We start from the raw sequence: 119,297 nt of genomic DNA, 5'->3' as shown, positions 1-119,297 counted from the left end.
GGGGGGTGGTTTTCACACCTGCTAGTGAAAAATCCATTTGGGTTGCATGGATCAAATTCTATTACCAAGAATTGGGCATATGAGAGAAAGGATCAAGTTTTCTCAGCCATAAGACTTTATAAAATTCTTCTAAATCAAAGGGAACTCCTGGATATCTATTTTGTTATAAGGAGATTGTTATTTTCTATCTTGTAACTAGAAATTGACCCATATAGTCAATGGTGACAAAAGATACATCTAAAAGAAATGGAAATGAATGAAAGACAATATAGGAAGGAAACTCTAGGCAGCTTTAGAGTTGCCGCTGTGTTAAAAATATACCAGCTCTTCAGAATATATTAATTATAAAATCTTGGAAGATGTAGACATCCTCTTCCTCTTGTATAAAATGGTCTGTCATGTAATGTCATTGCCTGTCTGGTAGATTGAAGTTAAAGCTTCATAAACACAAATCTCTGTGACTGTTTGGTCAGGCGTCCCCATGAAAGCAAATCAGAGATTGCAAATCTTTCCTTAACATCATTCCATCTAAATCCCCGATGGAGTTTTTGTTCGTGATCGGCTGCTCCCTTTCCCGCCCATTTTCTAAGTGCGTCATGTATAGTTTCAATCCATAGCAAATGAAGGAAGCATTGATTAGACTTGATTTAAGGCAGCAAGTGATAAATGCAGCTGGAAATTGATTCATGTCTCTCCAGTGACTGGGGCTCAGCCATCCACAGTTGACACAACTCTTGTCTCAAGGCTGGAGAAAACAAACAGGGAAACACATGTCAAACAGATAAATGACTCGGCTGTTTTGAACTCTCTGCAGAGACCATTTGTTTCCTAGATAAGGAAGACTGCTCTCCAAAGTCATGAAAAGATAAGCTGGAGGAAAAGGATGGATGTGGGAGCAGATGCCTTAGCACTTGGAAAAAAAACAAACAGAAAGGATGTACCTCCCAGAAGAATCTTGCTACGTGGATTCGCTTTCCTTTCCCCCCAGAAAATGCTGGAAGCAGCGATTTGGCCACGCCAGCCTCGGTCCTGGCTGGGACCACATGCTGAAGGCTCTGCCTCTGGTTATTTTAGGTATTCCAAGTGGTAGGCCATCGTCTCTTATGCTCTTTCCAGGGGGACATTCCCCACCTCTTGCTGGAGTGAGCATTCAGGGGAAGGAGTAGCTGAGCGACTGGAGAGCCCTGTCTATAGTCCCATCTAGCCTGAGGCTCCAGCAGTTTCACCACCAGCCCAGAGACCCCCCGGAAAACAGGAGCCCTACTGCAACCCAGGGCCTCCCGTGGAGCCTCACCTACAGCACAGAGTTCCATATTTACTGTCTTTGTTTCCGTACATGCTGTGTTTTCCCACCTCCACCTGTTTGCTCGTGCACTGCTTTCTCTTCTCCCTGTGAGTTTGCCCAGATGGGCCCATGCAAATGCCACCTCCTCCAGGAGGTCACCCTTCATTCTCCCTGGCTGGAAATAATTTCCCTCCTCTGAACTCCCACCGAATCAGGGCCAGGTCCTGCTGGAAGAGCCTGGAATCCAAGGAAAGACGAAGGGATTGGAGCAGGGAAGAGAGATTCCTACCAGGCTGTCCCCTAGGGCAGTGGGTTCCAGAGTTCTGTATTCAGACTTCTGTAAAATTAAAATTAGAAACAAGAAAACGAGGGTGCGGGGCAGGGAGGAGTACAAGGCTGCCAGTGGTTAGTTTTGTTCATGGATGTACACAGGCCGTATTCTACTGAAACCATGCTTCCACACAAACGTGTTAGCATCAAAAATGTAAAAGGACCTTTCAGAATAATAGTCCTCTAAATCCAACACACTTACCTACAAGAAAAACCCTCTCACCTGAGAATCACAGTTAACTGCTTGGCATCTGTAGTTCCAGTCTTTTTTCTGTGTATTTGTATACAGATATATATATATATATATATATATATATATATATATATATATATACCCACATTAAAAAAAAATTAGAATCATGCACTACATAAATTGTAAATCCATTTTTTCTCCTAACAAGAGGTCATGACTATTTTCATAAGTCATTGAATAACCTCCCAAAATGAGGCTTTTCCTAGCTGCACTGATGTAGTCTTATTGAAATAGAAGAGATTACTCTCAAATGTAAATTGTATTAATCAGGGTTTTCCTGCTGTGTAGTGTATTAGCCAAGCATGGGCACCTAGATTCTCTAGGTACTTCCTTTTCCTCAGTTGCATTACTGCAGCCTGGTGTATTTTATAGAAAGAATACCCTTGAATTAGAGAAGAGACAGGATTTTCATAACATCCGTCACTGTGGAGCCACTGCATGGTACCAAGCTCTGTGCTAGGCTCGTCTTGTCCTAAGCATGTCACGCAGGGCCTGTCTCCCCGTCAATCCTGCTATAGGCATAGACCCCCGATGGGGGCAGCTCTGGGTATGTTGAGACCAGGTAGCTCTGTTCTTAGCTGACTGGATCGGGCTTGAACTTGACCCAGGGTGGGATCTGCTAGTCCGGAATGCTTTATTAAAACCAGGGATTCTCGATTTTCGCAACACCCTTGGATCATCTGAGAAACTTTAGAGAAATACTGATACCCAGTCTTCTCTGAAGACAATGGAATCAGAGTCTCTGGGGATGTCTAAACAGGCAAAAAGTGGAATAATAAGATTCCTGTGCGATTTCGGCTTTCAGCTCAGAGGAGGTCAAGGTGTGACTTTCTTCGGTCCTCCCAAATCCGGGTTCATCTGACACCAGCCACCTCTACCATGCCGCCTAAGTTCCACCCCAACGAGGTCAAAGTCGTGTACCTGAGGTGCACTGGTAGGGAAGTCAGTGCGACATCTGCCCTGGCCCCCAAGATCGGCCCCCTGGGTATGTCTCCAAAAAACACTGGTGATGACATCACCAAGGCAACTGGTGATTGGAAGACTCTGAGGATTACAGTGAAACTGACCATTCAGAACAGACAGGCCCAGACTGAGGTGGTACCTTCTGCTTCTGCCCTGATCATCAAAGCCATCAAGGAACCACCAAGAGACAGAAAGAAGCAGAAAAACATTAAGCACAGTGGAAACATCACTTTTGATGAGATTGTCAGCATTGCCCGACAGATGCTGCATCGGTTTTTAGCTAGGGAATTCTCTGGAACCATTAAAAAGATCCTGGGGACTGCCCAGTCTGTGGGCTGCAGTGTTAATGACCATCACTCTCATGACATCATAGATGAAATCAACAGTTGTGTGGTGGAATGCCCAGCTGGTTAAGAACTGCAAAGAAAAAGAATTTAATAAAGTGTTATTTGACCAAAAAAAAAAAAAATTCATGCTCTCAGAAATCTGCACTGGGAAGTGCAGAGGGCATCAGGCCCTTGGCAACAGATGCTGAGGGTGAGAGATGCACTGAACGGGATCTAGAGCTGGTCTTGCAAACTCAGAGAGGAGGGCAAAGAAATACGAGTTTAGGAGGATCTATGCAGTGGAGAAAGGATAACAGCAGAGAGGGCTGAAGATACCAGCTGGTCACGGAAAGGAGAGTGGCTGGATGGAGAAGGATGCAGACACCTGAAGCTGTTAAGAGGACCCAAGAGCAGCCCTGGATCCCTACACCACCCTCTCACCAATTCCAGTTCCATTCGGCTTGACTGTATGCCTGTGCTTACTCTTTGAGATCAGAGAGCATCCGTTTCCCTTATTGCTGGTCAAATCAGAGGTCTTTCTTAAAGTAACAGGAAACCTGAGACAGCTGCTTCAAACTGTAAAGAGGGTTTATTAGTTCATGATGAAAGTCCGGTAATAGCGTAGATATCAGGAGAGGCTTAACCCAGCTGCTGACTTTGTGACCAAAGCCCTGTTTCTTGTTTGTCTGTTCTGCCATCCTCAGTGTTGGCTTCATCCCAGTTTGGACACCTCTCACATCCCAAGGCGGCTGCCAGCAGCGCCTGCAACTGCCTACTTTCTTCTTAACATCCATCCAGAAAAGAGAGTATTTGTGTTCCAGCATCCGCAGCACGTGTCTTCAGGTTCACTCTGATTGGATCAGTTTAGGGACACACTCAGTCATTCACGGTTGGCCAATGAAATGTGCTGGCTGGCTTTTTCCCAGTCAGGTGGCCAGCCCTGGAGCAGGATAGGCAGAGGAGTGTCAGCTCAGCCCGCAGTCCAGGGAAAACCTGCTGGGGAATGTGGCGAGCCGACAGCTACAGGCCGCCACAGCTTCATTTCCTGATACAGCACGGCGTTCATGTGGGGGCCACATGTTCCCCAGGCTGTTCCCAGGTGCTAGTGCTGGGCCGTTGCTACCCACCGTGGGACTTCCTTCACAGCTCTGAGACTTTGTCAGGCTGAGGACCCTGTGGGGCTCTCCACCGGATCTTCCTTGCCTCCTTTCTTTCACACATGTCAGTCCTCTTTCTGCTTGAGGCCCTCTCCTCCTACTCTTGTCTCCTCTCCTCTTTATCCTTCACAGAGGATGCACCTGTAATTCTCTCTTGGCTTCTGCTTCCCACAGGACCCGCTTGACATACCCTGGTTTCCCAAGTGAACCTCTAATTTCACAAAGGAGCTCAGCTCAAACGTACTGAGTCCCACAGTGCCTGAGGGGCAGAGACGATCCCCAACACTATACAGACGAGGAGACCAGGGTTCCAGGCTGAGTAGATTGCCTGATGTCACCCAGGCAGCAAGGGGCAAGCCTTGGATTCCAAATCCTATCTTCACCTCTCTGCAGTCCTTTACAACCTTAGATGCTGTCCTCGAGGAGCCTGGTGAGGTGGCCTGAGTCTCTCAAGGTCACCCAGCTCCTCGTGGGAGGAGAGTCCCAGCGTGTGTCCACTGCAGAGGGCTTTTCTTGACTCCTTCACTCCTGGGGGACGAGGGCTGTCGGTGGAGATCGTCACTGTCTGTCTACCGCGCAGGCTGCGGGACCCACTGACCCGCGGAGCTTGGGGACTTGACAGGTGAGCCGTCAACATGCCTGTCATCCTTTGCGCATAACTCGTCCTGGCACGGTGTTTTAAAAGAAAAAGAAAAGTCAGACGTCGCTGAAGAGGGCCGGGAATTCAAAGCGCGGGAGCAGGCGGGCGGTCCGCCACCCGGGATGCGCTCGCTTGGCCCCTGCTCCCTCCGGGCTGGGCGGGGGTGTGAGGGCCGCACATCAATGAGGACGCCTGTCCTCCGTGACGCGAGCCCCACCCCCTCTAATCCGCCGCATTGTCCATTGAAGTGTCTAATTATGTGTCTTACAACCGCAGAACTCCCCCCAGAGCAACGGGGCCCTTCTGGCAGAATGAAGGGGATGATCGCTCCATCTGTTCCTCCGGCGCCATCGGGAGGCGGGCGAGGGGGCGCGGGCGGGGCTGCGCGACTGCGCGTGCGTGAGGGCGGGGGCGGGGCAGGAGGGCGGTGGAGCGCAGGTGCCGGGAGAAAGGGGATCCCAGCGGCAGGTGCAGATGCCAAGCTCGCCGCGGCTGAGTATATGCTTAATTACAGTCGACGAAGGGGGCTGTTTTAGTTAAGAATTATAGGAGGCAGGTTCAAATGGAGCTCGGAGCCGAGCTCGAGAAGGTAGCAGGCTGGGAGCTGCCGGGGAGGGCAGACATCTGCGTCTTTAATTGGGGGTGGGCGCGCTCAGAATTTCCTGATATGTAAAAATAATCACCTGGAACACCGGGAGGCTGTAATGGAGAAGTCAGAGCGCCCGCTCCCACCCCCAAAGCCGACTACATTGTTTGGCCTGAAGCAGATCCTTAAATTACAAGCGTATTTCATTCCCCTCCCAATAACGTTATTTCTCCGTGTGTGGAGACCTGGCTCCAGGGGCCCATGGAAGTACCACCTGGGGTGGAAGGCACAGAGGGGACGATCGGAAGTAGGCTGTCTTTGGAACCAAACGCCAATATGAGCTTTACAGTTTTCTTCTCCGTTGCCTGGTTTTCAACAGGGGTGGGCCCATTTCAAAGCGAGGAAGCGGAGAGGCGCTCAGGCTTTCCCGGGGGAGAACACCGCGCAGCGGGAGCCGAGGACTCAGTAGGAGTCAAGGAACATTGCGGAAGAAAGGATAAACGGGAGTTGGTTAAGCAGGCGGAGGGTGGGGTGGGAAGAGCGTGTCCCAGGTGGAGGGACGGTGATGGGTGAGGGAACCAGATTGCTCTAATGGGTGGGACAGAGAGGGGGGTGAGTTAGCTACCCCAGCGGACTGGAAAAGCAGCCCATAGAAATTACATGCCCCTGTGGGCCCAGACTTGGGGGCGGGGGCGGGGGGAGGAGAGAGAGAGAGAGAGAGAGAGAGAGAGAGAGAGAGAAAGAAAACCCCGTACACACAATAAGTGAAAAGCAATTGAATATTATAGTCCCTGGTGAATTTCATTGTAAGGTGCAGCAAATATTGTAAATCCGTCCCCCTCCCTCTCTCTGTTTCTTACTCTCTTGTTTTCTATCACTCTTTTATCATAGTCTCTGCCTGCCCCCAAATGAAGAGTCACCTTTCCCCTCCAAACCTCTCTGACTCTCTCTTTCACTCTCTGCCCCCACAGTTACCTTCCCTTCTTCCTCCTTCCCCCTCTGTGGCTGTGATTTTGATCCTAGAGCACCCTCTTCCCTTCACTATAAGTTCTGCTCACTTATGGCTCCTTCCCCCTTGGATGGTTTAGGGCAGGAGTCCACAAAGCAGACCTCGCTCTGGCCAAATGCATCCCATCACCTATTTCTGTACAGCCCATAAACTGAGAATTTAAATATATATATATATATATATATATATATATATATATATATATATATGTTTTTAAATGATTGAAAAGAACTTGTAGAAATTTTCTTCTCTTGTCATATGTTACATCTCATTGTGTGTTTCCCTGTGTAATAGCCTTGAATTTGCCTCTTGGCCCGCAAAGCCTAGACTATTTTACCAATTGGCCCTTTTCAGAAAAAGTTTGCTGACCCCTGGTTTAGAATTGGGATATGGGTACTTATGCAGTAGCATTTGGGGTGCCTGGCCCGGGGCTTCTGGGGTTTTCCAGGCCCTCCTAGGGGGAGGGTCTGAGAGAGGCTGGGGTGAGAGGGGTGAGGCTTCTGTGGCTAGTCTGGGAGGGCAATTAAGGGGAAGGGGATGGAGGCTGCTTTCAAAAACAAAACAAAACAAAAAAAACCCATTGGTAGTTGTCACAGGGGCCAGCCAGGGTCATACTTGTTTTCCTAGGATGGGAAGTGACTTAGAACTGCCTTATCATTCCTGAGATTAGGAATGGTGGAGTCCTGCTTCAGGATCGTCTTTCCAAAAGCTGTGGCCCTTTTCTAATCCTTTTTGGAGTCCTTCTCCCATCTTTTCTGAACATTTTTAAAAGCTTGTCAGACGAAGCATCTTCCCATAATCACCTGAGCTCCTGGGCGATAGTAGACATGTCGTTTGGTCTGTGTGACATCCTGCCGGGGAAACCATTCCTGTCCCACTCTGTAATAATGGTGCTCTGTCCCTGACTGTCTGAAGGGCTGACACTACACTCTGGTCCCACGACAGGGGTGGACCCATGGCAGTAAAGCAAATCACAATAAAATGAGGTATATCTGTACTAAGCATGGAGCCCCTGACACTTACTGAATTGTGAGAGGGGCCACCCAGGTAGGCACCGTGCCTGGCCCTGCCCCTTGACAGCCATTCTGGGCAGTGTTCATTGCAGTTTTCACAGCCAGCACAGATCTTTCTTTAGGATGGAGTGGTCAGATACACATCTCACAATTTCGAATTTTTCTTAGTTATGTCCTAAAGCTGTGACAGTCAGAGTCAAAGGGTTGCAGTGTACTGAACACCTGCTGTATTCATAATGCGCCCCAGCACATGTTCCTCTATAGGCCTGACAGTATGCTTTTACTTTTAGTATAAAAGTCTCTCTGACTGGGGCTTCCCTGGTAGCGCAGTGGTTGAGAGTCCGCCTGCCGATGCAGGGGACACAGGTTCGTGCCCCGCTCCGGGAAGGTCCCACATGCCGCGGAGCGGCTGGGCCTGTGAGCCATGGCCGCTGAGCCTGCGCGTCTGGAGCCTGTGCTCCGCAACGGGAGAGGCCACAACAGCGAGAGGCCCGCATACCGCAAAAAAAAAAAAAAAAAAAAGTCTCTCTGACTTAGTTTTTATTCTTTTATTAGGGGTGATTTGCTAGGTGTAATTTCTAATTCTCTCCCTATATGAGATTGTTCATATCATATACAAAAATACTGCTACTAGTATTAGTGACAGCTCACACTTATTGAACACTTACCAAGTGCCAGTCTCTGGATAAAGGGCTTTACTGGCCTGATCTCCTCTAATCCTTACCAGAACTCAGGGATATGGGTGCCATGAGTCCGATTTTACAGATGAAAAAACCAAGTCTCTTGCCCAAGCTCACAAAGATACGAAATATTGGCATTAGCAACTAAACTTGGTTTTATTTTAAAGAAAGACTAATAATGGGCTAGAGAAATGGGGGGCTTTCATGAAGGACACCCATCACCTGCTTTGAAGACAGGTCAGGATTTACCGCCCATTAGCTCTGTGACCTGGAGCATCTTACCAAACTTCCTTGGGCCTCGATTTCTTTGTCTCTAGAGGAGGGGTGATAATTTCATCTTGAGGGAGAGAATCAAATGAGAAATATAAAGTTCCTGACACATCGTTAAGGCCACAGTTGGAGCTCAATCCCGTTTACTTTTTTATTTTTTTGTTTTGTTTTTGTTTTTGCGGTACGCGGACCTCTCACTGTTGTGGCCTCTCCCGTTGCGGCGCACAGGCTCCGGACGCGCAGGCTCAGCGGCCATGGCTCACGGGCCCAGCCGCTCCGTGGCACGTGGGACCCTCCCGGACCGGGGCATGAACCCGTGTCCTCTGCATCGGCAGGCGGACTCTCAACCACTGCGCCACCAGGGAAGCCCCCTTTTACTTTTTATTCCACCAGAGTAGACTGAATCATACTGGTTTCCAGAGAGTCCATGCAGTGCAATTTAAGCTCTCTGCGAAGTCGGTTTTTGGTCATTTTGTTTATGCCGTATCCCCTGCACCAGAACGGTGCCTGGCACATCACAGGCACTCCATACGTGTTTGTTGAATTGAGCTCTCTCTTTCTGTGAGTCTGCAGTTCTGTCACATGTGATTAACAGTGGCTTCCCAACAGTGGTTGGGACCAGGGGGCGGAGGGGGATCCAGGAGCAAAGCTTTGCATGGAGGAGGGGAAAGATCCACGCTCATCTCACTCAGCAGCCCTCCAGGAGCCAGAGCTAGTGGCCTGCAGTGTTGTTAAGAGCTCAGCCGTGGCCGCCCTGCCTGGGAGAGCAGCTTGGGAGTTAGCTGCTGGAGATGCCTGATGCGTGTCCTGAAGCAGTCAGTGGATGCAGCTCCAGCCGTGCCTCTTTCTTCCTTCTCCCAGACTTGTCCGGTCCTCCGCCTACGAGACCCCCCCCACATCTGCACGGCGGCCGGGCTCAGAAAGAATCCTTCTTCAACGCCAAGTATCGGCAGGGCTCTCAGGGTGTGAATTATTCATCGACAAGCCCAGCACCCATCTGTCTCCAGTCAGCTCTGCTGACACCTCTCCACACCCAGAGCTGCGCAGGGCACCCCCGTGGTTTCCTCAGAGTGAAGACGAGCCCCTGAGCCTTTTGCCTTAATTGGAGAGATGATGGGGCGAACAAGAGGCTCTAAAGTGTGTATTTGAAATCAATTTGCTCCTTGAAGCGTCATGAAAACAAAAGGCTGAGAGATGCCCACTGTGAGGGGATCGCCCTGGCGCCGCGTCAGCTCAGGCTCCGCTAATGACCTGTGGCCAACAGCCCCCTCACACCTTTGCTCTGAAGAGGCTGGCAGAAGCCGGGCGGGGGTTGGGGGCACGTGGCTTTCTAGTCTCAGAGGTTTCACAGGGCACAGCCTCTGAGAATCACGGACAGAAGATGGGGGGCCTGATCTCTTGCACATTTGCAGTGGCCGCCCTGGGAGGCCTGGTGCACCCCGCTGGCTCCTGGGGTGGAGCAGGGGTGGGGGAAAGGCAGTAAGATTTCAGAGGTTTAAAGAAGAGGTTCAGTTGCCTGTGAACGCAACCAGCTTCTAGAAATCTCTGGAGGTAACGGATGTGGCAGCAAATCTGTCAAATGGACAAGAGGCAGAGGAAGGCATATATATGGGTTGCTGGTTAATTCTAAGGGGCAAAATGGCCATTTTCCTATGTTGAAATAATAGGCAGGAATTATTCGTGTGCATCTTTCATGACCAGTGGCTGAGAGTCTCCAGGGGAAAAAAAACAGGGGTTTCCTCAGGAGGGAGTTATACTCTAGTAAAGAGTTCCCCAAGAATAAGTAACGATTGTGACTTTTGCCTCATAGCAGGCCATTCAAAGATGCTATTGGCTCTGCTTCCCCTTTTAGAGCCACACACCCTACATTATATGTTGTATCAAACATTACATCGCAACCACATCATAAGTATATATATATTATATATAATATAAATTACACATATATTATATATAATACCTGTATTATATATAATATATAATACATATATATTATATATAATACCTATCTTATATATAATATATATACAGTATATACTATATATACCTATATTATATAATACATATACAATATATATTATATATAATACCTATATTATATATACCACATACATATTATAACGTACTCCTATCATGTATATATGTAGATATATTTATTTTTATACATTATCTATATTGTAAAGAAGTTTTAGAAGTTTACTTTTGAACTTACTCGGCTATGAATAGTCACTCATTTAATTTGCTATTGGCTCTGCTTTCTAAGTAATCATCACGCATAATCAAGAGCTCTTGCAAAGCAAGGTAACCAACTCACAGATTGTCTTCGTATGTAATACAATCTTTATGAAAACTAAACTTGACAGTGAACAAAGTGGACCTAATGTTTGTAAACATTGTATTAGACATTTATTCATTCTGATTTTGCATATTTTTCTTTAAATGTTTCAAACCAATGCCTTTTATTTTTTCCTCTTCTCTGATATGTTTGTGAGACCTGGAAGGTGGCGTGTGCGTGTGTGCCTCTGTGTGTGTGTGTGTGTGTGTGTGTCCACGTGCGTGTGTCTATGCATGTGTCCTAATGGATAAAACAGGCTTGCTTGGCTGGGGGTGGGTCGATGGGGAGCCTGGAGGAGGTGCTGTCAGGGTCTCCAGGCTTCCAGAATCTTATTTCTGCAGGTCCTCCTGGCTCTTTCCCTTGAGTGAAACAATAAGCTTGGCAAGGTTTGTGCTTAGGTAAAGAGGCCCAGGACTCATGGTCAGTCAGCACCTCCAGGTGAGGAAAACCTTAGACGGTGCCAAACCCAGGAGGACCTGCTAAGAAATCCAGTGACAACCATGGCCCTTACACTCACAGCACAAAAGTCAAGAAATACAGAGAGAAGGCGGGTACCCTCTCCTGGCGTGGGGTCTCCTGAGGGGGGTGTGTTTGTGCATCACTTCACCCAGCAGAGGAGTAGTGGAGGAGTTGTTTTCATGCCAGCCCGAAGAGGAGGGAGGGGAGGAACAGATGGGACGGGCGCTTTGTCACCATCACCTGATCGGTGGCCTCCTTTCATTAACATTTTATAGCCTGGCACTAACAGCGGGATCATTCAACACTAGCATGGGGTTGACCCGGTTCTGAGTATCAGGGGGCCTCGGAGACGCATGCGCATGCATTCTAGTCTGGCCCTGACCACTCGGCGAGCCCCACTGGCTATTTGGGGAGAGGGGCGCAGGAGGAATGAGGAGGGACCAGTACTGAAAGGGCACCTTCTGACTGCCAGGCACTGCACCCATGATTTACTTCCTAACTTTATGCCTCAAGCCACATGTGTCCTTTCTCAACTGAGGCAGTGGAAGCTACGGAGCATTAAAATGATGAACCCAAAGTGACACAGCCAGGATGTGGCAGCGGCGGGATTTGAATTCAGAGCAGTCACACTCAAACCCTGCACTGTTTCTTTCATACTCTGCTGCTGCCTGGAATTCCTTGGCTCTCAAGAGTATGTTGGTGGGATTTCTGCTATGCCTCTAAAAAGATGAGCGTCCCTTCCAGTAAATTGTTCCTTCCCTGAAACTGAGAAGAGAGAAGAGGTAGATGCCACGGTGCCTCTGTGTCGGGCAAAGATGCCCAGCAGAGGAATCGGGGCTGAAGTCTAGCCCGCATGTCGCCTGCTGGTCGGTACCCTGGCGTTGGGCTTCGTCAGGCCAGAGAGCGTTGCCTGTCAAGTCCTATGCCCCTGAGACCACATCTACCCAGACAGGTGCCTCTTAATAAGTTGTACAAAGACACTGTCTTAGTTTGGGTTTTCCTGGGAGCAGACCCGGAGACCAATATTGTAGTGCAAGTCTTTTGTCTGGGAGGGGATCCCAGGAAGCACTAGCAGGGAGGAGGGAAGTAAGACAGGGAAGGGGGAGGCAGAATTATCCAGGTATGTATCAAGGTGGTTATCACTGTGGACAGCCAGAGCCCCAGGTCGCCGCGGGGAGCTCTGGGGAACAGCAGAGAACATTGCCCTGAAGTCATCCCAGTGCCTCATTGGCCATCACTCAGGGCTGCTTCTGGGGGGCTGTTCCTCTTTCCCCACACGCAGATCGTGCTCTTGGGGCGGCAGACAGCCCTCCTGCCTGATGAGCTGCCCTCGTTGCAGGTGTGTGCAGAGGACGTCTGGGCAGGGTAGAGCCAGCGTCTACCCGGGCGCCCTTCACGTGAACCTGACGCCGGGTCCAAGACTTCTATTCTGCTGGATCTAATCGACCCAAGTGATTATCTATACCCCCCTCTCCAAGCCCATTCATCCACTGCAGGGTGAGCATAGACACCCATCTGTGACATTGTCTGGAGAAAAAGCCCATGGCCGCTAAAGCATCATCATGACATAAAGCCTCCTGACTTTATAATGAAGTCTGGGCCCTGTTCCTGGCTCTGATGTACCCTTTCTTCATTTTCTGCCTCTTTCCCTTCCCGCCCCCCACCTTCGGAAGCCAATAAGGAAATCCAGGTTTCCTGGCTTCCTGCCTTCCTGTTTTTATCCTCTGGACCTCCGGCAGGGCTGGCAGGAGCAGGAGGCGGCTGCCTGGAGTAACTGCACGAAGCTCTGGAGTGGGGCTTGCGCAGTGCTGGGGTGATCTGGAAGCTGTGTGTGCCACTTTCTCTGACGTTGTTTGTTTAATGGGGGTGGTGGCCAGTGGAAACTTGGAGGAGGCTCAGTTGACCCTTGGCATCTCCCCCAAGAAAGCTGAATCCTCGCCTCGGCTGAACCCCCAAACCTCAGAACCCTCTGCGCCTTCCAGCACTCTCCCCGGACCACCTGGGGCTGCAGTTTTGCTTGTTCTCAGGCTAAATGGCCAACTGCAGAAGAGCTGAAGCAGGAGTTTGGCAGAAGTGTAAAGAGTTGCTTCAACTCAGAAACGCCCAAACGCAAAATTGCGACTACTTTAGTTTCTGTTTCCTCCAGTTCTGTTGCCGTCGTTCCCTGGAGGGTTATGATCCTACTTTCCAGCTCCCCTTGACGATTTTTGCCCAGCACAGACACAGCTCCGGAGGAGGGGATGGCCCAACCCTGTTGCTTCATTTGGCACTGCTGATCTAATGAGGTGTAAATCCCACAGATGCCGCTCGGGGCGGCCAACATAGTAATTTATACCAATTGGTGTGATTAGACGAAGCCCTCAATCATCCTGCAGTGTCGCGCTGCAATCTGTCACAGTCCTCACCAGACGTGCTTCACCCTGGCTTTGTGCTGGGATGAGTACATGCTTTCCTGGGTCCTGCTCAAGAGCCCAAATATAAGAGTGAGAAAAGGGCCCAAGGACTCATGACCGCCTACCAGGAGTGAGGACGCTTCCTCCCCTTCACCCGGGAGGGGACTGGCCGAAAGGTCACAGACGTGGGCTCAAAGCCTGACTCCTTGGGCATGAATCCCCGCTCCGCCCCAATAGGCTGCTTTCCTTGGGAAAGTGACTCCACCCCTGTCACCTCAGTCTGTTCATCTGTAACATGGGGTGATAATAATGCTACAATCCTCATAGAGTTGTTAGGAGGGTTAAATGAGTTAATATGGGTAAAGTGCTTAGAAACATACCTGGCACATAGTATTTGTCAAATAAGTAAATTCTCTTACTTTTTTTCTGTCCACTCCAGAAAGGCTCTGAGGAATCCACCAGTGAAGATACACAAAGACCAGTAAAATGACTGAGGAACTCAAGAACCACCTAAGGAAAGGGGTAAGGAGAGAGGGTTGTCGTCTGTTGTATTAAGGAGGGCTCTTTGGGCTCCAAGGGACACTTACTCATCCAATGACTATGTACTGATCACTTAACCGCGTACCAGCCAGCATGCTCGTTGCTGGTCTTAACAGCAGTGACCTCGTGGAGCTTGCATTTGAGTGTTACTTGTACAAAGCCCAAGTAAACAACCAAATAAATGAGATGATTTCAGAGTGACAGAGACATGAAGAAAGTAAACAGGATGGAGTGAAAGGGCGGAGTGGGGTGGAGGGCAAATACATGTTGGGTGATCAGGTAAGGCCTCTCTGACAAGGTGACGTGACAAGAAAGAACCAGCCATGTGAAGCTCTGGGAGGAGAACTTTCCATACAGAGGGAGCAGCACGTGCAAAGGCCCCGAGGTAGGTGGGAGCTGGGAGAGTTGGAGGAATAGCAAGAAAGCTGTTGTGGCTGGAGCAAAATGAAGGAAGGAGAGCAGTGTGTAGAGGTTGGATGGGGCCAGATCGTGCAGGGCCTTATCGGGTAAAGTGTTCGACTTTTATTTTAAGGACTTTGGGTGCTTGAAGCAGACAAATGGCATAGTCTCCGTTACCATTTTAAATCTTTTCTTTTTAGTATTTTGCATTCTTCTCTTTTTTTTAAGTCTTTATTGAATTTGTTACAATACCTCTTCTGTTTTATGTTTTTTGGCCATGAGGCATGTGGGATCTTAGCTCCCCAAGCAGGGATCAAACCTGCACCCCCTGTATTGGAAGGCGAAGTCTTAACCACTGGACCACCAGGGAAGTCCCCTCCTTTACCATTTTAAAACGTTTAGAAATCCAACTCTAGGTAGCTTTAACAAAAGGGAAGGTTTCTTAAAAGACTGTGGGAATGTCTCAGAGAAGCTATGGGCAAAAACAGATCTGGGCTTGAACACTGGAGGATGAGTTCTCCACCCCCGTGTTGGGTTTTATCTGCGCTCTCTACACCCCAATCCACATGGAGCCAACAGCTCCTTTGTTATATGAACTTGACTTCCACAGTCCAGCGTCTCAAGAGCAATGCATCTCTCAGTTCCAGCATGCCTCAGCTAAGGACTTAGGGGCTGGCTTGAGCCCGGAGTCCATTCCTGGACCCATCAGCTATGGCCAGAGCGGGGGTGGGGTCACGCTTGACATCCTGGTTGCTTCTGAGTAAGGATGGGGGTCTGGGCAGGAGGAATAATTCTCCAAAAGGGAAGTGAGGGTGTAGGGCAGAGTAAGCAAAGTGTCCAAGTTGCCAGAAAACCAGAAACTAAAGAATGTAGCTGTAAGCAAGCTCAGAATTTAACCCTGAGTTTCCTGGTAGCCGAAGCTCAGAAAGAAACATGAGTGGGTTTCAGAGTTCTCATCTGCTAATAAAACAAGGCAGAGCAGATCACTAAAAGAGAAAAGCGTTTTCTTCCGCTAAAGCTAAGGGGGCATTCTTGAGAGGTTCTCTGTGGAAGGGGAACTGAGAAATACGATGGAAGGTTCTCAGCAACTTTTTAATTTAAATTTCTCAGATGATTTAGTTTTTCTGAATGTGTGGAGATTCCCTTCTGGGGAGTTCTGAAAGTAGAGGGAGGGGACATCGCGGAATCTCAGCAGTGGGCTGGGCGGGATGTATTTGTGGGAGCCAGAGTAATGTGTCTCCTTCTGATGACCTCATTGGTTCGTAGGGACTTCAGCGCAAGGCTTGAAAACTCAAATGCCCTCGTACTAGGGAGATGCATGTGACATGGGCTGGGTGCCTACACCATGGTCGACGCAGCTGGTGATCCAGCTCGGTCAGCAAAGAGACCGTAGGAAATCGCTGCTGTTCAGCCCCCGCCAAGTGTGGCCTCTTGGGCCTAATGATTTTCCAAGAGGAACTGGAAATTCTGGACTCCAAACCATGAGTGTTGACAACGAATTGAAATCTGTCTGAAAACTTTCCAAGAGCCCAGCAAAATGGGGGTGAGGGGTGAAGGCGGCTGCAGCCAGGGGGGTGCAGCTTCTGTGTCCCCGTGAGCAGTTAGCCGGCCTCACGGGAGCTTCCTGGAACACGAAGGGCTCAGTTGGGATTTTGTCCAGATCTGGGCACAAGAGCCCCGGGGGTGGAGACTCTGGGTCCTAAGGAGAGATGCTGCCCTCCCCCATTCTCCCGTTTCAGGCTATGTGCTTGGCCCCAGGTATCCGGTGATGAGTGAAACAGGCCCACCCCTGCTCTCAGGGGGTTTATAGTCCAGTCAGGGAGCCAGACTTTGGACAACTAACTGCACAATGAGGTCATTGATCGGAGTTGCACGAAGTGCCGGAAGGAGGCCCACCGAAGGCTGCCTTAGGTGTTCATGGGGGTGTGACCTAGTCCAGGGGGTTAGGAAAGTTCCCCTGAGGACAGACTTCAGCTGAAGCCTTGAGCAGAGGAGTAGGAAAGGGGAGGAGTAAGGAGGTTCGTGCTTCCAGACAAAGGAAGCGACTGTGGTGGCGCAGGCTGGGGAAGCTGTCTCAGGAGGGCAGCATTACGGATGGGCTGGGCCGGGGGAGGAGCTGATGTTGTCCGCCACGTTGAAAACTTAGAACTTGTGAGAAAAACGATCCAAAACTTAGAAAGAGGGCAAAAAGGAAGCCCACAGATTCTTTGATGTCAGACCAGAGCATTATTTACTCAGCCCACCCAAGGATGACTTAATTCTCTATGAGCTTGTACCTTTGTTTGATTTTACTCTTTACTGTTTGGGCCTGATCTCTCTGAAGTTACATGTATATCTGCAGAGAGCTGCCCTTCTGCAGAGAAGTCAGTGCTTTTGGTCTGGTAGGGAAGACCACCCCAAAGGTTCTCGCTTTATTACCCTGAAGGACTTTAGTCAGTTTTGTTTCTAACTTACAAAAATGAACAAGTAGGGAATTCCCTTGGTGGTCCAGTGGTTAGAACTCCACACTTTCACTGCTGTGGGCCTGGGTTCGATCCCTGGTCGGGGAACTAAGATCCCGCAAGTCGCACAGCGTGGCCAAAAAAAAAAGGAACAAGTAAATAAAACTTGACTTCCATACATCTTTCCTGAGGGACTGTTTAAACCCCTGTCATCAAATGCTTTTTGAACCAGCTCTACTATATCACTGGTTCTCTCATTAATGAGTTAAATAAACATCTGACACATTTTTATCCCATATCAATAAGAGTTGGGTTTTCAGAAAACAGTATCTCAAAGAGATATCTGCACCACCGTGTTCACTGAAGCATTAGTCACAGCGGCCAAGACATGGAAACAGCCTAAGTGTCTAATGACAGATGAACGGATAAGGAAAATGTGGTGTACGTATAAATGGAATATTATTCAGTCATACAGGAGAAGGAAATACTGCCATTTGTGAGAGCATGGATGAACCTTGAGGGCGTTATGCTAAGTAAAATGAGTCAGACAGACAAAGACAAACACCATGTGATCTCATTTATACGTGGGACCTACAAAACCGGAACTCAAAAATATACAGCAAATAGACTGGTGGTTGCCAGAGATGGTGTAGGGAGTGGGCGAAATGGATATAGGGGGTCAAAAGGTACAAGCTTGCAGTTATAAAATAAGTTCTGGGGATGTAATGTACAGCACGGTGACTACCGTTGTATATTTGAAGGTTGCTGAGAGTATGTCTTAAAGATTCTCATCCTAAGAAAAAAAAAGTTGTAGCTATGTGAGGTGACAGATGTTAACTAGATTTACTGTGGTGATCATTTCATAATATATACAAATATCAAATCATTATGTTGTACAGCTTAAACTCATACAATGTTATATATCAGTTATATCTCAATGAAACTGGGGAAAAAAGAGTTGGGTTTTTATTTTCTGAACATTATTTTTTGACTGAACTTTCTCCTAAGCATGATGAGAAACCATGGAGGGTTTTAAGCCAACACCTGCCATGATTGGATTTGCGTGTGGATCAGTGTTAATGTTCTGAGTGTAAGCAAACCAGGCTTCTATTTTGATTGTCAGATGGGGGGATTTCCCTCTTGGGACAAATAACCGATTTGGTTGAGGACCGATCTGCTGCCGTTATCATCAAGTGTAGGTTTATTATAGGGTCTTTCTACAAACATAGGAGACTCTAATCATGGCGACGTCCATTTTTGTTAAGATTGAAAGCAGTGGCTAATAATTTATTGTAAAGGAATCTGAACTAATGAGCTCCACTTACAATTAGAATGTTTGAGAAAGCTCTCTTCTCCTGGGTCTCCCCAGGAGGCCCAGCTCCGACAAAGGTGGCACCGCTCAGCCGTCGGGCAGATTGCTCATCGACTGCGTCAAGTGTCAGAAATTGGGCGATCTCTTTAAAAAAAAGAAAAAAAGGGAGGGGAAGATACGAGCATCCATTTCCATAAATTACTGAATGTGAATTTAACATCTTCTCGTTGGAGAAGTGTTGAAATTGCACAAGCTAATTGGCGAGTCGGGGAAGCAGTGTTGGGACTGCGACAGCAGACGAGTCATTGTTGTTCCCTGGCGGGCAGAGTGAGGGGGCCCTGCTCCCTGGGGCAGCCACGCCCATCCAAGTGGGTCTCAACCAAGAAGGGCACCTGGAATTATGCCTCCAGAAGCTTCTTCCGTTATCTCCTTTAACCCTCACAGCGCTCCGAGAGGTTGAGTGACCTGCCAGAGGTCATGTGGCTGATAGGTGGCTGTGCTGACGTTTCGGTCTAGGTGTTTCGAATTCATGACGCCAGTGTGCCTTCCTGTGACTTGTGAACATTCTTCACTTTAGTTGTCATTTCCTCAGTGTTTAGACTCCAGCAAAATCATTCCAACTGATACGGTAGAAAGAGTGTGATTCCCCCCACCACCACTTGGTAGAATTAATACTCAGCTTTAGACAACTGATAGATTATTGAAATGGGAAATGGTGATTCCTCCCTCCCTTCCTCCCTGCCTCTGTTCTTTCCTTTTTCTCATCAGTATGCATCCTTCAGGTTTTTGCTGAAACATCGTCTACTCACTAAAACGTCTCGTGGCTGTTTTACTTCAAATTGCGATCTGTGTGAGCCCTGAATGCTCGTTCTGTCACGTTATTCTATTTTTTCTTCTTTTTCCCCCCATAGCGCTCGTCGTCTTCTAACATACCTATATAATATTGTGTATAACATATATACGTTATTTGTATTATCTTTACTATTTAGTATTTGTCTTCCCCAAACAGAATTTTAAATCTCAAGAAGGAAGGCATCTTTGGTGTGTTTCACTTGCTTGGAACAAGGTCTGGAATGTAGGAGGTGCTTAATAAATACTTGTTGCTTGAATGAATGAATGAATGAATACCCGTTATATGGCTTCTTATAGTTTAATGAAAATCAACAAGGAAAGCAAACCAAGCTTATTGTACACATCCAAATTCTCAGTGTTTGCAATATTCTCTCCGTTAATTTTCATGACATAGCAACTGTTATTATCATCATTTTACACATGAGGAAACTAAGGCCCAGAAAAGTAGAATAGCTTGCCCAAGGTTACACTTCTAAAGCTACTTTAAAAATGAATTTTGTTGAGGTATAAATTTCACATAATCCAGAGCATCCACGTTCAATGTGCAGTTGAGAAGTGGATACACCCACGTGACTATCACCCAAGCGAGATGCAGAACCTCTCTATCACCCCCAACAATTCACTTGTGCTACTTTGCAGTCGATATCCTTCAGCCCCTGGTAACCCCTAATTTGTTTTCTGCCCTTATACTTTTGCCTTTTCTGGAACGTGTTATACAATGGCATCATATAGCGAATGCTCATTTATGCCTGGCTCTTTGGCCCAGCATAATTATTGGAGATTCATCCGTGTTGCTCTGTGTACAACCGTTCATTCCTTTTTCAGCACTGGGGCTGTTCTATTATATGGGTAGACCATAACTTCTTTATCCGTTTCTCTGTTGCTGGACGTTTGGATTGTTTCCGGTTTGGGTCTATTAGAGATAAAGCCACTGTGAACATTCTTGTACAAGCTTTGTGTGGACATCTATTATCATTTCTCCTGGGTAGATGACTAGGAGTGGGCTTGTTGCACTGTATCGTCACTCTGTGTTTAACTTTAGAAGGAATGGCTAAACTCTTTTCCAAAGTGTTTGTCGCGCTTTGCGTTCCCACCAGCAGCATATGAGAGTTCCAACGGGCTGACATCCTCCCCAACCTTTAGTGTGGTCAGTCTTTTTAACTTTCAGCATTGAATTGGGTGTCCAGCAGTGCTTCCTTTTGGCTTACATTTTCGTTTCCCAAACGAGTAATAACGTTGATCGTTTTTCATGTGCTTATTGGCCAGTAATGTATCCTCTTTGGTGAAGTATTTCTTCAGATCGTTTGCCCATTTTTAATTGGATTGTTTGTCGTATTACTACTGAGGTTAAATGACGCTTTATATATACTATTTTTATGCATTTGTACATTTATACATCGTGAACACATTTACACATTTACATTATATAATATGATTTTTCCCCCAGTATGTGGCCAGCCTTTTCATCTCCTTAATGGTGTCTCAGAACCCCTTTTTTTTTTTTTTTTTTTTTTTGCGGGACGCGGGCCTCTCACTGCTGTGGCCTCTCCCACTGAGGAGTACAGGCTCCGGACACACAGGCTCAGCGGCCATGGCTCACGGGCCCTGCCGCTCCGCGGCATGTGGGATCTTCCCGGACCGGGGCACGAACCTGTGTCCCCTGCATTGGCAGGTGGAGTCTCAACCACTGCGCCACCAGGGAAGCCCTCAGAACTACTTTTGAACGACGGTCTGTCTGCCCTTCATTCCTTTCCACTTTCCCAAGTAAGGTCCATCTCGAGGAATTAGACCCTCAAGGGGTAAGAAAATAATTGTGAAAAATAACTAAAATACCCAGAGGAAAAACACAATCCTGGCCTGTGTTTGTTCAGTGGGTTCAGAAGTGAATTTCCCTAATGTGAGGCTGAGGGAGGTGGAGAGAGAGTTAATCACTAGCCCCGGCTCAGTGTTATTTTAATTAAGCATAATAAGAGTAATGAAGTTATGCACCTCTTAGGATTTATGGCTTAGCTATTGGTATGGCACGGAGAGGATTTCAGGAACAAATATAAGTGATGGAACCCCAGGGACTTTTCCTATCTTGCTGGGTTGTCCTGTAACCCCACAGGGTGGGAGGTGGTGCTGTGATGCGGTGGAAACAGCAGAACAGGGCAGGGGTGGGGCTGTCGGGAGACCTGGATGTGTTACTTGGAGCAGGTGCTCTCCCCTCTGGACCCCAGCCTCCTCACGTGAGGAGGATTTGATGCAGCAATGTGTTGGTGAACGTTTAACGCTTAATAAATGCTTCTCCAAAAAAAAAAGTACATGTATGTGTATACATGTATATATATGTACTATGTCTATATACACATGTATATATGTATTTGCATATATACATGTGCTTATAAAGTTTACTGATATTAGTGACGTATAAGATACAATTTAAAATAATAAAACATAGAATATTATACATTCCACATAGCCAAATAATTTTCACAAAATGCTTTTGTTGGTTTTTGCCCAACTCTCCTATCAGTATCCAACCAGCAGTTACAACTGACAAATGAATGCGGCTCTGACATGAATATTGGTTGATATTTTTGTTTATATTAAAGAGGAAGATGAAAGTGAAACAACAAAGACATATGTCAGGACGTTATGCATTCATCAATGGCATGAGTGACCTCTTTGCTGAATTGGATAACAGTGTTTGAATACTGGAAGACTGTTTCCTTGATTTTTGCTCTATTCACAGTGTAACAGCTGTATATACGATGCACTTAATTGTTGACATTTTCGCCACTATTCTCTTAAGTCTAGACAATCAACAAAACAATAGATTAAGCTCTGATGTGTAGTGTTGGCCAATGTCTATGGTGTAAAGACTCCTACTCTGACCTGTGTTAAGCTACCCACGTGATGTCAGTGAAACTGGGTTTCAGAAGAGCTGTGTGGCTGTATGCCCTTATGTGCTATACCCACTTTACAGATACAGGAGATATAAATAACCTCAGAAGTACACATAATAGTAAAACATAGTAAAATACTTAGGAAGAGGTGGTTTGAGTATTTATGACCTTTATTTTTAATATAATTTATTTAATAGAAATTTATATAATTTAATTTTTAATTATGGCTGTGTTTTAATAACCAGCTTGGAAAGTTCCTAAAAATGTTAGAGTCAGCCCTCGGGAGGGTATGAGCTGGTGGCAGCACGACAGTGGTTTGATGAGATTCAACCTAGTGTCCATAGCCAGGTGAGACTTCCAAGAAGGGCCAGCACTTCAGAACTTCCCGTCCCATGTCACTCTCCCCTCCCAGCCAGGGCCAGGCTACTTCCTCTCTGAGAGAAGCAGGTGCAGAGAAGTATATTAATCGGCTTGGGCTGTCATAACAAATACCACAGATCGGGTGGCTTAAACAACAGACGTTTATTTCTCACAGTTCTGGAGGCCAGAAGTGCATGATCAAGGTGCCAGCAGCATTGTTCTGGCAAGGCCTCTCTTCCTGGCTTGTAGACGGCCACCTTCTTGCTGTGTCCTCACATGGCCTTTTCTCTGTGCACCACGCTCGTGGCGTCTCTTCCTCCTCTTGTAAGGACACCAGTCCTATTAGGTCAGGACCCCATCCTTATGACCTCATTGAACCTGAATCACCTCCATAAGGTCCCTGTCTCCCAATGCAGTCACATTGGAGGTTAGGACATCAACAGATGGATTTGGGAGGGACACCATTCAGTCCATAACAAGCAGTGTGGTGTTTCTGCTCTGCCACAGGAAAGGAAGAGAAACAGACAGGTGATGGGGCGGTACTTGATGCCAGAGGCAGGGCTGGGGATCCTTTCCTGCGGTCTCCAGAGTGTGTCTGGGCCAGACGCCGGCCAGGCAGAGCGAGGAGGGAGCGGGGGGAAAGTGTAAAGACAGATTTTGCAGGGCTGATAACCCAAGCCCAAGGGTGGGGGGGATGTGACAGTGCCCTTGGCTCTCACATCACTGGCATGGTTAGGACCCTCGCCGTTGGAACAGTGTCACCCTGCATGGGCAGTGGAGCACAGGAGTCAAGGCCATGGGCATAGAGCCAGGCTTTCTGGGCTGCAAGTCCGAGCTGACCATTTACTAGCTGAGGGACCTTAAGCAAGTTACTGACCCTCTCTGTGCATCCGTGTTCCCATCTAAAGACTACAAATAATGCTGGTACCTTCCTCAAGGGTTGCTATGAAGATTAAATGAAAAAACATATTTGTACTTATATTTATAATTAGAATATAAGTGCCTGGCTCATTGTAAGTGATGTGTCAGTGTTATCTTTCGCAGCTGCGTTTACAATCTGTTTCCCTTTCTCTAGTGTGTGTCTTTGAGAAGATGGATCCCGTCTGTCTTTGAACCCCTAGCCCCTAGCACCATATCTGGCACTTAATAAATGTCCGATAAGCCTGTTGAATTACAGATAAATGTCGAAGTGCTTTGGAATGATTCAACAGCCAAGGAAACAAAATTCCTTCATACGTGGACTCATCCAATTATTAAATCATACATTCATTTAACAAATAATTTTTAACAGCTTGATTGAAAAATAATTCACATTACATACAATCCATCCATTTAATGTATATAATTCAATGGTTTTTAGCGTATTCACAGAGCGGGAAACCATCACCATAGTCAATTTTAGAACATTTCATTACCCTGAAAAGAAACACCATACCCGTTACCAGTCATGCTCTGTTTCCCCCTAAACCCCGCATCCCTAGGAAATCCCTGGTCTACTTTCTGTCTCTATGGGTTTGCCTCTTCTGGACGTCTCGTTTGTGTTGTATCATATGATATGTTTTCTTGTGACCGGCTTCTTTCACTTAGCTTAATGTTTTCAAGGCTCGTCCATGTCATAGCATGTGTTGGTACAACACAATTTTTTTTTTCAATTTTTAAACATCTGCTGAACTCTGTGAGATAAACCAGAGAACGTGCCATAGAAACCGTGTCGTCTGGAAAATACATGTTCACGTAAAGAGCTGCACATGATTGTTCAGCAGCTCAGGGCAGCTCTGGGCTAAGCATTTCACAGTCTCGTGTTTATTCCTCTTACCTTCTCAATGACGTAGGTATTACTGTTCACCTATTTCACAGATAAGAAAACTGAGGCTCGGAGAGGTTAGTAGCTTGCTCAGAGTCCTCACACGGCAAGGAAACAATCAAGCTAGGATTGAGACACTTGTTTTCACATGCTGGCTATGCCATCTCCCTTCTACAAACGAAACACTCACAGAAACATTCCCCAGATCCATAGGGAACCTGGCCTGTCGCAGCTGCACCGTCGCCGGTGTTCTCAGCTTGATCCACGGGGCCGAGTGTCGTTTTCAATTTATGAAAAATACAAAAAAAGGAAGACGTTGGCTCTGCCTGCCTGTCTAGCCCGCCTGCGGGAACAGGGCCCGGGGGGACAGAATTAGCTTTATTGATGTCTCGTTTCCCGGGATCAATATTTGGCAGTGCTTCCTGTCTTTACACGGCTGGATGGGAATTAAAAACGAACATGTGTGATGCAGTGAATCCAATGGCAGAACCAGGGATGGCTTTGGAGCCGACCTCCTCCTGGAGCCCACTGACATCGTGATCCGGGGCCTGGGAAGTGAGTGTCCGGGTGTGTGTTTTCAAGAGTGATTCTGATCAGGGAAAAAGCTCCAGCTTTTACGCCTCAGCGTTGTGGACCCTCTAAGGCCAAACCCACAGTGCTTCATTCCAACGTGCAGACACTGGAAAGGACAATGTCTCAAGGTCAGGCCACCCCCAGGAGAGGACAGCAGCCTGACAAGGTCACGGCCAGGAGATATTTACCTTGTGAGTCAGCTATCACAGGTCCCACGCAGGCTCAGACACTGCCTGCTGCAGCATTCCTGGGAGGCAGACATCAGCTAGGAAAGCAAAGTGCTGTCATCTCCTGGATGCCTGCTGCACCCTCGGCCCTTTGAGGCCATCCTCTGACCTTCACAGCTCAGCAGTCCTTGTGATGCCCACTTTCCAGATGAGGAAACCAAGGCATGAGAGGAGAAGTGAGCTGTGCAAGCTTCTGCAGGAGTAAGCAGTGGAGCTGGGATTCTTAACCCAGGTTGATCTGGCTCCCAAGTCAACACCAAGTGATTCACTGACAACAAGAAACAGAAATGTCCGGCGGATGGGAACCTGGTAGCTCCCTGTAAGGAAGAAATACAGCTGGAGGCCGCAAACGATGGACGCAAGTCTAATCCTGTTGGCAGCGTTGTTTTGTTTGGCCTGAAGAGTGTTTCTTTAAGAACGTTTGAATTTATTACCAGCTCTTAAAAATAGGGAGTTTTCATATAGAATGCAGATTTCTGGCTCCTCTTGGGAAACCAGAAGATCTGGGAACAGTCAGATGGAGCCGAGGATGACTGCCCTTTCTAGAAGGAATAGGAACCATCTGGAGTGCCATGGCCCCCGCTCAGCCAGGGGCCTGCTCTATGGGAAATTACATGATCCCACAGCTGCACAGGGAGGCTGGGCCCAGCCGGGGACGTTCCTGGATACCAACGTGGAAGGGTACCAGCCTGACGGAACTTCCTCAGTGTATTGGTTTGCTAGGGCTGCCCTAACAAAGTACCACGCACTGGGTGGCTTAAACAACAGAAATTTATTTCCTCACAGTTCTGGAGGCTAAAAGTCCAAGGTCAACGTGTCAGCAGGGTTGGTGTCTTCTGAGCCCTCTGCTTGGCTTGCAGATGGCTGTCTTCTCCCTCTGTCTTCACTCTGAGGGCGTCTCTGCCCTAATCTGCTCTTCTTATAAGAACACCAGCTGTACTGGATTACGACCCACCCTAATGACCTCATTTTAACTTGGTCACCTCTTTAAAGGCCCTCTTTCCAAATATAGTCACATTCTGAGGTGTAGGAGGGTAGGACTTCAATATACGAATTTGAGTTGGGCCACAATTCAGCCCCTAACGATCAGGTATTGATTGTCTCTCCATAGGGGCAGACCCCGTTTTGTAGAGTCTGAAGCTTATACAATGTTGGAAGCCTTCTTGATTAAAAAAAAAAAAAAAAAAGAATATACAACCGTGAATGTAGAATTTGGTGCAGGGAGCAGAGCTCTTGGTGCCCTGTCCATGTCCCACAGGCTCTGGCACTCAGTGTCAGGACCCCCAGCTTTCTCCAAGTGCCCTTGGCCACCAACAGTGCTGGGGAAGTAACTCCCACCAGAAGCCCTCAGCCAGTGGCTCCCTCTCTCCAGGGTGGGACTGCTCTGAGGTGTGTGTTCTACCCTGGGCATTAACTATGTCTTTGTTTTCTGCAAGGCTGTTGTTTTGACCTCTGAGGCCTTGCTGACCCTGAGGGAATACTCCCTCCCAGGGTTAGTGGATTCAAAAATGCGCCCTCAGATGTATCTTTCAAATGCAAACCAACCAATCCAGCCCCTTCTTTGTCTATCAGGCTCTCACACGCCAAGTCACCATCCCCTTTCCCTAACCATTCCAGGGCCAGGTACCAGCCAACTAGGAACAGCCCTGTGCCCAGAGCCCACAGAAATGAGTCAAGTTAGCCAATGGTAAGCATCCTTACCCTGCCTCACCTGTTCCTTCCTGCAGAAACCACAGTAAAGGCTCTTCATGGCCCCCCGCCCCCGTCCTTCTGCCTCCCGACCAACGCCTGTGCTTCTGTGTGGCTTCCCATGTGCTGTGCCCCCTCCTCTTGGGAACTATGAGTAACAAGCTACCCTTTCTATGGCAGTCGCCCCCTGATCTGTTGGCCTTGCCTTAGCTAAATAGAGAGAAATCTGCTATTTTAAAACATTCTGTTCCCCAAAGGCCTCCATGGGATTAAGCTCCAGATCCCCACAGTGGGAGCTGCCTTGATAATGTGGCCTTTGTTGGCTGCGTGCCCTTCCAGGTCTCATTTCCCCACAGGCCTGCCAATACACCTCCCAAATAAACCAGCCGTATTCCCATCCTTGTGCCAGGGGCTGCGTCCAGGGGAACCAAACGAAGTCAGCACAGAAGTGAATATTTATTTTAAATACAGAGAGGAAATAAAAGTGGAGACAGTGGCCTTAACCGATGGCCACTGAAGGATCTTACACTGACAAATTTTACAAAAACGTGTGACCACATGAACACACTGTTAGGGCTCTTGGAAGGGCCCAGGCAGGTGAGGGCCGCAATGCTCAGACTTCATTAGTTCATGTACATCACCCTCTGTCTAGGATGTAGGTTCCGTGAGTGCGGGGACAGTGCCCGGCACAGTGGCTGGCACATAGCAGGTGCTCTGTACGTGATAGGTTAATGCATGCGCAGCCTAACAGAGCGGACTAGGTGTGCCCACCTCTCTCCTGGGTGGTGCTTGATGGGCATCCTTTAAGTCCCCTTTTTGACGGTGTCTACTGGTAGTAGCCCAGCCTCCTATAGAGGGACAATGATTTTCTTTAAATATGCTAATGTCTTCATTCTTAGAAACCTGGGAGCCAGACTATCTCTTTAAAACCACCTTGCAGTTTGCTGATTGGATCCACTGTGGGCTGACTATATGGTTTAACTGCAAAATGGCAATTCTGTCTTCGTTATTTCTGAGTTCTTTGGTGGGACAGGATGGATAGGTGGGACACCTGGCAACAAGCAAGGAGCAATGTATTATACTGACTAACGTATGATGTGGAGCTGCACACACCAGCCGGAGGCTCCTCAGCTCCCTAGCAGAGTGATTTTTTGGGCACGTTACTTAGACTCCCTGAGCCTCAGTTTTCTTATCTACAGAATGGAGCAATGATGATACCAGCTTCCAGAAGAGCAGGAAGATCCCTTGAGATAATGCATGCAGACCCTTTGCACGATGTCTGATCCATTGTCAGAGCTCAGTCAGGGGAGGCTGTTTATGGGAAACGTAATACTAAACCCAAAGACTGTTGACCCCTTGAGGCTATTGCAGTGCTATCCACAGGCCTCGGGCCAGCATGGAGTTGTTCTCCAAGTGACATTTTACCAGTCTCCAGGAGCTTGTGAAGCAATCAGCGGATGCTGTGATGTGAACAAGGCATCATAAATGATGTGCTTTGTTTCCTGTGGGGGTGGATTCCTGGTGACTCTATCAGAGGTCAGGCCTCTCCTGACCGAACAATGGGGCTTCCTGAGGGAAACAGCCCTCTCCTGTGGTCAGTCCAGCAAGAGTGCATCACCATTTGCCTGTGACAGCTTCTGGTAACACAGAGAGGAGAAACTGAGTGAACGATCTGTAGGAGCGGAGAGGCAGAGAAAGAAAGATCAAGGGACAAGAGAGAGTGCAACAGTGAGCTTTCTCGGCAAGCTTAACACAATGGGGGTGTGGTCTGTAGGAAACAAGATTTACAGAGGTGTGAAATGCGTGTGAAGTGCAGAAAGAAAAAAGAAGGAAAAAGTGAACTGGGAGAGTATAAGGAAGAAGAAAGGAGCAAAAGAAATCAGAAGCACATGAATCCACAAGGTTCTGCCCTAAGGCCAGCCAAAGCCTGGAAATTGAGTAAATAACAGAATCTATAAGTACACATGCCACTATTTGCCATTCCTATGTCAGTGGCAGACATCACTAATCAATCGTAGCACTCTTTCAACTGAGCTTAAATGTAGCCTCAGAATCGTTCTCAATCAGAGATCCAGATTATAATCCACTAGAGTAGGTGTTTGCATTGAAACCCTCTTCCTGTCTGGGTTGTAAGCTCTTGCCACGCATTATGGAGAAGGCTTGGACCAGAAGAGCAGACTAAGGCACAGAGGACCCAAGAGCAGTAAGGAGGGGGCATTAGGACTGGCACATTGCTGGCCAAGGGGCAGAAAGAATGGGCCCTTCATAGTCTCAGAGGCTGAAGCCCTGTCTCCCGCGCTGTTGCACTTATCAGACAGTTCTATTTCTCTGACAGTAAAGTTGAGAGATAAAGCTGCCAGACTGAAATGAGATTGTGTTCTAGACATCTCCAACAGTGCTGGAAAACAGTGGCAGCTCAATAAAAAAAATTGTTGAAAGAATTGAACAAGGAATGCTCAGGGGTGGTAAATATAGGGAAAAGAAATATTCATTTGCCACTGCGGGGAGTGATGCGCCCTTCCTGGAGGGTGCTATGGTCCTATATATAACCTTAAAAATGTGCAGAACTTTTGACCTGGGAATTCTATTTCTAGGAATTTTTCCTATGGGAACAGACCTTGGAAGTGCACGGTAGTTTATTTCCGAGACTTCATTTCAGTGTTGTTTTTAATATTGTAAAAATATTGGAAGCAACCTAAATGTCCAACAGTAGGGGATCAGTTCAATGAATAGTGATATATTCAGGAGATGGAAGGCTACACAGCTGTTTATTATGATGCTGTCTAGGAATATTTAATGACACGTGGCTATATTTATGATATGTGATTGGTGAAGAGAGCACGTTATAAAAAAGCAAGTACCAACCTGTCTCCTCAGCACAATAGGAAAGGCATCAGTCTCATAAAAAGGCAAGTACCTTGAAAAAAAAATTAAATATAGGTATGTACACTGAAAGGAACTGGAAGGACATAGGCCAAAATGTTTAAAAAAAATGTTTATCTGCAGGTAGTTGGATAATAGGTGGTGATTATTTTTTCTTTCCACTTTTCTATGTTCAAAACATTTTCCACAGTAAACAAATTACTTTTATAATAATTCACATGTTTAGAAGTGACTGACAAGAGGCATGTATACTCGGTCATTTTACACTGAGACTCACGTATCCACGTGGCGTATGTGACTTTAGATATTTGAACTCTCTGGACTACCTGATAATAATGACATGGAAATAGCTGATATGTAATAAACACGAACACTTAGTACGCAAGTGCCAGGGACTGTGTTAGGTTCTTCTCATATTTGTCTCCTTTGACCTCACAGCAAGGCTGGGAGGCAGGTTCTGTTGGTCTCTCCGTTTCAGACGTGAGGAAACTTGAGGCTTGGGCGTGAGGTGCCGAGGCCCCATGGGTGCTGAGGGGTAGGGGAAGAATTCGAAGGCAGGAAGGCTGTCTCTAGAACCCACACCTTCAACCTCCTTGCTCCATTGCCCTCAGCCACAGAAAATCTGAGCCAGAAATTTTTGAAATTCTACCATTGAACCAACGGGTATTAAGATATCACAGTAGCAGTGATTCTGAGAGCCCCAGATTAAGGTAGGTTCACATTTTTGTGTCCATGTGTGAGTTCTTATCAGGAAAAAAAAAAAAGAGGGAATTAACGTGTCTTGAAAAGATTCCTTTTTATAATTAAGCCTTCCTTGCCTGCTTTCTGTTACCTGCACTGTCACATCACAGCGATAAATAGTGCGGGAAAGGCAGCAGCTCCTGTGTTATGTCAGGGCGTGAAGATGAGAAATCTAGCGCAGAAACCTCTTTCGCTTTGTTGGTCGTTTTCTGGGTGCTCTGTGTACATCCTCAAAGCTGCCCCTGCACTGGACATCCACTAGGATAGATATATTTTTTGTCCCTGAATGGCATGTGTAGTTTCAATATGTGTCTCCACAGAGCATTTTGGGGGGAAGTGGGGCCTGAAAGGGAGCGAGACGGAGTTCTCTGCCGTCAGAGGTGATCCCTGTAATCACTCTTCTACCTTTGAACAAATCAGAGCTTCTGCTCAGGGAAGGAAACTCTTGGGAGAGGCTGTTCTGGAAACTGGGGATTCTTTAAGCAAGGGTGAAGGGTCAAAAGATACCCTTAACTCTTACATGTAGAGCGGTATCTGGGACCTGGCAAAAGTACGGCTGCAGACTCGCCAGGGCAAAGGGCTCATGGACCCAGAAGGAAGGCAGTGTGGAGGATGGAAAGAACAGAGGCTTCACATCCTGACTCGCTAGCCCTGTGACCCTGGACAAGGGGCTTCCCTTCTCCGAATTGCAGTTTCTTCATCTATAAAATGAGGAAAATGTTGGGCTCCTTCCTCCCTTCCCCTCCCCCTCCCCCTCCCCCTTCCTCTTCCTTTTTCTCCTCTTCCTTTTTCTCCTTCTTCTTCCCCACCCCTTTTCCATTCTTTTATGACTAAGTGAAACAAGATATATAAATGCATGCAATGCCTGGCACAGAGGAGAAAGTCAGCAATAGCCAGTGAGGCAGTGTAAATTCATGGTTGTGGCCGAGGGCTCTGGAATCCAACAAAGACAAAATGTGGTGACTCAAGACGGCTGCAGACTCTGACACTCCTCCCACTGAGAGGTGGAGTCTGTGTCCTCTCCCCTGGGTCTGGCTGGACTCTGACAGCACTGGAGAGACGCTCTCCCAGGCCTCAGGCAGCTTCCACTGGCTCCCTCAGAACTCTCTGAGAGCCCTGAGCTGCCATGTCAAAGTGCAGTTGCTGTGAGACAGCTGTGCTGGAGAGATCATACCTGTTTTCTCCAGGTGACAGTCCCAGCTGAGTTACCCAGCCTCCCGGCCAAGGCACCGATCACGTGAGAGAAGCTGTCTCGTACCCTCCCGATGAGCCCCTCCACCAGCTGAGTACGACCAGGTGACCCCAGTCAACGCCACATGCAGTGGATCCCTGCCCTAATGGCTGTCTTTTTAAGTCGTCAAATATCGGGGTGATTTGCTACCCGTGGTACATGACTGGAGCACCAGGGTCCGAGGCCCGCCTTGACCACTTGCTAACCAGCTATCTGATCTTTAGCTATTACCTCTGCAAGCTTCCGTCTCCTACCTTTAAATGGGGAGGGGACCAGTCCTTGCCTGGCAGGATCTTAGTGAAGATGACATGAAGTGACTCTGTCAAAGCGCTCGGGGCAGTGCCTAGTACATAGTAAGCGCTCCAGAATGCTGTTACTGTTATTATCCCCTTCTCAGACTTTGCTGGCAGGATGACGAAGAAGACGCAAAAGGAGGAAAGCTCTCAGACCCGGTGTGTTTGAGGGCAGGAGGCCCTGGGCAGCCGTCTGCTTTTCCCAATGAATAGAATTGTCTTAATCATACTTAATCCTGTTCTCAGGAGGGCATTTAAAATTGGAACAGTCATCTATTTGATTTCCTCTGAAAGAGTTGCCCTAATGAAGCCGTGTAGTTTGCAAGGGAATTAAGAGCCTCTTCTCCAACCCGAGGTCACTCTCCTCTGCTGTGCGATGTGTTAGTGCACACACGCGGGGCTGTTGGCACAGCTGTCTTCTTGTTTTTCTCCCTCCTTTTGCTCCAGTGACTTTTCTTTGAGGGAAACAGTCTCTACTGACTTCTAGTCCCAGGTGGACACCGGGGATGTTTGCCTTGGTCTGCAGCCCAGGACCACGCCACCCACGGCTGTGCCTTGGCTTCCTTTTGCTACTGATTCCCAGTCTTAGAGACTGAAGGTGTAACCTCAAGCTGGTTTGCCTGATGTGTGAAACCGTGTGGTTTCAGAGGAGAAGTTGGGAGCTGTAATATGCAGGAGTCCGGGACTGAGGGAGCGGCAACAAACAGAGGGCTGTAGAAAAAACGCTGTGAGCATCAGGGCCCTTCATTCGTCCATTCAACCAGTATCCCGTGAGCACGCCAAGTGCTGCCAGACACCAGGCTAGACCCTGTCCTAGAAATGCGTGTCCTAGATCTGATGCTCGACCCCTCTACCCAAAGTTGATCTGACCCCAGCAGAATGGCTAGAACAAAAGTGAGAGGCAATCCCAAATCTTAATGAGGCAATAAAGCAACTGGAACTCTCCTATGCCACTGGTGGGAGTGTAGCTGGGAACGAACACTTAGGAAAACAGACTCTACTAAAGCCAAACCTTTCCCTCTGAAGTACATGCTGACAGAAGCACACCTATGTGCAGCAGAGGACACCTTCAAGAATGGGCATGGCCACACCATTTGTAAGAGCCACCCACGGGCAACAACCCGGAAGCTGGTCAGTTACTGACCACACCATTCCGTCTCCACACCATTCCAGGACGTCGCAGGAAACTGTGGACAAGAGTGACTACTGCACGATTGCATTTCTGTGCCTTTTCGAACGGGCAAAATTAGTTTATGGTGTAAGTCAGGGCAGCGGTTGCCCTCGGGGGTTAGTAGGTGGGAGGAACAGAAGGGGCTCCTGGGGAGCTGGTAATGATCTGCTGCTTTTTGACTGAGATGCTGGTAATGTTCACTTCACGTGGAAATGTTCACTTCATGAAATCCATTTCCCTGGCTACTTATAATGTGTATATTTTTCTGATGTGTATTTGAATAAAAGATTAGAAACACGCTAGCCAACTTTGATCAAATGGTTTTGCCTCTGTAAACTTAGTTTCCTTACCTATAAAAAAATGGATAATATAGCCTTCTTCTTCAGGGCTATTGTTATACTGAGATTCAGTGGATGTGAGCATTATAGTGAAAACCTTAAACACGTTAAAGTGCTTCATAAATGATGATTCTTGTTATTGTTTTTTTACTAATTTCTTTTTCTTAGATTTCTCTGAATGCCTAATTAAAAGAAAAAAAAAAATCTAGGGAAAATGTCCCCAGATTCTTCAAGTGAGAAAGAAATTTAAAAAACAGCCCTACAAAAGGCTTTTTTTTTTTTTTTTTTTTGCAGTATGCGGGCCTCTCACTGTTGTGGCCTCTCCCGTTGCAGAGCACAGGCTCCGGACACGCAGGCTCAGCGGCCATGGCTCATGGGCCCAGCTGCTCTGCGGCATGTGGGATCCTCCCGGACTGGTGCACGAACCCACGTCCCCTGCATCGGCAGGCGGACTCTCAACCACTGCGCCACCAGGGAAGCCCTATAAAAGGCTTTTCTGTGGGTTGAAGTTATTTTGTGGTAGGTGTCAAGTCACCGCAGAAGATGAGAGAGAGCTCCGTTTTGAAAAATGTTCCTTTTCGTTCTATGATCCTCAAAACCCCTTTCCTAATTGCGCTCTGAGTGTGAAACTTCGGAGCGAGGATGTCGGAGCACCTGGAAGAAATCTCCACCCCCCCGACCTTTTCCCACACATTTTGGAGAACATGACTCCGAGCAGATTTTTCAATTCCTCCAGAGCTGAAAACATGTTGTGATAAAGTTGATACCTCTGGGCCTGCATTTTCCCTCTGGGTCCCGGGACTGTGTGTCGTGAAAGGGTTTAGCAGCGCAGGCTGTACTCTGCTGTGGTCTGAACGCTATCAGACCCTGGAGAAACGCCCTGGGCTTTGCTGCTGGGAGCAAGTCCACAGTTTTTACACTCTGGATATTACATTTCATCAACTTACAAAGTGTAATCCTGGAATTAGCCATTGGCGGCTGGAAACAGCCCCAGCTGGTCACAGCTGGGAGAGGAGAAGGGGCTTGGAGGGAGGCCTAGGTTCCGGGCGGCTGGGAGAGCCAGAGAACCGTCCGCGCCGGTCCCTAGTCCTCGCTGTGAAGTGGTGGCACTGGTTCCAGACGTTTCCCTCGCCCACTAGAGACAGGCCAGCTTGGGGGCCGGAGTCCAGGATAGAGACGCCTGAGTGTTCCACTGTTACATGTTGGCAGGCCTGACTCCAAGGTCCAGGCACGTCTAATGTGATTTAGTCACAGTGAGGGAGGGTGAATGCTTCTTTGCCCTCGGGGGATACTGGCCATTTCGCTGTTTCTTACAGGCACTCGACTCAGGAGTCCTCACCTCTACAGCCTCGAGAAACCGCTATGCCGGCTCCAGGCCCTCCCTCCCAGCACAAAAGGAAGACTTATTAACCCAGCACATACCTGATTGTGTTTGTGAGGGTTGAAGAGAAACCAGGATTCTTATTTGATAGTATCAGTTAAGTCTTTAAAAAGTGTAGCCCTGGGCTTCCCTGGTGGCACAGTGGTTGAGAGTCCTCCTGCCGATGCAGGGGACACGGGTTCGTGCCCCGGTCTGGGAAGATCCCACACGCCGCGGAGCGACTAGGCCCGTGAGCCATGGCCGCTGAGCCTGCGCGTCCGGAGCCTGAGCTCTGCAGCGGGAGAGGCCACAACAGTGAGAGGCCCGTGTACCACCAAAAAAAAAAAAAAAAAATTAGGAACCTATCCTAAGGAGTTTTGACTAAAGTGCAAAGCTCTTTAGTGGTATTTCAGTACACTGAGTATTTGGTAAGTGCCTGGTAAGTGACCGAGACTTAACCGGTTCCAGGTGCCCTGCTAAGACCTCACACGCGTGATCGCATAGACTGCTCAGGACGAGCCCCTGAGATGCCACCAGCCCCATCCTCATTTCATAGCCAGGAAACCGAGGCCTGTGGAGGTTCACTGGCTGCCCAAAGTCACAGAGCTGACCGGCATTGGAGCTGGGTTTGACTCGAGAGTGTCAGCTTATAACCATTTCGTGTTAGAGCTTTCAGCATCCCAGGTGAGGCCGACATTGGGCCAAACCTAGACATGTTCACTGTTACTGAAGGAAAAGTGCAGGGCGCCGTGGGAACCTGCGCCTCGGACATCCCTTCATGGTCGATCATCAGCCTGGCCACAAAGGAAATAACCTAAATGTCTGACAATTAGGGTTTGGCTAAATTATGTTATGTCCGTACCTAGGAATACTGGGCAGCATTGAAATGAATGTTACAAGACTATGTTACAGGACTATGTTTACTGACATAGCAAGATGTTCCCATCACATTATTAAAGGGAAAAGAATGGTTATGGTAAAAGAAAAAAAAATTCTTTCCCTGTGTGTGCGTGCGCGTGTGTGTGTGTGTGTGTAGGCATAGAAACAATACATTACTTACTAGTTGGTTTCTCTGGGTTTTGGAATTACTTATAGATAGATGTTTTTTCTTTCCGTCTCTCTGACCTTTCTGATTTTGGCGGGTAATTAGCATGTGTTACACGTCTAATTGGAATAACAAGCTATTTCCATTTGAGGGCAGAATAGCTGCTGCCTCTTCAGACGCACAGATGGCTTGGTGGTCCCAAAGCACCTTACTCCTTATTTTTTTACAAAAGAGAAAGGAGTCGCCTGCAGGTGGTGAAGGCTGCTCTGTGTACCTGTAGAGCTGAGGTCCCTGAATTGGGGCCCGGGGGTCTTCTGAAGCCGAGTCGCCGGGACTGCTTGTTAAATGGCAACTTCCTAGATTGTAACCTGATAGTAATAATAACTCACTTTTATTGAACATGTCTTATGTGCTGGCCACTGTCCTAAGTGCCTTTTTCACTTACTAACTCATTTGAGCCTCACAAACCCTAGGATACGTACATGATCACACCCACTTCCCTGACGAGAAAGCGGAGGCACAGAGCAGGTGACTGGCATGCTCCAAGCTACAGCGCTGCTGGGGGTGGAGGGGACTCCAGGCCCCCGGTCTTGGCTCTGAACCCAAACTTGCATTCACTACCCTCGGAGTGTGGAGCTCAGGAATCCGGATTTTTAACAAGCTCCCAGGGGATCCGGGAGCACATCAAGAGAAGTAATGCTGCTCTAAAGAATCTTTTATCTCAGAGCCACTTGCGTTGATTTGGATTAAGAAACAGCTGATCCATTGACTCCACGTCAGCCGTGAACGGACTTCGTCCCCTTGAAGTCATTAGAACGAAAATGTCGATCAGAGATTCTTAGCTGTAGGCGAGTCATCAAATGGGAAAAGTAGACGAGCTTTGACAACCCACTAGTCTAATTGTCAGCCCCCCTTCCTTCCTGTTTTCCCTTCTTTCAAACACATTCTTATTCAGAGCCCACGAGCTGCTCTCTCGGAAGTTGGGATACGGGAGTGCTGTATATGCAGGGTGCAGAGAGGCCCCCCCAACAAGGCCCCCTTCCTCTGGGAACTCTGAAACAACCTCGAAACACCATTTGGAAAGCCAGGGATGGTTGAGGAGCGGAGGCCAAGGTTGCCCACAGGCGCCCAGACTGTTGCCTGCCTCCTACCTTTAAAGACTAACCTGGGGCTGTTTCCGAGGTTGTCCTGATGCGTTAAGATGCCTGCGGGCTCCAGTGGTGATTGCAAAGCTGGGCAGAGTTGCTGTGTTCAAGTATCAACCCCAAGCTGAGTGGCACAATTGCAGGGGCCTCATCCCCATTACATGCATGGAGTTGGGCTTCGGGGGTGAGTCCTGTACGTTACAAAGGGAATGGTAAAATGCCTAGGACCTGCCCCAGCTCTTCCATTCGGGAATCAGGATGAGGGGCCTGGTAGCCAAGTTGGACCCCAAAGGAGCCAATGAGACAGCCTCAAGCAGTGGACATGATGGCCCTCAAACGCAAGTCTTCCCATCCCAAGGTGGTGAACCATAAAATGACCCTTCCAACTGGCCACTTTGGTCCAGTGCCTGCTATGGAAGCTGCAGTGCTGAACAGAAGATTGGGCCACTGGTGGTGTGGTCAGCAGAGCAGGGGAACTAGGAAGCTTGTTCCCTCTGCTCGGGGGCTGGGGAAGCAACGTATTCACCAGGAAAATCAGCTCTGGCGCCCCCCGAGCCCTCTGAGTGAGGGCTCACAGCTGTGCGGTGTGAGACCACAGAGCTACGGAGAGGAGGTGGCACCACGGCATTTGGACCTGGAGTTTTTCTCTCTCTGAGTCAGTGACTGATGCCAGAGAATGACATCCCTGGGCCAGATTAGGAGAGAACAATGAGTGGTTTTTCTGTCTGGGGAGGCATACGTTCCACTTCTCCTGGAGCTGCAGTAACAACCTGTGCTCGGCTGGGAGTTCTTTATATCCCTCTGTTACCTCAAGACCTGACTTGACGGCTCCGATTTCTACAGGGAATGAAGGAATGAAAAAGAAAACACTCTTGACCATGAAAGACACCACAGTCTTTCTCCAGAGTGAAAGGCTTTTCCAGGAGTGCAGAAAAAACACCTGGTCATTCTTGGCCGCTTCTGAACAAATTGGAGTATTGGGAGAATGGATGAAGGAGTGAGGGAGGGGCGTGTCAGAGAGGGATGGAATCCCTGGGCTACCCAAGTGACAGCCTGCAGTGACTGTGACGTACAGGGGTCATGCTGGAGTTCAGCACTGGAAAACACAGCTGTCTCCCCTCCCATCTCAGCTTGGACCACACCTCCCTCCCCAAGGAGCCTTCTCAGACCAGAGACCAGCTTGGCTCCTCTGTCTTTATTGGCTGTCAGTCCTCTGCATTTGACCTTTGTTGCCCAGATTACACCTGTAATCTTTGTTCAGCACCTGCCTCTCCCATTTGACCGTGAATTCCATAAGGGCGGAGGCTGGGTCTGCCTTGTTCGCCACTTGTATCACTTGGGAATCTTTTGGTTGCAAGGAACAGAAATCCCAACCCAAGCTGGATTAGGCAAAAAGGGACTTTTTTCTGCCCAGGTTTGGAATTGGCTTTGGACAATCCTGGATTCAGGGATTCTGAATATAAGTCATCCAGATTTGATCTCTCTACCATTCTTGGTTCCATTTCATTTTCCTCCTTGCACTGGCTTTATTTTCAGGCTCCTCATGATGCCAAGTGGCTGCCACAACTCTTGCCTAAGATGCGTTCAGGAAGGAGTAAGTGTCTCTTCCTGGTGACTAAAGCAGAATTCTCAGAATTAACTCTGATTGGTTTAGCTTGAGTAATGTGCCCATCCCTGAACCAATCACTGTAGCCCAGAAAGCATGGTGCTCTCTGATTGGCCAGTGTAGCACATACAGGTCATTGTCCACCCAAAAGCCATTTCCTCTTTTTCCTTGTCGACAAGAACCCATTAGGTATCAAGCAGGTGGGCAAGATGCTCAGGGAAGGTGACCCCTCCTCAATGCAGGAAACCATTCATGGTAATTCTGTCACCTTTTGGTGATGATTGGTTTAAAAGTGTGCGCTGGCCCACTTCTGGCCAGTAGGACGTGATACAAAGTGTGCTGGAGGCTTCTGGGAGTAATTTTGCTTCCTGACAAGTCAGATCTATAGGGGGAACTAGCTCCCTTCTTGCCTTTGGATATTGTTGTGAGAGGATGGGATGTTTGGAGCTGCTGCAGCCGTCTTGCAACCATGAGGTGAGATATTGCTGATATACTGGGGATGGCAGAATGGAACAATGTCTGCCCCTGACCTCTGTGCTGTTTCACTTCTACAAAGTGACTTTCGGAGGCACTTTGCATGTGCAGGGCACAAGAGTACCTAGGATTTATGCTCCTACTGGGCAGCCCTTACCAATGACTGGTGCAGAAGTGTGAAAGCTCAACTCCTTTGCTTTGGATTGGGACAAATGGTGAGGTGTACTTTCCATGCCAGAGCTCCCTGCAGGATCCGGCTGAGGCTTTGGGCTTGCTTGAAATCAACCTTTGCTCCGAGTCTTCTCCTTTCCTCCTTTCCTCCACCTCCCCCCATTCCCCACCAGACGCCCCCGGGAGCACTTCCTTAATCAATCGCTTGCACACAAATTGTTAGCTCCTTCTGCGGGACCTGTCATTTCACCAGGGCTTGCACATCACAGCTGCACTGTAAATATTTGTTGCCTGAGTGAATGAGTACATGAACGGATGAACAAGCTGGGGAAATCACAGGCAGGTAGAATCCGAACAGGTTATTATACTAATTACGGGCTGTCTACTGTTTTCCCTCTGCCTCTGTGAAGCAGGTTGGCCCATTGGGGACTTTCCCCAAAGCTTTTGAAGGGGACAGGGTGTGTTCTTTTGAGGGGACAGGCTCCTGTGCTTCCTAATTGGGCAGGCCATTAGAAGGTGAGGTCATTTCCCCAGGGAAGGAGGCAGGGCCTTAACACTCAGGAGAGGGGCCCTGGGGTGGGCACAAAACCAGCCTGAACATCTGCAGTGCCTTTCGTTACTGGAGCAGCGTCTGGAGGGGATGACCATTCTGGAATGAATCAACTAAACCTTTGACCTGAACTCCAGTTTAATTCACTCTTCCCCCTCCATTAGCTAGTGTAAGGGAGGGAGGAGGGAGAAGGGGAGGGAAACATATTTTATCTTTACAGCACTTTTATTCCAAATGACCTGCTGGGTCAAACCCACTCTCCTTTCATGAATTATGCATCAGAGGAATCCTTTTGTTTTTCTAATGGCTTTAGTTGAGTTCATCTCCTAGAAAGATTTTTTTTAAATAATCAGGAATTTCAAATCAAAAGCTCACCTCTTGCCATATCAGTTGAGGTGCTTTTGACTGGATTATCCCATAAGTGAGTCTCTGTTGGTAGAATTTTCAGACTTCCTAGGCTCTTAGAAATCAACCAGCCCCATCCCCTTATTTTGTACACGGGAAGACTAAGAACCCAGAGACGGGAAACGACTTGCCCAAGCTCACCCAGCACATGAATATCCGCAGCTGTTAAAAGACGGAGACAGCAGTATATTTCATGCTCTTTCTTTCAAGTCCAGTGCTCTTTTCTGCAAGTAAGCCTGGAGAGGTAATAGGGTTGCCATGGCTGCAGAACAAATTGCTCCAAAATCTAGTGGCATAAAACAACCACTTATGCTCACGGAATCTGTGGATCGGGAATTTGATGGAGAACCATGAAAACGGCTTCTTTCTGTTCCTGGGTGTCTAGGGACTCAGCTGGAAGAGCCAAAGGCTTGGGGCTGGGTTCATTTGAAACCTTGTTCATTCACATGAGTAGAGGTTGTTGCTGTCTGTCGTCTGGGACACTGGCTGGAGTTGTTGGCTGGAATATCCTCATATGGCCTCTCGTGTGGTCTGGGCTTCCTCACAAACATGGTGGACAGAGCTCCAAAGAGGAGAGTTGAGAGGGGGAGACGGAGCGAGAGAAGGAGGGGCGGGGGGAGAGATTGGTGGAAACCATGTTACCTTTATGGAACTGAAAGTCACACAGTGTCACTTCTACAACAATCTGTTGGCCAGAGCAGTTACAAAGGCCACTTGGTTTCCAGAGGAGGGAACACAGACCCCGCATCTCAATGGCGAGTGTCACATTTGTGAGAGGGCGTATCAAATGGGATATATGTTGGTGCAGCCATCTTTGGAAAATACACTCTACTACAAGAGGGTTGGGGCTGGTACACATTAAATGTTGCTGAATTATTTGTTTAGTATCTATCTTGTCTGCTAGATTATCATTTCCTAAAGGGTAAGGTATGTATCTGGCTTGTTTGCTGGTATAGCTGTGTCCAGCACAGATGCAGCTGACTCAGGGTAAGAACTAAATACATTTTTGTTTGGAAAATGAGTGTCAAAAAGAAAGTCTTTATTGCCTAAAAATATACTCCTAGATTTCCCTTCTCCTCTTATGACCTTTCCTTTTCATCAAGAACTTAAACACTCCCACCCTCTTGCCTGGAGAGTGGATTGATTGATCCATTCATTCATTCATTCATTCACACTTGGGGGCACATGGAAGAGGTAGTTAGCTTAGTCTTGGGTGGTCAGAGAAGTTGTCCTGGAGGGAGTGATAGATATAAGAGGAGACCTGGAGGATGAGCAAGAGGAAGCAGGGTGAAGAGGCAGAAGGAAGGGCACCCTAGGCAGAGGAGACAGCCTATGCAAAGATGGAGGCAAGCAGTTCAGGGTGGCAGGCACGTCGGAAGGAGTGGGCTTGGGGTGAGGCTGTGAGGAGGTTATTTTTTGGTCACGTTGAGGCTGAGATGCCAAGGGGATATCCGAGTGGAGGTTCCAGGAGGTGCTTAGATTCACGAAACCGAAGCTCAGCAGAGTGGTCTGGGCTGTGCATATGGACGCGGGACCGATAGAGAGATGGAAACTGAAACCACAGGTGTGTCCGTGCTCACAGGGGAAGGATGAGCGCGATGGGGCAGAGCCATGGAGAAGGCGGGCAGGTTTCAGGAGGGGGGCAGGCAACGGTACCCAATGGTCAGAGACATCAGGGAAGAAGAGGAGCGACATTGTCCAGGGGATTGAACGAAAGAACTCATTGGCAACTTTCACAAGGACAAGCTTCCCTGAGGATATAGGGAGAAGGCAGATGGCAGAGAGTTGAGGGGTAAAGAGAAGGTGAGAGAGTGATGAATGGATGAATGAATGATTAGATGGATGGATGAATGAATGGTTGAATAGCATCCCAGGAAAGTCTTTACATGCTTCCTCGCAGGTGTGGTAATTCTGGAGATACCAGGATGTACTTGCCAAGTACACTCTGCAAAGAGACCAGTTAGGAGGAATCTTTTCTGCCCAGCTCTCTCTGTCCCGGAAAAGTACCAATGTGTGGGCTGTCCTCAGCATCCCTCCCCTAGCAACCAGCATTTGTATTTAAATTCTTGGGGGAGGGATGCTGTCATCTTGTGGCTATCAGCACAGCTCTGTGGTCACATCTGTTGTTTTTGTCTGTGCAACGGCCATTCATCATAATTTGGCTAATGGCATCCCAGTTTGAGTGGGACTGATCCCTCATCCCTTGTTCCAGGGGTGGCACATGTCCCAAGCCTGTCCAATAAGACTCAGGCCTGAGATTTTTGGGAAGCTATTAGGAAAGAGAAGCATTCTTTAGGCAGGAGTGGCTGCCACACGGGAGCAGCCAGCCAGCACAGAGGAAAACAGATCCAGAGACAAAAGGAGAAAAACAGTCTTGATGACAATTCTTGAACTCCTGGATCCAGCCATGCCTGAAGCTACTTAATCCCTGGATTTTTCAGTCACATAAGCCAATACATTCCCCATTTTTGCCTGTCAGAAAGGGCTGTGTCAGTTCTAGTGATGAATGAGTGGTCCCGACAGCAGCAAACTGCCAAGGCGTGGGGGCCTAAGGGTGGGGTTGGCAGGGGAAGTTTACTCGTTTTCCTCTCAGGCATTTCCCTGGACACCTCACTCACCAAGTTGCTTCTGCCTTAGGAATTTCCCCCTCCTTTTCGTAGTCATCCCATTCATTGTTCCCATTTGTATTCCTACCTTTTTGTAAAGCTGTCCTTGCTCAAAAACGTTACCTGAGATGCACAGTGCTGTGCTGGAGGCCCCTCTCACCCCCAGAGGCAATGTACGTGCTTATGATTTTTAACAGGAAAGGCTCCCAGAACCCAAGATGGGAGTTGGTGCATTGCAGGGACTTGTTCGGTGTCTGTGCCTTCAGTGACTTGCCGACAACCAGCGTCTGATTCCAGTTCCCCACCCTCTGGCCCCGCCTCCCCATGTGTACAGCACCCCTCCAACACTGTAAAGTCTTGTTCATTTGTTCGGAACATGAATTAATCGTGCCAGGGAGACTCCTGGCCACTGGACCACATTTTGCTGTGTTAGCAACAAACGTCCCTTCATCCTGTCGACACAACCAGAGGGGAGAACAGAGGTCCAGAAGCCGCCAAGGTGATGTGAGGACCTGTGGGTCACCCACAGCAGAGGAAGGGAGGGACACATGCCCTATTCTTTCCACCTCACCCCCTCCACACAAACACACACAGCGCTTCAGCCCCGATCTTGGTTTCCTTCCTTTTGCTTCGGAGCACACCTACCTCAAGGCTTCAATTGCACGGATCCTACTTTCCATCCAGCTTCCGGCCTGTCACTGGCAGGGACCCAGAGCAGGACATCTCCTGGGTATGGTGGGGCTCACAGGTTTCCGTGATGGGCTTGCCAGAATCGTCCTGCTTTATCTCCTGTCCCTCTTCATTTAGGCTTGGGTGCGTTCCTCCTCCTTTTCTCCTCTCCCTCCCTTCTGTCTTTCCCTCCCTCCCTCCCTCCTTCCTGTCTCCCTCTCCCTCCTCCCTTTCCTTCCCTTCCTCGTTCCCTCCTCTTGTCTTCTGCCCTCCTCTCTACCTCCCTTTCTCCCCTTCATCTTCCCTCCCTCCCTCCCTTTATTTACTCTTTCCACCTGTCTTTCCTTCACTCCTTCCTTTCTTATTTCTCTTTCCTTTTCCTCCACTCCCCCCTCCCCCTGCAGGACTTTCACCCTGTGGTTCCAGAGAAATGAGAATGAAGGGAATAATACTGAAAAGCGGCCAGGCTCAGCCAATAAATCCTCTAATGCTTGTAATAGTTTCATTTTCTTCATGTTCATCCTCGTTTAAGAGTTTAATCAACATCTTCGAAAAACTTGTGATTTACTCCACGGAACCTTAATAAGAGGCAAGGAAAGTCCCTCCCTCCCTTCCATTTATTCAATAAATGTTCTCTGAGGGTCTGTTCTGGGCCAGGCTCTGAGCTAAGTGCTAGACACAGTGAATAGAAACATGGACATGATCCCTGCTCTGATGACCTTACAGTCTAGTGGGAGAGACAGATTTTCACCACAAATCACACATTCATGTATTCTCACGATCTCAATGAAAGCTCTGAATTTCCGTGAGGATCTAAACAGACGAACTGACCCCGTGTGGACGTGGAGACTTCCTTGAGGAGCCGATCTGAAGGACGGGTTTTCTAAATGAGAGAGAAGAGGAATGAGCACTCCAGGCAGAGGGAACAGAATGTGCAAAGGCCCCGGGTTGAGAGGAAGCGAGGCACTTTCACAGAACAGTGTGGCTGGGACAGAGAGTGGAAAAAACAAGGCAGAGGTTGGCAGAGGCCAGATGTTCAGGGCTCGCACCCGAGGTAAGACTTTGAGCCTTCACTCCCAAAACAAGGGGATGCCATTGAAGAGTTTCCCTGGGGGCCAGGAGGCAGGGTGGTGGATGGGTGTGATGGTTTGGCTGTTGGTGCCGTCTAGGGCGGGGTGGGAGGTGGGTCCTTTGCGGAGCCTTGCTAGCCTCAGGTGAACTGCGTGGACTGGAAAGAAGCAGATTGGGTTGGATACAGCATTGGTCCCAGGGGCTGGATTGGTACCTGTTCTGGTTTCTTGAAAGGGAGGTATCCTGCCTGCACACCTCCTGTGTGGGTCAGAGGATCCTACGAGTAAGGAAGGTGGAAGGATCGTCACTGACTATGGATAAAAAAGCTTCAGGCCTGAAGTCAGACAGACCTGGCTTTGCTGTTTATCAGCTGTGAGATCCCAGGCAGGTCTGCAGCTTCTCTGAGCCTGTTTCCTTATTTGTAGCACGAGGATACTAATAGTAATAAATGTGTCGTTTTTGTCTGCCTGTCATCCCCTTTCCGATTAGGAAATTACCACTGCATGTGGTTCTGGTGGGACAGGGGATCCCTCAGCCCCACTTACCTTCCGGGCACATAATCCAGGCCCCTTGGACCCCGCCTCCCTGTCCCCAGGGGTTGGTCTCAGGGACCCAAGCAGGGTCAGTCAGAGTACCTCCGTGGAATCTGATATGGGGCTGTTGGAGGAAAGGGTCTTTCTTGCTTTTAGATTACGAGCTATAAGACCGTAGACTTGACCTACTGGCGTCCAATTTTCTGGGGAAAAAAATAAGGGAGATGAGTGGGGTAGGGAGAGGAGGAAGAAAGAGAGGAGTGAAAAAGAGAGAGAGAGAGAAAAAAAACTTTGAGGTGCTGGATGCAACAGTTCCTGAAGCCCAAAGCACTGCTTGCACTTAGTTAGTGAGCCCATCAGTGCCCATTCAGGCTTAAGCCAATTTGAGTTGGGTTTTGTCACTCATAATGGATGTGTTCTGACCAATGAACCACATCATTGGGTCATTGTGAGGGTTAATTTAGGTAAAGAACCAAAAGCAAGTGTGAAGTGCTCACCTTGCAGAGTGCTCAGTAATCACCATCGAGGCTTACTGTTTGGGTCACAGTTCACAGCTGTGGAATACATAACTAGAGTGTGTGCTGTTTCTCACCTCCTGTGTGTAGTCTGCTATTACCCCACAAAGCGTTATACACCACCTTCACGATCCGGCCTAAAAGCCTCAGGTAGTGGCTCAAGCTCCCCTTCCCTCCCTCCCCATCTCCCTCCAAAACTTGTGACTCCTCTGTCCCCTGGGGCTCTCTTGAAGTGACAGTGACAGAAACAGAATGCAATGACCTGAAGGATGTAACTGTGTTTAGATCTAATTTAAGAAGACCAGCTCCCTCCTACTCCACAGCAACTGATTCCCCATTACCTTTTTTACAGAGTGTATTAGTTATCTATTGCTGCATAACAAATGAGCCCCAAACTTAGTAGCTTAAAACAACCAGAGATTTATTATCACCTGGCTTCTGTGGGTCAGGGATGCCACAACAGCTTTCCTGGGTAGCTCTAGCTCAAGGTCTCTGAAGAGACTGAAGGCAAGACATCAGCCAGAGAGCTACTTTCAGCTGAAGGCTTGACTGGGGCTGGAGGATCCACATCCAAGATGGCACACTCATATGGCTGTTGGAAGGAGACTTTAGGTCCTGGCCACATAAACCTCTCCACAGAGCTGCTGGAGTGTCCTCAGGCTATGACAGCTGGCTTTCCTCAGAGTGAGTGATCCAAGAGAGAGGCAGATGGAAGCTGCAATACCTTTTTTTTTTTTTTTTTTTTTGCTGTACGCGGGCCTCTCACTGTTGTGGCCTCTCCCGTTGCAGAGCACAGGCTCCGGACGCGCAGGCTTAGCAGCCATGGCTCATGGGCCCAGCCGCTCTGTGGCACATGGGATCCTCCCGGACCGGGGCACGAACCCGTGTCCCCTGCATCGGCAGGCGGACTCTCAACCACTGCGCCACCAGGGAAGCCCTGCAATACCTTTTATGACCTAGTCTTGGAAGTCACAAACATCATTTCTGCAATATTCTTCTGACTATACAGTTCAGAGCTATTCAGCGTGGGAGGGGGCTACACAAGGATGTGAGTACCAGGAGTCGGGGTCATTGAGGGCCGTCTTAGAGGTTGGCTGCCACGCTTATGAGGGGAGCAGTGGTATTCTTAGCTCTCATTCAAGTTTCTTCTTGGTCTGATGGTACTTCTCTTCACCAAGGAGGCCTGTGGGTGCTCACGATAACATGGCATCTTTGAGGCACCAAAAAACACCCCTTCCAACAACTTGTGCTTGAAAGAGCTTTTTTTTCAGAGCTTGCAAAGAGCTCCTTAAATAAACGAGTGAAATGACTAAACTAATTTGCTGGTCTGTAATTTCCTGCCACGTCTGGAGATTTCCTAATAAACAGTAGCTTCAGGCTGGCAACCTGCCAGCATTACAGCCCTCTCCTGAGTGACAAACAAGGGTTGTGTAAAGCATCTCAGAGGGTTGGGGAGGTTGGTACATCACAGGGGAAAGTGCTGGACCCAGAGGCTGGATGTTTGGCTTTGAGAGCCGGCCCTGCCTCTTACCTACCTTCATATTCCGAAGGTATAAAAGTGGTGACAACCCTGGTCCTCCCGGACTCACAGGGCGATATTACTTGGTGTGAATGAGCTGATGCAGCATTTCCAAGAGGCGGGGCCATGGGACGCTAGCAGCATGGGCTGTTAACCCCAAAAGGTGTTCTGTGCTGGAGTGAGCGTGGTTTCCCGTGTTAAGCAAATCCCAGCCATTTCCCACCTTCCTTGATGACAGGCACAACCAGCTTCGTGGGCTTACTGCCAGGGCAGCCACACAGGGCCCTGAGCTCAGAAGGGCCCTGTTGTTGCTGTCTTGAAATTCTTAATACGTTAAAAAGAAATTTGGGGGCTTCCCTGGTGGTGCAGTGGTTGAGAGTCCGCCTGCCGATGCAGGGGACGCGGGTTCGTGCCCCGGTCCGGGAAGGTCCCACATGCCACGGAGCGGCTGGGCCCGTGGGCCATGGCCGCTGAGCCTGCGCGTCCGGAGCCTGTGCTCTGCAACGGGAGAGGCCACAACAGTGAGAGGCCCGCGTACAGCAAAAAAAAAAAAAAAGAAAGAAAAGAAATTTGTATTGGAGTACAGTTGATTTACAATGTGTTAGTTTCAAGTGTACAGTAAAGTGAATCAGTTATACTAAGACATATATCCACTCTTTTTTTTTTAAGATTCTTTTCCCATATAGGTCATTCGTTACAGAGTATTGAGTAGGGTTTCCTGTGCTCTGCAGCAGGCTCTTATTAGTTATCTATTTTATGTGTAGCAGTGTGGATACATCAGTCCCAATCTCCCAATCTATCCCTCCCCACCCTGCCTCTCCCCTGGTAACAAGTTTGTTCTCCACGTCCGTGACTCCATTTCTGTGCTGCAAGCAAGTTCATTTGTACCCTTTTTTTTAAAAATCTTTGAAGTTGTGTTTTATAAGTGATGATTGATGGGACAATAGAGCTTTTGCCGGGCAATGGGTGTCTCGACTCCCAGGAGCCCCCTTCTCCCTGTATCCTAAAGGTGGGCTCTTGACTGCCTGTTTCCCTTTCCTTCTGCCCACCGGCTCCCCCTGCCCTGCCCAGAGACACGTCACCAGAGCACCCAGATCACGGAGCTCAGGACGGAGACTGGTTCTCATTGGAGGGGTGGACTGGTCTGCTGTCACCCTCTGCCACCTGCATGCATGCTTGGGCCTGGGTGCTTGTGAGGGGGAGGGCTGGGGTCCAGTGCCCATCCCACGGCGTCGCAGGGCAAGGAGGCAGCTCTCCCAACGCTGGGCAGACAGTTTGGTGGGGGCCTCTTGCCTCCCTCTGACCCAGGTACCAAGGAGGCTGTAATCCCTTGGGGATCACCCATTTGCTGTGAGTCGGGGCACCTATGGGAAGAGAAGGTGAATTCCCGCCCCCTCCCCTCACCCGCCAGGGCTGTGCATTCTCCCTTTTCTTGGCATCCCACCTGTGGAACTTGTCAGATCCTGTAACATCAAGGGCACCACGCTCTAGTGGGTCAGAGCGCAGACTTGGGAGCCGCACTGTCTGGGTCTGGGTCACGTCTCACCAGTGTTGTCACCTTGGCCCATTTACCTACCCTTTCTGTGCCTCTGTTTCCTCACCTCTAAAATAATGATCATGTAGTTACGACCTCACAGGTTGTCGTGTGGATTCAATGTGGTAGTACATGCCGAGCACCTAGACCAGGGCTCCCCGTGCATTGGGTATTTAATATTTGTTTTCCCCAAAGGACTTCGGCACTCCTGGGGCAGAGGTGTCACCTGTACCGTCCACTGCTGCGGTCCTGGTACCCAGCGCCACGCCCAGAACAGATGCGATGGATGGACCCTGGTCGAAGGAAGGAATCCCCAAGAGGGGCTTTCCACGGAACCCTCACCCTATCTTCTCTTTTCTAGAGACTCTTACACAATCAGCATTCCACAGCGCGTACATTTAGGAAACGCCGAGCTCACCTCCATGAAATGACGCACCCACAGGCGCAGGGGGCAGTTACACACACACAGCTCTCCGCAGGTCCTTTCCCCTCCTATTGGTCCTTTGAGACTCAGTGTCTCATCCATCCGTGTCTGCTTTAGGGTCGTCTGACGTTGGGGATGGAGCACACGGACACCGCAGAGCCTCTTGCCCACCTCCCGTCTGGGCCCATCTCTCCCGGCCGCCCGATAACTCCTTCCTCCTCCCCAGCCTCCCCCGTCCTTAACTGGGCCAATCTGTCCCCCTGACACCACGCTCTGCTTTGTTTTCTCCGCAAAGCCCTCTCTTGGCACTTGACGGATTCTCAGCTGTCGCGAGCACATTTTTCAATCTGTGCTCTTCCAGTGATTTCCCAGCCAGGTTTCAGCTTTTTAAACGCTATTTAGTTTTATAATTTCCCAATGATTTTCCTCGCCTGCCAGGGTTCCTCTCCATCGCCACTCCCCAGCTTCCTTCCTGGGGCGCCAAAGCCGTGCAGGTGACCCTCTAAGGAGGCCTGACTTATTCAGCCGTGGGACCATCACTGTCCTCATTCGGGCTCCTCCAAAAGCTGGTCCTGAGAGAAGGGCACGGAGACAGTAGTTGATTTGGAAAGTGATCCAGGAAGCAGGAGTGAGGGAGGGTGAGAGAGGGAAGGGAGAAGGGCCCAGACGGCCACCTCATCTTCTGGGTACCCACTGGGTGACCTGCAGGGAACTGTAGGAATGGAATGGACCTTTGTGCTGTCCCACTGGAGGGTGGCGAGGCTGAGCATTTAGCCGCTGCCTGCCACCCCCATTGCTGGAGGGGCGTCCCTGGGAAAACGAACTTCCCTGCCTTTCTATCTGTGCCTGTGCACCCAAGCGGCCTTTCCTGGCTCTGGAGGAAACCTGAGTAGTGCTAGAGGTGGAGTTTGGGAAACATCTGTGGAAGTTTCCATCAGAGCTCCTGTGACTTGTGCACGCAGATGTTCACTCCGGCCAGTTACACATCCACGACGCCCAGGAGTTGGGACTTTCTCTTGGGCTGTGAACTCTTCCATTTCTTTGTCTTCTTTTTAAGCCTCTAATTATAAAGGCATTTTGCTGCCTTTGGGACAGGCTTCAGGTGGTTGGTGCCCCTACCAGAGGGACCTTGGGTCCGCAGTAAGAAAGGACATTCAGCCAGGCAGTTCTTGTCCCTTAATGACACCTTGGCTGGAGCCCATACATTCCTGTTCACGTTGGATGTAGAAAGGTCCAGTTTAAAATCCTAGCCTCGGGCTTCCCTGGTGGCGCAATGGTTAAGAATCCGCCTGCCAGTGCAGGGGACACAGGTTGGAGCCCTGGTCGGGGAAGGTCCCACGTGCCGCGGAGCAACTAAGCCTGTGCGCCACAACTACTGAGCCTGCACTCTAGAGCCCGCGAGCCACAACTACTGAAGCCCGCGCGCCTAGAGCCCGTGCTCCGCAACGAGAAGCCACCGCAACGAGAAGCCCGTGCACCACAATCAAGAGTAGCTCCCACTCGCGCCCATGCACAGCAACGAAGACCCAGTGCAGCCAAAAATAAATTAATTAATTAAAAAAAAAATCCTAGCCTCGTCACCTCCCTCTGTCCTGCTCATGGCCTGAGGGGTGCAGTGAGGAGGGAGCCGGGTCCGCTCTAAGGATCCTTCCTCCTTCTCCCAACCCCTCCTCCCCTCCTCTCTCCCCTGGGCTGCAGAAGACAACGTAAAGGGCGTTCCCTGGAGTTTGCGATGGGGCCAGGTGCTGAGACAGGGAGAGGGGTCTGGAGAAAGGGAAGGCGCCTGTTCTTACTCAGCAGGAACTGCAGGAGTCCCCTCTCCACCAACACCAGCTGTCTGCGTGCTCCCTCTGCGCCCTGAGCTCCAAATGGGTCCATTCGTGACTCCTGTGAAGCACGTCTGGGTGTGCGTGCGCAGAGTGGGATGTGGGGAACGTCCCCTCGATGCACAGATCTCCGATGTAGGAGAACCACCGCTGCTTGACCTCTCCTGAGTCCCCCTCAGCAGAATCCCCCCAGCCACCGGCTCCTGGGGTCTTCTTGCCTGGGGGCCACCTTCCTGGTTGGGGCTGAAGCCTATGGGGTCCTCTCTGCCTGAGGCAGACTCCTTGCCCCATCCCTTTTAGTAGTGGGAGGGTTGACTACCCCTCTCTCTCCCTCACTGTCTCCAACTCTCTCCTGACCCTTCTAGAATCAGTCTGCAATTCCTGTTGCTCACGAGGGTGAGCAGGAAAAGAGATGCCCGGCTTCCCGTGCAAGCCCCCTGAGTCTCTAAGCACCTCTCCCAGAACATTCCTTCCTTGACTCAGAGAAGGAGACTCACCTCTCCCGCCCGGAAGTCAGAGCGCTGCTCAGATCCCTATATTTGTTTGTGCAGGTTGGAGGGAAGGAAGGAAGGAATGGTGGTTGGGCCAGTCTGGGTATCGCTTCGTCTGCCTGATGCGCTCTGGCTGCTTTGCGGCTCCCTTAGGAAAGAGGTTCTCACCCTGGGTGGGAGCATTGCTTTTTGTATTCACCAACCTCTAAGTGAAAGTTGGCATTTCTTCCTGTTCAAAATGTAGACATCAAATCCCACAGTATTCGTCGTGCCTGTGACTTTGTCATCCATCAGAATCAGAGATATTTTCGTATCACACTACAGTTGTCAGATATCTGAAAATGACGTTTGATGTTCATCTCCATTTAAAGATTACAGTCGTAATTAGATCTGCTGCTAGATCTTGTTTTTTAATGTTAATAAAGTAGCACCAGTATTACTTTATCATAAATTTATTTAATATTTTGAGAGCCACATAACTGATTTTCTCTGTAGTTCCATGTATTTTATTTTGTGCATTTGAAAGCATTATTCTAAAAAGAGGTCTATCACTTCATGGGATGCCAACATGGGAAAGGTCAGAGCCTTGCTCTGGAACATGTGGGTTCTCTGTGTCTTAGGTCTAGTTTGGGGGCTTGGAATGCTAGGACTGGCATATCCCTCTAGATCATTTTCTACTCTGGCTTTCTTTTTAATTAGGATCCTGTTGTCCTCATTTGGGGCCAATAGGAGCTGACGTGTGTTAAGCGTTTCCTCTGTACAAGCATAGTGCAAAGCACTTTACATGCACTGGCTCATTTAATTCTCATTTTTTATGGAGGCACAGAGAGGTTAAGTGATTTGCCCAAGGTCACACAGCTAGTAACTGGGGGAGCTGGGATTTGAACCTGAGCAGTCTGACTCCAGAGCACACATTCTTAAACCTGCTGATTGCAAACCAGGTAAGAGATGGCTAGTTTTCCAAAAAACGCATGTTCCTGGTTTTTAATGGTGTGGGCCCAGCTAGTAGACTCTTAACCACTGCAGTGTACAGCTCAATACCCTTTTGAGCTCCCCAACTGAGAAACAAACATTGAACCACAGCGCCCTCTGGCTTACATAGCAATCTGATCCCTCACTCTAGAGTCAAGTTGGCCCAAAGAAATTTAAGACCAACCTTTATTAGGCACCCACTGTGCGGCAAACCCTGAGTCAGGCCCTGGGGATAGGAGTAGAATAGGTATAGCTTGCACCCTCCAGGAATTACTGTCAATTCAAGAAAGACACACCCAGAAGCTGTGTTGGCTTAAGGAGAGCCAAGCTCTAGTGAAGGGTGTAGACACAGAGACCCGTGGATGCTGTGGGGTAAGAGACTGTCACAAGACGAGGAGAAGCCTTCCTTCACCTCCCTTGAGGCGCCCTACCCCGATGCCACCTTGGGCTCCCTTGCCTGGCCCAAGTTCCAAGATTGCCTTTGGTCCTTCCTCCCACTGAAACGTGTGTGTCTTCCTTCCTCTTCCCGCTGTATGCTCCCAGGTGGCTGCCTAGCTAATCTCAGAGCCTCATTCAAAGTCAAGGGTTAATGACTCCTGAATTTTAACAGGAGTTTTCAGTGCTGTAAACCAGGGATCACCAGCACGAACAGCAGAGGGTCAGGCTGATAACGTCAGTGAACTAAGCAGGCCTGTATTTGTGTGTTAAACATGCAGGAATATTCTTCACTCCCACAAAGATACCCTCACCTATTTTTTTCTAAACCACATTGTCTTCTGGAAATATTGTTCCCTTTTCTTTTCGCTTTTAATAGAGATCAAACACAGATAAATATTTCTTTACCAGGAGAAAAACGACAGTGCAGCATGGTGATAAGCGCTAATGGTCACGTGGAAAACTAAGGGGACTGGTGACTTGGGCTGCCCCAGAAATAGACTCTGAGAGTAAGATCTGATGCAATTAGTTTATTTGGAAGGTGATCCTGGGAAACACTGGGAGGGAACTAGAAACCAGGATAGGGAAAGGAAGGCAGCCTGTCAATAAAGGATGCCTCGTGGAGTGAGCTGCCACTGTGGGCAGCTGGGACGCGAACTCTGGAAGCAAGTGTAAGAGCTGCCCTTCAGCTAGCCCATCTGAGGACTAGGGAGCTGGGGTGTTTATACATCAACTTCCATCAGTTGTTGGTTAGGGGTTCTTGGCAGGTGGTAGAGCTTTAATTCTCTGGCCCGTCTGGCTGAGTAGGCTCCAGGGGACCAGAGAAAGCCCTCAGGCAAAGGAACACAGGTTCTGGGGATTGGATGTCAGGCCATTGGACCCCAAGCTAGTAAGACCCGAGGGTGCAACAGGCATTGACCGTGGTGAGCTGAAGCATGCTTGCAGCTGAATTCCACCAAGAAAGAATGTGGTCCCAGGGTTGCTAGACTTTCTGATTTCCCAAGAAAAGCTGGACGTTTAGATTTTTATGTGAAATTTCTCAATTTGTAAATGTTGACAACAAACCTAAAATTTTATTTATTTTGTTTAGTATAATTGCTTTACAATGTTGTCTTAGTTTCTGCTGTACAATGAAGTGAATCAGCTATGTGTATACCTATATCCCCTCCCTCTTGGACCTTCCTCCCTCCCCCACTCCTATCAAACCTAAAATTTTTAAAATATACTGTAGAAGCTTACCAGAGCATGTCTGTGGGCTGTATCCGGTTTACAAGCAGCCGGATTATGACGTCTGATCCATCCTAACGGCTGATCTTGGCTCCAGACCATTTTTGCCCAAGGCAAGTTCCAAAGATGCGTTCTCACAAGGATAGGTATTAGTTAGGGAGTAGGTTGAATTGGTGTAATATAGAGACACTATAGTACCGTGTTGGTAACCAGATAGAAGTGTGTTTCTTTTTTATGTAAAGTCTGGAGGTAGGTGGATGGTCCAGGACGGCTCTGCTGCCTGAGGTTGTCCAGGGACCCAGGTTCCTTCTATCTTGTTGCTCAGAGTGTTGTCTTTATCCATGTGGTCAGGGCTGGCTCACTAGTTCCTTGTCCACCTTCCAGTTAATAGGAAAGGGGAAAGAGAAGCTCAGTCAGTTCCAGTAATTGGTAATTGCACCATTCGCTTCTTCTCACATCCCACTGGTAAGAACGTAGCCGCATGGTCACTTAGTCGCATGGTGACTAAGTCTAGCTACAGGGAATGCTGCGGAATGTAGTCTCTCTCTCTCGTCGGCTATATGTTCAGCTTAAACTTGGTGTGTGTGTGAAAATTATATTTTTATAGAATTAGGGAAGGGCTGATATTAGGGGACAGTGAGAAGCCTTTGCCACAGTAAAGGAAGGGTCTGGAAAAAAGGATGGGATTCATACCTGAGGTAGGACCTACCTGAGAAAGATTCTTTTTTCTCACGAGAATGAAGAAAGCCTGGCTTTCCTCCCTTTGTTTTGCACTGTTCAGTCATGAAAACTTAATAGGAGGAAGCTTTCAAAAACCTTAACAGAAGATTTGCCCAAACCCAAACCTCTAAAAAGTCCGTTATAATGAGAAAGAAGTAAACACAGTAAACACCCACGAGACACAAGGTATTTTCACATATGTGGTCTCGTCTAATCTTCACAATTATCCTATGAAGTAGGTGTTATTATTCCCCCATTTTTCAGAAGAAAAACTGAGGATAAGACAAACAGGTTGACATTGAAGCTCTAACTCGGGCCAGGGCATGGGCACTGGCCCATTAGAGCTGCCATACAGGTTTGTCCCATCCGGGAAGTGAAGGGCCTCGGCCAGGATTTGAAATGAGGCCCATGTGGCTGCAAAGCCTACATGCTTTTCACTGCAGCCTGATTTCCTTACGCCAGCTGCTTCTGCAGAGACGGCGACACCGAATCTGCTGGGTGTTGAGACGGTGAACAAACCGTGGTGGATGAATCTCCTCTCTTCATGTGAATGCCTTATTGTTGTTATTCTTCATGCCCTGGCAGAGTGCTTACAGCCTCTCCTGTGGCTCTGCTTCTGTCTGGTGGAGTAAGGAAGGCCAGAACTCCCAGACCTAGCAGAAAGTTACAGCTGGGATTTGAGTCAATGAAGACTTGAAGACTCAGCAAGTGGCCCTTGGCATTACTGTTAACCGGGTCAAGGCCATTAACGCTCCTGTCATGAATTGGCTTGTTCTGTGATATACTGTTGTCCCGGAAATACCCATATGGGTGTACCCCATATATAAGCCAACGCTATGAAAACTGAGACTCAAAAAGATGAATGGGAGATAATTATTTAACCACAAGAGACTTTGTTTTGCAGAATGGCATTTCGGTATAGCTTGTCTCAAAATAACCCTGGAAATTTGATTCTGGAAAAAAGGGAGGGATAGATACAGAGATGTGTGGGTTCCCTCCTGGTCCATTTGGGAATGTTCTGGAATAGATTAGATTTCAAGAACTCTGTAATGATGTGTCAGAGAGGACTTGTGACATCTGAATTGGGTTGGGGTGGTTTGTGGTGGATCCATTTGGGGTGCCTGCCAAGCCCTGTCTCTCCTCTGAGAATCTAGTCACCCACAACCCCACTGGAAGAAAGAGGGGGTCTAATCAGCCATGCCTATGCCAAGGGACCCGCACACCCCACCCCTTGCCACTAACCGGATCAAAGGTAAGCTCCTGACCCAGGTATCAATCCATGAGCCAACCAGCCTCTCCCCTTCAGACAGGGCCTGGCTACCTTGATTTCCTGTTGTTGGGTGTCCATGGGATTGCCTGCTGCATCCTTAGAATAAGCATGGTCAAAGCTCCCACTCAGTGGGGATTCCAAACTGGTCCCAGCTTATCCAGCATGGTCAGGAGTGAGATCTTCTACCGTCTGCTCTCAGTGGGTCCAGTGGTCTCCATGGGCCCTTCTGTCCTGGGAGGCTTTTGTCTTGGCCATTGGATGGGGGAAGGGTGTTATCCATGGGACACATCACTGCAAACCGGATGACTGATGGGGTTTGGTGGGCCTTGCCAGATAAGAGAGTAGCCTTGATGTCAACTCAAGGAACTCCCAGCTTCTTTGTGCAACACTGGGGGAGGCTGTGATCCTTATCCTCCCACTGGGGTGCCCTGAGTGTAAGCTGTCTTTGCTTTGTTTCCCCATGGAGTAACCTCACTTCTTGCTGAGTTACACTGGGGGTGGGGTTGGGGAACGAAGTCCTCTGGATGCAGCAGAGAAATTTGATGGTATGAAAGGGCTGGGTGAACCCACTGTTAATGCCTCCCATGTTACCCCACCCCGCTAGCTTGGGTGAATTTCTGTTCCTTGCAACCGAACGTGTCATGCAACATACCGACACAATAATCTGCCCCTTGCTTGTCCCTCCATTTCCTGCTGAATTTCTACAGGAAGTAGAAACCCTATCTGGCTACCCAGGAGTCTTGGAAACGTCATATCCAGATTTACTGCATTGCCCAATCAAAATCCATCAGGCCTTGAAGTTTAGCAACTGTCCCTGTATATTCAAAGGAAGGTCTTTATAGAAACAACAAACTTGCATTCCAATATCATGGGAGTTTCTTGTAAAGGAAGTTGGCCATCCCCTTGACTCTTTGCCTGATCCTTTCCTCCTTTTTAATCCCATCTGGATGAACTGTGCCAGTTCTTTCTCCTTCTGTTAATTGTATGCGTCGTGCGGGCTTTGTCGGTACTTTCTATATTCCAGTCATTGTGCTAAATGATTTACAGATGCCATGCTGTTTAACTGTCCCAAGCCCAGTGCGGTAGCTACTAATGATTATCCCCATTTTATGGATGGGGAAATTGAGAGGCTAAGTTACCCATCTGACTCCATTGCCCTGGAGTTTTACCTCCCTGCTTTACTATCCCTCCTGCTTCCCTGGAGTGATAGTAAAATTTCCTCCTGTAGTTTTCAGTGGCTGCAGGGGAGAAGGCCCAGGTGTCCTGCCCGGCGGCAAGGCCCCCGGAACTTGGCTTTTCTCCTTCCGCCTTCCCTGCCAGCCCAGCTGCCAACCTGGAACACAGCCCTTTCCAAGAAAGCCCAGGAGAGAAGCCAAATGTTGACTCACCTGCCAGACACAGGGATGCGGCAGCCAAGACGCCTCAGGGCCCGTGCGGGAGGAGTGGGAGGAGTGGCACACAGGCCGTTGTGAGGCCCGGAGCCCGTGGGGCAGCTTCAAAGGGCTGGGCCTTCTTCCCTGAGTGCTCTGGGTTCCAGAGGCTAAAGAGATCCAGATGGGCTTGTCCCCTGCCCCTCCCACTCCACCCTTGAGCCCTGGAAGTTTCTGAAGGACACTGTTTCCGCCGCGCTTTCCCCTGGGTGGCGGGCGGGACTCTAAGAAAGCCCCCAGAATTTTCTGCCCCTGCCTGCTCCCCAGGGTGCACTCCCTGTACACTCCCCGAGACTGAGAATGCGATGGATTGTACTTCCATGAGTAGGTTATGTTACAAGATACCCTTGACCTTAAGAAAGGGAGATGATCCACCTGGGCCTGATCTAATCACAGGCACCCTTGAAAGGCAGAGTTTTCTCTGGCTGGTGGCAAGTGAGAGGTGCAGAGCGGGAGGATTTGACCCAGACTTTGTGGCTTGAAGATAAAGGAAGCCTTGCGGCAAGGAATGTGGGCAGCTTCTAGAAGCTCAGAGTGGCCCTCAGCTGGCAGCCAGCAAGGAAACAGGGACCTCAGGCCTACAACTGCGTGGAATTGAATCCCCCCAATGAGGAAATGACCTTGGAATTCGATTTTTCCATAGAGCCTCAGACAGGAACCCAGCCCAGCAAGCACCTGGACCTCAGCTTTCTGGTACCCTGAGCAGACAACCCGCTAGGCTTGTGACCTCCAGAACTGGGCTCACGGGTGTTGCTTAGTTTGTGGAAATTTGTTACGTGGCAGTTGAAAACAGCTACACCCTGGATACCTAACGCATCTTTTTTCTTTTGGCCGTGCTGTGCGGCACGCGGGATCTTAGTCAACAGACCAGGGATCGAACCCGTGCTCCCTGCAGTGGAAGCACAGAGTCTTAACCTCTGGACCGCCAGGGAGGTCCCCTAATAGCATCTCAACCCCAACGTGTTCAGCTGTTCCCTCAAACCTACTCCTCGTACTCTACCCCATCTGGTTCATTACAGCGCGCTTCTTCTTGGCTCGGGTCCAGACTCTTAAAGGCAGCCTTGACTCCTGTCTTTCTTGTAGACCCTACATTAGATCCATCAGCACATTCTTTCCACTCTCCCTTCTTAATGTATCCAGATTTTGACCACGTTTCACCACCCGCATTGCCCTGTCCCTTCTCCTTTCATAAACTCCCTGACAGCTCTGTAGTTTATTACAGGGGAGCTGGGGTCCTTGTACTTCCCAGGCAGGAGACGGAGGGTGCTCCCAGGCTGTGATTGGCTGCCGTCTTCTTTGGCTTCTCTATGGACCTGTCGGGGTGGCTCATAAGTTCAGATAGAGACACAAAGCAGAGGATGGCAGAAGAGGGCTATCCACGTGGAGACCTAACAGGGAGCAGACAACATTCAAACTCTGGCCACCCTTGGCCTTGGGGTCTCTCAGAGCCGGCTGCCCTGCATGGCTGCATGTAGAACACAGTTGTCTTCTTCTTTTTTTTTTGCAATACGTGGGCCTCTCACTGTTGTGGCCTCTCCCGTTGCGGAGCACAGGCTCCGGATGCGCAGGCTCAGCGGCCATGGCTCACGGGCCCAGCCGCTCCGCGCCATGTGGGATCTTCCCGGACTGGGGCACGAACCCGTGTCCCCTGCCTTGGCAGGCGGACTCTCAACCACTGCGCCACCAGGGAAGCCCGGCACAGTTGTCTTCTGAGAGGAGTTCCCAAGCCTGCTTCAGGACTGCTTATGCTCAGAAGTCACGCTGTGGAATACTTTTCAGAGATGGGGTTTTATTTATTGTTCAAAGTTTTGAGCCAACAGTGAAAACTTATTGTTGATGATGACTGGGGAATTCCCGGGAGGCCCAGAAGAACTCACTGGCAACCAGTCTCCTGGTTGAGATTTAGAGCTTTCAAGTCAGCCAACGTGTGAGTCCAGCTCATCCTTCCTAACTGGGTTTCCTGGGGCCACAGTTTCCTCAGTGAAGATGAAATGAGATCAGTTTTCTTTCTGGTCAAACATTTAGCACAGTACCTGGCATCCAGTAAGTGCTCATTGCATGGTGGCGGTTATGCTATGTTGTCTGTAATTTACTTCTGAAGCTAAAGCATAGATCATATGCTGCGTGTGCCTGCGTATGTGTGGCACACGTGTGTGTGTGTGCGCGCGCGCGCGCGTGCTTTCATCCACATTGTAGGGGCAGTTATCTAACATTTGAAAGATCACAGCCCCAGACTCCAGAGGAAGTTTCCCTAAGTGCTTCAATTATCTGGCTTAGCTCGGCGCCCACGGGTGTGTTAATTAGCATAATGGATTTCTAAAATGGTTTTTCATTGATGAAAATAATGGTGTTTGAGAAAGGTAGATGGCTAGAGATATTTCATGATGCACCAGCCTTGTCTGAACTCTGCAAATGAATTGAGTGAGACCAGTTGCTCATTCTCTTGGAAAGGCCCTGAGCTCTGAAGTCCAATCAGTCCTGAGTCTAGACATTAAAGGGTTGATTTTATCACCTACCTGACTGGGTTAGCTAAATACTGCACTGACGGTATTGTCACATCCGCCTCAAATGAACTTTTCATGAAAGAGGCTGTCCAAGTATCTAAAAGGGCAGATCGCTGAGGGGTCCCCAGGCTCAGGGGACGGGTTGACTGGCTGTGGATATGCCCGCTCGCTAATAACTGTTTCCTTGCTGGTGGAATTCAGGCTGAGATGGGCTCTGTCTGTATCATACCATCCGGTTTGGAGGTAGGGGAGGAAACCTGTAGCCTTCATAGCCTTCTAACTTTGGGGGGATGGGGAAGCTATAATCAAACACCTTATCATTTGAATAGTCAAATTGCTTAGGACAGTTTGCAACAATTGCTTTCAAATAAGTAAGAAAATTACAGTGGAATCAAGGAATAACTGGTTTCCTCTAGCTTAGGAAAGACGTGTTATGACAGGAAGTCAGAAAACTGTGAGAATAACACTCTGTATAGTATGTCCTGGGGTGGAGTTCTAGTGCTATTTTTTTAGACGCAGGTCAAACTTAGAAGGTATGTGTGTGTGTGTGTGTGTCTGTGTGTCTGTGTGTGTGGGGGGTAGATGAACAGAGGAGCAGGTAGAAGGTAAGAGGTGAGGAAGGTGAGTGGAGAATTCTGGTACCGTTTTTCTCCCAGGAAAAGAAAGGAAATGGCATGGAACTTTCTAGAACTGACATGGCTGAGTGGGATGAGCTAGAGTTTGGCCCTCAGATCAGGGTTTGGATGCGGCCTCTCTATCTTCCTAAGTGATCTGGGGCAAATTTCTTGGTCTCTCTGAATCTGCTTCATCATCTACAAAATGGATATAAGAATACTTTACTCCGAGTTGTAATTAAGGCAAAGGGACTTGAAACCACTTAGCAAAACGTCAGGTACAGAGTGGGCCTTCGGTAAAGAGTTGCCTCCCTGAATATTTACAGGGTATCGGGGGCTGTGCCGACGGTATCCAGGTTACAGCCACCAACAGGCATATAGGTTTCCCAGAGTTTACATGCCAGCAGTGAGGATGAACTTCACGAAGTCATCTCGTGAGAATCCCCCAGCGTGACTGTTAAAAATGCAGGTGATGGTGAGTGCTGTCCAGGCCTCCTGAACCAGAGGACCAGTGGGTGGGGCTGGGAACCCATTTTTAAGAAACTCCCCAGGTAGTTCTGATGGGCTGCCAGGTGGGGGAACCGCTGAATTAAACGCTCCAATTCTCTAGGGTAGCTTCTGGTCTGGTAAAGCTTCCATCTCCCTTCAAAGGCTCCCTGGCTGAGAGTCTGACCCGAGTGCACCCATATCTGTGGGAGGCGCTGCCCACCTCATAGCCTGAACCACTCCACGGCAGTGGAGGCGGGAGCAAAACCCGTTGTTTTGCTTGTTTTGTGGACAGTACTCATATATCATCATCAGAAACATCAAAGGCTTGGCTGACCATGGAATTGACAGGCTATAACCTGAGCTACGCAGCCATCGGTGTGTAAACCCTGTTAACCTGCGGAAGGCCCTGCTTTTCAGATCGGTACCTAAAAACAATGAAAATCTGGTCTCGATGCTGCTACTGTCTGCATGTGACTCTGGGATCATTTTTCCTACTCTCTCACCTCCTTAAAATCATGTGCTGTGCTTTTATTTAATTATTTTTTGCTAAAAAATAATTCATATTCACCGTAGAAAATGAAGGAAATATAGCGTTGACACAGAAACCAGACTCAAAAAAATACTGGGGATCCAGCCCCCGCAAGATAACTGCCATGAATATCTTTGGTATATTTCCTTCTAGTCTTTTCTCAATGTACATGAATACAGGGGTTTTTTTCTCCACAAAAATCAAGATGGCACTGTTCGTGCTGTTTTTGACCTGCTCTTTTCAGTTCAGAATGCATTTTAAAGTAAAAAGTTAACAATAATTTTTTTATGCCATTAAATAATCTATAACAGTGGTTTTCACACTGGGTCCAACAAAAACCTCAAGGTTCTTAGGCAGTACCTAGTGGTTACCTAAGGTAGGGGGAGAGAATGGGGGGGCTGGCGGGGGAGGCCCCAGCACCCTGTTTTAGTCACAGCAGTGCCACTTGCATCTGGTGGTAACTGGAGGAGCCAGGTAGGGATTCCATCACAAAAAGATTTGGAGGCTTAAAAAACTTTTGCCCTAAGTCATTATAAAAAAATTGTTTTAAACCCTAGTTTCTTTCCTTCTTTTAAAAAAATTTAAATGGAAATGACCCTTTACAAATTATAAAACACATATCTGCTACTAGTTTTTAAAAACCCAAGTTTTATTGTGTATTAAAAAAATAGACAAATGCTATATGTTTTTCGTAAAAAATCAAATACAGATTTGGCGAAAAACCCATCCTCATTTACTCCCACCCCCAAACACCCAAGGAGCCCAGCACTACCCCACTGCCCTACTTCAGAGCGCTCTGTTCCCAAAGGATACCGAGTGAAGATGCATGTCTCATTCCAGACTCTTCTCTGCATATGGATTGCCTTGGATTGAGGACCACAGAAGCCAAGCCTGAGACTAGGATTTGAGCACAAGTGATTTATTTGAGGGGTAAGGTGATCAACTCTCCTGTTTTGTCTGGGGCTGGGAGGTTTCCCAGTGATGTCACCCTGTAATGGGAGGGATGCCAGGAAGCACTGATAGAGGGGTGAGGCCATGACATGGGAAGGGAGGGCAGCTGACAAGGAACAGGTTAGCCCTGGGGACAGCTGGGGCTCCGGAAGGTTTAGGACTTCTGGGCAGTGCTGTAGAACGCCCCTCATATTGACCCCGCTTGCAGAGCTTTTATCCACCAACAGGGGTCCCTCACTGGTGGATACTGAGGGTACCACCTCTCTGACTCCAGGCCTGACCACCTCCTGCAACCCAGTAAAAGCCCAGGGCAGAGAGACACAGCAGCAGGAAGGCCAAGCAGTAGGGGCAGAGCACCAGAGCATCGGCTATGGGAATACTGCTGTACACACATTTTCTAAAAGTAAAAGGAGGATCAGTCCATTCTTGCTTTACCGGCACCTCGATTTATGTAAGGTGTCGAAAGGAAAGCCATTAGAAGGCTGCACCTCTAACACTGCAGGCCCCTCAAAGAATCAGGGTTGGAACTGCCCTTCAGTTAAAGATAGCACAAGACTTGTCATGTAAATGACCAGCAGTAGAACCAGATAAAATAATAAATAAATAAATCATAAATCAAAATACCTCAGATGAGTTCTCTGCTGGATTCAGCTCAAATCTGCCGCTGCTGAACCGTTAGAAGAAATTAACAAGGAACAAGGCGATTCCATTTTCCAGCGCTGAGGTCCGCCCAGCTCCCGCAGGCGCATGTGCTAATCCCGGGTACCGACAGCTGCTGCGCCAGCCCTCGCTGGCCCTTCTGATGCGGCAGGAATGCCCCGCTGCACATCATGAGGTGTGTGCAGCCGCACGCAGCGTGTGCCTTCTCCCTCCGCGCTCAGCAGCTTTTTGACTGCTCTTTCTAAACAACGGAGCGAGGAATAAGTTCCTTCTCTCACCGTGTCTCCATGGTTATTTGACACGTGGTTGTATTTTGGAGTTCTTGGCACCGCCAGCAGTGGGTTTGGCTATGACATTTCTGTCTGTGGAGGAAACAGAGGGATGGAATTATTCTCCTGGAGAGCCTCACGCTGTTTCCTAAAACAATTTGCGAGGGGCAACCCCACTCCTGATGGATCATATTGGATGTTGCTAAAAATCTGAACATTGGTTGGCTTTTTGATGATAAAGAATCATTGTTGGTCTTTTTTTTTAAGTTGTGATAACGGTAATGTGTTTTTTAAAAAAAGCGTTCCAGATCTTTGGAAGCACACGCTGATATTTACAAATGGAATATGATCCCTGAGATTTGCTTCAAAATACATGGGTAGGGATGGATGAAGCCAGATGGGCCATGAGTTGAGGATGGTGTATGCATGGGTGTTCTAAGTCCTGTTCCATCCACTTTTGTATATGTTTGAAATTGTCCACAGTGCAAAAATTTTTGTTTAAAAAAAAAAAAAAAAGGATGGCAGCTAAGAACCAAATCTGCTTTTCTTTATTTTCAAAGGTCACGATAAGGCTCCACAGAACGGATGTGGCTGCAGGATAAACTGAGTTGTTGCAGGAAAGTTAGATGCCAGAGAATTCTAACCTGGAGAGAGGGATGCTGGAGGGAGTGAGGGGTGTGTGTGTCGGGGGAAGGGCATTGCAGGGCAGCTTATAGGGTTTCAACCAGAACTGTCCACCTCTGACTGAGCAGGGTGGAATTTTGAAATACCACACCCAAACCCCAAACTCCCCAATTTGGGGGAAGTCAGATAATTTGCCTATATTGCCTAGGGAAAGAAGGGGTGCTACAGAATGCAGGGAATAATTTCCCAAGCTACTGTCCAAGCATTAAAAAAAAAGACTTGATTAGTAAGAGTCATTGTTTTCCTCCCTCCCCCCCCAATAAGGACAGTTAACTTCAGTTAAGCCTTTATGGTGTGCCAGGCACTGTTTCCAAGTATTCTACAAGTATTCTTTCTCTTTTTAAAAATCCTGTATCAATCCTGTGAGACCATTGGTTTTACAGAAAAGGAAACTGAGGCACAAGCCAGTTAAGTAACTTTCCCAGAGTCACAAAACTAATCTGACTCCAGAGCCTGGGTACCTAGTCATTCTAGGGACAGATGAGGGGAGAGCCCAGGGTTCCTATGCCCAGCTTAGCGTGGGACCAACTGGCTAATGATGGTCAATCGGGCGTTTAGGTAGAAAGGGTCTGAGAAAGTCTCAGGTGACAGGTGAAACACAGATAGGGTATGGAAGCCTCAGGGAGACTCTGCCCACCTCTGCCTCTCACACCTTGGCACTCCTGAGGGCCCCAGAGCTTGGACTCAGCCTGGGAGAGAGTCAGAGAAATTCCTACATGAGAGTCATTTTGTTTCTGTCACTTCCAGGATCAGGGACCTGACAAAGAAATGAACTTTGGATGTCAAGAAAATGGAGGAATATTCCTCCGTGGTTGAACTTGCGGCCTGTAATTCTACATGCATTGCACTGTGGTCCGGTTCTGGCTATTGTGATTAAATGAGGCATTCTGAAGAAATCAGGGTCCCAGTTAAAATATTCGAGTTTTAAGTCACAGTACCCGGGATTTGAACCCTAACCCTATCATTTAGTTGTTATGTGGCCTCAGTGTGAGCCTCAATTTCTTATCAGCAAAACAGGCGTGAGAATAGCAACCATACGAACCATAGTAATCGTACTAACAGCACCCGCCACGCGGGGTGTGTAACGATGAGATGAGCGAAACGTGCAAAATGCCCTGGGCAGTGCCTGGCGCAGGGTCGCTCCTCAGTCCACTGTAACCTATTTTTTCAAATGTCTCCATTCATTGGCGAGACAAATAAGAAATGGCTTTATTGTTTCCAATAATTGTCCCCAATCCAGCCATGTGACATTTTCCATCAGGAAACGCATCCTTAGAAGTCCAGCTGGATTCTACAATGTACCAGTTCCCTTACTAAAGCCATCAGTTTTGCTTCTTTACGCTGTATCCTGTTCATTTGAAAACTTCAATCTGGTTTTGGATTGAAAGGCCTTTTCCTGCTCTTGCCCTGGGTCAGGCCTGAACTATGATTCTAAGGGTCTGGAGGGGGAAGGAGGAAGGAGAGGAGGCACCGCCAAGCCTCCTGCCTTTCCTGATGAGTTCACAGACTGCTCTCCCATTGGCCAGTGCTGTTGCTGCCCCAGGGTTCTGTAGGCTGCCTGCCCTTGGCCTTACGACGGGCTCGTCTCCCAGCACCTCACGGAGTGCTGCGGCTTCCTTCCTGGATCTGGCCACAGCTGACTCTGCCATCATCCTCTGCGTGTAGGGTCCTTGCTCATCCACCTTCTGTGGCCAACTTTAGGGCCTCTGGGCACATATGAAATCCAGCTCCTGTACCTCTCAAGAACTAGGGACTTAGAGTGGGGTGCTCTGGGCCCTCTCTTACTCTTGGACTCCACCAGGGCATCCTACCCCAATTCTATCATCCCCTTTCTGGTGACAAAAACAAATGTCAGCGGGGCTTCCAATCAGCAAGTGGAATTCCACTGTGTTATGCCTGCAGGTGCCCCCAGTCACAAGGGTGTAGACCCTCTGGACCTCCCTTTCCTGGCTTTGGATGTGGGAACACACTTCCTCACCAAGGGAGCAAAAGAAAAGAAAAGGGCCTCTCTTGAAAAATGCTGCACTGCCACTAAAGGTGGCTTCCCCTCTCCACAGTCATGATGGGGGTGACGGTGATGGAAGTGATGGTGCAGACACAATGGTTTTGAGCTTTGCGTTCAAGTTTAACGCACTTTGCATCTCTTTTCCCCATTCCTAGAACTCATTTCTATGTGTTCCCCTTTGAGCCTTCATTTTTCCTAATGACATCTGTGGGAAAACCCTTTCTTTAAAGTTTAGACTCACCCAATTCAGGATTCTTTCATTTCTTTTCCTCCTCTGTGTTGTTCAAAGACTGAGAGGTTTAAATACTATCATGGCATTGACTGGGGACAAGTGGGAGCCGATTTCTGTTCTATGCCCTCATCCTCTGAAACGCATAATGCTTCTGGAGGGTTGCTTATGAATCACCAGTGCCCTCATGGATCACCAGGGAGTTCCATTGGTTCTGTGAACCAGTGGCCATGTCTGTTCTTGTTTGACTTCATTCGATCCCATCCTTCCTTTAACAACTGTATTCTCCTGGCTTCTGTGATCCCAGAGACTCTCTGGGTTTTCCTTCCATCTCACTAGCTGTTCCTTCTCTGCCTGTGTGACCGAATCCCACCCTCCTCTCATCTCCAAATGTCAAGTGCCGTGAGGCTCAATCCAGAGCCCCCTTTTCTTATCCGTTTAAACATTCTCTTTAGATCCGTGGCTTCAGATACCGTGCTTTTCCCAGGACTTCCAAAGGCCTCCTGGAGTGACCTCGCCTTAGAATGCCACACCCTTGTAGTCGACTGTCCATGTGACATTTCTACTTGCCATGGTTAAGAAAACTCTTGTTGTCTTTTCTCCAGACCTGCTCCTATACCCCAGTCTTCTCCATCTCAGTGGACCGTGGACCATCAACTGAGTTCCCAAAGCCAAAGATCGAGCATTGGTCCTCCGCAGTCCCAGTGTACTCCATCTAGCAACAGTTTTTGACTCTATCTCCAAAACACAGCATCAGTCAGTTCCCTGAATTTCCACTGCTCCCATCTTGGTCCAGTTTGCTATCATCTCTTCCCAGCCTTCCCACAGTGGCCACGTAACTGATACCTCCTTGCTTCTCTTATTCTCCCCACCCCACTATTCATTCATCACACAACAGCCAGCATAAGCTTAAAAATATACATAAATCATCAGATCATGTTATGCCTCTTCTGATGGTTCCCGATCACACTTTCAATGAAATCCCGACTGCTTACCTAGCTTACAGACCCTGCCTGATCTGGCCCTTGACGGAGAATGACCTCCAGCTTTATTCTCTACCATCCCTTTGCCCCACTTAACTGCAGTCACTTTGGCTGCTTTAATCATCTATTGCTGCAAATCCAACCACCCTGGAACTTAGTGTCTTGAAAACAGCAACCATGGGTTACTCTCACAATTCTGTGGATTAGCTGGGCTCGGCTGGGAGGCTCATCTCTGTTCGTCTGTGGTTTCAGCTGGGCTGACTCATGTGGCTGCATTTAGCTGGGATTCCTCCTGGGGCTGGAACTCCTCTCTCACATGACTGGCTCCTCAGCTGGGGGCCAGCCGAGCATCTATTTTTTTCCACGTGGTCCCTCCAGCAGTGTAGCTAGATCCCTATACACGTTGGCCCGGGGCTTCTTCAAGAGAGTGAAATAGGAAATAGCCAGAATCCTAGACCCAGAACCAAAACACAGCCACTCTGTTCACATTCGGCTGGTCAGAGCAAGTCACGAGTTGCACCCAGATTGAAAGGGAGGAAAGTTGACAAAGAATTTGTGGCCATCTTGAATCCACAGCCCTGACCCTCTTCCTGTTACTTGCGCGTGACCAGCTCGTTCGTCCCTGGGGGCCTCTGTGCCTGCCCTCCCCTCCGTGTGGAGTGTCCTTCTCCCTGATCTCGGGACAGCTGGCACCTTCTTGTCATTCAAATCTCACCTCATATGCCAGCTGTTAAGAGGTGACCATCCAGTGAAAGAAGCCACCAGTCACTATTACGTTACACTTTGAACATTTTCTGCAGAGAATTATCACTCCCTGACTTTGTCGGTTTGTTTAACGATTTACTTTCACTTGTGTCTTTGCACAGCAGTGAAAGCCCCGTGAAGGCAGGAACCTGGCTGATCGGTTCACTCTGTATCTTTAGTTGCTGGAACACAGAGGAGGCAAAAGCCCCCAGTCAATACATGTTGAATAAATGAATGCAAGTGGTCTCTCGACCCTTGGAGGAGAAGAATGCATCCTCTGGAATCACATGGGCCTGGATTTTGCCCCTTGCTCGCTGTGTGACCATCGGAGAAGTTACCTAACTTCTCTGTGCTTCAGTCTCTAAAATGGGATGAGAGTTAAGAGAACCCACCTCAGCTTCATGGGGAGTTGTAAAGACAGATGACAATGATCAGACTTATCAAGGGGCCTGGCACTCGGAAAGCCCTCGTTATTATTTTAATGTTAACTCTAATCCGCTCCCTCCTCCTTACTTCTTTTTCCTGAGCTTCAAAACCAGGAGAGAAAAATCCCATGTAACTGTAGAAGGTGGGAATCACATTTCATTGTGATCCTTAAAATGCTCTCCCTTGGCTGCTCGCTGGCTCCAGCCAAGAGGAGGTCGTCATCCTGTGTCCACTGCCTTCCGGTGGTGAAGAGCAGGCTGGTCAAGGTCAGGGAAGGGCTGGAAGGTCCACTCTCTGCTTTTTTTTTTTTTTAAATTTATTTATTTTTGGCTGCGTTGGGTCTTTGTTGCTGCGTGCGGCCTTTCTCTACTTGTGGCGAGCGGGGGCTACTCTTCGTTGCCGTGTGTGGGCTTCTCACTGCGGTGGCTTCTCTTATTGCAGAGTATGGGCTCTAGGTGTGCGGGCTTCAGTAGTTGTGGCTCACGGGCTCCAGAGCGCAGGCTCAGTAGTTGTGGCGCACGGGCTTAGCTGCTCTGTGACATGTGGGATCTTCCCAGACCAGGGATCGAACCCATGTCCCTTGCATTGGCAGGCGGATTCTTAACCACTGCGCCACCAGGGAAGTCCCCCACTCTCTGATTTTTACTGGAACCTTGAGCTCCTGCTGCAAGGGCCACCAGACCTCTGAGGAGCTCCTTTCAGATCTGAACCCGCTGAAAGCTGCCCTGGACCCTGGCTTCCTAATTTTCATTAAACGGTTTGGTCCGTCCCAATTAGAACCTTTTGAAACCACTGTACTCAATTTACTACCTAATTACTCTTACCTTGTTTGTTTAATGAAGCTTACATAATGATTCTGGTGATTTTTATGAAACCTTGGGTGGAGATTTTACTTTTCACTTTATAATTTGTGATTTTTATATTCACGTTTTATAACCTTGGGTTCTTAATCATAAAGTCATAAGGAGCTTAATTGATTTGAAACTAACCATGCCCTGAAGTGTGTACGTGTCAAATTGATTCAAATCGATCCAGCGAGTTTAAATAAAGCTTAGGCCAAGAACGTGATGGTACCTGATGGAAATTTTCCTAAAGCACTTGGGTGACTCAACTGTGCCGCCGTCTCCACACAGTAAATTATTGAATAAATACGTTTGGTTTTTTTGCATTTATCACGGTCTGAAAAGACAGGAGTTTTTTTTTAAAGCCTAGGAAAAGTTAGACAAGTGTAAAATGTTCTATTTTGGGTTCTTTCTGGAAAGCTGTGGCGAGTTCACATTTTGAGGGCCTGCTGGTTTGGAATATACAGATACTAACATGTTTTGTTTCAGAGCATGACAGTCAACATCACCCTCTCAAGTTGAAAATGGTTGGAAATTCAGGACTGATGACAGAAGCAATGGAAAAACACAAGAGTCATTGAGATGAGTTTACTTAAAAAAAATTTTTTTTTTCTTAAGGAATGACCCATACAGGCATCTTCCCATGGAGAACTTTCTCTGAGTAAATGAACTCACAGGAGAAATCCTCAGTTTTCTAGAACAGAGTGAGTTCCATGAGGCATTTCTGCCAAATGACAAGTCAGTTTAGTTCTAATTGGCCCTAATGGGCACCCCTTCCCTCCCAGAGGCTACATTCTCTTACCCGCCACCCAGCAGTCCTCACAAAGGTGTGAAATCTTTTGCTGGCTTTGAAAAATATGGGACATAATTTCCCAGTGGGTCCCTGTAAACCCAGTGAACCTGATGGCTGGGCACAGGGAGAGGAGCCTGGCTCCGGGAAAGATGCAATTCCCAGGGCTCCGCTTCCTGTGGTCACGGCAGCGAACAGTCACACCGAATTTCCCTGTCACTGATCTCTCTAAAAGCATTTTCTTCTGTAAGCGGTTCTGATGGCTCCCGACTTGCTTTCACATCTCCACTTCTTGTTTCTTGCAAGTCAGTCATTTTGCTTTACTCTCTCTTTTCAAGAATCTTTGGCAAAACGCTTCTTGGGCTCGGCTGTCTGCAGACAGTCTCTTATGCCGCGGGCTCCCTGCCACTACGGTGCTCAGCGGGGACGTCGCATGGCTTCCTAATGGGCCTCCCTGCCCTGGTCTTGTGTTGCAGACCATGCTTCTCGCTGCATGCCCCTCGGGGCCAGCACCACTGTCTGCTTTAGTCACCCCTCTGTGCCCAGGGCTGAGCGTTTGACAGAAAGAATTCGCTCAATTAAGAACTTCTTCATCTTTTCTACAAAATGCACAAAACCTAGGTGATAACTCAAAAGATTTTTACCTACTCAATCCCCCCCCCCCGCATCAAGATACTGAACATTTCCAGCCGCCCCAGCAGGCTCCCTCACGCCCTCTCTGTCACACCCCTAGCCCTATTCATTCTGGAAGTAAACACACCACTGTGACTTTTATCACTGAACATTGATTTTTGGCCTCTCTTGACCTTCATCTATGGAATTGTTCAGTGTTATGGTCATGAAAGTACATCTCTCTGATCTCTGACTGTGGGGATTGACCTACAGCTGATTCTGCTGGGCTCTGAAATCCATCATCACCGTGTCCGTGGGAGGACACGCTTCCCACAGGCTGCTCCAGCCTTTGACTGGGTGTGGAAGGGACATGAGTGCAGCCCATTCCTGGAAGATAGGCAACTCCACTGACCGGCAACTTTGGCTCAAGGACTGCCCATCAGTTTTGCTGAGCTTCTTTAGAACTGCATGGTGGTCTAAGATGTTTCCGTCTCACCAATATTCCTCCTTGCATACCTTCCTTCATCCCCTCTCTCCTTCACAAGGGGCAGATCTGCATCATAGTCTGATGGTTCCCAGCCTCTCCAGGCTCCCTCCCCATTTTCCCAGAGGTGTTTCCCTTAAGCATCTCTTGGACACTTAATCTTGGCACCTCCTTCTTGGATGACCCAGACAAATGTCCACCCTTCTCTGGAGGCTTCTTTTCCTCATCACGAAGTCTGGATTTTCATCCACGTTGTTGCATGCAGCAGCAAGGTGTCCCTTTTCTTTATTGCTGTGTACTGTTCCACAGTATGAGGACACCTGTAAATTATTTTGCTTTTCTAGACTTGATGGGCATTTGGATTGCTACCTATTTTGGGCCATTATGAGTAAAACTGCTATGAGTATGCCTGGGCTTGTCTTTCGGAGGACACATGCAAGTATTTCTCTTGGGTGTGTCGTATGTCATGAAATTGCTGGGTTTGTAGGGTACCGGATGTTTAGTCTTTGTAGACACTTCAGAACAGTTTTGCAAAGTGAGTCTACCAGTTTACTTTCCCGTGCTTATAAAGTATTTACTGAAGGAACGAACTCAGGCCAGAAGGGTCTTTTTTAGAACTTAACTTTATCCCAGGCACTCCCCTGATTCAACACACACACACGGCTTTCCATGGTGTCCCCTTATTACAGATAATGTCCAAATCTAAAGTTACAAGCTGTGCAAGGCCCTGCGTGTTCTAGCCCTCGTGTGGTTCTCCAGTCTCATTGCTCACCACAGCCAGCAGCCAACACTCACCACCAGCACCAGCACCAGCAACATATACTCCACGTACACTGAGTCTCTCATCTTCAGATTATGCTGCAGTCTTTCTCTTCTCCAGGTTTTTGCACATATTGGACCCTCTGTCTTGAACAGCTCATTTTTCATAATTATTTTCCTGCTTTGCCTAGTGTATGAGTTAGAAATGCTTTTGATTGCAAGCAATGAAAAAAAATGGATGCAGATGGGCTCAAATAGTGGCTTTTTTTTTTTTTTTCACATAACAAGAAATATAGAGGTGGGTAGCAGCTAGCATTGCTTCAGCAGCATGATGACAACAGGGCTGGTTCTGTGTTGCCTCATGGTCATAAGATGGCTACCACAGCTCCAGGCGTTACATCCTTCCTTTCCCATAAGAAGAATGGGAAAGGGCTAAACAAGCCATTTCTGTCTCTTTCATGAAGAAAGTAAAACTTTTTCCCAGAAAAACCTCCAGCAGACTTATGTTGGTGTCACATTGGCCAAACTTGGTCTCATAGACCCCTCTAGCTTCAAGGGATGCTGGGAAGCTTCTCATTCAAGCTTCCATAGTGGAGAACAATAAAAGTGGGAAAGGGTTTGGAAATGGCTATGGAATGATTCAACCCTCAGTGTCCTTTTCATTAAGCCAACTCTGACTCACCCTTCTGGTCTCAGTCCAGCTGTCCCTTCCTCTCAGAAGACTCCCTTGATGCCTCACCTTTTTAGGACTAATTAAATGTTTCACCATCGTATTGATCTTTTACGTTTTCCCCAGTCTTGCATTTATTTGCTGAACCTCACCTTGAGGTATATGTGAAATCAAGTTCTTCAAGAAAAAAACATGAAATTATATACAAGCATGATAAAATACGTATATATACGATCCCACCCAAAGCCTCCTCACCTCAGTCAGCATTTTTCCTGTTTTATGATCAAGTTCATATGCAACCACAAAGCCAACACGGCTTCCTGCAGGGGGAGCCCCCAACACTTCCTCCCATTGAATAAACTCCCAGGAAAGTGTTGATAAACTTGTCTCAGCACGTGTACCCACTAAATAGCTGCCATTCCTGGCTGGAGACTCTCAGCCTTTTGTTTCGTTGCTATTTGAAAGCTTAAAATCCCCCCTTTTAGGGGTAATCTAGTTTAACAGGGAAGACCTTGGACTCTGGACCTAGAATGTCAGGGCTCAAATCCTGACTCTGAATTTACCGAATACATATACGGCTTAGGGCAAGTCACTCAACTTCCCTGGGCCTCAGTTTCTTCATCTATAAAATGGGAATATTAACAGCACTTAGCTGCTAGGGTTGCTGTGAGGATGAAATGAATTAATCCTTGAAAACCCTGTCACACAACAGGCACTGAGGCCACAGTGGCTGTCCTTATTCCCTCTGAGCCGTGTTTCCATCTGCTGTCCCCACCGGCCCCCTCTCCTCTCTCCTTTAAACTCGGCGAAATGCCTAATCCAATCACTGCCTAAATCAGTGACTATTACGTTTCCTCAGAGCATTTGCAGTCATGTGCGGGAGCTCAAACAAGCAGCCCAGGAACCAGAGGACAGCAGCCGAGGCGGAGGGCGTGCTTGCTGCGTGCCTTGTGTGTATCAGCTGGCCGCTTGCTCACACTGGTCATCTCATTTTCCCCCTTCTGTACATAAGGAATCTGAGTCTTGGAGTGCTTTGTAAATGTAGAGTGTCCCAGCAGGCGATTAAACGCAGGGGTGTCTCATTTAAAGCCAGGGCTCAAATGGCTGGTTTTATGACTTAGGGTGGGGGCTGGACAGCGCAGAGAGGCACCAGGTGCCCTGGAGTTCAGAGGTGGGAGAAGTCCCAACCAACCTGGGGGCTTCCAAAAAGCTTTGCTGGACACCTGAGACACACGTTGGAGGGTGGGGAAGATTCTTGTCAGGCAGCTGGGAGAAAGGTTAGGAGTAGCGAGAAAGGCTTTTTAGATGAATGGCACAGCAAGAGCAAAGACATAAATTCCAGAAATGCAGGATATTTTGAGGGAAATAATGGTTGGGGGTACAGACTCTGGCAGTGGCAAAACCTTGGTTCAAATCCCAGCTCTGCTACTTCCTCCGTTTGACCTTGGTTAAGTTGCTTAACCTCTCTGTGCCTCAGTCACCCCATTTGTAAAATGAGAACAATAAGAGCACCTCCCCTGAAGCGGTTTGGGAGGATGAAATGAGCGGACGCTTGGGGTCTCCTACAGTGTAAACGTCCAGTCAGTGTTACCTGAGTTCAGTACCCCAGCCAGGCGGGGGGGTCAGCAGTGTCACCTGCTCTCAGATTAGGGTGAGAAGAACAGAGGAAACGGCTTCTGAGGTTTCTCTGTGCTTGAGGTAAAAAAGTTGGAAGCACTTGTTCCCCTTGATTTCCTCTCACAGCAAGTGACAGCGTCAATCACACTGTGGATGTGGAGTCTCTTTCAGCAACTTGCCCGCATCAGCAAAATGCAGATAGAAACATGACCATGAAAGAGAGAGAGAGAGAGAGAGAGAGAGAGAGAGAGAGAGAGAGAGAGAGAGAGAGAGGAGCTCATCTAAGTACCTGATTGCAAATATTTAGCTCCAGCAGATATTTAAGGCCCTTTTGTCAGGGAGAAACTTGGAGGTTGCTTTCTGGGAGAAATCATACACACTGAATGTCCCAGTACCTTTTCTGAGTCACTAACAAGACCCCAAAGTCAGCCCCATAGAGGAGGGGAAATCAGAAGAAAAGAAAGAGAGGTGATTAAAAAAAAAAAAACCTTTCACATTTCCTTCTCTGATGAGTCAGCTGGCACATGGTCAACAAACAGTTTTGAGGGACCTGAGACATCTCAGGCCATCCTTCACGGCTAGCTTTATGTTCGGAAAAGTCAGTGCGGAATTTCACTGGCTTCCCTGCCCTTCCCTTGCTCACGCTCCCATTTCCCCTTAAGAGATCTAAGGAGAATTTAATCCATATGGTTTTGATTCCCTCACTCATCAAAATGCAGTTTTCCAAGAGGCATTTGATCTCCAAGATATTATGTGACTATCTTTTTGTATTTTATTTTTTCCCCTTAGAAAAAAAGAGCCGATGGTTTGCCAAAAGTAAATGAACTCCAAACCCTTGGGGTCTGAACTGGGTTCAAGCATAAGTTCCAGGGAAGCCAAAGGGGATGTTGCTTGGTCAGAGACCTCAAATATTCTCTTCAGGAGCCAGGTGAATCCAAGCAAAGTGGGGGAGGACTGTTTTTGCTTTTCTTTCTCCTGTGCTTGTGTGCTGCCCCCTATTCTATCCTAATAACTGAATAATAGTTGATATATTAAATCGTTCCTGAGTGCCAGGCACTGTGCTGAGTGGTTTAGAACGCTCTAATTGAGACTATATAATCATCCTTTGAGGGGTGTGCTCCCCCCACTTCTTCCTTTCTTTCCTTCCTCCCTTCCTTCATTCTTTCAACCATCAAATATTTTTTGAGCGTTTATTATGTGTCAGGCACTCTTCTAGGGTCTGCAGACGCCAAAGTACATCCTTACACCGGGTAGCAGACATTCCAGTTTGGGTGCAATTAAGCAAACGAATAAGATGGTTTCAAGCAGACTCTGTGTGATGAAAAAAATAAAATAGAGGCGGCAGAAGGACTCCTGTTGCACTTGCACGCGTGGTCAGGAAGGACTGAGCGGAGATCGGAGGGACGGCAAGGATGCAGCTGCAAAGATCTGGGAACCCCGGCTGCCCTGCAGAGGGAAGGACAAGGACAAAGTCAAAGTCACAAAGTGGGAACGCGTTTGCACATCCAGGATAACGCAGAAAAGCCGCACGCCGGAGCGGCGGGCGGACTAGGGGGCGGGCGGACTAGGCGGCGGGCGAACTACGTAGTGGTGCGTGCGTGGTGCGTGGTGCGTGGCCGGGGTGGAACGTGCGTCAGGCGCGGAGGGATTCACGGGCCGCCCTGGAAGCTTCTGGAGTTCGGACGGGACAGGACGGAAGCGGTCTTGCGTCTGCACTGTTCTTCTGCGTGCTGGGTTGAGAAGAGATAGGAGGAGCGAAGACGGGAAAGGAGACGACGAAGCTACGCTAACCAGGGGGTACGGGTCCCCCTCCCTTTCCAAACTCAGGAGCCCAGTGGACCAAACAGCTGCTTGCGATGGGGCACGCTCTGCTGGCTCCACCGCTCATTCAGGGCACCTCAGGAACTGAAGAACTCTGGACACCGAGGATGCTCGCACCAGTCTACGGAGGCTCAGACCCACAGCAGGTAAGTGGGAGAGAGGCGGTTGGATTCTGGCACATTTGCGCAGGTGAGCTCGATGGAGGTGGCATGTGCGGAACGAAGGGAAGGAGGTACCAACGCACCCGGTTGAGGCTTGAACACGCGGGCAGATCAGTGCGTGGTCATCTCTTCGTTTTACAGATGAGCAGACGAGGCCCAGAGCAGTTGAATCAGCCGCCTGAGATCCTCTAGTAAGGGGCGGAGTGAGAAGCAAGCCCAGGCCTTTCTGCCTCTCAGATCGGATCTCTCAAGGGCGCTTTCACAGCTCAACAGTTTGCCCTTAACCACCGGTTTGCACTCGTGAGGACAAACCGGCCACATTTCCCGGGATCTCACGGTGACTTCTTCGGCCCTTCTGGGTCTACTTTCCCTGCCTGACGGTGTAGCTCCCGCACGAGAATCCATAGACCAGGAACATTCTCTTTATTTTGGGTTTTTTCTGTCTTAAAACAAGCAGAATAAGCATACCATTGCTTTTCCCTTTACCTATTTGATTTGATTTTTGACAGTTTGCTCATGCCTAGTCTATACTCAGTAGGAGTTTGCTAAACACTGCTTTTGGGTTTTTTTTTTTGGTATATGTTAATCCCAAACTCCTAATTTCTCTCCTCCACCCCTCGCCCCTTTGGTAACCATAAATTTGTTTTCTATGTCTGTGGGTCTGTTTCTGTTTTGTATATAAACTCATTTGTATCAATTTTTTTTTTTTAGATTCCACATAGAAGCGATATCACATGATATTTGTCTTGTCTGACTCACTTCACTTAGTATAATAATCTCTAGGTCCATCCATATCGCTGCAAATGGCATTATTTCATTCTTTACCAAGCACTGTTGATTGACTAAATGCCCAAAGGAGTGTTGCACATTTTATCTGGTGGTCAAGAACTGTAGAAAGCTTTCATTCACTCATTCATTCACCCACCGTTTCTGAGCACCATTTCAGATGTTACGCTGCGTGTTAGGCGCTCAGAGTGAAGAAAAGCTGATCTCTGCTTTCCAACAGTTTCTAATCTGGTTAGGGGTGAGCGTGTGTGAGTGTGTGTGAGTGAGTGTAGAATAGGAGGGACTGGTGTGTAAACCAATCATTTTGATGCACGAAAAAGGAGCACTCGAATGAAGATAATGCATGTACAAAATGTTGTAAGTCCCTGGAAGAGGGGAATGGTAGCTCTTGGGGAAGTTGGGGAGTCTTGTTAGCGATGGCTTCAGGGAGAAGGCAAGGTTCCAGCTCAGATCTGAGGGCCAGGGGGAGGAATTCTCCGGGAACTGAGTGGAAAGCTGAAGGTGGTTGTGTTGGCAGGCATGTATTCCACCCTGTGACCCCTTCCCCTAAGTTAGGAAGAAGGCTGGGATGGGGGGACCACTGGGGGGAGGTGGGGAGAGGAGGTTAGGGACGCATCCCTGAATCCCGCTGTGGCTTGGACATCTCTAGGACTTCCGCCGCCAGTTTCTGGGCTGAAGAAGTTCCCTGGTGCGTCTTTCTGGTGATGGTATTGCTAACTGTGGTGGAGAGGGGTTGCTTTCCCCACCCCGCATCCTTTCCCTTTTCTTTGATCAGCAGCCCTGATGCTTCTATGAGATCATCCTTGGCCCAGCCTCAGTCCACATGTTGTAGGAGAGGTCACCCCCACCCTGGCTGATTGGAATACAACATTTCCTTGGCCGTAGTGACCACAGGATCCATGCCATGCCAGTCAGGGCCAGAGAGACTCAGTTCTCCTATTTTCATCTGAATTACTGAAGAAGTGGAATTTTGCTCTCCTGCTGGATTAGATGCTGGAAGAGGGTGGTCTGAGGAGCTGTTGGTAGCCACTTCGCAGCTCCATGGAGTCAACACCAAGGAGCAGAATCTGGCGCCGAGAAGGGAGCTGGTTCTTGGTGACATCCTTTGAGCCCTGGATCAGTCAGTGCCTGAAGCCTCGCTTATTCTAGGGCATGAGCCAATAGCTTTCCTTTTTAGCTTTAGCCAGTTTGAGCTGGATTTCCTGTAACTTGTACCCACAGAATCCCAACTAATACTATGGCCAATAACACTATGATATGTCACGTCTCCAGAAAACCCTTTTCTTTCTTCCCAAGAAACTTTGGTCTTGGGATACAAAGGAGGAATAAAAGAATTTGGGGCATAATGGCCAGGAATGCACCTGGGAGGGGCAGAACACGTTTGCCCCTGATTTTCAGTTATCTGTGCTGTTCCCGCTAATGTCAACCACTTTTGTGTCCCTGAATGGAAGGATTTACTGCAGTGGTGTGTTTCACTGGAAAGAGTTTTATAATTTCAGTACAAATGCTTGTTGGTGGTGGTGTGGGCTTTTTGTGGTCTTGTTTTTTACAAATCATAAGCAATGGTTTAAGTAGTTACTGAATTAGAGACAATTCTGATTTTAAAGGATTCTAGAAGTCACCTGGCTCAACATCGTTAAGTCTCTGCTTCTTCAACAGTAAAACAGAGGTAATCAGAGTGTGCCTCTCATAGGGGCATGAGCTGTCATGTCTGTTAAGCACTGACATAGATGCGCATATACTTTAATAGGAATACTACCTTATTTTAAATAGCTTAAGTAACAAGAGTTCAACATCTCATCCTAGAGAATCCAAGTTGTACATCTTTACAAAATTAGTTGTTTCAAATGTGTAAATGGTTTCTCTTTGGGCCTCAGTTTCCTCGTGTGTGTAAGGAGGGTGATAATAGTATTTACCTCATAGGATAGTTATTGAAGATTAAAAGAATAAGGCCCTGGGCCCCTCCAAGTTCACGCTTCACCCTCCTCTATGTCTAGAAGACTGATCTGAATGGGCTGTGGGCACAGGCTCCACTATTCTCTGGTTTCTGGAAGGTCCACCTCGTGGGAACCATGAGGTTGGAGTGGGAGGAGAATGAGGTTCATGTTCACTCCTGGGGAGGTCTGTGTGAGTGGGCCGTGACTCCTGCCGGGCAGCCCTGTCTACAGGATCTGGTAACCGCTCTGTGTGCTCAAGGCTGCAGGCCCAGGGGGCTGGGGGAGGGGGTGACAGCCCACCCTTTACCCCCCTGGTGCTGCACTCGCCCTGTGGTTTCTCTATATCTTGCCCACATCTTTGGAAACGGTCTTTCTAATAAACTCTCCCCAAAGTTCCTAATTTGAGCATGCCATCTGCAGGCCCTGACTGATTCACTCTGAGGCCAGAGCCGGGACGGAGCCTGGCTCACAGCAGATTCTCCTCATATGTGCTGCTGCTGTTGTTTTGTCGTCTGTGAAGCAAAGAATGAAACATAAGATGGATGTGTGGTCTGACCGTGGATTTCATTGTTTGAGGTCTTCTTAATCAGATGATGTGGTTTTACTCTCATGAGTTAGGAGCGGCCTTGACGAATGACTGGTCCTGCCATCTAAGTGCGGCCGGGAAGCAAGGCATATGGACACAACCTCCAAACCCCAGTCATCATGTTGGACTTTCAGTCCTCTGGTATCCTGACCTCCGTTTATCGTAACCCTCACGATTCTCAAGTATAATCCAGGAGGTTTTCTCTTTCTGCTAATCTAATTTAAGCAAACCAACTGTGTTTGAAACTTCCGGTAGGGTCTATGTATGTTATGGACTGATGTCCAACAAATTCATATGTTGAAGCCCTAACCCCTGCCCCCCGCCCTGTGTGATACTATTTGGAGGTAAGGCCTTTGGGAAATAATTAGTTTTAGATGAGGTCATGAGGGTGCAGCCCCATGATGAGATTAGTGCCCTTACAAGAAGAAAAGAGACCAGAGCTTTCCCTCTCTTGGAACCCTCGAGGAATCAAATCGGCCAGCACCTTGATCTTGGACTTCTAGCCTCCAAAACTGTGAGAAATAAACTTCATTTATGTAAGGTTCCCAATCTTTGGTATTTTGCTGTAGCATCCTGAGCTAAGACAATGTAAATATTTCATATGAATAATGACAGTGTGAACTCTTCTGCCCTGAGAGCTCACTGTGGGCCAGATACTGGGCTAAGCATTCAGTGTGAATGACCTCATTCAATTTTCACAGTAACACTATGGCTACTTGTATTAGGAGTTGCCATCGGTGCCTTAAAATAGACAAGAAATAATAGTGATTTTAAGAAATATTTAATTTTTCTCATACATAAAAGAAGCCTGAACCTTGTTGGCCATGGTCTTAATAGTAGCTCCTTGATCATCAGAATCTCAGGCTCCTTCTGTCTTTCTTAGTTCAAAATTCCATCTTCAAGTTTACCTCATGGCCCAAGATGGCTGCTGTAGCTCCTGTCTTTATATCTACATCCCTGACAGTGAGGAAAAAGAGGAAAGCAAAAGATATTTTTTCAAGTTCCAGCTTGCTTTGTGAGCTTACTTTCCCAGAAATCCCACACAACAGCTGCCACTTACATCTCATGGGCCAGAGATTACTCCCATGGCCATACCTAGCTGCAAGGGAGGCTGGCCAAGGTAGTCTTTCAGCTGGGCTCACTGCAGCCTTCAGCCATGCTATCCTCATTTTACTGACAAAGAAGGTGAGGCTCTGAGAATCAGGGATCTTGCCTAAGACTTCACTGATGGTAAGACAGAGACAGCACTTGGGTGGAGGTCTGCCCAACTCCAATGCCCATGTTCTTTACCTCTTTACACTAATGACAGAGTTTGTCTAAGAAGCAAGGCAGGAGCCTGCACAGGCTGCTCCCTGTGTGCTCAAATGTCTCCAGGGCTGTTGTATGGACACCTGCTGAATGGGTCCAGAGTTTTGAACAATTCTGGTTTGTGTCCAAAACTGACTCACAGAAGGTTTTCCAAAGGGAGCCCTTACATAAATGGAGGACTGTCTTAACTTGTTTGCCCATCTCTCTTTCCTGGTAGACTGTAGGCTTCTTGGGGGCCGGTTCCCCAGCAGTATGCCCAGTGGCCAAGACAGTGCCAAGATAGTGCCTCGCCCACTGTAGGGGCTCAATAAGCATTTGTTGAATCAATGAAGAAGTGAGTAAGTGAACTAATGAATTCATGCATAGCTAACAATCTTGAAAGGTAGTGAACTTCTTTTTCCTGGTTGGTATTTCCCACCAGCTGACCAACTGTGTTGAAACAACCCCTGTAAGAGTTAAAAGTCTCCCAGAGAAAACCACCCTTTGTCAACTGTGAGTCCCAGGAGTCTCCATCTGTGAAGATTAGCATGTGTGGCCCCCATGAGACCTTTCTATCTGATAGGTTTCTGGGTATCCTTTTTTTTCCGATTGGCCTATAAAATGTACTAAGGAATTATGCTAATGCTGGTATCTCTCCAACCACATCCTATTGAGGATTGGATCTATTTTTCAAAGACAAAACTGAGTTTTAATTTAGTGTCCCCATGACATTTTCCCTTTCAAGCACATGAAGGATGCTTCTGCAAAGGAAGAGGTCTTGGGAAATCTTTCACGGATGGCTGCGCTTCACGCCTGGGTGGAGTAACCCTCAGCACGCCAGCTTTCAATTAGAAGTAAATAAATGGAGACAGCTTTGCAGTGTGCCCAGCAGTCTGAAAGATTAACCTGGGACCTTGGGCCTTGATTTCTCCCACTGCGGCTGAAAATTTTCATTTACATTTTTTTGCCATATTCTGAGCAGCTGTAACATACAAGGTTTAAACTTGAAGACCTTTTCTCCTTGTCTCTGCCACCTCTTTTCCCACCCCCAATCTTTAAGAATGCCATGAGCCCGGAGGCATCTGTGGGGAGCCCGGGAGGTGCCCTTTCTCTGCACTTGTGGATTCTGAATGGAATTCTCTAGCTGGACCTTTGGTCCTCATGGGGCCAAGTAACAGTGTCTTTGTCCCCCTCTGTGATCGTAATTCTGTTTGAAGTTAGGGCAGAAGGGGACACGTCTGGCCTCTGCCCACCACATTCGGAAGCATAGGTGGATCGGGAAGGGCTTTGGTTAGGACTGGGGATAGGGTCTGCTCTGGGGTTGGACTCCTTGCTGTGCATTTCCTCGAATTTCGAGACCCGAGGGGAAGGTCATCGCATTATTTTGAGGTTCTTCTGTCAGGGAACTATATCATTTAGTTGTTGCTGCATAACGAGCCACTCTGAAACTTAGTAGCTGAAGGTAACATCGTTGACTTCGCTCATAATTTTGTAAAATCAGCAATGTGGGCTGGTCTCAGCTGGGCAGTCCTTATGGCCTGGGCTGGAATTGGCTGATCTCAGATGGGCATGATCGGCTGGTGGCTGGGTTTATGATATCTGGGGCCACGTGGGCTCTCATCATCCAGCAGGCTAGCCTAAACTCGCCTGCCTGGTGGCAGAAGGATTCCGAGAGCAAGCACAGAAGCTTCTTGAGGCCTAGACTCAGAATTGGCATGACGACACTTTCACTCCATTCTTTTGATCAAACCAAGTCAGCACCCTAGCTCCAATGCTAGGAATGGAGGAGATGGGCCCCACCTCTTGATGGGAAGGGCTACAAAGAATTTTGGCCATTTTTGTAATCTACAACAGGGAGTGATTTTCCAGATGTGCTTTTCAAGCCGAGTGCTTTCATGGGAGAGCCTCGGGGGCCACCATCGGGTCAAGGTTCGAGTTTGGGCTGCCCCCTCTCACCTTCAACCAGAGTAACTCACTTTTTAAATTTTAATTTTACTGGAGTATAGTTGATTTACAATGTTGTGTTAATTTCAGGTGCACAACAAAGTGATTCAGTTATACATATACATGCATTCATTCTTTTTTAGATTCTTTTCTCATGTAAGTTATCACAGAATATTGAGTAGCGTTCCCTGTGCCAGATCCTCGTTGTTTACCTGTCTTATATATATAGTCGTCTGTGTATGTTCATCCCAAGCTCCTGATTTATCCCTCCCTGCCACGTTTCCCCCCTTTGGTAACCATAAGTTTGTTGTCAATATCTGTAAGTCTGTTTCTGTTTTATAAATAAGCTCATTTGTATATTTATTTATTTATTTATTTTTGGCTGCTTTCGGTCTTCGTTGCTGTGCACAGGCTTCCTCTAGTTGCGGCGAGCGGGGGCTACTCTTCGTTGCGGTGCGCGGGCTTCTCATTGCGGTGACTTCTCTTGTGGAGCACGGGCTCTAGGCACGCGGGCTCAGTAGTTGTGGCACGCAGGCTCAGTAGTTGTGGCTCACGGACTCTAGAGCGCAGGCTCAGTAGTTGTGGTGCACGGGCTTAGTTGCTCCACGGCACATGGAATCTTCCCGGACCCGGGATCCAACCCGTGTACCCTGCATTGGCAGGCGGATTCTTAACCGCTGCACCACCAGGGAAATCCCCATTTGTATCTTCTTTTTTTTAAAATTAGATTCCACATATGAGTGATATCATATGATATTTGTCTTTCTCTGTCTGACTTACTTCACTCAGTATGGTAATCTCTAGGTCCATCCATGTTACTGCAAATGGCATTATTTCATTCTTTTTTATGATGAGTAATATTCCACTGTATATACGTACCACATCTTCTTTATCCATTCCTCTGTCGATGGACATTTAGGTTGCTTCCATGTCTCGGCTATTGTAAATAGTGCTGCAATGAACATTGGGGTTTATCTGCAAGATATATTGGACTTCCAAGTAACTTCTCATTAGAACAAAAATTGTCATTGTTAAAAGATATTTGAATACCAATTTGTTGGAAGTAATTGTCAGGATCTCTGCTGCCTCCTCTGTGACTCACAGAATTGCACTTCCTGCTTTCTGGTGAAAGAGAACTAATGCCGAGAAGGAGGAAGATGCTGACCTTGGCCATTCACTCATCGTTCTCACCGTGCCCAGTAACCCATGCAGTCTTGTTTTCCTAGTCTGTAAAAAGTAGGTGGAAGACACTCATGCAGTAGTAAAGTCCTGACCCTGAAGCCAGACTTTCAGGGTTCCAGCCCCAGATTCTTTAGCTGCATTGTAGCCTTAGGAGAACTACTTATCCTCTCCAAGCACAATTTCTTCATTTATAAAATGGGAATGAGAATAACACTGCCTACTTCGTAAAGTTGTTGCGTGGATTGAGTAAGATAAGATAATTTGTATAGCATAAGAATTACTCAATATATGTTTGCTATTATTATGATGTACTTTTCAAGTTCCCTTAAAATTTGAATAAATTATGCATCTCTGAGGTTCAAGTTGGCAGTGCTGTTTTTATATTCTGTTGAGAACCCAGTTCCTGGTTTCAAGGTGATCTGGTCTGGGATTTTTTTCTAGGAAGGTATTAAACAGAGCAAAACAAACCTCTGCCTACTGGCCTGCCTCCAAATGGTAGAATTCAGCTGTTAGAGATTCATTCCTTTGGCTGAATACATTAAGGCATCCTTATTCATTCATACTTTGTATGAATTGGTTGAGTAGATCCTTTTCTTCCATGAATATCAAGCTGAACCTTAAGCACTGAGAAAATGTGAACTTAGTTGGAAAGTTTTGAAGAGGAGGGAGTGATGATGCCTATTATATGAAGAGGAGAGGGGGGATAGGTTTGGGCTGGCCACTGCCGGGAGAGGAAGGGGAGCAGGGAGCAAGGAGTTTACTGCCTAAATGAAGCAGGAGACCCTTACCCTTGTGGGAGAAGAGTCAAGAGGCACCGGACCTGCTTTCCTGTGTGGAACCACCAGCTGTGCAAGAATATTCAAAGCCTCTGTGGCCGCCATCCAACAGGAAGGAACTCTTTGTATGCCCCTGGATGATGGAGGAGCTGGAATTTTCCTCAACTCCCCTGGGGCATGTAGCTTCAGTTTCTCAGGGAGAAGTCTCTGTCCCCACATTGACACTGAGCAGGTTGCCCGTCAGGTTGGTCCTGCCCGATAGGCTCTGCGCCCGTTGCTCAGCCTGCAGTCTTCCACTCAGCCAGGCCTTGGCAAACAGGCCCCGACTTGCCAGGCTGGACCCTGGACCACGGGCCTGATGGGAAAGTTAGGGCAATATGGCCCCAGACTCACTCTTCAGATACCATGCAGAGATGGGGTTCACTGGTGGTAGCTCATCATGGGATGACAAGATTTGGCCAGGAGAGCTCCTTGGACCAGACGTGTGTGTCCTGCAGAACCCAGCAAATCTCTGGCTGATTCAGGGAGCAGGTGGAGGTGGGCTCCGGCTCTGAGCCCACTGTCTGTGTGGAAGTACCCCTCTTCCCTTTAAAATTGTATTTTGGTACCAAAGATAAACTAGGGACCCATGCTGACCTTATCTGAGGGTGGGGGGCTTTGTTTTTCGGAGGGATTTGCCTTAGAATTTTTTTACCCACCAAATTTCCTATTATCTTTGGGAGTTACACGTTTTCTTTCTTTCTTTTTTTTTTTATTATTGGAACGTCTGTCATTTTTTTTTTTTTGGCCACACCTCGTGGCATATGGGATCTTAGTTTCCCGACCAGAGATCAAACCCGAGCCCCCTGCATTGGAAGTGCAAAGTCTTAACCACTGGACCTCCAGGGAAGTCCCGGACTATCATTTTTATTAAACAAGTCATCTGTGTTCATTATGGAAAAATCTGAGAAAGAACAGATAAGTGAAAGTTTTGGTTGTTGTGAAAAATTGCTTGCATTGCTATTAAATTCTCTCCCTCCCTCCCTCTCTCTCCATAGCTCTCTGTTGAGAGCACAACCCATGATTTATTGACATAATCTCCTATTGTCGGGCATTCAGGAGTGTTTTTCCAGGCTTCCAGCACCTGCAGAAATCCCTGTGGGATGAAGCTTCAGTCACCTCCAGTGGTCGCTGACAGGTACCTCGTCCTTTATTAGCTGCCTGCCCTCGCCCGTCTCACTTCTCCACTTCCCTACCCGTTTCTCTTTTGCCGCCGAAATAAACCACCTGCCCTTGAATCCTCGTCTGGGGCTGCTCCTTGGGGCCCCACACTAATGCAGCGATCACCAGCTTTGGGTTAGAAAGACCTCCCTTTCCCAGTGATTGACTTGATACCACTTTTCAGGAACAGAGTTTCTTGCCTGATATCGGGTACCCAGAGGTCAGGGCTCTGCTGGCTCACTTAGGCCACTTTGGCTGTGCCTCCTGGGTTTGGCATCTCAGTCTTTGGCCTCCAAGTTTCTCGTCCTTTTGCCACCAGATTTATGTGAGCCTTTTGCCAAGGCCGGCTTGTCACTGATGGCTAGTCCCTGTTCTTCCTCTTGTCACTTTGTCCCTGAGTTAATCCACTCTGACAATTCAGCTGGCTCCTCTCTGGGCTTTCCTATCAATAAATCTTTACTCAGCCTCCGGCTGGAAGCAGGAGCCCCGGGCCACACTGTGAGGTAGGTGAAGGAATTCTCTTGACCCTGCTTTGAAACCTCAGCTTTTTCTTGTAATCCTCTCTTTAAAGAATTTTTTGTTACTAGACTGTTATCTGAGGTGACATCTCATCCAAGTAGAGAGAGTTAAAAAAAAAAAAATATATATATATATATATTGCAAACATGGCCCATATTCTTTAGTTTATACTTCCCCAGAATTGCCATTTTGAGGGTCCAAAGTCTGAGAACCCTGCCAAAGTACTCTAACATATACATTGATTTGAGCTAATATGTAAGTGCTTGCTAGGGTCTTGAAGAAGAGTTCTTGCTGAAAGACATTTGTAATCTGGGGACCTTTATCCAAAGACGTGAATGTAAATGTGGGAATTTCACGCACTGTGGTAGGAAGTTTTAGTGACTCTCCAAATAGCATTCACATTTTGGCAGGGCGATACCTTGGCCTGGGGTAAAGAATTATAGTGCTTTTCTTTCCTCGCTCCCTCCCTTCCTCCCTCCCTCCCTCCCTCCCTCCCTCCTTTCCTTCCTTCCTTCTTGTCAAGAAAGGTAGTACAATTGATTCTACCAGTTACTACCTTTGTGATCTTGGGCAAAGTACTTATTCTTTCTGGGTCTGTTTTTCCGCCTGTAACATGGAGGTAATGACAGGATTACTGTCATCCTGCCTTTTGGAGTTTTTGTGAGGATGAAATGAGCTAATACCTGTAAAGCACTTAGGACAGTACCTGGCACAAATAACCCTTCAAAACATATTTGCTCTTATTATTAATTAACTCATAAAATCAATAAAGCACCTATTTCGTGGTGGGTCCTGAAGCAGCAGGGTGACTAAGTGAGCCTCAAAGCGTCTAGTGTAAGATAATTTGGGGTACGGTTATTCAGACTGCCTCCAGGAAACCACAATTTTATGTTTTCTGTCTCTTCCCTGAATCAAAAGAATTCGGCCTATTTTAGGTAGGAAAGCGAGCTCTCCTCCAGGAAGCCGCTCATGATTGAGTCCAGGCAAATATGTCATCTCAAGGCAAGGGTGGTTGACAGAAGGAAAGCATTGGCAGGTTTTCGATAATTAATGATTTGGGCATTGATTTTAATGGCTCCCAAGGTCTTTTGGGAAAGAAGAGAGAAGGATGAGGTTGTGGATAAAAGACGTGCTGAAATGGACTGGAGTGGGGTCTGGGGCCGTGGGGTGGATACGTGCTGGGCAGACACGAGAAGGAACCCTGGGAGGGGCGCTGGTCCCAGGCTCAGTGTTCTGTTGGCCTGCAGCCTTGCCAGCGCTGCCTGGTTGAGAGCACGGACTCCGGAGCCTGCCTGTGGGTTCTGATCTCTGCTTTACCGCTTACTGGCTGTGTCATATTGTATCTCCCACAACGTGACTGGCATTCGTCCCACTGAGAGGGGGTTCTGTGCTCCCTCTCCTTGGATACAAAACAGGGCTTGTGACACCCCTGACCAAGGAGTGGGCAGAGGGGATACTGTGTGACTTCTCAGGCTGAATCATGAAAAGGATCTAGTTCCCCCTCTGGCAGTCTCTCTCTCTAGGGACACTCTCCCTTGGAACCTACCCACCATGATATAAGGAAGGTCAGGCCACGTGGAGAGACTGCATCTGGGCAGGCATTCCAGCTGACAACCCTAGCTCGGCCCCCAGGCAACAGCATCAGTCACCAGGCATGTGGGGGAACGAGCCTTCAGATTATTCTGGGACCCAGCTTTTTAGGCTTCTGCATGGAGCAGAGATAAGCTATCCCTGTTAGACCCTGTCTGAACTCCTGACCCACAGACACCCTGAGAGATAATATAAATTTTATTGTTTTAAGCCACTAAGTTTGTTATGCAGCAGTAGATCGCTAACATGCCAGCTCTGTGACCTCAAACAGGTTACATAACTTCCCTTTGCTTTGTTTCCTCATTTATAAAATGGGGCTAATTACAATATCCAGTGTGCTGGTAAATCAGCTCTCCAAAAAAGAAAAAAAAAAAAAAAAAAGCCATGAGTTTTTGCATTTGCTGATTTCTGTGGTGTAAATACTCCCGCAGTGGTCACTTTCAAGCAGACAATGGTTTAGAAACCAGATGGTGAAATTCCTAAATATTTAACAATTGGTTCTCATGACCCCAGTACAAGCCATCTCCAACACACAACCAAAATGTCTCCCTCTTAGCAGTAAATGATTTAATATCCATAAATAATTTAGACACAGCACAGAGTAAGTGCTCTGTGTTTGCTATTAAAATTCCTGCTGTTGTTGTAGTTATTGTTGTCACATGGACCCAGTTGATCTGCAGACGGCTGCAGTGCCACTCCATCCACACAGGGCTTCCCAAGGATTAGCTGGTCGCACTGGCCATTCCAACTCTGACAGAACCCGGAGACCTCTACCCTGTAATGCCCCAGGTACTTGTGAGCCGCGGGGGGGGAGGGCATGGGCACACAGCGGGTGATGTAGGGCGAGGGGGCTGGTGTGCAAAGCGTTCCTGCCTGTACGTGTCAGGGGGAGCCCTCGGTAAGGCAGTGGTCAGTGCTTCCTCACCACACAGGCAGCACAGTACAGTTGGGCAGATGCCCAGAGGGGCTAAGCTCGGGGTGCAGTGGGAACCCACGGAAGGGGCTTTTATCCAAGCTTTCGGGGGGTCATTCAGAGAAGGCTGAATGAGAATTTCCCAGGGGAAAGAGGAAGGGAAGGGAGTTCGGTGGAGAGGCTGGCTCCAACAAAAGCCTGGTGGAGAGAAAACACTTCATTTCTGTGGATTTGTGCATCTGTGTGTGGTAAGAGTGTAGAGTGACAAGTTCAAGGGCATTCTGTAGTACTAATGGCCTGCCCTTTTCAAATTGTCAACATTATGAAACAGAAAGAAAGGCTTAAATACTGTCTCTGATTAAAAGAGACTGTACAAACATGACAGCTAAATGCAGTGCACAGCCCTGAAGTGGTCCTGACTGGGCAGAGCAGGAGCTCTACAGAAGCATTAATGAGGCTACTCGCAAAATTTGAATCAGGGGCTGTTATTAAATCATAGTTTTGTATTGATATTAAATAAAATCCCATTTTCTCTTATGTGAGTGGATGTCCTTGTTTTTAGGAAATTTAGGCTCCAATGTTAGGGATAAAAGGGTATGGTGTTTACGATGAAGTCTCAAATATTTCAGGGAAAATTTCTGTTTATTTAGACTGAGGGAGTGATTAAAACAGACAGGGTGAAATGTTAGCAATGGAAACATTGGGCAGAGAGGTTTAAGGGAGTTCCTTCTACTCTTCTTGCCATTCTTCTGTAAGATTCAAATGATTTTAAAATAAAAAGATTTTTTAAATGCGTGGAGGAAAAGAAAGTGTAGGTTAAGAGTCGGGGAGGGGAAAGAGAGAAGCCGGGAGTTTCAGCTGCTGGTTTATTGGAAAGGGCATTGAGGCGTGGAGAGGCTAAATGGCAGGTCGAGGGTCACTGAGCAATGAGCATGGACTTTGAGCTCCTAACCCTTACTTCTGGGCCCAAGTCGTGGCTCTTTCTAGTAAACTGCAGGGTCCCCAGAGGGAAGTGTGTGTTAATATATGGCCTCTGGTGTGGAGAATACCTCAGGGGTGTAATTTCTCCTGGCCGCCCAGGAGTTCTCCACAGAGCTCCTATTATTTCAGGTTATTACTGTGAGCTGTGCCCTGAATTCTCCATGCACTGCCCTGAAATTTGCCCCATATGTTTGTGAAGGTTGATTACATCTTTGGGACCTTTTTCTAATGTGAGCAGAAGCTGTAAAGTTTCAATTGTGGCAGCTCGTTGGGATCAAGTGTCTGTTGGAGTGCGCCGTAAAAGGCCTCTGCATCTGGTGTCTGATGTCAGACAAACGTGTGCGAACAATCTGTTGATTTCAGATGACGTGTGATGCCTTCATCTCTTAGATAGGAAATTAGGAGCAAATCTTTCTTTCTCCTTTTCAAAGGAGGATGACTCAGTGCAGGGTAATGGAATCCTGGCTAACTTTGGGACAGGAATTAAAAAGGAAGCCTCACTTGCACATGCTTTTGGCAGAAGTATAAATTGGTACCACTGCTTAGGGAAGCTGACAGTAGCTAATAAAGGCTCCTATGCGCTGAATAAAAGCAATTTTGATGCTTGTGCACTTATCTAAGAGAAACGAGTACATGTCCACCTAAGCACATGTACAAAAGTATTCACAGCGGTTTAAACAATAGAAGCCGAGAAATGGAAACGACCCAAACGTCCATCAGTAGTAGGACAGGTCAGTAAACTGTGGTGCCGTCACACATGGAGTTCTCCCGGGCCACGGAAAAGAATGACGTGGTGAAATCCACAACAACATGGCTGGATCTCATGGCACATGGATGCAAGAGAAAACATTCTGTGTCGTTCTATTTATTTGAAGTCTAAAGACAGGTAAAGTGAACGTACGATGGCAAAGGGCAGAATAGTGAATATTAGGCAGGTGTTGATTGGGAAAGGGCATAAGGGAGCCATCTCGGGTGCGGGAAATGTTTGATATCTTTATCCGGGTGATGGTTACACAAGTAAGATTTGGGTACTGAGCTGCAAGTAAATGATACACTAAGAGAAGAGTACTTAAAAAGAAAAAAAGGAAGTTCGTTTCTATCGGCAGGGCTGTCTGGAGGGACTGCAGAGTGAGCCGTCCCAAGGACCATGCCTGGGAGAAGCAGCTTGACAGGAGTAGCATTGTCTTCTCAGCCCCATTTGGAGATCGCCATCACATGTGCTCTTACTGACACGTGCTGGGCAACGGGCACCAGTCACCCAAGCCTCAGTCAATGCTGGTGTGTTGAGCCGGTGGCCTCAGGACTGCTCCTACCTGGAGAACAGAGGCTGAGACCACTCACACTCCACTGTGTGGAAGGATCACCTGGCCGTGTTCAGATGCAAATTCTGAGCCAGTAGGTCGTATGTGGGGCCTGAGCGTCTGCATTTCCAGTAAATTCCCAGGTGATGCTGATGCTGCTAGAGCTCTAGAGGGAGGCAGGCCAGGGTGAGAATCTTGGTTCTGCCGCTTACAAACTCTGCGATCTTTGCCAGATTCCTCTGTCTCTCTGATGCTCTCTCAGCGTCTTCTGGAAACTGGGGACAGGGGGAAAGGGAGGGCTAGACAGCCATCTCCCAGAATGGTGTGGATTCAGCGGGGTAACATACATACCTGGTCTAGAGTGAGTGCTCATTAATGGGTAGCTCTTGTAATATTTGTTATTTTTCATGAAGAAGGTTTGGGTCACGATTTGGAGAAAGGTGAGTGAATGTGGTTTGTACAGGCAGGAGCTAGCTGTACGTTTATTTCCCTCGTACCTTGTTGAAGGAAGACGTTTTTTCTTTTCTTCATCCCATAATCCTCCCCTTGGTCTCCAGTATCAAGATACATTTTCTCTTCACTTTTCTTCCCACTCCAATCCACCCTAAATCTAGTAAAGACGGAAGAACTCAGGCAGAACTGAAGCTTGAAGGCGGGCAGGTTGTCAGATTGTCAGAGTGTGCCCGGAGGTGATGTCTTTGTTAAAGAAACATCCTCTCTACTTGGCTGTTTCTAGAGGGGCGGGATTGGCCCCTGGGAGTCAAGGTCTGAGTCTGGGGCTCCGTGTGTGCCCACACTCAGCTGCCCTCCTCAGAACCCACCCGTGCTTCTCTGCGCGCAGGGGCCCCTCTGGAGGAAGGCATATGTTTCTCAATCTGTGGGGCTGTCAGCTGGTGTCTTTTTCAAGAACTGAATTAACTTATCGTCAAAGGGAAGAAAAGGAGGAGTGCTTGGTTCCATGTTGTCTGGCCAGTGACTGGCCTGGAGTGGGTCTGGATTTCAGGGTGACTGTCTTTAGTCTGGAGGTGAGGGAGCCATTTGGTTGGCGGCTTGAGTACATCTGGGGTGGCTGGCGGCGGGTTGGAGGGAGCCCTGAGTCGCAGCTTAGTTCAGCTCCACAAAGGGAAGTTGTGTTTAGCGAGGGCCAGGCACTAGACCAGGCACAGAAGACTCAAAAATAACCAGCCAAGCGATGGCCCCCACAGTGGAGCAGGGAAGGCAGGAAAAGAAGCAAGGGTAGCGCCCTGGGAGAAATACAGAGGTGGGGGTAGTCCTGTTTCCTGTGGGAGCAGAGAAGGGGAGAGACGGGAAAGCGTGGCCTCCTAATGAGCTGCCCCTCTTGGCGTTGACGCCCTTGGGCGCGCCCTCTCCATACTGAATCTGGGCTGACCTGCGAAACCAAGAGAAGTCGGTGGAAGTGGCCCCGCATGACTTCTGAGGCTGGGTCATAAAGAACCTTGTAGCTTCTGCCTTGGTCTCTTGGAACACCTGCTCTGGGAGAAGCCCGCTCTCATGTAAAGTCTGACTACGCTGAGCCACCAGGCTGTGAGGAAGCCCAGCATAGCTTTGGGAAGGCAGCACAAGGAGACAGACTGAAAGATCCCCACCTGGCAGCCGGTCATTCCATCCATCTCAGCCAGGCACTGGAGGGCTGCGTGAAGGAGCTCCCTCGGGTGCTCAGCCCAGGTGAGCCTTCAGACGACCCCGGCCCCTGTCATCTGACTGCGACTGCATGAGAGACCCCGAGCAAGAACCACTCAGCTGAGCTCCGGCAACCCACAGCACCTTGAGTAACCGTGGCCGATAAGAGTAACTGTTGCTTTGAGCTGCTGACTTCGGGGTGGTTTATTACGCAGCAGTGGGTTACTGGGAGAGAAAAGGATCTGGTAGGAAGGACTCCTGAGCTGGGAGTTGAAGAGCAGATTGCCAAATGGGGAGGGCATCCATGGAGAAGGGCATCTTGAAAAACCACATAGAAGGAAAAAAACAGAATGGGCTACCGAGGAATTAGGAGCAGTTAAATATTAAGAGAGAGCAAACGGCCAGGTGGAGAGACCTGGGGGAGGAGCCAGCAGAGGTGAGCGGGGGCTGGAATCAGAGATTCAGTGCAGGGGTTCTGACTGACGCACCACGTGGTTTGCGGGAGCTTTGTTTATTTACAGTTTTGAGAGGTGGAGGTGTGAACATCCTCTAGAAATCTCTCCACGGCTGCTGCTCTTATTGTCCTTGGCAGCTGCGACAAGAACCACTCAAAGGCTTGGTAAAAGCAAGCGCTCAGTGGCCTCATTGGCTCAGAGAAAGAGGGGAAAGGGTTAAGCACTGTTCATAGCTCTTCAGCTGCTCTTCCCAGATCTGGGAACGGTTACATGCCGGAGAAGTACTAGATTCCATCTCAGCAGCAGCCAGAGTCACTTTCCTTGAGTTGGTGATGTGTCCACAAAGCACCTGCCCGCCAGAGTTGGGAAGTGTGTGATTTAACGTACACTAACAGCAGGCCAGGTTTTCCCCGTTGCCAGGGATGTCTCTCACTTCTACCTCCAACTCCACTGAGAGGAGAAGAGCCAAAGGGAGGGAGGATGATCCCCACACGGCTGCGGCTTCCAGTGTACCATCCTACCTCCTTACCCTCCCAAGTCTCCATTTGCTCTACTGTAAAATGGGAGCAGTAATGCTACCTCACCACTGACTTGAGAGAATTTAATGAAATACCGTGAGTCAAGCAAGCAGCCCAGAACCCCTCCACACGGCACACTCAGCCAGTGCAGGCTGTCTTACTGTCATCCTTGCCTTGGTGCCCTGGTCTTACTCCCACCCTGCCCCCCAAGCTTTCTCTTAGGGCAGCAGATATGGAAGCAATGAGCTGTTCACGGCCAGCATCACTAATGGACTGAGCCCCTCTTTGCCCCAGCATGCAGATGGCCTCTCAGTCGCTGGCAGCCTCTAATATTAATTAATACTGAACATTTCTTGAGCTCTCAGTGTGCTACAAATGAGTTTTCCCCTTTAATCCTCATAAAAATCCTGCACACTGGGAACATTTTACATTTGCAGTGAGGGCACCTTGCCCGAAGCTATGCAGCCAGGAAGGGCCCCGGCTGGAAGCTGAACACTCCAGCGCCTGCTGCCTGGCACTGCCCCGCACTGCCATTCTAGAAGGGAGCCCCGCGGGACGGAAATGCACACCACCTGTCATTGCTCTCAAGAGACCGAGATGAACTGTAGACCCTTCAGTTAGCACATCTAGTGACTTTTTGTTTTTGTCCTGAATCCAAATGTAAAAGAAACTGAAGGAAGGATCCTTTTAAACCCGATTCCCCATAATCACTAGTGGGAAAATTCCTCAGAAAACTCCATTCCTCATTCGGAGGTTTCGAGGAATGATCTGGAGCTTATGCTAGAAAAAGTCCAATAGGACAGAGACTGTTTTCCTCACTGCTGTATAATATGTACTTAGAGCAGTGCCTGGCCCATAGTAGATGCTCAATAAATATTCATTGAATGGCTGCAGGACCGACCTCTCCATTAGGCCCAATAGACGTGGTCTCTATGGCCCAGATACTGTTAGGGGCCCGTAATAGTATTGTGACTTAAATGTCTTTTTAAAACAGAAGAGAATAATAGTACATATATAATAGTAAATATATAATAATGAATCCAGCCTAAATTACATTCATCTTGATCCCAACATAGTCATAACGTATAATTTTTAGTATTTTTTTTAATGGAGGAATGGCTCACAAGGGTTCTACTGCAGCCCTGAATGGGTGAGCATGATGTGTAAATGCCCGGAATCTGGTACAGAGTAGAGCTTAGACAAGGGTCATTTCCTTCCATCTGTGCTTTAGGAAAAAGTGCAGGGCAGGCATTTGTGACACCACACATACCCAGTGGCTCAATCCTTTTGTGACCACAGTCTCCTCTCCCCTCCCCACCCTGCTAAGGGGCATGGCGATACCACGTCTCATAGACCTCCTGTCCTGTGTGCCATGGCTGGCTGGACCGGAGTGCACCCTTGACCAGGAACAGCCAGTAGGAGCTGCTCAGGGTCAGGAAATGCTGTCCAAGATAGATGCTACCATGAGCAGTGGCCAGTCCGAAGGATCTGAAGAAAAAAATAGGAGGAAAGAATCAGTAGATAGTGAGAGGAGAAACCAGAGACACCACAGAAAAGTGGAGACGGAGTAACAGTTGTATGAATGGTGGAATGGAGCGAGGATCCAATGACCCTCACTGTGGGTAGGGCCAGGTAATCTGGTTCTCAGATGGACTTCAAATGCTAGACCCACCTCCATTTACTGAGTGCCTTCTGTTTTCTGGGTACTGGGCTGCTTGGCTTCTATACATCATCTCGTTTAGCCTCTCAACAACCTAACAGAGTTGGTTTGATGTTTATCCCATCTCCTAAATGTGGAAAGGAAGCTGAATTCATTTGCTGAAGCTCGCACAACTAGTAGGTGGAAGAATAGGTCTCAAACCTAGCCTGTCGGACTCCAAAATCCACAATTTAACCAACAAACCATCTTTTTTTGCCAAATCCCAAAGTTCATTTGAGTCTCCGTGAGGCTCAACAGCTTACCCTTCTTGGGTTCCCTTGAGATTTCTGTCTCCCAGTGTGCTACCTATGTCTTTGCAGTTCACTCCCCACCCCCCCCATGACTTGACATAGTCAAGTTCTTTGTCTTCAAAAGACCAAAAGTCCAGGAGAAGTTGCAAGGAGAGAGGACGTGGGGCAAACAACAGGCAATAGACACACAAGAGAAGCCAGTGAGGAGTTGTGTATTGTTGAAGAGAAGTAGCCCCATTCACCAGGTCGTGGTGAGAATAGCTTCAGATGGTTTGGAAAAATCTAGATCAAGGAGAGCCCATAGGGCAGGCAAAATCAAGGAGGTGGTTCTTTTCCTCATAGACGTAGCTTAAATGGGAAGCAATATTTGCGAAGTGATGTTTAGGAAGCTTCGTCTGGTGGCTTAACCAGGATGAATTTGCCAGAGAGGGGGATGAGGCAAGAGGCTATGTTTACAACAGTAGGAGAAAGATCACCGAGTTGTAACTTGGATGGTAGCATAGGGGATGGGGAATAAGGGTCACTGAAAAGAAAGACTGTCCAGGAGTTATTAGATAAAGGTGCAGTGAGAAGCAGCCCGAGGAGCCTTCTGCATAATTTCCTGAAAAATGCTCTGAAAATTTGGAAGCACTAGATAACAGTGGCAGAGATTCCTAGTTGTCCATAGCATCCTTTTGCCCCTTCTTCCTTCGTGTATGAAAGCTCAGAATCTTAAGAGGTCCCTTGTAGTTTCGTGTGGCGATGGGCTCGTCTCCCACAGTAATGGTCCCAGACTAGTTTCCCAACCATGCTGGCCATTGGCTGGGAGGAGCCTTGGGAAGAGTGGTCTTGGTCACAAAATGGTGGCAGATTCACAGAGCAATAGCTGGGCCATCAGTCAATTGCCCTCCTCGCAGCAGGAGATCTGAGGGAAGCATTTTCTTAGCTGTCACATGCTTTCCCTCTGTTTTTTTTGTTTTTTTTTAAAATTTTATTTATTTATTTTTACAGCAGGTTCCTATTAGTTATCTGTTTTATACGTATTAGTGTGTACATGTCAATCCCAATGTCCCAGTTCATCCCACCACCACCCCTGCCCCCGCTTTTGCCCCTTAGGGTCCATACGTTTGTTCTCCATGTCTGTGTCTCTATTTCTGCCTTGCAAACGGGTTCATCTGTACCATTTTTCTAGATTCCACATATATGCATTAATATACGATACTTGTTTTTCTCTTTGTGACTTACTTCACTCTGTAGGACAATCTCTAGGTCCATCCATGTCTCTATAAATGACCCAATTACGTTCCTTTTTATGGCTGAGTAATATTCCATTGTATAAGATGTACCACATCTTCTTTATCCATTCATCTGTCGATGGGCATTGCGGTTGCTTCCATGACATGGCTATTGTAAATAGTGCTGCAGTGAACATTGGGGTGCATGTGTCTTTTTGAATTATGGTTTCCTCTGGGTATATGCCCAGTAGTAGGATTGCTGGGTCATATGGTAATTCTATTTTTAGTCTTTTAAGGAACCTCCGTACTGTTCTCCATAGTGGCTGTATCAATTTACATTCCACCAGCAGTGCAAGAGCGTTCCCTTTTCTCCACACCTTCTCCAGCGTTTGTTGTTTGTAGATTTTCTGATGATGCCCACTCTAACTGGTGTGAGGCGATACCTCATTGTGGTTTTGATTTGTGTTTCTCTAGTAATTAGTGATGTTGAGCGGCTTTTCATGTGCGTCTTGGCCATCTGTGTGTCCTCTTTGGAGAAATGTGTATTTAGGTCTTCTGCCCATTTTTTGATTGGGTTGTTTGTTTTTCTAATACTGAGCTGCATGAGCTGTTTATATATTTTATAGATTAATCCTTTGTCCGTTGATTCATTTGCATGTATTTTTCCCATTCTGAAGGTTGTCTTTTCATCTTCTTTGTACTTTCCTTTGCTTTGCAAAAGCTTTTAAGTTTAATTAAGTCCCATTTGTTTATTTTTGTTTTTATTTCCATTACTCTAGTAGGTGGATCAAAAAAGATCTTGCTGTGATTTTTGTCAAAGAGTGTTCTTCCTGTGTTTTCCTCTAAGAGTTTTGTAGTGTCCGGTCTTACATTTAGGTCTCTAACGCATTTTGAGTTTATTTTTGTGTATGGTGTTAGGGAGTGTTCTAATTTCATGCTTTTACATGTAGCTGTCCAGTTTTCCCAGCACCACTTATTGAAGAGACTGTCTTTTCTCCATTGTATATCCTTGCTTCCCTTGTCATAGATTAGTTGTCCATAGGTGCATGGGTTTATCTCCGGGCTTTCTATCCTGTTCCATTGATCTATATTTCTGTTTTTGTGCCAATACCATATTGTCTTGATTACTGTAGCTTTGTAGTATAGGCTGAAGTCAGGGAGTCTGATTCCTCCAGCTCTGTTTTTTTCCCTCAAGAGTGGTTTGGCTATTTGGGGTCTTTTGTGTCTCCATACAAATTTTAAGATTTTTTGTTCTAGTTCTGAAAAAATGCCACTGGTAATTTGATAGGGATTGCATTGAATCTGTATATTGCTTTGGATGGTATAGTAATTTTCACAATGTTGATTCTTCTAATCTAAGAGCATGGTATATCTCTCCATCTGTTTGTGTCACCTTTGATTTCTTTCATCAGTGTCTTATAGTTTTCTGAATACAGGTCTTTTACCTCCTTAGATAGGTTTATTCCTAGGTATTTTATTCTTTTTGTTGCAATGGTGAATGGGATCGTTTCCTTAATTTCTCTTTCTGATCTTTTGTTGTGAGTGTATAGGATGCAAGAGATTTCTGTGCATTCATTTTGTATCCTGCGACTTTATCAAATTCATTCATTAGCTCTAGTAGTTTTCTGGAGGCATCTTTAGGATTCTCTATGTATAGTATCATGTCATCTGCAAACAGTGAGAGTTTTACTTCTTCTTTTCCAATTTGTATTCCTTTTATTTCCTTTACTTCTCTGATTGCTGTCATTAGGACTTCCAAAACTATGTTGAATAATAGTGGCAAGAGTGGACATCCTTGTCTCGTTCCTGATCTTAGAGGAAATGCTTTCAGTTTTTCACTATTGAGAATGATGTTTGCTGTGGGTTTGTCATATATGGCCTTTATTACGTTGAGGTAGGTTCCCTCTATGCCCACTTTCTGGAGAGTTTTTATCATAAATGGGTGTTGAATTTTGTCAAAAGCTTTTTCTGCATCTGTTGAGATGATTGTATGGTTTTTATTCTTCAGTTTGTTAATATGGTGTATCACATTGATTGATTTGCATATATTGAAGAATCCTTGCATCCCTGGGAGAAATCCCACTTGACCATGGTGTATGATCCTTTTAATCTCTTGTTGGACTCTGTTTGCTAGTATTTTGTTGAGGATTTTTGCATCTATATTCATCAGTGATATTGGTCTGTAATTTTCTTTTTTTGAAGTATCTTTGTCTGGTATTGGTATCAGGGTGATGTGGCCTCTTAGAAGGAGTTTGGGAGTGTTCCTTCCTCTGCAATTTTTTGGAAGAGTTTGAGAAGGATGGGTGTTAGGTCTTCTCTAAATGTTTGATAGAATTCACCTGTGAAGCCATCTGGTCCTGGACTTCCCTTTGTTGGAAGATGTTTAATCACAGTTTCAATTTCAGTGCTTGTGATTGGTCTGTTCATATTTTCTATTTCGTCCTGGTTCAGTCTTGGAAGGTTGTACCTTTCCAAGAATTTGTCCATTTCTTCCAGGTTGTCCATTTTATTGGCATAGAGTTGCTTGTAGTAGTCTTTTAGATGCTTTGTATTTCTGCGGTGTCTGTTGTAACTTCTCTTTTTTCATTTTTAATTTTATTGATTTGAGTCCTCTCCCTCTTTCTCTTGATGAGTTTGGCTAAAGGTTTATCATTTCGTTTATTTTCTCAAAGAACCAGCTTTTAGTTTTATTGATCTTTGCTATTGTTTTCTTTGTTTCTATTTCATTTATTTATGCTGCTTTATGATTTCTTGCCTTCTAGTAGCTTTGGGGTTTGTTTGTTCTTCTTTCTCTAGTTCCTTTAGGTGTAAGGTTAGATTGTTTATTTGAGATTTTTCTTGTTTCTTGAGGTAGGCTTGTGTAGCTATAAACTTCCCTCTGAGAACTGCTTTTGCTGCATCCCATAGGTTTTGGATCATCGTGTTTTCATTGTCATTTGTCTCTAGGTATTTTTTGATTTCCTCTTTGATTTCCTCAGTGATCTCTTGGTTATTTAGTAGTGTATTGTTTAGCCTGCATGTGTTTGTGTTTTTTATGTTTTTTCCCCTGTTACTGATTTCTAATCTTATAGCATTGTGGGCAGAAAGGATGCTTGATATGACTTCAGTTTTCTTAAATTACCGAGGCTTGATTTGTGACCCAAGATGTGATCTATCCTGGAGAATGTTCTGTGCACGCTTGAGAAGAAAGTGTAATCTGCTGTTTTTGGCTGGAATGTCCTATAAATATCAATTAAATCTGTCTGGTCTGTTGTGTCATTTAAAGCTTGTGTTTCCTTATTAATTTTCTGTCTGATGATCTGTCCATTGGTATAAGTGAGGTGTTAAAGTCCCCCACTATTATTGTGTTACTGTCGATTTCCTCTTTTAGAGCTGTTAGCATTTGCCTTATGTATTGAGGTGCTCCTATGTTGGGTGCATATATATTTATAATTGTTATGTCTTCTTCTTGGATTGATCCCTTGATCATTATGTGGTGCCCTTCCTTGTCTCTTGTAACATTCTTTATTTCAAAGTCTATTTTATCTGATATGAGTATAGCTTCTCCAGCTTTCTTTTGATTTCCATTTGCATGGAATATCTTTTTCCATCCTCTCACTTTCAGTCTGAATGTGTCTCTAGGTCTGAAGTGGGTCTCTTGTAGACAGCATATATATGGGTCTTGTTTTTGTATCCATTCAGTGAGCCTGTGTCTTTTGGTTGGAGCATTTAATCCTTTCACGTTTAAGGTAATTATCCATATGTATGTTCCTATGACCATTTTCTTGATTGTTTGGGGTTTGTTTCTGTGGGTCCTTTTCTTCTCTTGCGTTTCCCACTTAGAGAAGTTCCTTTAGCATTTGTTGTAGAGCTGGTTTGGTGGTGCTGAATTCTCTTAGCTTTTGCTTGTCTGTAAAGCTTTTGATTTCTGTGTTGAATCTGAATGAGATCCTTGCCGGGTAGAGTAATCTTGGTTGTAGGTTCTTCCCTTTCATCACTTTAAGTATATCATGTCACTCTCTTCTTGCTTGTAGAGTTTCTGCTGAGAAATCAGCTGTTAGCCTTATAGGATTCCCTTGTATGTTATTTGTCCTTTTTTCCCTTGTTGCTTTTAGTAATTTTTCTTTGTCTTTAATTTTGATTTGATTACTGTGTGTCAGTTTGATTACTGTGTGTCTTGGCATGTTTCTCCTTGGGCTTAACCTGCCTGGGACTCTCTGTGCTTCCTGGACTTGGGTGGCTCTTTCCTTTCCCATGTTAGGGAAGTTTTCGACTATAACCTCTTCAGATATTTTCTTGGGTGCTTTCTTTCTCTCTTCTCCTTCTGGGACCCCTATAATGCAAATGTTGGTGTGTTTAATGCTGTCCCAGAGGTCTCTTAAGCTGTCTTCATTTCTTTTCATTCTTTTTTTTTTATTCTGTTCCACAGCAGTGAATTCCACCATTCTGTCTTCCCGGTCACTTATCCGTTCTTCTGTCTCAGTTATTCTGCCATTGATTCCTTCTAGTGTATTTTTCATTTCAGTTATTGTATTGTTCATCTCTGTTTGTTTGTTCTTTAATTCTTCTAGGTCTTTGTTAAACATGTCTTGCACCTTCTCAGTCTTTGCCTCCATTCTTTTTCTGAAGTCCTGGATCAACTTCACTACCATTATTCTGAATTCTTTTTCTGGAAGTTTGCCTATCTCCACTTCCACTTTAATTGTTTTTCTGGGGTTTTATCTTGTTCCTTCATCTGGTGGTACCTAGACCTGTGTCTTTTCATTTTGTCTGTCTTTCTGTCAATGTGGTTTTTTTTCCACAGGCTGCAGGATTGTAGTTCTTCTTGTTTCTGCTGTCTGCCCTCTGGTCTGTTTCTTTGTTTTCATTTTGCCTTTGCCATGCTGGTTCCATGCTCAGGCAGGCTCTCCCCTACAGATGGGAAGACGGCTGCCCACAGCTGCAATATCACATGTCACTGCGTAAACAAATGGGAAAGAGCATCTGCCTATTTCCCAGCAGCCCTAGCAAAACCCTCATTGTGTCTCATTGATTCTCACCGTGTCACGTGCCCACTTGTAACCCAGTCACTGTGAGGAGGGAAATATGGCTTGCTGATTGGCTGAGACCAAGGCCACAAGCTCTGTTCAAGGAGCGATGGCACCATAGCCAGTCTCCATGTTCAGAGAGAAGGGGAGATTGAATCCCCAATCAAAAATGGGAGAGTGGGGAACTGTTGCTGGGGAGACAGCAACAAAATATCCTTGCTAATAGTATACAGTGTCCTCACACTTAGTTCATCCAAGGACCCTGTTTTCAGATAGCAATTTGCTGTGTTACTTCTACAGAGTACATAGTGAGAAATGGAGCATCTTAGAAATGTGTGTTGTTATATCTGCATAATTGCACCTTCTGGTTGTTCTTTGGAAATGGATCGTTAGATTAGGCATGTTAGCAAAGGGAAAAAAATTCCAAAAATTAAAGAATTTTTAAATCCAAATTAAATGGGGTCATATGGTTGGTTGAAACCTGCAGTTGCCCTGTCTTGATCTATTCTGTTCTCTTAGACATTTTATTTCAAAACAGATGTTGAATTTGCCAGGTTTATGTGTTTTTAAGAGAAAAGGTAATGAGACCCCACACATTTCCCCACAGCGTCCTTAATCACTTTTTCATTGCATCCCGAGGGCACCTGTAGCCTCCCAGACAGGAATCAGTTAGGGGTCTTGATTCTCTCCTATCACCTATGGGAAAAGGGCCCTGCCCTTCCCTTCCCACCTTGCTCCAGGGATTAATACCCAGATGAGGCTCTTAACAGAAGGAAGCAATGTGGATCCAGCAGGTGTGAGCCAGTGGGGCTAGGTGGCCAGTATTTTACAATAGTGTGTGCTAGGCGTGAATGAAATCATAACTTCATTGTCTCTGAAGAGGTATACAAGAGCAAAAGCATGTTCAGAAAAACTCATGACAGAGAATTGTACTTAGCAGACTAAAGTTTACAGAAAACATGTAATACCATTCTTAATGTTCTGTCATTTCTCTTTGGTGAAATAATAAGGTTGTCAATAATAAGAAAACCAGCAACAGCTATCTGTTATGGAGTCTTTTCTATGTGTCAGGCACTCTCCTAAGTACTTTATATGCATTATCTTGTTTAATACTCACAGTCTTTTCCATTTTAAAGATGAGGAGGTTGAGGCTCCGTGCAATTAAGGGGCAAATTCAAGACCACATGACTGATAAGTAATAGAGTCAGAATTGGAACTCGGGTCTAACTGCAGTCTACGTGTTCTTAAAATTAATGTGTTACCCTGCCACTTCATGACGAGACCTTGTCTCAACCTGGTATGGCTGTCTCGTAGGGGTGCTGGGAGGATGCATGAAGATGTTACCTACTGCCCTACCTGCAGGGCTCGGCCCATTGGAAGCTGTGGGTTTTATTTGGACTAGACTCTTTTTCCTTGTTATCATCATCTTTAATTTATGTGGAATGGCATCGCTGAAGAGCTGCCAGGCCAGCACCAGTGACTTGGACCTGGGTTTTGCCAGCTCTGGACCCCACTTATAAGTTAGGACCCTGACTTTTTATAGAATCTTTTCCTAATAGGTATTCATAGAAGTCACCATGTGCTCATGAATATAACCAGTGAGTAGGTCCTGGCATAAGCCGTTTTATGTCCCTTCTTTTGCTCTGGGCCCATTTTTCTGGACGTAAGCAGTGTACGAGGTACCATCACTGCTTCCCTTCGGTGAGCTGTGCGTGATGGAGGGCACTCTCATTCCCCATCTCTGGTCTCCTGACCCCTTTATCAACCTGCTGCATTTTCAGGAGTCCTCAAATGGCCACATGGGAATGGGGAGTGCAGTAATCTGTTAGAGAGTGTGAAAAAACTGGGTAAAATTGGAGGGGGGGGGCATTAGTAAAGTGTAGCATGCATACAGAAAAGTACACAGATCCTGAGTGTTCAGCTCCATGGGTTTTTCATAGAATGAACCCACCATGTAACCAGCACGGAGACCAAGAAACAGAACCTTCCCAGCACCATAGAATCTTCCTTTTGTCCCCTTCCAGTAGTTAATAAGGATACCCTCTCCGTAAGGGTAATCACTATCCTGACTTCTAATGCTGTAGTTTCATGTTGCCTGTTTTTGAACTTGATGTAAATAGGAACCATAGACTTTTAAAACTCTGCTTTCAATATTATGTTTGTGGTATATATTTATATTAATGAGTATAGGTGTAGTTTATCAGTTTATTCTCCTTTCTGTGTAGTATGCCATTGTATGAATGTAACCCAATTTAGTTATCCATTCTACTGTGGATGGATGTTTGGATGTTTCCAGTTTTGGACTATTATGAATGGTATTGCTGTGCTGTACATGTCTTTTGGTGAACATATGTATGCAAACGTATGCATTTCTGTTAGATGTGTGTGTTTGAATAAGTGGAATTTCTGGGTCATGAGCTATGCGTGTATTCAGTTTTAGTATCTAAACTTGGTATCTACTAAGGTTGGCAAGGCTTCCAAAGTTTTTGTATGAGTTTACACTCCCCTCGGCGGTACAGGAATTCAGAAAACTTTGTATAGTATTAGGTTACTTTTTGTTTTTGTCCGAAGGGGCCCAAAATATCTAAATTTTGCCTTAGACTAAAGCGTCCCTCTCCATCAGTCTCTCGTGTATATCGGTTAGAGTTTTTGGTTGCAAGCAACAGAAATCAACTCTAGCTGACATAGAGCAGGTGCTCACAGAATGATGGAAGGTAATTCTCCAAAGGGAAGTCTGGATGTTGTTAGAACATAAAATGGATTCTGGGGGGCTTCCCTGGTGGCGCAGTGGTTGAGAGTCCGCCTGCCGATGCAGGGGACACGGGTTTGCGCCCCGGTCCGGGAAGATCCCACATGCCGCGGAGCGGCTGGGCCCGTGAACCATGGCCGCTGAGACTGCGCGTCCGGAGCCTGTGCTCCGCAACGGGAGAGGCCACAAGAGTGAGAGGCCCACACACCGCAAAAAAAAAAAAAAAGAAAAAAGAAAATGGATTCTGGGCCAAAGGATAAGACTTGGACATGGGCTGGAAGCAAGGCAACTTAAGAGACCGGCGGCACGAATGACAGCGGCAGTCTCCGAGCAGGAACTGTGTTAGCACGCCGCTCTGCACTAGGTGGCCTTGCTCTTGATCCTTCATTATGCAGCGACTCAGGAAAGGAAATCCACCCGACTGAGCTTACACAGTGGGCCTGTTCTCTGGCTACATTAGGGGAGGGAGAGGGGGCGCCTGTCCCTTTGAGTTCTGTAGTGAGAGGTGGTCACCAGGCATTTCCCTGCATCAAGGAAAATATAATCCCCCCCAAAGAAACATGGGTGTGGCTAGGATGGAAAAATGGATTCTGAGCAGCCAAAAAATGATGACTGCACACCAATCCGAGAGAGACATGTGCACGTGGAATGATGGCTGATAGGAGGCAAAGTCACACTTTTCGGTAGCTGGGCCCCAAACTGCAACACAGACAAGTCTAGTAGCTTAACTGGACCACATGGAACACCTTATTTCTTTCTAAACTGGTGCATTCGTTTCCTAGGGCTACCATAGAAAGATGACCACAGACTGGGTGGCTTAAAGCAATAGAACTTGTTCTCTCATAGCTCTAAAGGCAGAAGTCCGACATCAGGGCCTGGGCAGAGCCCCGCTCCCTCTGAAGGCGGTAGGGGAGGGTCCCTCCTTGCCTTCTCACCTCCTCCCAGCTCCTGAAGTTGTCAGCAATCCTTAGCATTCCTGGGCTGGAGGCTGCGTCACTTCAGTCTCTGCTTCTGTCCTCACGAGGGCTTCTCCCCTTGTGTACCTCTGAGTGTCCTCTTCTCTTACAAGGACACCGGTTATTTTGTTTAGGGCCCACCCTAATCCACTGTGATACCCCATGTTAACCAATTCCATCTGCAAAGACCCTACTTCTAAATAAGTTCACATTCTCAGGTTCCAGGTGGATGCAGATTTGGGGGGGCACACTGTTTAGGTTTCAGATGTTTAGGTCTCAAACCAGAGCAACTGGTGAGCTCTGCTTCCTTGAATTTCCCCCACTTGCAGATACCCAGGTGTGATATTTTTTTACATCCTGGCTACATGGAAGGAAAGGAAGATCGGAGCTACATTTGTGTCTTGATCTTTTAATGCGTTATAACCCCACTCCACTGCAGACCTGATCCGAGCAGGTTCTCGAACAGACCAATCAGAGCCGTATGGCTCAGTGGTTAAGAGCCAGTGGCTGTCGTCAGGCTGCCCAGGTTCAACCCTGGTTTGCCCTTGTTACCTACTGTCTGGGTGACACTCTCTGTGACTCGGTTTCTTCCTCTACAACGTGTAATTGACAAAAAAAGTACTGTTTTGTAAGGTCGTAGTGGTAAAAGGTAAATGCAAAAGTGGAACCAAATTCTTAGCTCAGCCTGGCACAGCGTCAGCCCTGACTGAAAGCTGTTGTTATTAATTTGTGTCTTCCCGAGGGAAGTAGGTATGAGAAAGGCTTAAAAACAATTCCCCCTCAGAGAAGCCTTATGGAGTTTTCATAAAATCTTTTCTCTCCCCCTGCCGTCTTTGCCCTTCCTCCCTTCTAACCTAGCACTGACACAAGTCCCTGGGACTCCAGGCTGGAATATGAAACATAAGAACAGACCCCAGGGTCTACACGCCCTCCTTAACAATCGAAGCTCTGTTATGGGGCCAAACTTAAGGGTCCAGCTCTGTGGTCCCTTAGGGCGGGTCCCAGCCCACGTGCAGATGGACTGCCAGAGGCCCAGCCCGTTCGTTTAGCAAGCTCAAGCCGGGGTCACGGCTACGCCCACTGACAGCCAAAGGCAGGGCTGGGTTGTCCCTTGGGCTGGAGACGCGGCCTGGCTGGGGCACCCGGGGCCAGAGCAGGTCCCTGAGGTGGGAAATCAGGCTGTGCCAGGGTCAACCAGGAAGAGGATTTGGGCTTCCTGCTGTCTGAAGGCTGTGGCGCCCTGGCTTCATCTGGTGGACGGCATATAAGACGAGCCTGTCCAGAGTGACGTGAGGCTGGCCGGGGGCCAAACTGCTATTGATTTTTCTTGCTAGGATCTGAGGCCGAGACAAGAGGCTGCTTTCTGCGTGGGCCGTGTGAGCCAGCTCAGAGAGGATGGCTGGGGGAGGGGGTGGGGGGGGCGGGGAAGGGGGTGGTTGAAGGTGATGGAGGAGCCGGGCGCGTGTCAGAAGCAGGGTAATGACTCCTCGCAGCCACCGTGTGCCTCGTGCAGTGAGGAATGCCTGTGAAGAATCGGCCCGGTCGCCCCAGCAGAGGAGCCAGTGGATTTTCGTTGGTTTTTATAGTTTTCAAAAGTCTCCAGTTTCTGGCCTTACAGTGGGACAGGGTTTCACACTTCCAGCTGCCCTGCCTTCTCCTGCCAGGGTGAAGGCAGCGGAGCAGAGCAGAGCTGCCAGCTGTGCGTTCAGGCTGGGCCCCTAATCCTGTGGGGCTGGAGCACGAGTACAGACGGGGGTCCACGTATGCTACGTCCAGGTATTTCACGTGTTATGTAAAACATGTTCTTCCCTCCGTCCTTGACAGAGATACCTTCCTAATGCCCTGCGGTGACAGGACTGCATTTAGATTCCTTCGGATCCTCAGTGCTCCATGCCCCTGGCCTCCACCCACTGGTCTCCCATTGCAGCCTTGGTCCAGTCGTTCATCGTGAAGAAGAGCCCCGCTGGCTCTCTCGCGTGTGGATACTGCGGCCTGTGTATCCATGCTCTGTCCCCACCTCCCTGCAAACAGTCACCTCTCAGGATTGGGGTGTGCACACTGGTGGGGAGGTTTGGTCTCCCAGGGACGAAAGAAGGGGAGGAGTGCCCTTGCGTCCTGGAGACAGGATCAGGGCCACTTGGGTAGGAAATTATGGTGTCTCAGGAGCCCACAGGGGCATCTAGAAGGAGCAGGGCCTGAGGCAGACATGGGCACAGCCCCTTGGTCCCATAGGCACTATGTGGGGAGGCACAAGGCCAAGGGAAAGCCAGAGGGGCCCTTTAAATCAAGGGGCCAGGCAAGACCCTCCCTCTTGCCTGATTCTAAAGGCTCTTCTGTCCCGCTAACAACCCTGAAATTCCGATCTCCTACCAATCTGGAGACCAGGCTCATGGCAGGAAGCGTTATTGCTGAAGTCTGGGGGAGGTGAATCCTTGGCTTTCCTGCGTCCCGAGGAAAAGGCTCACCAGGATAGGAAATGCCTCTGGACCAGCGAGATCAGCGGAGAAAACAGGGTTGACAGCCCCCTTACAATGGCCAGGGTCTTCCTTTTGGCCTTCTCTGGACCCATAGATCTTCCTTCCACAGTCCGTGTGTTTTCTGTTGTTTGTTAATCCTCCACCTGGCTGGCCCCCGAGTGCTGCCTTCATATTTTTGTCTGCTCTTTTGTCTGATAAGTTTCTTCCTACACGCCTGAGCTGGCAGCAGCGGGCCTGCAGAATGAAGCTCTGTCCCTTCGCAAAAAGATTCCTCGTGTTCTTTGAAAAAGCCTTTCCAGCCTTCACTGCTCTTCCTCTTGCCCGCCATCTCCTTTTCTTTGGGTCCCGTTATATATGTTTCTTTAGCAGCCTTGGTGTTCCCACATTTTTTTCACCACGAAGTTGACTGTTATGTAACAGTCTCATAGACCTGCCTCCCAGAAGCTGAAGTGTCTGTTGCTATAACTACAATGCTCATAAATTCAGCCTCACTTAAAATTATGCCTTTTCCAAACTCCCCAAGTGAAGACTTAGAAGCGTTGGGCTAGCTGGATTTTTAACCGTAAAGTTCATGTCTAGACCCCCAAATCTGTCCTGTTTCTATTTAAAACGTTTATAAAGGGACCAGGGTTTCTCTTCATTTCTGCAGACAATTTAAAGGGTAAGTTTTATTTCTGCATCTGGGGTCACAGACATTCTCCACTCCCCGGGAAATAGATTTCACTTTGCTACCAGATCCCACAAGTAGCAAGGTCAGTAGGATGGAAGGAGAGGAAATGTGTGATTGTGAACTAGCCAGTGGCTTTTGTGTCCAGTCTGTCTTCCTGCTACGACTGTGTTTCTGATCTGAGCTTCTGTTTAGGAACTTTGTGTGGGAACCAGGTCATGGATAAGGGGACAAAGGGGACCTTGCAAATTGCTAATAGGTGATGGTTACTGAGTGAAAGGAAGTGACTTCTAAAAGAAAGAAGGAACCAGGAATCCAATCACTACCTGTCATTCCTGCTGCCGTGGCCCTAATCCAGGATGCCAGCCTCTCCCCCTAGGAATAAATACCTCCATAGCTTCTGTGAATAACTGCTACGGTCCCAATAATATATTCTCCTCTTTGTAAAATACAGAATCGCAGTCTAGTTGGTGATGGCAACATGCCAAGCTAAAAACTATCTTACCAGCCTCCCTCAGGGATTAGGCAATGTATTCATTGTCTACGGCTGCATAACAAATGACCACCACCTTGACGGCTTCCTCCTCATTGAGCTTCTCTGGAGAGAAAGCCCCCCACAGAGAGGGAAAGCTCTGGGAGGAAAGGCTAGCTGGGTGCTTTGCTACACGGTCATCCTGGGGAACCAGACTGCCCTCAGGGTGTCATGCAAGGCTGGGGTCTCAACTGAAGGCTTGACTGGGGAAGGATCTACTTCCAAGCTCACGTTTTTGTTGGCCGAATTCAGTCCTTTGAAGTGCTGTTTAATTGAGGGTGTCACTTTCTAGGTGCCTCTTGGCCGGAGGCCACCCTCCCTTTCTTGCCGGGTGGAAAAAGCAATGTCCTCTCCAGTATGGCACTTGGCATCATCAAAGTACGCAAGCAGAGAAGGCAGTAGAGTCTGCTAGCAAGACGGAGGGGACAGGCTCTTGTAACCTCATCGTGGAAGTGACATCTTATCACCTTTCCCGTGTTGCGTTGATTGGAAGCCAGTCCCTCCTGGCCACCGACATGATGTCAGAGTTTGAGCTTCTGGGATCGGCTACACTTGACCTGCCCCAATCCCTGGGCTTTTCAGTTACAAGAGACAATAATCCTTTCCCTCTTTCTTAGCTTAAGCCCACTTGAGCTCACTTGCCACCAAAGGAGAATATTCTAATACAGTAAGCTTTAATAAATATTTGATGAGTGAATTTAAAGGAAGTACTGAAGAACTGCTAAGTAATTTTAGAACTCTGAAGGCTGGAGATCCTAGAAATAACACCCAGGGGTTGGCAAACTTTTTCTGCAAAAAGCCAGCTAGTAAATATTTTAGGCTTTGTGGACTATCCAGCCTCCCTTATGACCACTCAACCCTGTCATGGCAGCGTGAAAGCCGCCGTAGCTGATACACAGGTGAGCGTGGCTGGGTTCCAATAAAACTTTATTTACAAAATCAGGCAGTGGGTGAGATATGTCCCATGGGCTAGAGTTTGCTGACTCTTGCCTTAGGGCGCTGACAAACGTAGAAAGATGGTTGTTTCATATTTTTTAAAATACCTGAGCAGATTGGTGACCTTGGAGGATGCAGCTGCAAGGTTAGGTCATGTTTCTCCTCAGTCACCTCCTGTCCATCAGTCCTCTCCTCCTTTCCTGGTCCTTCCAGTGCCTGCAGTGCTTTGGCACAAGGGAGGGGGTGGCCAGGCCTTTTGTGGTTGCATGGTCAGCCCACCCTCCATCGCTTGGTTGGCCAGAGTGCTGTCAGCCTGGACCTTCCTCTGTTCCCTTCCCCTCCTCTCACCCGCAACTATTTTTCTTCTTTTATTCTTCTGTCCACTCACTAACCTTTTAATCCTCTCCTCTTCTCCCCTCTTCTTCCATCCAGAGAGGGAAGAGGAGGGAGCAGACGCTGAAGAGAAAAAGAAATGAAACCAGACTGGCTCCTTCCCTGGGGCTGGATCGAACCTTACCTGCTTCCCCAAAATGCTATGGGAGAGAAAAGGCATCTGAGCTGTTCTCAGGGGAGAGCAGGAGAGAGAACCCCTACTGTGAGGGAAGCATGTGGGAAGGTGGGGTTCCTGACAGTGGGGACTTTCTCCTGGAACGTAAGCCCCAGCAGGGCAGGTACCACGTCCGCAGTCTGTTCCAGTGCCCAGAGCAGTGCTTGCACTTGGTCCGCGCGCAGCAAATAGTTACTGAACAAACCAATGAATGGAGCCCTCAGCTGGTATTCTGAGTGATTTCTCAAATGAAGGCTCACTTTATTTTCAGGCTGCTAAAGACTCTGCTTCCTTGCTTAGCTCCAGGCCAGCTGCAAAGACTTCCTAAGCTGGAGGCGGGAGGGGCGATCCTGTCCTCTATAATCTTTTTAAGTGACTTCTTTAGAAAAGGCTTTGCATGCATTAAACACCGGGTTGGCAGAGTCTTAAACATCTTTCAGAGGTGGTGTCAGGCAGCTGCTGCAAATAGGGACCACAGGAGGCTGGGTAAAAAGATGGATGAGGGATTATCTCCTCTCTGTGGGGCCAAGGAGGGGCAGAGCCAGGAGCTGCTCAGAGCGCTGTCCACAGTGACCAAGCACCCCATGGCTTCCAGAAAGCACCGCATGCTCCTCTTTCTTCTGCATCAGGCACAGCGTGGCCCTGCGATCAAGAACACAGGCTTGGTACCCGTGTGGTCTCACTTTACAATCCTGCCACCTCCCTGGTTAGGCTGTGTGACCCCAAGCAGGTTGTATGCCCTCTCTGTGTCACAGCCTCAAAATACTGACTGTGCTACAGACGTACATTTTAACACAGGGTTAGGTTCTAAAGTCAGCTGGATACCATGTAGAGTCCAAAATACCCTTGAAAAATGCCTTAAATCACCATAAAATTCAGTCTGTGCGATTTTGTGTATCTCCAGTGCTGCACAGAATTTTCCAGGCACACAAAAGGACCAATGGAAAGTCTGAGTGCAAGTGCTTGGGAAGTGAAATCATTCTGTCTTCCAGATAATTATCAAAACCCTGGCAGTGAAGGAAGGTCTGGGAGACGGGGTGGGGTGAAGATTTCTTTAAGTGCTCTGGCTTGCCTGAGACTTTTCTGCATGCCGGTTTCGTAGCTCGTGTCTGCAGTCTCCATACATGTTAATGGTTTTGCTTATAACAGGAAAGATCAAAGCAGTAGTGGCAGTGTGTGGGCTGTGGGTGGGGTGGACGTTAGGAAAGCTGAAAAGCCCTCGGAGAGTCGTCCCCTCAGTGGAATGAGCAACTGTGCGGTCACTGTGTAGGGCAGTGCTTGGCACAGGGTAAGTGCTCCATGGAGGAGAGGTTTAGTCTAACGATGGTGATGGTGACGATGGTGACGACGTCTTAAGGACCTCAGTTCAGTGTGGTCTATAATTAGTTAGTGTAGTGGATGCTGTCAGCACTCCACTCTTACCCCCTGGATCTCTTTGCAATACTCCTGCACCACATCTCCCCAGCCTGCACCTGAGCCCTCACCAACTCACTCACTCATGGGCTGTGTTTAGGCTGCTGGAGCCCCTTAGTCCGTGCCAAGGTAGAGCTGGAAGTCCCTGGGAATGTATGGCCCACCTGGCTCCCCTACCCTGGCGGTCCTGGTCTGGGGACAGCTCTGCGGTGTGACCCACACTGGCTCTACACTCCCCTGCAGGATGGAGCCCCTCCATCCCAGTCCTGTTTCCCACTACCCCCACTTCCTAAGTCACTTTCACCTGAATCCTCATTTAGGGGTCTGTTTCTGAGACCCCAGTCTAAGATAGAGAGGTTTGGGGAGTCTCCAGGCTACAGGGATGGACACCAGTGTGAAGAGAAGTGGGGGAGGAGCGCAGAGGAAAGAAGGAAGCGCTGGGAGAGACAGGGAGGGGGACAGAAGTGTTTGTGGGGTATCAGTTCACACGAGCCGGACTTGACAAGTGGAGAAACTGAGGCCCAAGAGGGCACGGGACTTGCATGAAGGTGGACACCGTCACTAGGGCAGAACTTGGCACGGCGCCTGGTTCGTAAATGTGCCCCCAAATATTTGTGGGATAAATGAATGAGAGGGTGAGTGGCCAGGGCTGCACCCTGCCCCCGAGGGGGCAACAGGCTCAGATGCGGCTCCAGAGAACATTCTGGCCTGAAGCACTTAAGTGCCAGGTGCCTCTGGGGCTCTGCTCCTAGGGGCCCCTGGTTCTGGGAGGCACGCCCCAGCCAAGGGCCTAGTGTAGGCACGTCTGTACTCCCTTGTCATCAGCCCAAACACACAGGGAGGTCATCTCTTCTTCCTCTTTCTTTGCCACAAGGGCATTTCACAGAGGTCAGAGATGTCTACCCTGAACTCCTCAAACTGTGATCTGCACCTGTACCTCCTTGTTGCTCAAATGCACATTCTGATCCAGTGAGTCTGGGGTGGGCCTGAGAGTCTGAATTTCGAACAAGCGCCCTGCTTGCCTGTGAGCCATACTTGGCCTGGCAAGGTCCTAAGAATATAGGCATATTCTTGTCTGCATGGCCCCCTCCTCCCGGGAAGCCCCTTTCTCCTTACCCAGCCTTTAAGGTTCTGCTCGAATGTCGCTCCTGATCGATCCCCTTGAGTCTTCCTTGTTCTCTGAATGGGAAGAAGTCTCTTGCCTCTTATAACATTAATGCCATCTTCGTTACGGCGTAGTTATTCGTGTCCTAGACTGTGGGTTCCTTAAGGGGCTCTGTGATTTCATCTTGAAACCCTACTAACACCTCTTCGGCTCCCTGGCGCATTGCAGCCATTGCCTACTTGTACATGCCAGGCTCTGGGCTCAGGCCCCGGTGGGCATTATCTCAGTAACCCTCAAGTCATCTTGCGAGGTAGGTATTAGCACGCGGAGGGTTAGAAAGGTACAGGTGAGTTGCCTGAAGTCATGGCTAGTCAGCGGCCAAACCCAGTGAACCCATCTGTCAACTGTCAAAGCCCACACTCTTCTGCATTTCGTATTTGTTGAAGGAATGAGTAAGTGAGTTAACGAATGGATGGATGAATGAATGAATGAATGGGATTTCAGATGAAAGAGCTGATTCTGTGCAAACTGCTTCACATGAAACTAGGAAATGCACGTGCTTTGACTTGGGGCGGGGCTGAGCCTCCCCAATCCCTCCTTCCTTTCCATCCTGAGTTCCATGAAATTCTTATTCGTAATTGAGACCCTGCCCACAAAGAAGAGGAAACTGACACATTGAGCCCCAGCTCTTGCACTTTCTGATGCCCTCGGCCTTAGTCCTCAACATCTCATCTGTCACTGAGTAGGATCTCCCTCCCCTAAAGCGCGGGGAGAGAGCTCCCTGCCTCCTGGGGGTGGGGTTGTGTGTGTGTGGGGGGTGGCGCCTTGTAGAAAAGTGCAGCGGCTGACGTGGAAGCAGGCAGCTGTTGGCCTTTATTTCACTGGAGCAGCTTATCACAGATCATCTCCATCAAAGGCCCTTAAACAGCTTCTGACAATTCATATCCCTGATGCTGCCGCTACTGCTGGGGGTGGCGGGGGTGGGGGGAAGAACTACTATATTTATCTGTGTATAAGCTGCATCCGTCCCAGGGCCACTGGCTCTCTGAGGTGGGCCAGCCCATCGCCCCTGCAGGTTTACGGGGAAGCCAGATTATTCTTCTTAGTCCTCTTAGACGCTTCTGTCTTCTGACGATGGGCATGGAGCAGACGCTTTTGTCAAAACAGGAGCAGGGACGGGGTGGTGACCAGCGCTGAGGGAGCCTGGGCTGGGATTGCGGCTCTGCTGCTCGCAAGCTGGACGACTGTTCTCTCTGGGCTGCGGTTTCTGCACAGCCTCACCTCGCAGGGTGGAGGCGAGGCCTGCGTGAGATCATGCACGGAAGGGGTCAGCGCAGGCCACACACGCACAGGGGAGAGCGCTCGGTAAACGGGAGGTGTGCCCCAGCTGATTTCCAGAGCTCTGGAATCTGTGGGATCGCAGCGTAGCAGGGTGGCTTCCTGAAGTTCATCCCCGTGACCCAGACCTCAGAGCCTCCTGCTCATCCTCCAGGAATCTTCCCCTGGGGAGCTCCTCGGGCTGCAGTGAAGTACCCCCCCCCCGCCGCCAGGGCTGAGCTGCTCTGTGTACAGCTCACAACATCTCTCTGTCCTGTTGTTTTCCTCCGACTCCAGGCCGGTGCCTGACAAGTCCTGGGCCCTCTGTAAAGATCTGGGTGAACACTATCAGATGCAGGAAACCACCCGGGCGAGGGCACGAGGCATGAAGAGGCACGCCCCTGTGGAAAGGCCAGAAGCTTGAGTGGGGATGGCTGGGAAGATGAGGCTGAAGAAGGCTTTGGGCCCAGATTCCCAGGGGCAGGCTGAGGCCTGCTAGGGATTTAGGACTTGACACACTGGAGGATGATAAGCAGGCCCGTGGGTAGCTCAGATCGGGGTGTAGGAAGCTCTTTGGCGGCTCTTTGAAGGGTGGACGGTGGGGTTGAGGGACAGAGTGGCCTGAAGGAGAACAGATAGGAAGCTGTTGCTAGAAGCAGGGTGGTATTTGAAATATTTAACTACTGGCCCCTGAGCAATGGGACACCTGGTAGGTCCTGAGATCAACCAGTCAGAAGAGGCTGGAGCAACATCTTGGTGCCCCTGCTGTGCTCAGCGTTAGCTCCTTAGTCACTAGACCCTGGCAGTCTGGGGGTACCAGGAGAGGGGGCTGGGTGGCCCGGGTGGGGGTGGAGCGCGGGGAGCTGGGGACTCAAGCTAGCGGATACTTAGCAGCAGACGTGGCAGCAGTGCAGTATTTTCACGATGCTAATGGCCGTAAGAGCACGTACAGCCAGATCAGCCCTGGCTGGTGCCTGGGCCTTGGAGAGACTGAGGCAGATTTCAGAAAGATTGCTCAGGTGAAATGACAGTAGCGTTTGGCGACAGCTTTGGTTCTCCCTGTGTCATAAGGAAACTGCCTTGCTCCGAGCCCTCCGGGGAAGGCAGAAAGGGGGTGGTGTCACCCCATGGCCATGAGGGTTGTTTACTTCTGCCTCCCGACGTTCACGTCTCCTCCTCCTGATACCAGCATCGCATTTCCCTTTGGGGAAACGTCCTCCTCCCATTCCTAGTCCATTTGGTACCCGGGTGCCCATGTTACTCTGGTCTGACCAATCAGCATCCACTGGACAGAGTGAAGGGTTCAGCAGTGAGGTTTGATCCTGGTTGGCTCAGTGAAAGTCAACCCTAGGAATCTGATTGGAACTTCTGGTAGAAAGAAGCCCTCTTTCTACTGAGACTGCTAAACTGGAGGATCTAAACCTGGAGGGAATTTGCCTGAGAATGAAACTGATACACAGCAAAATAGTGCTGAGAGTTGGGCTTCCCAGTGAAAGAGCTTGAGCCCCTGGATCCAGCTATGCCTGCAGCCCTACACTTTACCTTGAAGGTACTTGAGCCCATAAATTTGCTTTTTCCCTGAAGCCAGTTTGAGTTGGGTCCTCTCTTACTTACCAACCAGGTCTCCTCTGAGAATCAGGACTTGAAGACTGAAGTTCACTTACACTGGCTTAAACTGAGAGTCCACATACTATGCACAGGTTGGAGTGGCCACGTGCTCCCTTAGGCAGAAATACCAGAGGAGAGGTAGCAGAAAGGAACGAGAGTGAGAGATGAAACAGATGAACAGAGAGGGAAAGATAAGAGTCATTGTGACCTCAGGGAAAAAAAAATGAGATAAGGCCTTCTCTTTACTCCTGGGGTCTCCATGGTCCCTGCTTCTGTACCCGCAGGGAGCCTGACTGCCTTTCCTGCTCTCAGTTCCTTCCCCAGCCCTTGTATCCTTCCAGTAAATTGGCCTCCTGGACTTGTGTTAGTCTGAATGGATTTCTTTTCCTGGCCCCCAAAGAATTCACAACCAACACAGCAGCTAACAGGACAGGGGAGACAAGGAAAATAAACGAACCAGGGATGAGGTCAGAGATGGTATCACGGGGAGAGAAGAGGGTAGGAGGCACAGGCTGGGGCTGGGGGTGAGCCAGAATTAAAGCTGAGTTCTGAGTAGCCAGCGAGGCATCTTCCTGGGTCCATAGCCTAAACTTCTACGAATAGTGCAGATTGCTGTGTCCTGGAAACCAAAAGGCCAAGAGGCTCAAACAGCCGCGTCCCACAGCCCTGCCCCGTGTGGACACTCACAGGGCTGTTGTCTGGCACCCGCCTTCGTTTGTGCTGATCTCCCCCTGGGGTTCCAGCTTCGCCTCTGATTGGCCATGCCCTCCCCCCTTTGGCGTCTCTCCTTGCCGCCTCATTCCCATCCCCACCATCCGTCACACCACGCTCACCAGCCTGTCCCAGGAGTGACTGGCCTCAGTCTTTCATCCCCTCAATCACTGCGTAAAGACCTAGTCGCCGCAGAGTGTGTATCCTCTTGGCTCTCACCGTCCCGGGTACGCGGCTGCCTTCCTACTGCAAGTGCCTGGGACTCTGCCAGGGAGCTTTGTTTGGCCGGCGGCATGCTTGGGGGTGAGAGGTAGGCAGGTTAGAATGCGGGGGGGTCAACCCCTCCCAGGAGCAGCCCTGGACCAGTGCCAGAGAGGAGCTGGCGGGCAGATGCCCCAGCTTCCTTAGGCGGGATAACTCTGATGTCTGTCCTGTGCTGTCTCTCAAGGTGTGCTCCTGGGGGCAGTAAACTGAGTCAGACTGGTACATCCCTAGTTCAGGCCACTGTCATTTCTCACCTGGATTCCTTCTGGCTGCCTTCATCCACTCTATAGCTGAAGGAGATTTCTAAGGTGCAGCCGTAATGATTTCCCTCCTCTGCTCCCCAGCGCTCCTGGGCACGGTTCAAACCGCTTATGTGGATGACAGCCCCTGCCTGTCCCCATCTTCACTCTGGGCCTTGAACTGTGCTGTTCGCATCTCCTGGAATCTTCTCCTCCTTTTCCTCTTCCGGTACCTGGGCCCAGCGCATGGTGATTCATGGCTTTAGGTCTCAGCTCCCCTAGAAAGCCTTCCAGCCCCCAGGCAGAGTTGTAGGCATAGCACCTTGCTCTTGCCGTCCTCACCCTGGGGTTAGCTGTGCTGCCTGCCCTTCCCTCCAGAGAGCCATGTTCGCCGCTGTGATTGTGCATGAGAAACAACTGGGGGGCCTTTAGGATGCAGACCTGCCCACCCCCAACTCCACAGCCAGTTAAAGCAGAATCTCTGGAGCTGGAACCCAGCATCAGCGTTTTGTAAAAGCTCACCAGGTGCTTCTGACATGCCGGCCGGCTGGGTGGAAGACTGCATTTGGATGGCATGATCTCCATGAAGGCAGGGCCTGGGTCTTATTTCATCTCCACTCCCTGGCGCGTAGTAGGAGGCCCCTGGTAAATGTTGGCTGTGAATACGAACGGCAGCTGCAAACGGGCTGTCCTTAAGTGCCAGGCACTGTTCTAAGAGGCTGAAAGAATAAATGAGTGAATGAATGAATGAATAAATAAAAGGCCCCCCCACATGCATCTGGGAGCTGGAGGCTCCAAAGACATGTCTGTCACTAAGACGTCTAATTGTCTAGCGGGCAGCAAATAGCTTCTTGCCAGAGCAGAGATTTAGTCATCAGCCCTGGGGCACGACCGACCCCGGTGGTCACTGCTGAGTTGCCAGGTCGCCAGCAGGTCTCCTCGGGGAGCAGCCACAGAGCTGGGAACCTGGGGGAGTGACGAGGTGGGGCTGTGGAGTGGGAGAGAAGGGACCCCTCATTTCGAAGTGATTTTTGGCCGTCGGGGTCTTTCAAGTGCATTGTTTCTGGGGCTGTATCGGAGAGTTGGACGCAGCCCCAGCCGGTGGGATGAGAGTGGAGTAGCTAGGGCTTGGAGGGCTGGATGTGCCGCTCTGCGTCCCATGCAGCTGCGCTGGGGAGTACACCAGAGAGGATGAAAATCCTCTCCCAGCTTTGCCGGCAGAATGAAAATATATGGTTTAATAAAGACAGATGATTCCATTTCACACAAGTGGCTCATACCCACCTCTAAGTAGCTGCTGTTAAAAATTCAGGCTCTGGACCTGTTTTAAATGAAGCCTGAGGTCGAAAAAAAAAAGAAAAAGAAAAGAGAAGGAAAAAAGGCCTATTTGGGTTGGCAGGGAGGTCATGGAGCTTGGGTGAAGCCTGGTTCAGTCTGTCTGGAAGATGGAGTCAAAGCAAGGGCTTCGTGTTGCTTGATGCTTTTTTCCCCTGCACAAAGCAGGCTCTAAACGGCATTAGCTGTAATGAGGCGGCCCCTGCGCCGCCGGGTGGAGGGCCTGGTGGGGAAGTGATTACGGAGCAGGGTCCCTGCAGGACTGGCCGCAGTCCTGGGAGCCGGCTTCTCGGGCGCTGGAGTGCTTTGTGGGGCCCCCGCCTCCCTTTGTTCTGTCTCCAGGGCCAGAAGGAGCCCGAGGCAGAGCAGGGTG

The 119,297-nt window shown here is 48.2% G+C and overlaps 1 protein-coding gene and 1 long non-coding RNA gene across 2 annotated transcripts; both read left to right on the top strand.

The window, feature by feature from the left end:
- The first annotated feature begins 2,660 nt into the window (after positions 1-2,660).
- LOC101320483 (large ribosomal subunit protein uL11-like) lies at positions 2,661-3,260 on the top strand. Its single transcript, XM_033865286.2, has one exon. The coding sequence runs from the start codon at positions 2,748-2,750 to the stop codon at positions 3,243-3,245; it is 498 nt and encodes a 165-aa protein (XP_033721177.1). The 5' UTR covers positions 2,661-2,747; the 3' UTR covers positions 3,246-3,260.
- Positions 3,261-5,385: 2,125 nt separating this feature from the next.
- Positions 5,386-62,505, top strand: LOC141275695 (uncharacterized). Its single transcript, XR_012323895.1, has 3 exons — positions 5,386-5,422; positions 14,139-14,221; positions 62,416-62,505. It is a non-coding gene; the product is annotated as an uncharacterized lncRNA (long non-coding RNA).
- Positions 62,506-119,297: the final 56,792 nt, after the last annotated feature.

This window comes from Tursiops truncatus, chromosome 10 (genome assembly GCF_011762595.2).
Source record: "Tursiops truncatus isolate mTurTru1 chromosome 10, mTurTru1.mat.Y, whole genome shotgun sequence".
Classification (NCBI taxonomy): Eukaryota; Metazoa; Chordata; class Mammalia; order Artiodactyla; family Delphinidae; genus Tursiops; species Tursiops truncatus.
Note: the sequence above shows the minus strand (reverse complement) of the source record. Positions and strands in the feature narration are given on the sequence as shown.

What these genes read in the sequence shown, in the direction of transcription:
- LOC101320483 (XM_033865286.2), top strand. Translation starts at nt 2,748, where the DNA reads ATGCCGCCTAAGTTCCACCCCAACGAGGTCAAAGTCGTGTACCTGAGG.